The following is a 144,179-nucleotide window of genomic DNA, read 5'->3' as shown; positions in this document are numbered from 1 at the left end:
CAGAATGGAAACTTGGCTCTTCGGATATACCACCCCAATATTTTTATTTAGCATTTACCAAAAGTATTTAAAATATCGATTATTTTTTGTCATATTATAAAATATTTCATGGCCATTGTAAAAGATGTTCAAAAATACAGAGATTGTAAAGAAAAAATAAAAATCACTTACTATGTCTTCACCCAGAGATAACCACTATTAACAATTTGGGTATATTTCCTTTCACTCTCTTTTCCATTCAAATGAGCAGACATTACATTTATTTTAAAGAAATAGGATTCTACTCTAAGGGCACATTTGATCCTGTTTTTTTTTTTTTTTTCTTTTTCCTTGTTAGCATTGTCTCATTGATACAGGAATTAAAGAGAAATCGTTGGGCAGATGTGAGGGTGTGGAAGTCCTCGGTAAGGCTATTCTTTTTAATGAAAAGCAGCCCCAAATTATTTTCTAACAAACAGCAGTCTGTAAAGTCGAGCTGCAGACACAAAGAAGCAAGCTGGGAGCTTCCACAAGTGAATGCCAGCAGGAACTAGGGACAGGACATGTTTAAGATGGCAGCTCCATCTTTCTTTGTCTGCAAGCCACGTGAACAGTAAGGAGCAGACAAGATGGGCCGGCCAATGATAATTCATTTGCATAATAAGATTAGGATGGGGCGACCAGCCTTCCCCACACACTATGTAAATGTCATGCGTGATCGAACCAATCTGTGAGCCCTATGTAAATCAGACACCACCTCCTCAAACTGGACTATAAAATCCAGCACATCCGACCAGTCTGTTTTTGTTTTGTTTTTTTTTTTTTTTGAGACAGAGTCTCTGCTCTGTCACCTAAGCTGGGGTGCAGTGGGGCTATCTTGGCTCACTGCAAGCTCCGCCTCCCGGGTTCACGCCATTCACCTGCCTCAACATCCCTAGCAGCTGGGACTACAGGCGCCCACCACCACACCGGCTAATTTTTTATATTTTTAGTAGAGACAGGGTTTCACTGCACTAGCCAGGATGGTGTTGATCTCCTGACCTTGTGGTCCACCCGCCTTGGCTTCCCAAAGTGCTGGGATTACAGGCGTGAATGGAACCGTGCCCAGCCCCAGCCAGTCAGTCTTTTCAACTCAGAGACCCTTCTCTCTATAGAGAGAGCTGTTTTTTTTTCTTTTTTTTTTTGTCATTGTTGTTTGTTTTTTTCTCTTCTCTTCTGCCTATTAAACCTCTGCTCCTAAACTCCTCATGTGTGTCCGTGTCCAAAATTTTCCTGGCACGTGATGATGAACCCTAGGGTATATACCCCAGATAACGTAGCTGCTTCATCATAGCATTAAATATTCTTGAAAATATGACTTTTGATGGAGGCATACTATTTCAATCTATGGCTGCTACATAATCTGTTTAACTATTTGTGACACTTATTGAATAACGTTCTCTGTTTTTGATTTAAAAGTAGGTGAGTGAGACATTTCATATGTCCCAAAGGAGAGGGGAGAGAACTCCAACAATTCTGAATGAGTTGCTTTTCCTTCATAGCTTTCAATTGGTTTTTCTTCCCATGGTTTACAGACCCTCACAGGGGAGAAAAAGGATGCTTCTGCACTCTGTGTTGCTTTCATTACCATCGTTGTCGAGTGACTTCAGTTGCTCTTCACACTGAGTACAGAGCCCACTTCATTCTGTGCTTCCTCCCCTTGCAACCAATCTCATCTTAAGAACCAATGGCTGCTCATGCTGCCTGCCCTTATGTGGATCACCCACCCCGCTGGCTCTGTTCAAAATCCTTCTCCTTTTTTGTTTTTAGTTTTGTTAACTCGTTCTCTCCCCCTCCTTTCTCTTTTCGTCACCTCCTTCCCTCCTTGCCTTTTTTTCCTTCCCTTTCTTCTCTCTCTCTCTCTTTTCCCAGCTTTCCTGAGATATAATTGACAAATAAAAATTCTATATCTATGGTGTACAATATGATGTTTTGATATCTGTGTATATTGTGAAATGTTTTTACAAACAAGCTAATGAATACATCAATCACCTAACATTGTTATTATTATTTTTTTGGTGATAAGAACATTTATGATGTACTCTCTCAGCAATTTTCAAGTATGTAATAGATTATTTTGAACTAGAGTGACCATGCTGTATCAACATCCTCTTGAAGCAGAAAAAGTTCCTCCTGGGCACGTGCCAAGCGTAGAGAGAGAAGGCTAAGGAGAAATGTGTTTATTGTTGGAGCATGGTGTTTTACAGTTTATAAATCCTCACCTGCTCTGGGAAAGGTAGATAGAGATGTGCCTGAGGTGTTGGAATTACAAATTAGACCCAGTGTTTGGAATTCTTTTCTATTTTGAATATGAGGCAGTACAGGTAGTGCAGTGGATAAGAGGGAAGACTTTGATGACAAACAGATCTGTGCTTGAATCTCAGCTCTGTCTGAACTTGCTGTGGGACTTTGGTTACATCATTCATGTAAATCATCTGAGCCTCATTCTTCATCTGTATTTGGGAATAATAAAGGGCCCTAACTCATAGGCTTTGGCAAGGATTGAAAGACATAGTATACCTGAAGAATTCAGCATGGTGTCTGGAATGTCAAAATAGTAAACAAATGGTAGCAAGGAACATCATTTGTCCTATTTGTCTTGCCCTGGTGTTCTTACATTCAAGGTCAATGTTTTATCTTTTCAGTGAATAATAGAGAACGAAAATTGAAGTGATAGCCAAAGAATGATCCCTTACATATATACATACACACACATATGTGTGTGTGTGTGTGTGTATGTTTGTGTAAAATAAACATACTTGGTTTAAATTAAAAATGAGAGTTTTAAATTAAAAAATGAGAGCTTTTGATTATTAGAACTTGTTGAGCCGGGCGCGGTGGCTCACGCCTGTAATCCCAGCTCTCAGGGAGGCAGAGGCGGGAGGATAGCTTGAGCCCAGGAGTTCGAGACCTGCCTGGGTAGTATAGCGAGACCCCGTTCTCCACAAAAAGGAAAAAAAAAAAAAAGAACTTGTTGAGAAGATGGAGATCAAGTTTAAGAGCATCTCAATAGACATATTTAAAGCAAGGTACTTAATTTTTCACTTTTTCAACGCTTATAGCCTTGCGAGGCTTTACAGTGGCCAACTTTGAGGGTCTGGGTTCCATGCACTGAACTTCGTGGATAATGGTCTGTTTCTGGGAAGCTGCATAATTGAGCTTCCTGGTTCCAGGCAGGCAGACTGGCCGCCCTCTGGCTTTGGAACTGGATTGGAGCTGTCACATCCACTTACTGGGACCCACATGACCTTTGTTCCACACCTGAGGCTATTCTCTGTGAGCCAAATATGGATGTACCTGGCGCAGAATAGATGTTCTTTGCTGTGAGAACAATTTGGAGTAATATTTGCTCATAAACGCAGTCGTTTCCTCGGAAAGTAATGCATTAGCAGCTTGGCTGACCAATTCCTGCCGTTCTTTCAGGCTGAACAGCAGCAGTGTCTGAATCACCTTCCGGAAGCACCTTGTGGCAATTCGCTAATTATTTTTATGATGCCAGGTCAGCAGTAAAGGTGGCCTTCCTGCTTCCCTCTTTCTCCCAAGCCATGTGACAGAAGAGACTATTTTTCAAACCTGAGTTTGAGCGCCCAGCCTGCCAGGAGAGGAAGGCACTGAATATTCAGGCTGAGTTGCTTTGTACCCTTTTCCCCTTTGCATGTCCTTGTCCTGGTCCTGGTATTTTGTCCCTGGAAAGTGTATTATTTTCTGAGGGCTGCTGTAACAAAGTACCACAAAGGGGGTGACTTAACACAATAGAAATGCCTTCTTTCATAGTGTGGAAGCTAGAGGTCTGAAATCACGGTGTTGGCAGGGCTATGCTCTCTTTGAAGGCTCTAGGGGGGAATCTGTTCCATGCTTTTTTTTTTTTTTTTTCTTTTTTAGCTTCTTTTTTAGTGTTGCCAACAATTCTCAGCATTCCTTGGCTTGCCACTGCTTTGCTTCATTCTCTGCCTCTGTCATCACATGGCATTGAGACGTGTCATTCTCCTGGCTGTCTGTCTCTGTGTCTCTTCTCCTTATAAAGACATCAGTCATACTGGATTAAGGGCCCACTCTACCCCACTTTGACCTAATCTTAACTAATTCCATCTGCAATGAGGCTATTTCCAAATAAGGTCACATTGCAAGGTACTGGGGGCTGAGGATTTTCACCTCTTTTAGGGGGACATGATTCAAATTATAACAATACATACCCAAGCATACCTTACTTATGAAAGCTGGGGCATTATTCCTAATTATTTTTCAGGTCTGGGACTGGCTGGGAGCTGTTTTGTTTCCTTTGTAGGTAGGAAGAGGGTGGCTGAGCTCCAACCCCAAGTTAGTTGTGTACACTCATGTGTTTTCTGAACATGTCCTCTGCGAGCTACAATTGTTTGGGTGAACAAAACTCTTTTCTTATTTTTATGAGATTATAGTGTTCCAACAAATAAAGAAAAAGAAGACTCCTTTCTCCTTGCTGAGTCAAGGCTTGTATTCTAGGACTCCTTCATTCCTGTGACACCTCATCCATGACAAAACTCTTGCTTCCAGCCTGGAGGGGAAAAAAAATTACAGTCATATTAAAAGTACCACAGGAAAGTTAAAACCCTGGAGTCAGTCATTTCAGAAAAGGCTGAACTCTTTTAACTAAACAGAGCAGCTTTGAAATTTAATAGAAATCTAGCAAGGTGTACTATAATGTGAAACAGTATTTCTTTTAGTTATCTCATGAAAAGATGAGCATTTCTGTGGTGACTTTCATCTGAAGTACCTCAAATGCCACACTAATTTGATAAACTATGCTGTCTATGGGGTTTCTGCATCCTGCCCAGTGTTCTTCCCAATTTCCAAATCCTACAGAGGCACAGCCACCTCTGGAGTACAGGTTGAGGCTCTGCGTGGTAGCAATTCTACTTAAACAAGGTGTTCTGGGATTTTGAGAATTTTCCATTCTTTATTTGTATTTCAGGGAGATACTTGGCATCATAGAAAGAACTGTGGATTTAAAATTAGCTGTGTGAATCTAGGCCTCAGTTTCCTCAAGTGTAAAATGAAGCATTTGGACTTTCGACTTCTGAGGTTCTCTTCCAAGTTTAAATATCTAGGAGTCTATGGTTTGTGAAGACTTTTCTAAATTGCTTCGAAACGTTGACCAGGGAGTTAAGTGTGCCTTTAGGAAACCGTCTGTGACTTGGTATTCTGCTCAGTTCTGCTGACAAAATCTTCTGTTGCATGAAGGATTTCCCTGGTATTTGACCTCCATGTTCTTCAGGCTTGTCAATGTTTATAGCACAGCAGTGACCTTGCAAAGTGAAATAGCCACTTTGTATTTCTTTCTGCCAGTGTGCATGCTCTCCAAAGGCTGCCCCAGAGATTATTGATGAGGCGTATGGCCCAGTGTGATTCCTAGTATTTCTGTAGCTCTTTATAGTTTTCACAATGAATTCATGAACATTCATTTATTGAATCCCCTGATAGTCTGGAGGTAAGCTAGACTGGCACTATTATTCTCATTTGAAGGATGAGGAAGCCAAGGAACATTGAGGCTACATCACCTTAACAAGGTCACAGAGTAAATTAGTGGCAGCGGAAGGAATGGAATACAAATATTCTGGCTTCTAGTTTAAGTTTTCTTTTATTATATTGCATTTGAATCAAACTGTCCAGATGGAGAAAGAAAACAACGTGACATATATACCTACTATGTGCTGGATGTACTAGTCAGGATTCAAACCACCATGTATTTGATTCTGAGGATGAAATTCTTTACATTGCCCGATATTTATTCCTTGATGGCTGGAAGAAAATGGTAAATACCAAGTGCCATCATATAAAATAGATTAAATTAGTTTGGTTTTATAAGCAACTTGAACATACTCATTTTTTTTTTATTATACTTTAAGTTCTAGGGTACATTTGCACAGCGTGCAGATTTGATACATAGGTATACATGTGCCATGTTGGTTTGCTGCACCCATCAACTCATCATTTACATCATTTCTTCTAATGCTATCCCTCCCCCAGACCCCCACCTTCCCATAGGCCCCGGCGTGTGATGTTCCCTGCCCTGTGTCCAAGGGATCTCATTGTTCAATTCCCACCTATGGGTGAGAACATATGGGAACACACTCAATTTGATGTGTACACATAACAGAACTCACCTAAGCTATGTGCTTAGGGATGTGAATAGCACTGGGCTGGGATTATTCTCCTAGTGCCTTCCAGGGAGCTTCCATGGGAAGTGAGTGGGGAATGAGGAAAACTGTGTAGGAAATATATTGTTTCTTTGTAAAAGACACCACTAGAAAATGTGAGGAGCCAGGAATGACATTGCCTTCTCTCTTGAATGGCTGGTGTGATGTTCAGAGATGCCAAGAATTCCTTGTGGATGCTCTTAAGTCTTTTTCCCTGGTAGCTGGGCCTACAGTCATAGCTCTAGAGACTAACCTGGAGAAAGTATTTTCAAATAGCTATAATAGTGCTGCCTTAAATTCCTCATTTTCTGTTGTGAGGACAAATGAGAAAACTTACGTGATTGTATTGTGGAAATACAGCCAACTGGGCATAGTAAGAAACCAACATTGTGTTTCATGAGAGAGTAGACTTGGGGTGCAAAAGCTGTTCTGCTACTTGCTAGTTTTGGGTTCTTGAGCAAGTGCCTTATCTTATTGGGCTTCAGTTTTCCCATCTTGCCTTCTAAGGCTTCAATGAAATGATCTCAGTAAAATCTCAGACCTAATACCTGGGTCTTTTCTAGTCTCAGACGAGAAATCCCTCTTTCTTCTCACCTCTTTTGAGGTAGTGGCTTGATTCCCCTTAAAATATTCTGGGATAAACCCATTTCTTTTTTTTTTTTTTTTTTTTTTTTTGAGACAGTATCTCACTCTGTCACCCAGGCTGGCATGCTCTGGTGCAATCTCAGCTCACTGCAGCTCCAAATTCCCGGGTTCAAGTGATTCTCATGCTTCAGCTTCCCAGGTAGCTCGGATTACAGGGGTGTGCCACCACATCTGGCTAATTTTTGTATTTTTAGTTTCATCACGTTGGCCAGGCTGGTCTTGAACCCCTGACCCCAAGTGATCCACCCACCTTGGCCTCCCAAAGTGCTGGGATTTCAGGCATGAGACACCATGCCTGGTCAAAACCCATTTTCTAAAAAAGTAATTTATGCTCTTCATGAAGACAGGATTAGCAAACATAATAGATTTTTTTTAGAACAAGTTTTCAAAATTGTATCCTCACATCAAGCTGTATTAGTTGTTCCATTTTTGTATATTCAGCATTCCTTCCTTCTTGGAACTCTCTTACCTCTCATGTATTTCTGGTGGGGTTGAAAATGATGTGGCTCTGCCTTTCTTGCCAAGTGATTGGCTCAAGGATGGACATGTGATCCTAGAGGAGCCAATCACAGTCTTTGAGTTTGCTTTGGTCACTAGTGGATAAAAAGCAACACTATTCTCTGAGATTGCTGGCTGTAGGAAAGGTTGAGCCTGGGCTGTCTTTGATGCCATATTGAAAGAGCCTTTGGAGGATGAAACCCCCATGTAGGAAAACGGAACAAAAAAAGTTAGAAAGAGATTTTTTGTGACATATTTGAACCTCTGTATCTATCTGACCATCTTTAAAATCAGCTCTGTCTTTGGTCTGACTGATTAGTTCCTTAGGATAAGAACTTCCTTTGTGGTGCAAGCCAGTTTAAATTGGGTTTCTGTCGCTTGTAACTGAACAAAACCCCTAGTGGGTGCTCGGAGTGGGTGGCAGAGTCAGTTGTTCTGGGCTTGTTAGGAAGCATATAGTGTAAGGGGTCTGTGTAGAAAGCAGGCGAAGTGTTAGAGTGGGTCCCTGATGACCAGCTCTGCCAAATCTCCATGGTCAGGATCTGGCTTGCTTTTCAAAACAGACTTGCAGAGTGAATTCAGGGCATACAGGTTGATTCTTGATGCTCATCCAACACAGCTGGACTATGGACTTTTTGAGGAGACTGGTTCCAAGCCAAAATCTTATGTGTGATCTTACAGGCCCAACTAGAGGCAGGTACAAGGCTTTGTCCGGCAGGCCTTGTGGCGGGAAAGCTACCCTCCCCACACCAGTCTTGGTGCACTGCCAGTGCATTGCAGTTCTCTGGAGGGAGATGCAGTCAAGAACTCAGACCGGGCGCAGTGCCTCATGCCTGTAATCCCAGCATCTTGGGAGGCCGAGGCGGGCGGATCACGAGGTCAGGAAATCGAGACCATCCTGGCTAACACGGTGAAACACCGTCTCTACTAAAAATACAAAAAATTAGCCGAGTGTAGTGGCACGCGCCTATAGTCCCAGCTACTTGGGAGGCTGAGGCAGGAGAATCATTTGCACCCGGGAGGCGGAGGTTGCGGTGAGCCGAGATTGCGCCACTGCACTCCAGCCCAGGCGAAAGAGCCAAACTCCGTCTCAAAAAAAAAAAAAAAGAACTTAGCCCCCTTGGGCCAGCCACGCTCACCTGAATATCTGCATTTCTAGACAGGTATATCCATTCAGAAGCCTCCTTGCTGAAAGCCTTGACTGAGGCACTCTTCTCCACTTTGATTCAGTATCTTTCTACTCCTAGCCCTTCTTCTCCTAGCTGACATGTTCGTAAGAGGAAGGAGGCTTTTGTTCAGCGCTCCTCAGTTGTGAGACAACCGCTCCCATCTGTGCTGCATCCACTCGACTGTTGCCCAGTGCCATTCTGTAGGGAAAAATGGACCACAGGGGAGCCAGCACCTCTTTTTATATCTTGCTTGCATTGTTGTAGTAAGTGAATAAATGCTTGGTTGTTACTTTCAGTTTGGCTCATTGTCCTAATTGACCACCTGGACACCTGGCAACTAGACAATTTTAAATTCATTCCTCCGGATTCTTCTAAACATTATCATGCATAATTATCCAGACTGGCAAGGAGCAGAGAAACATGGCTGAGAGTGGAACTCAAATGTCAATGTAGGATTTTCAACCCCAGCTGTCTGTTTAAAAGAAACTGATGCTCATGTCTCATCCCAGACTATTTATATGAAAATTTTTTGTGGACGGAGCTCAGGCATGAGCTCCAGGTGACCTAAGATGAGCCAAAATTGTGAACATTGCATTAACAGGCATCAGAATCCTAATCCTGGAAATTAGTAGCATAGATTTCTAAGCTCTCTTTGACCTGTTGGATGAGAATAATCTAAGAGTAGGGCCTGGGAAACTGGGGAGTTCAGGTAATTTTGGCATAGGTGGTGATTAATGTGAGGAAAATTGAAAAATATTGGTCCAGTGTATGAGAGAGAGAGAGAGAGAGTGTGTGTGTGTGTGTGTGTGTGTGTACTTTCTCGATGGAGAGAAAGACTCATAGAAAGGGAAGCAAAACCTCAGAATCCAAGGAATAACATAAAAAAAGAACTTTATATTCATCCTCTCATCCATCTATCCAGGTTGGTGGCAATGTGGCACAGCAGTTAAGAGCATAGAATGGTTCTGTCATGTTGGGAAAATTATGTAACCTCTCTCAACCTCAGTTTCATCATCTGAAAAGTGGGAACACATATAATATCCCCTTGCAGGTTATTATAATGTTCAAATAAATTATGCTTATAAAGTATTTAACATAGCATCTAGAACTGCACTGTCGGATATGGTAGTCACTAGTTGTGTGTGGCTACTGAGCACTTAAAATATGGCTAGTTTAAATTGGGATGTGCTATAAATATAAAATCCACCCTGAATTTTTAAGTCTTAGGATAAAAATGCAAAATGTCTTATTAATAATTTTAAAATACTAAAATTATAATTAGACTATACTGTATTGAAATAATATTTTAGGAATATTAGGTTAAATAAAATATATTGTCAACATTTGCTTTATCTGTTTCTTTTTACTGTTTTAGAATTGAGGCTACCAAAATATTTGAAAATAACACGTGTGGCTCGCATTTTATTTCTACTGGACAATGTTGACCTAGAACATAGCAAATTCTCAGTGGCTGTTAGCATGTTGTTGTTATTGGTATTATTTAATTCAAAAGAACTTAGTGAACACTTGCTATGAAGGACATAAACATCAGTCATTGATTAGCTAGTGTCTTTTCCATTGAGGTAGTTAGAGTCTTGTTAAGGCAAACGAAGTAATCAAGAGTATTTGGGATTTGATTCATCTTAGAACTGTGGGGTGTGCCTGGCATAACCCACATTTCCACAACAAATGCAAGATGAAATGGTACCAGAATTATTAATGAGACATCACAAATTGGGGTGATTGACTCAGGTACCTTAAAGCATATGCAGTGTCTGGTGACAAGAAGGTGTCTCAGAGAGGACACTGGAGCTGAAGAACTTCATCAGACCTATAAAATAGTGTTTGACAAATTAGATTCTAAGACACGTCATGTAGCCCATCATCTCTCCCTTTCCTGCCATTATAAAGAAAGGAATCAACATTTCTTGGAATACTGGGTCAAATAGTGTCCCCCTCAAATTCATGTCTACCTGGAACCTCAAAAATGACCTTACTTGGAAAAAAGGTCCGTGGAGATGTAATAAGTTAATACAAAGTCATATTTGATTAGGATGGGCTCTAATCCTATGATTGGTGTCCTTTTAAGAAGAGAAAACCAAGACAGACATACAAGAGAACAAATGTGAAGATGCAGGCAGAGATTGGAGTCCTGCAGCTATAAGCGGATTATTGGCAACCACCAGAAGCTGGAAGAGTCAAGGAAGGATTCTTCTCTAGAGCCTTTGGAGGGAGCTTGGCCCTGCTGACATCTTGAATTTGAACTTTTAGCCTCCAGAACTGTAAGAGAATAAATTTGTATTATTTCAAACCACTCAGTTTGTGGCAATTTGTTATGACAGCCCTAGGTTACGAATACACTGAATATTTACTTAAGCCAGGCTTTGCCTTCTTAATTCTTTGGGAGACAAATATTAACTTGTTTTGTTTTCTGGGATTCACTCATGGTTCTAGGGAGAACCTGGATCCAGGGAGACCTGATGGTCTTGGTAGAAACAGAGTCTGAGAGAAACCAAAGCATGTGAAAACAATGTAGCCAGATGGAGTCTCCAAAATGAGGATGAAGGGGCAAGCTAAAAGTCAAAGTTAGAAAACAGTGCCAAGAACTGGTTTAAAGTGAAGTCATGAAAGGAAGAGAAATGATGGATTAGAAGTAGATTAAATTGTGGATGGACTGGCAAGCAGAGAGTAAGACGGGTCTGGATGAAGAGATTGGGGATAAGGCTGTTATCAGTATGGGACGGGCAAAGCCCCTTGTCTGTGTTGTGCCCGCTGTGAGGCAGACTGATGTCTTTACAGAAACTTGAAGTCTTTGTTCCTTACACTAAGATATGGCTACATCTGGCCACATGGCGATGTGACAGGAGTTATATAAACCTAAAGCACAAGCGTGGTGCTTCTTCTATCATCATAATACAAAAAAAAACCCCACATGTTTAGAAGTATAATATACAATTTTCCTGAATGCTAATCTAAAACATGAGATTATGAAAGTTTTTCTTTTGTGGCATTCACTTCAGGCTTTTAGCGCTTCCCAGCAGTACACAGCCACTTTCATGTGCTGTCATGGCCATCTCCACTGCTGGAAAGTTGGAGAATCATGGATGGAAAAGACTTGTAAAGAACTGGTCAATATTCCCATCATTTCTAAGATATGTCCCTTGCCCTAAGACTGCATAGATAGGCACTCATTAGACATTTGTTAATTCTTTTATAAGAGTAACAGTCCAAAAAAAGTAATGCATTTCTTTGGATCTGCTCTTTGACCCATGTGTTTATAAACAAAAAAAGAGAAAACTTATATAGGGAGGGTGTTTTCAGGAGGGCTAGTGGGGTGTGCATAGTAAGAAGTGCCTGATGATTCTCAAACTTGCACACACTTTGGGCATATCAAAGCAAGAATAAATTAAACCAAGTGCAAGTATGCAAACTTTACCTTTATCTATACAAGGCTTTCTAACTAAGAAATGCATGGCATTCAAATGGCCTGAAATTACAGTGGGCTTTCTTGTGTCGATTCCTCTTGTTCAAGTTAGGTGCCTGTAACTTTTCTGCTACAAACCTATGTTCTATTTATATTACTCTTCTTTTAGTTAATTATATGTAGTTGTGTACTATTTTATCCTCTGGATCATCAAGGACAAATGAAACTGTTTTAAGGCTGGTTTCCTGTGCAGATTTAGAGTGATTGCTTGTTCCTGATGTGCTAAGCAATGAGAAGATGAGGAAGTTCAAAGACATGCCCAGTTGCCAAAAGTGGAACCTGGGAGTCATCCTAGATTTTTTTTCTCTTCCTTGTGGCATCTCATTCATTACTAAGTCCTAAAATCTACATCTGGAGAGCTCTCAAATCCACCCAACTTCTCTTTGTCCTTTTGCCTAGGTAAGAGTAAAGTCTAATTCTACACAGGAATAAGCATGGGGTAGAAAAGAGTTAAAGATTCTAGAATTAGCTTATAAAATGAAAATCATTTATAGTTAAAATTACCCTTGGGAGAAAAACATGGGGAAAGTATCTCTTAAATTATACTTAGATTACCTGATCTCGGCCCTCTATAAATAAAAGCCATAACATAAACTGTTATTTCTCTTGCTTTTCCAGCTGAGGCCATCCTTTATCTAATAGGACTAAAGGCTGTTTTGGACAGGGGGATGGATGATAAGGAAATGAGAAAATTTCTCTGTTTATTTCATTTTATTTCAACTAAACAATTATAAATGAAAGGTTGTTATGGCTCTGTGTGGCATTTGGCTGGCCAGTCATCAGCTGTTTCAGGCAGACTTTATTAACCCAGTCCACCTAGATAAGGGTATTAACCAAATAGGATTTATACTTGCTGCAGCTTCATTTCTGCCACAAAGTGTTGTTTGGGGCAGTAATGTAAAAGAAAGCCAATGTTAGACTCAGCTGGTTAGAAACACAACAAAGCAGAATGTGGGTCTTCTGGGAAAGAAAGAGGATGGGATTATTGAGAAAGGGAGATTGGTCTTCTGTAGTCCCAGGAGGCTGCCAAATGCTCATTCCCAAGGGCCAAGTCTTGGATTTTCCCTCTTTTTTTCTCTCACAAAGTAGCCACCTGTGGGAAATTCTCCTGCTTATCTTATTCTTCTTGCCCAGAATTCTAGACAGGCTTCCCTAACAAAGACCACCAAACGTGTGTGAGGTCAGTGGCTGGATTGCATGTTGGAGTAGACAAAACTGGGTTCACGTCCTGGTCTTGCTACAGAGCTGGACATCTCTGGGGAAGTTACTGAACAAATCTTTCCCTTGGCTCCTGTCATCTCTTAAATGGAGATGTTCCTGCTAACTTTATAGATCTGGTGGGAAGATGGAACATGCAGCTCCTGGATGGGTTATAAATGAAGTTCATTCCTTTGCTCTGGGAGAATGTTCCTGCAGATTTCTAGAAGAGGCAGTAGGCAGGGGGAGCCCATCGTCAATGCACCCTTTGTATTATACTCCTAGAAGGTACAACAGGGCAAAAAGGACTTTGAAAGTGGCTTTGTTTGAACGCTCTTCGTTCATAAGATTATTTTTCTGTTTTACTTTTGTGCACACTTGCTGTCAGATAATCATAGAGATGTATGAGCTGTTAGATCTTGGGTTTAATTCATCATGACGAGTTCACTTTCTGCCACCATACAGTTGCATATGAACATCTGGTTGGCCATCTTGCCTGGGATGGAGAAAGAATATTCATTTTTCTAATTCCTGACTAAAAGGTATTTCTCAATTACTTTCTAATGTGTGGCCACCTATAATAATGCCAGGATAAAGAGAAGAGGGAAAATCTACCTTCTTACTCCTCCCAATGTAGCCATCCTTCAACACAATTGTCCATTTAAGTTCTAGCCCTCTTGGGAGGGCAAATAGTTCTTAACTCGGAAGCCAAACTGATCAAATGGTAGTGGGACCTGTGATGCTTTGTTGAGAAGGTGTCTGAGATTGCATCCGGAATCCACAGCAAAAAGGCCATGATCAATGTATGATGTTTGCTGAGGGTCTGAATTGAGGCGTGGTGCCATATAGTTCCCATAATAATCTACCATTCATCGTATTGATTCTCCAGCTTTCTATCACAGTGCCTATTTCTTCATTCCACCTTTTACTTTCTTGTAGAATATTGGTAGACCATTGCCACACTGTAGAAGTCTTGAAGTTAGGTGGGGACTGCCAGTCTTTATTACTGTACTCTCCCTACCTCACACCTCCCACTCTAAAACCTGGTACAATGCTTGACACCTTATAGTCATTCAATTATATTGCCCAGTTTAACTTTCAACCTTACTGTTTTAAGCCACTTTCTATGCTGCCAACAAAAATATGTTTCTAAAATAAGCATATAATCTTGTTCTATTTCTACTTAAAACTCTTCCTGACCCCAACAAACTCAAGGATGAAGTCCAAGTTCTAAATCCTTTATTTTGGCAAAAACAAGTCATTTGGAGGTTTTGTTTTCACCTAGTTCTCTGACTAACCAGCCACTCTTCCCTCCTCCATCCCTTATATATCATATTATTTTGTACTTTGGAGTCTTTACATCTGTAGGGTATTAGACAAAGAATGTCCATTCTCCATTGCCCACCCCGTGGGCTATTCTTCATCCTTCAGAATTCCATATTTTGAAGGGCTGAGATATAATACAGTGGTTAAACATTTGGGCTGGGCATCAGGATGCTTAAGCTCAAATCTTGGTTAGTTGTATAACTTTGTGCAAATGCTTTGACTTTTCTCAGTCTGAGAAATGGGAGGTAGTACTGAGTAGTGTGCATAGTGGGAGAAGTCAATGAGCAGTATGAGCAGAACTCAGCATGATGCCTGGCACAGTGTGAGTATTCAGCTAAATTTATCTATTTTCTTAACTGGGACTCAGAACCAAGCTCACAGTCTTTTGGGGGAAATGGACAAAATTGCAATATAATGTGAAAAGAATTGTAATCATGGCATGAATAAGAAGCAAAGGGATCCCAAGGGGCAAGCCCAGGAAAAGAGCACCAAACCCAACTGGAGGAAAGGGATGTCTGAGGAAATATGTCTGGGAAGTGGTTGCTTGAACTAAGAGCTAAGAAATGGGCTAGAAGGGTGGCACAATGATGAGGATTCATGATGTGTAAGAGTTGGGGCCTCATGGACCATATCTGGTCCCATGCAACTGTGTCAGGGCGAGAGACAGTCAGCCACAGGTGAATGTCATCTTTTGGTTACTTTTGGATGCAGTGTTCTGGTTAGCCCACTGGCAATTCAGGTGCCTTGTCCCTTTCTCATATGTAGGAGAAAACTGGGGAGAAAGAGGATTCAGGCAGCAAAAGCTTTTCTCCTGATGGAAGGACAGATGAGAGAGAGCTATGTGTCTCTCTTTGTAAGCTACATTGTGTGAGTGTTGCTCACATGGAAGCCTCCCCTTAATCTCTCTCCTTGATCTTAATCTCTCACCCTTGATAAATTGAGATGGGGTGTGTGGAGCATCTTTTGTCCCTCCTTTGTGGAGAGAAAGGCACGGATGGATATGCCAGAGCTGCATGGCCCTCTGTGAGCGAAGAGCAGGCTGTTTTACCCTTGACATCCCAGGGTTAGACCAGTACCCTGGGATAGCTGATGAGAGCTCCAACTCCATAGCTGCCTTTGACATGTTGCAAACAAAACTCTTGATCTCCCCTTGCCCATGAGCGTCATTTACGATTGATCAAAATCACTTTCCCAACTCAATGGAAAAAGGAGGGGAGTTATTTTTACTGCAGGCAGGGGAGTCCGAAAAAGAAGTGTCCTTATGAGGTTTTGCATTCTGGCTTAATTTAACTGGTTAAGAACTTGGCAGGTAGCAGAGTGTATGTAGGGTCAGGTGGAGGGAGGGCATTGGGAGCAGAGAGCGTGGCATGAAGAAAAGTATGGCACTATATTAAGAATTAAACGAGGCAACATGAATTTATTTTTGTTTCAAAACTGAAACTGATTAATATCAATATCACTTAGTAAAACTCAGGAGAAAAAATCAAGTTAGACATGCAAAAATGTGATCTGAATGTGATAGATGTTATCCTGTGAAGCTTAATTTCATCTGAAAGAAATGTAAGAGAAAATAAAAAGCATCGTATTGCTTAGTAATTATCCTGTGGCTGATAGGGATATTTCATTAAAAAGTGGATAGAGTGCTAAATATCCCATAACACAGCTATTTAAGTGAAGTACCAAAGTGTTGAGAGAGTGCTCATTGTTTTGTATTCCTTATGTAGGCTAAGGTTTTCCTGTTTCAGTTGTTGACAATGTGTGTCTGTGTGTGTGTGTGTGTGTGTGTGTGTGTGTGTGTGTGTGTGTGTGTGTGATCTGTCTGGTTCCATAAGTGGACATGAATATTGGATTCCTTTCCTTTCTAAGCAATACTTAAGTTACTTGTGAAATGTTATAGTTCTCTTTTCGGTAAACGAAAAAATCAAGGCCTTCTATTTAAGTGACTTAACCAAGTGTTATTTAGCATGCCTGAGGTTTGAACCTAGCTCTCCTGACCCCACATTTATTGGCATTTCTACTACATTATGCTGATCCTGTTTGGAGAATTAAGCAGTAAACATGGTACAGGTGAATCCTGTTGGTTCTGGGGAAGAGTAACTCTCTTCAAATTCCATTTTTATTGCAATCAAGAATGTGAAAGAAAATGGCATTCACCCCTAAGCATTACCCCACTTGAGAATTTTAACAATTGCTAATGTCATCTCTCTTTTTGCAAATAAAGACTATGTTTCCCTATTCTAGATGCCCACATGGAAACTTAAAAACCAGTCAGTAGTCCATATTGTCTTGAGATTGAGACAATACGTCAGGTGGACAGAGAGTAACTAGATCTTTTTACCTGAATGCTTTGATTTTCATCAGACACTTGAATGTCATGGGGATATGGTCAAAATGTTTTCTTGTTTCATTCTCTTTCCCAGTGATCAGAGTGAGGACCAATGCTCTCTACAGACAATATCCATCTGTCAAGGCTAGTGACTACTGCTTACTTGGTTCCTTGTTGTGAGTTTGAATTTCAGGGCCAATTTGCTCAGCCATATGCATTACTTCCCAATGCTAGTGAATATTCTGTTTTCCCATTTAAAATCAGTTCAGATTTGTTGGATTTTTTTCTTTACAAAACATAATCTTTTCTATTATTTAAAAATAATCAAATAAATGAATAGGGTGAAACTTTTAAATAGTCCAAATTTCTTTTTCTTTTCTTCTTTTTGAGTCTCGCTCTGTCACCCAGTCTGGAGTGCAGTGGCACGATCTCGGCTCACCGCAACCTCCCGCTCCTGGGCTCAAGCAATCCTCCTACCTCATCCTTCCAGGTAGCTGAGACTACAGGTGCATGCCACCACATCTAGCTAATTTTTGTATTTTTAGTAGAGACTGGGTTTCACCACGTTGCCTAGGCTGGTGTCAACCTCCCTGGTAGCTGGGACTATAGGCATGTGCCACCATGCCTGGCTAATTTTTATATTTTTAGTAGAGACTGGGTATCCCTATGTTGCCCAGGCTGGTCTTGAACTCCTGAGCTCAAGTGAGCAATCCCCATCAACCTCTCACTGTTGGGATTACAGGCATGAGCCACTGTGCCCAGCCCGAAACGGTACGAAATTCTGAAAGCTAAAATATGAGTCTTCTTTCTATTTGAGAAGTGCATTTCCCCCCAACCCCTGGTCCCCAGAGAAGAGTTAAGTACTAGAAGTTTATTTTGTATTCTACCAGAAACTTTTTTTGTGTGCATTTATGCAAAAACCCAAAGTTGGTGTTTCCCATGTATGATAGCTTACTAGAATGGCTCACAGAACTCAGGAAAGGAGTTTACTTGTTCTTTCCAGTTTATTATAAAGGGTACAACTCAGGAATCACCAAATGGAAGAGATGCATAGGGTAAGGTATAGGGGAAGAAGTGCAGAGCTCCCACGACCTCTCTGGGCACAACCACCCTTCTAGCACCTCCATGTCTTCACCAATTGGGAAGCTCTCTAAACTTTAAGTTTTAGACTTTTACTGGAGATTCCATTTATATAGGCATGATTGGTTAAATCACTGGCCATTGGTAATTAACTTAATCTTCAGCCCCTCTCCCCTCACTGGAAGTTGGGGAGTAGGACTGAAAGTTCTAACATTTTAATCACATGGTTGGCTCCTCTGGCAACCAGACCTGATCTTGAAGCTCTCTAGGGGCTCAGCAAGAGTCCCCTCATTAGCACAGACTCAGATATGTTGGAAATGATGCAAGACAGAAGCTTCTGCATCTTTTTTAATCAAGGGGAGGAGAACTGGGAATATGGAGGAATAAGGCGCTTCTCTAAGCCTGGAGTGGCCAGGAGAATCTGGAAGTTCAAGATTTCTGAGTGTATTGACACGAGTCTTTTTATCCCACATCTCCTTTCTAATCAGAGCTCTCACCTAAGGGGAGCAGACTTGCCAGGGTTGAGAATTCAGTCTTCTCTCGAACTCCATTACCACTATGCTTAAATGCTGGGGTCTGAGCCCTGGTTTTTTTCTGTCCTCTAGCTATAGAAGTAGGAGAGTCTCCTTACATGCTGCCAGGGAGGCCCTTTGGCTTTGGTACTCTGTCTTACATTTGTGATTGATCATCTTAGCCTTTCATTGTATTTTTTTTAGTGCATCAATATCCCCCCCCAACCTGCAAAATCTACTTACTTTTATAATCCTTGAAATTATTGCTTTTTTTGAACATCAGCAGCACTTGAGATATTGCCCCTACTTGCTTATTTTCATCCACCAATATTCCATCTCAGTTTTCCACTAGTGAAAACTGTAACAATTGCAGCTATAGTATACTGAGGGCTATTAGCACTTCACCTATCACTCGTGACGAAGTCCATAGTGTCAACCAGCTGATAGGTGATATAGCTCCAAAATCCCATTTAAAAATCTATTCTTGGCAATGAGAACGCATGGACACAGGGAGGGGAACAACACACACGGGGACCTGTCTGAGGAGTGGGGTAGTAGGAGGGATAGTATTAGGAAAAATAGCTAATGCATGCTGGCTATTGCAGACCTAATACCTAGGTGATGGGTTGATAGGTGCAGCAAACCACCATGGCACACATTTACCTGTGTAACAAACCTATATATCCTGCACATGTACTCTGAAACTTAAAACAGAAATTTAAAAATATCTATTCTTTAGACTTCTCCTAGCACTAACTATTTTTGGGTTCCTTGGGAAATGCTCTGAGATCAAGATGTATGTGTAGGGAGTTTACTGGGTAGTTTTTGCAACAACACTTAATAGGGAATAAGGAAAACATAATTGGTCAGAGGGAGAAGTTAGTGCACTTGCAATAGAAGTTTTAGATGATTCTATGGAGTCTGGAGCTGGGATGGCCCTTCAGAATTCTGCCAAATCTAGGTGGGGTTGATCTTTGTACTTGCCATGGTTTGAATGCTTCCTACAAAACTCATATTGAATTTAACTGCCATTGTAACAGTATTAAGAGGTGGGGCCTCAAAGAAGTGAGGTTATGAGGGCTGTGCTGTTGTGAATGGATTAATGCTGTTATCACTGGAGTGGGTGTGGTTAAGTAGTCAAAAGGGTGGTTGTTTCATCTAGTTGGTTTATTAGAGAAAATTAAACCAATGCAAAAGAGGTCACAAGAAGTGGTTTATACTATTAGTAGAAACCCAAACTCTGACATCTTCCTGAATATTGTTCTATTTTTTAGGCTTTTTTCCCCACTTCTATTTTTTAAATTAAACATTTTATTTTGAGATAATTGTAGATTCACATGAAGTTGTAAGAAATTCCTGTGTTCCGTTTATTCACCTTCTCCCAATAATAATATCCTACAAAATAATAGTATAATACTACAACCAAGATTATCATTGACAGAGTCAAGATACAGAATATTCCATCACCATTAAGGATTCCTTTTGTTACCCTTTAGTAGCCACAGCCAGTTTCCCTATCCTTGTCCCTTCAGTAAACCCTGGGAACCACTAGTCTCTTCTCCATTTCTATAAATTTGTCACTTCAAGAATGTTATATAAATGGAATAATATAGTATGAAACCTTTTGGGATTGACTTTTCCACTTAGCATAATGCTCTGGAGAGTCATCTAGGCTATTGTGTATAACAATAATTCATTCCCTTTTATTACTAATTATTAATTCCTTTTAATTGCTTTGTACTCCATGGTATGAATACACCAGTTTGTTTAATCACTGAAGGACATTTGGGTTGTTTCCAGTTTTTGCTTATTATGAACAGAGCTGCTGTAAACATTTGTGTACCGATTTTTGAGTGAACATAAGTCTTCATTTCTCTGGAATAAATGCCCAGGAGTGCTACTTCCATGCCATATGGTGGCTGCATGTTTAGTATTTTAAAAAACAGTCGAACTGTTTTTCAGAGTGACTCTACCATTTTATATCAATATCAGCAATGTATGAAAAATCCAGTTTCTCTGCATCCTTGCTAGCAATGGTGGTGTTGCTATTTTTACTTTAGCTATTCTAATATGTGTGTAGTATTATCGCATTGTAGTTTTAATTTTCATTTTCCTAATGGCTAATGATGTTGATTTTCTTGTGCTTATTTGCTAACTCTGTATTCTCTTTGAAGAAATATCTCTTTATGTCTTATATCCATTTTATACAGTTTCTTACTGTTGAGTTTTGAGAGTATTTTTTTTTACATATTTTAGGTACTAGTTCTTTGTTGGATGTGTGGTTTGCGAATATTTTCCTCCATTCTGTAACTTCTCTTTTCATTTCTTGTTTGTTTTTAAAAACATTTTTAATTTTTAATTTTTGTGGGTACATTATAGGTATATATTTTTATGGGGTACATGAGATGTTTTGATACAGGTGTGCAATGTGGAAAAAGCACATCATGAAGAATGAGTTAACCATCCCCTGAAGCATTTATCCTTTGAGTTACAAACAATCCAATTACACTCTTTAAGTTATTTTAAAATGTACGATTAATTGACTGTAGTCACTGTTATGCTATCAAATTGTAGGTCTTATTCATTCTTTCTAAATATTTTTTGTACCCATTAACCATTCCCACCACCAACCCCACACCCTCTCACTACCCTTCCCGGCTTCTGGTAACTTCTACTCTCTATGTCCACGAGTTCAGTATTTTGAATTTTAGATCCCAGAAATAAGTGAGAATATGTGATGTCTGTCTTTCTGTTCCTGGCTTATTTCACTTAACATAATGATCTCCAGTTCTGTCCATGCTGTCTATGACCATACCACCTTGAATGTACCCAATCTCATCTTTTCATTTCTTAAGTCTATTACAGAGCAATGTTTTTATTTGGATGAAGTTAAATTTATCATTTTTTTCTTTTAAGGGTTGTGCTTTTGGTGTCAAGCCTGAGAACTCTTTGCTTAGGTGTAGATCTAAAGATTTTTTCCTCAGAAATAATACCACACATCTACAGCCATCTGATCTTTGACAAACCTGAGAGAAACAAGAAATGGGGAAAGGATTCCCTATTTAATAAATGGTGCTGGGAAAATTGGCTAGCCATAAGTAGAAAGCTGAAACTGGATCCTTTCCTTACTCCTTATACGAAAATTAATTCAAGATGGATTAGAGACTTAAATGTTAGACCTAATACCATAAAAATCCTAGAGGAAAACCTAGGTAGTACCATTCAGGACATAGGCATGGGCAAAGACTTCATGTCTAAAACACCAAAAGCAACGGCAGCAAAAGCCAAAATTGACAAATGGGATCTCATTAAACTAAAGAGCTTCTGCACAGCAAAAGAAACTACCATCAGAGTGAACAGGCAACCTACAGAATGGGAGAAAATTTTTGCAATCTACTCATCTGACAAAGGGCTAATATCCAGAACCTACAAAGAACTCAAACAAATTTACAAGAAAAAAACAAACAACCCCATCAAAAAGTGGGCAAAGGAGATGAACAGACATTTCTCAAAAGAAGACATTCATACAGCCAACAGACACATGAAAAAATGCTCATCATCACTGGCCATCAGAGAAATGCAAATCAAAACCACAATGAGATACCACCTCACACCAGTTAGAATGGCGATCATTAAAAAGTCAGGAAACAACAGGTGCTGGAGAGGATGTGGAGAAATAGGAACACTTTTACACTGTTGGTGGGATTGTAAACTAGTTCAACCATTATGGAAAACAGTATGGCGATTCCTCAAGGATCTAAACTAGATGTACCATATGACCCAGCCATCCCATTACTGGGTATATACCCAAAGGATTATAAATTATGCTGCTATAAAGACACATGCACACGTATGTTTATTGCAGCACTATTCACAATAGCAAAGACTTGGAATCAACCCAAATGTCCATGAGTGACAGATTGGATTAAGAAAATGTGGCACATATACACCATGGAATACTATGCAGCCATCAAAAAGGATGAGTTTGTGTCCTTTGTAGGGACATGGATGCAGCTGGAAACCATCATTCTCAGCAAACTATCACAAGAACAGAAAACCAAACACCGCATGTTCTCACTCATAGGTGGGAACTGAACAATGAGATCACTTGGACTCAGGAAGGGGAACATCACATACAGGGGCCTATCATGGGGATGGGGGAGAGGGGAGGGATTGCATTGGGAGTTATACCTGATGTAAATGACGAGTTGATGGTGCAGCACACCAACATGGCACAAGTATACATATGTAACAAACCTGCACGTTATGCACATGTACCCTACAACTTAAAGTATAATAATAATAAATAAATTAAAAAAAAAAAAAGATTTTTTTATTATGTAATTTTTGTTTACCTAAAATCCATGATTGTTTTTGAGTTAATTTTTGAGTAAGGCATGTAAGGTATGAGATTTGGGTTTAGATCTTTTTTATTTTTTTTCCTTTCCTATGGATGTTCCATTGGCCCAGGACCATTTCTTGAAAAGGCTATTTTTTTCCTCCATTGAATTACTTTTGCAGCTTTGTCAAAAATCAGTTGGCCATATTAGTGTTGATCTATTTCTAGGTTCTGTGTTTGGGTCCATTGATTCATGTGTCTATTTTTTTTTGCCATTCCTACACAATCTTGATAATGTAGCTGTAAAATAAGTCTTGAAACTGGGTAGGCTAATTTTTTCACTTAATTCATTTTCAATATTGTTTAGCCATTATAGTTTCTATGCCTTTCCACATACACTTTAGAATAATCTTGTCTGTATCTACAAAAACTCTTGCTGAGATATTGATAAGCATTGTGATTAAATCTGCATATTAATGTGGGGAGAACTGACAGTTTTACTGTGTCGAACCTTCCAATCCCTGAACACAGTATGTCTCTCCATTTACTTAGACCTTATTTGATTTTTAAACAATCAGCATGGGTAGTTTTTAGCATGCAAATCCTATGCATGTTTGTTAGATATAGCTCAGTTTTACATTAAAAATAATCACTTATTGATACACAAATTTTCACCCTGCGGCAGGATCATAAAATCTTTTCACTGAGCTATTGTCTGTACCCAATGAGATATAGCATAGGAAAGTGTTTAGGAACAGATTTACTTCACAAAAGCTAATAGTGGCAAGATATAGTAGAACAAAGACTTTGACTATTTGACCTCTTAGCAGCTGCGCTACATTCAATTTATTCCTTATTCTCTATGAGCCTTGGTTTCTCCTTCTGAGGATAAGTATTTTGTTCTTGCAAGGGTTTTCTCAAGGACAACTGAGTCAATGCTTATGAATGTGTTTTTTAAACTGGACGGCCCTATCCAAGGTAACATGCTATACTTTTACTCCATCTGAATCTGCTCACTCAGATAGATTTTGTCTTCACTATTCTTTGGTGTACTCAATATATGACTTATAACAATGGTGAGTTTAAAAAGGATGCAACTTTTATTTAATTTAAAAGTTTAAATAATTTAATGTCCCTTTTCTCACGGTACAAATCTGTGTTTGTATAAAGCTCTTTTGGAAGCAACATAGAAGAGACCATCCAGCAAGATAATAAAGGTTAGCCCTGTCTGGTTAAAAATTCCAGCTCACTGGGCCAGTCACAATTGAATACTGAGTCTTGGCTTCCCCAGTACATCCCATGGTCAGTATCTGTCTCTCCAAGTAAAAGTCAGTGACAACTTGCCTGTGAGGGAAAGATCCAATTGCATCTCTAGAATGAAGATCGATACAACGACTGCAAGTAAACCGTGTCCGACCTTATCGTTTGTAAAAAGGAAAAGAATCAACAGGGCATGAAAAGTGTCAGCATTTTCAGTTTTGGGAGGTGATAAAGGGGAAACAGTTTGTGTTGTGCTTACCTGTCATTGGACATCAGTAAAATCATTAAGGGTAAAACTAGAGGTAAAGAAGTAGCAATTTATCCAATTTCACTGCTGGAAATCCTAGCACCAATTCAGTTCAATTCAGTTCAATTCAACAAGCATTTATTAAGTACCAACATTGTGTATGACTGTGCTAGCTTCAAAAAATCCCCAACTTCTGAATGTTCTTTCAGTTTATTTCAAGCCAGACTCTGCTAGTTGCTGGAAATAAACATGCCTGATATGCGAGGAGGATATGCAGACACAGAAAATCTATTGGAAAATCTTTATCCATAAAGAATATGGATAAAATTATCTGAAATTATTGTGGATGGAAACAAAAACTATGTGCTTACAGAAAAAAGGGGGGGATTTTTGAGTTAGGACTTCCTGCAGAATGAGTAGGCATTAACTCACAAGTAGAAAAGGGTTTAGTTTGGTTCAGTTGGAAAATTATTTGTTGAGACCTACTGTGGGCTGGACCCTGAGATGGGCACTGGGGTTAAGGAGATGAATAAAACATCATTGCTACCCTCAGGAGGCTCAAAAGTATCGTATCAAGTGGAAGCAGCAGCCTGAAAGGGCTTGTAGCCTTATAGAAGAGATGAGCAAGTTTACAAGAAAAGGTCTCGTTTGCAACCCATTCAACACACCTGGTTTCTAAGACAATCTTTGCGCTGGTCCTAGTTGTTATATTTTGCTCTCATAATGGCAGAAACATTTTTTTAAAAAAATGCTAGGGAACTGGAGATAAATAAGGACAAGTGCAAAGATATGGTGACAAAGAAGTTTCCAGGGTGTTTTTTACTGGATTGTGGTGCATATGTACAATGAGATAAAATACAGCTGTTCCAAATGGTGTGATCAAAGAAATATACTATAACATGAAAATTACTTATGATATATAGTTGAGTTAAAGATGCATGCAACAGTACAAGTATGTATCGTGTGACTCTACTGTGGTAAATATATATTGCACATTCACAGAAAAGAGTGTAAGAAGATGCCCTAAAATGTTAACAATTTTTTCATTTGGATGAAGGAATTATAAAGAGAGATTATGAATGATAATTTCTGTCCTTTCTTTCTTCCTTTTTTTTACTCGTCTTTTTTCTTTTCTTCTTTTAATTTGTTCATGCGCATTTCATTTCTTTTTTATGATGAATCTGACTTCACAAAGGAGAAAAAAGCAAAGTAAAAGTTAATTTAAAAATTGTTTAAGTAAGCACTTTCATATATGTGACAATTCACCATTTATTCCATTGTTCCTTATAAGAGTCCATGCTCTTGGAAGGTCAGATCTTATTACTAGTATTGTTGTTGTTGTTATTATATTTCCATGGACTGGTATTATTTTGAGGTTTTAATTAGTGTGCTTTCTTTACTCTCAATTCATAAAAAAGACACAAATCAGCTTCTGCAGAACTAGAAACAAAGGCTGCAAACATGAGAACAGAAAGATTCAGACTTCTTTTTTTCAAAACAAAGTTTTCTGTTGCCAGAGATCATGAAAAACAAAAACAAGGCCACAGACAGGAGTGAGAACATGCAGACAGGAAAGCATGATAGACAGAAATGGGGCGACTTGACCTGGGAATCCTGGGGCTGTGTGGAAGCTGAGTGGGCACTATCTTACTGCTCCTGACACTGAAGAGGAAGGACCACCAAATGATGGTCATCCACCCATCATCCACTAATCTTCCAGTCTGAAGAGATACTCTTCTCTGCCTTGAGCTTCTGCTCAACCCCCATGCATCTGTGTGTGGACACTGTCTATCTTTTACCCTTGGCAATCCACTGTTGCATTCCCATTTTTTGATGAAGGAGTGAAGGTTTCGAGAGGCTGAGCAATTTGCCTACAAGTTACCAGCAGGCTTGTAACTAGAACTAGAGACTTACGAGTTCCTGCTGAGCACTCTTTCCAGAACCCCATCATATTGCCTAAAACTTGATTCATGGATCACAGAGTTCAAAGCCGACAGTTTTGTTTCTCATCGCTCTATGCGCAATTACTCCTTCCTGTGACAAGAAATAAACAGGATAGTGACAAGCTCCTGAAGTTACGCCATTTTCAACCTGGTGCTCTGCTTCTGCAGCTAGAGACAGGGTTATTTCTGGTGAAATCCTTGCTGTAAAATACACTAATCAATTTTCCTTACAAATGATTTCTAATATGTAATTATGTAATCAAGCTCTCCCATAAACAAGCTGAGCTTTGACATAGAATGATGGGGTGCATTAATATTTTAAATAAAGGATGATCATGTCGCCATTTATTTTGAAGTCCAATTTTCAGAGTTGGGAACTATGCATTAATGGCAGATTAGAGATTAACAGCAAGCTAAATGTGAAACTCTATGAGTCAATGCCTTTGACATAAACAAACGTACAAAAATAGCATCCCACAACTGTTTGCAAAGTGTGACAGAGCTACAGGGCTTTCTGCAAAGCAGAGGGTGCAAAAAGTACAAGATTCATCACATTCTGGCAGCGATCTGCTCAAAAATAATGGTTTTGTCTACAAATGGAAACTGCTAACAGCTTTCCCCGTCCACTGCAATCGTCTTTCCATCTGCTTGGGTTTTATAATCATGTCGCCTTTGGAAAATTACAACACAGAACATATTCTCCTGGAGGTCTTTTGTCTTGCTGAATATTCTGTACCATGAAATGGTAACAACAGTTGAAGTTTCGCTGCAGAAGTGTTGCAACCATTGCATCCCAACAAGTCATGCTGGTGCCGCAAGGGTCTGGCAGGAGTAGAGCATCGAATTGCATTTGAGCACAATTTAAAAAAAGCTCTCACTTAAGTAGCCACTAACACTCACAGTTCCTTAGTGTAATGGCTGCTTCTTTCTTCCCTCTTTCCTTCATCTTTTCTCTTGCTGTTTTATTTTCCCCATTTCCCTACCAAAAATTATTATCTAAGATATTATTTTTGACCCAGCAACCCCATCACCGGGTGTGTATCTAAAAGAAAATAAATCATTTTTCCAAAAAGATACTTGCACTCATATGTTCACCCCAGCAGCATTCATAATAGCAAAGACATGGAATCAACCTTCATGCCCATCAATGGCGGATTAGATAAACAAAATGTGGTACATATAAACCATGGAATACTAGGTGGCCATTGAAAAGAATGAAATCTTGTCCTTTTCAGCAACATGGCTGCAGCTGGAGGCCATTATCCTAAGTGAATTAATGCAGAGACAGAAAACCAAATACCACATATTCCAGCTTATAAGTGGGAGCTAAACATTGAGTATTTATGCACATAAAGGTGGCAACAATAGACACTGGAGACTTCTCGAGGTGGGAGGGAGGGAAGGAAGGAGAAAGGTTTGGAGGACTAACTGTTGGTTACTATGCTTAACCACCTGGGTGACAGGATCAATTGTACCCCAAATCTCAGCATCAAAATTGAAATTAAATAAAAAAAGAATTTTCCTTTCCTTCTCTTTTTTTTGTTTTTGAGGCAGGGTCTTGCTCTGTCACCCAGGCTGGAGTGCAGTAGTGTGATCATGGTTCACTGCAGTCTCTACTTCCTAGGCTCAAGTGATCCTCCCTCCGACCTCAGCCTCCTGAGAAGCTGGGACCACAGGCATGTGCCACCACATCTGGCTAATTTTTTGACACCATCTTCATAACAACATGTGAGGGAAAATAAGGTATTGTTTTCCCAGCGTGTTGGTTCAAGAAGCAGGAGTTAGGATGGTATTAAGTTTACAAGGGATTGATTAGAAAAACCACTCTTGAGGGAAACAGTGAAGGAACATGGAGAAGGGTGGGGGGCCATTAGATCATGATGTAGGTCTTATTCATGGGGAGCAGAGAGGCAAGAAGTTTGAGTGGGGAAAGTACTAGATTGCCATGCAGTGTGAAGAAAGTCTTAGCAAAGCTGGTGGAGTTGGGTCAGAGTTGCTGGTCAGAGGAGTTCTCTGTTTCCTAGAAATGCACCTGCCTCTTTCAGAAGTGTCCCTGCCACACACAGACTTTAGCTGGGAGCTGCCGGTGGTGCTGATGTGGTGACTGATTTCACACAGTCAGGCTGGGGCTCTTGTTCAATTCTGCTTCATGTAGAGGGAGTTCTCAGAGGTGCATTCTCATAGCCACCACACCCTATTTGGTAGGTAAGGAAACTGAGAGCCAGAGAGGATAAGAGACATTCTCAAGAGACTCCAAGTGAGTGGCAGAGTGGGGATTAAAGCCCAGCTCTTGGATCCTAACCCATGTTCTCTCTTTGCATACACTGCAGCTTCACTTGTCCAGCTAAGTCTCCCTCCCCATCTGATCTATTTGGTGTTTGGTGGGTGTGATGGTTAATATTGAGTGTCAACTTGATTGGATTGCAGGATGCAAAGTGTTATTCCTGGGTGTGTCTGTGAGGGTGTTGGTAAAGTAGATTAACATTTGAGTCAGTGGACTGGGAGAGACAGACCCACACTTAATCTAGGTGGACCCCATCTAATCAGCTGGCAGTGTGGCTAGAATAAAGCAGGCAGAAGAATGTGGAAGGACTAGGCTGCTGAGTCTTCCAGCATACCTCTTTCTCCCTTGTTGGATACTTCCTGCCCTCAAACATCACACTCCAAGTTCTTCAGCTTTTGGATTTTCAGACTTACACCAGTGGCTTGCCAGGGACTTGCAGGCCTTCGGCCATAGACTGAAGGTTGCACTCTAGGCTTCCCTACTTTTGAGGTTTTGGGACTTAGACTGGCTTCCTTGCTCCTCAGCTTGCAGATGGCCTATTGTGGGACTTAACCTGTGATTGTGTGAGTCAAGTCTCCTAATAAACTCCCTTTCATATATATATATCTATCCTATTAGTTCTGTCCCTTTAGAGAACCCCTACTAATACAGCGGGAAAGCCTAAACACTGGCTGGACAAAACACCTGGCAGAGATAAGAGAAGAGGCAGGGGGTGGGGTTTCTGTCACTCATGGTAGGAAGCAGAGGATGAGGCTGGAAGGCAAAGATTAGATGTCTCATTCCAGGGTGGCAGTGTGTAAGAAACTCACTCTCTTGCGATTAAAATATTCCATAAGTAAGATAAAACTTTTTGAGAATTCAATAGCAGATTTTGCTCCAGGGAATCCCATAAACTCCCTGAAGGTAGAGATATTCTTGGCTGTTCTTCCACAGCTGTATTTACTGCATCTTGACAGTGCTTGGCACAAACACATGACATATATATATATATATATGTCTGTCTTTGTTGAGTGAATGAATGTTAATTAACTTTAGCCTTGGAAGGGGCCTCAGAGAACATCCAATGTATTTTAGAATGTAAAGAGAATGAGACATTGAATAATTATTAGTCACACCTCAGAGGGAACAAGACCCTGTGATCCTTGACTCCCTTCCTCAGGTGTCTGTTTCTGTCCCACCCAGGGCATCCCTGGGTCAGGGGCTCTTCTGTGTCAATGCAGTAGGCACATTGATGCTGAATCTCTAGCATCTTTTACCAAAAGGAAGATGCTTCCTCTGTCCATTTTTTTTGGATTTAAACCCAAGTGTGGTGAGAAATGAAAATAAAATTCTCAGATAAGGGTGAGTGGAGAGAACAATGAATTGTTTCAAGAAAAACAATGCATAAAATTTCAATGATGAGACCAATATTTTGAGACTATTCTGGGAAACCTCAGCTGATTGACAGTAGATACCAGATAATTTATTAACTGTCATTTGTAGTTTTTTTGAAAACACCAGCCTTTAGGGGTTGTCTGGCAGGGTTAGGTATGAATTCATCCACCCGTCTGGTCAGTATTTTTTGAGCACCAACTCTGTACCAGACGCTGTGCTAGGCTCTGAAGATGATCAGCAAACAAGACCTTATTCTTTCTCTTATAGAGTAGAAAATCTAGTGGGAGAGACAGGCAGTAAATGCACAAACACAATAAATTTACAGAGTTCAGAATGTTTTACAGAAAAATACCCAGGGGGATGGGAAGTTAGGATAACCATGTGGTGATGGGAGGAATCTGAGACACTGACATTTGGCTTGAGATCAGAATGACAAGGAGTTACCTCTGTGAGGTGAGTCTGAGCTCAAGGGTTTCAGGGAGAAAAGAAAGCAGGTGCACAAGCGCTGAGGCCCCTTGCAAGACTCTTGGTGTTTAGGGAGCAGAAGAAAAGCCCTTATGGAAAGAGCACAGTGTCAGGGAGAGGGTAGGATGTAAGGTCAGAGAGGTCGGCAGGGCATGCTCCTAGGGGATCTCGTTTGGGTTAGACCTTAACTGTGTCTAGAAGCCATTTTGTTCTTATTATATGCCAGAGACTTTTAAGCTGGAGAGTGTTGCTCTCTGAATTATATTAAGCAAATAAAACCAGGAAAGTCGGAAGGCAGTCCTGGCAGGAGGAAGAGTTTTTTGACAGAAGCCAGATGAGTGTCATGGGGGTTTGTGCTGAGCTGGATGGACAAGCTGCAAATAGCTAGGTGAACAATACAAACAGAGAGATTCTGGGGGGCTGAAGAACAGCATGTGCAAGGCAGATGGGCACGGGGTTGAGGACATGGTCTATCTGGGGGCTCGCACAGTTTACAATGGCTGGAGTACAGGCTGTGCACTGGGGAGCAGTGAGACGTGTAAAACAAAGAGGGTGATAACTTCACTGAGCTACTGAAGAATAGCTTGAGAAAACAGCCGCTTTTCCTTTCCATGCCTCCGTTTTCTCTTCGGTAAAATGGGGGGTGGTGTTGCAATACCATCACTAAGATCCCTTCCATTCTGCATTTCCGAAAACCTCCAGGTTGTGAGTCCTGATTGAAAAGTATTGTTTCTGTGATGTCTCAATGTTGGGGTTTCACTATGTGGGTTTTTATGCCTCCAGGTGCTGGGAACACACGCTGAGAAGTCAGAAAAATAAATGAATCATGGAAATAGGCATTGGTGATATACCAAGTGTTGAAAGCCCTTTTCATGGGAAATACAAAACAGGCTGTTATAGGAGACACCTGGTTCAGCCTGTTTACTTCCTGTATTTCCATCCTTATCAGAGCTCAATCTCCCATGAACCCATGCAGTCTCTCCTTAGTGTCCTGAACGCACAGAAATTCCTTCTGTGGAAAACACCAGAGGCCAAGAAATAATGATTACCAAATTGTGTTTTTGTTCTTACTATGTGCCAGATGCTGGCCTAAGCAGTTTACTTGTAGCAACTCATGTGATCTGCAAAGCTCCGTGATATTGGTGATATTATCTTACCCATTTTACAGATAGAAAAGTGAAGACCAAAGAGATTAAATAATTGCTCCAGGCCATGTGACCTTTCTACAACTGCCAACAGTTGGGATGGAGCAAAAAGCACATGGGACTTAGCCTTCAGAGATTTGGGCTCTGCCAGTTGGCAGGGTATGACCTTGACCTTCAAGACATTTCATACTTATTGTCCATTGATCTCCTCATCTGTGAAGTGGGAATTGCACTAGCTATGTTACGAGAATTGAGGTAAATTATACAGTTTATATTATTATAAAGTACCTGATGCGATAAATGTTAGTTCTCTCCACAAATGAAGATACTTTATAAACCTCTATATACAAAATAATTAATACAACCCCTCTGAATATTTCTAGGCAATTAACTTGGTTTTGTGCAAAATTGCATTTAATGTGAAGATATTGGTATTGTAAGAGAATTCTTCGGGCTTTTGATTTCCACATGTGTGTGGAGGGAAGCCTGGAGGTAAATATTTTCTCTGGAGATTGGAGTGAGCCAGAACTTTGAATGAGTTGATACTAATTTCAGGCAATATTTTCTTTTACTTTATGAAGTCAACACAGAATAAATAAACTAAATATTTATTAAGTACCAGGTTCTGTTCTCGTGCTTTGGGAGAAGAGATGGTGCCTGGGGATGCACCTGACTGTTCAGTTCCTGGAGGAGCTTGTCATCATCTAGTGCTGTGATTGGAAGGGGTGGGCCTTCCGCTGGAAGCAGAGGAAGGAGTTTGTCTCAGCAAACTGTATGTGTGTACATGTGAGAGAAAGACACACACACACACACACACGCACAGAGAGAGAGAGAGAGAGAGAGAGAGAAAGAGACAGAGAGAGAGAGAGAAAGAAATTGTTTTTATGTTAGTCAAAAAGTCCTGGATTAGCGAATGTTGAGAAACCCTGGCCTGGACAAAGAGATCTATGAGAGAAGAAATGAATCAGCGAGTTTGCGAGAAATTACAGATAGTTTTTATTCAGATTATATATGGGTAATCAAACATTAGTCAGGGGGCTTCTGGGTCTGCGTGAGCCAGTTTAAACTGTCTAAAGGCAGTGATTTTCTACCTTAGGCCCTCTTTTTATAACAAATATTACGTAACCCTTTCTTCACTTTACTGAAAAAGTAATACAACCCACCTGTAATATAGTTTCAAAACCAAATCCACATAATTCTCTAACATAACAAAAGGAAATTAATTTAAGAGAAAGTAATATCTGTAATATTTTAGCATGGAAATGTTCAGATGTGGCTATACTAGACAGACAATGATAATCCAACTCTTGTATCCAAGATGGCTCCTAGACACCTCTGGGACTTGGTGGCTGCTGGCTGCAGTGCCTCAGTCTTTCTCCAGGTGGCTTTTCTCTGCATGTGATAATTGCACTCTTCAGTGGCTTAGCCCCAGCTTCTTTCCAGGCCAGCTGTCTTCTAAGAGAGTAAAACAGATCCTCCAAGGCTTTTAAGTTCTAGGCCTTGAAGTCACAAAGCATCACTTCTTCTGCATTTTATTGGTGAAAGCAAGTCGCAGGGCCAGTCCAGAATATTCAAGTGAGGAGGTGGTTGAGAAACAGATTCTGCTTCTTGATAGGGGGAGGGAGTGATTGTCAAAGTCATGTTGCAAATAGGCATGTGGAATAAGAAAATATTGTTATTTATGTGGAGACAACATATCATAGTGAGAAGAGCCCTGAAAAGTACAAATAAAAAAATTAATCTAGCAAATCCTTCCTACATGCCTGGCATGGTATTAAGCTCTTACATGTTACATTGAGTAAACCTTTCAGCAACCTTATGAGGTAGGTATGACTGTTATCCTCACTTTAAAGATAAAAGAACTGAAGTTCAAAGAGGTAAAGTAACTAACCATGATCACATAGTCAATAAGGGGCTGAGATGGGATGCAAACCCATCTCTGTCTGACTACCAAACCTGTGGTCTTATCCATGGTCCATGTGTTTGTAGCAGTTAACTAGAGCAGAGAGAAATATGTTTTCCGAATAGAAGAAAGGGACTGGCTTGAGCATTGGATAGATCCAGGGACTGGACACAGAAGATGTTCATTCCTCTGTTAGTAGAGAGTCATAGTCATCTACTTGATGCTTTTCAGTTTAGAGAGATAGAGGAATAAGTCCAAGTGTTGGTCTGTGAACTTGCTCCTACCTGATGGGTCAGTAAAAGAGGCATTGATAATATTTTAAGTCTGTCTATTTTAATACCAGTGAGACATTCAGGTCTTCACTCTTACAGAAAAAGTGAGGATCTGGAGTGCCAGTCCTTTGAAGAATGGTCATATTAGGCAGTTCGCCAGAATAATTGCCAACTGACCCACGGAAAGAAAACAGCGTCAGAATGACAGATGAGGCATATGTGTGCTGGCTCAACTGGGAAGGGAGAGACCCTGCTAGGAACAATTCATGGCCTGGTATGATCTTAAGGAGGGAAGAAGCTAAAACATTCCTGATCCTTTTGATCACTGTCCATCATCAGGCAAAGTTCATCTACTTAAATTTTGTTGTTGTTGTTGTTTTTGAGACAGGGTCTCTCTCTCTCACCCAGGCTGGAGTGCAGTAGTGCAACACTGCTCACTGCAGCCTTGACCTCCTGAGCTCAAGTGATCCTTCTGCCTCAGCCACCTGTGAGCTGGTACCACAGGTGCATGCCATCGTATTTGGCTAAAGCAAGATTAATATTTATGGAGGTGTGAGAGACTCAAGTCACAGTTGATATTCATTATTTGAATTGACTTAGAAAATATAACAGACTAAACTGCCTCAGTCCTGAGTGACCCTCAACTCTGCATTTCTTGAAGGGTTCTGGTTAAGAGCATGGAGAATATCCTCAACATCATAGTATGAAAGCTCATTCTGATTTTTTATTCACATTTTTATTGTGGCCTTGGTGTGTGAAAGGTCTTCCTAGAAAACATTAACAGCCTCATAACCCAAAAGTCCATTCATCCACTCATCATTCATTCATTAACTCAGCTAATTTTCTGAATGCCTCTAGGGACATTGTTGTAGGCACTGGCAATGTAGTATTGAACAAAAAGAAGTGAAGTGCCTAGTCTCATGGAATACATATTCTAGTGGGGTGAACCAGAGATCACACAGATGTCAGGATGGATAGACACTATGAAGAAAAACAAAGCCAAGGTAGAAGACAAGAGTGAGAGTGCACAGCTATTTTGCATGGATTATTAAGGGTTCCCATTCCACTAAGGTAATTTGGGTATAGACCTATGTGAAATGGAGGAGGAAGCTAAGAGAAGATATCAGGAGGAAGAGGTTTCTAGTCATGAAGAGCACTCAGGACAACATTCTGGAGGGAGATAAGTGATGAATGGAACACAATAGCATGGAAGCCACTGTGGCAGAAGCAAAGTGAGAGAGGAGGCATAGGTAGGAGATGGGGTCAGAGAGGGAGGGAGCCAGGCTGAGATACCAAAGCCCTTTAGGACTGGGTAAGGGCTTCTGGTTTTATTCTGAGTGACATGGGAATCTGTTGGAGAGTTTTGACCACAGCAGAGAAATCGTTTGATTTTAAAAGGTCATTCTGGCCATTATGTGGGAAACACAGTGTAAAGGGGCAAGAATGGAAATAGGGGGACTAGTTGACTCATTCAAAAATTTATTGCATTAATTTTTTAGGGAATGAATGTTGAAAGCTTGGCCTAGGGTAGTTGTGAGAAGTGGTTCACTTCTAGATAGTATTCAAAGTTAAGGACAACAGTTGACAAGTAGTGTGATGGGATAGGAGTAAAGAATGACCCTAATGTTTTTAGCCTGAGAAATTGAAAAGATGGAGCTGCCATTTACTAAGGTAGGAAGGGCAATGGAAAGAGTGGATGGGAGAAAAGTATAAGGAACTGAGTTTTGGAATTGTGGAGTTTAGAGATGCCTATGGAACATCTAGGAGATTTTAAATAGGAAGTTGAATTAGGAGTGTGGGGTTCAGAGATGTCTAGGTTAGTGATGAATGTATGGATATCATAAACATATCAAGGATATGTAAAGCCATAGGATTAGATGAGTTGACCCAGGAAGTAAGTATAAATAAGATAAAGATAAAATAAATAAGAACCAAGATCCAAGGACTGTGTCCTGAGCACTTCACCACTCAGAAGTCAGGAAAAAGAAGGGATACCAGTGAAGGAACCTGAGAAGGAGAAGCTAGGAGAAGAACCAAGTGATACTTTGAAAATGAGTACAAAAGGCACTCAAGGGGGAGGGAGAGGTCAATCTCCCTCCCCCTTGAGTGCCTAGCTTAAAACCTAGATGACAGGTTGATAGGTGCAGCAAACCACCATGGCATATGTATACATACGTATGTAACAAACTTACACGTTCAGCACATGTATCTCAGTACTCAAAGAAAGGAAAATAAAGAAGAAAGAAAGAGGGAGAGAGAGAGAGAAAGAAAGAAAGGAAAAAGAAAAAGAAAGAAAGAAAGAAAGAAAGAAAAAGGAAGGAAGGAAGAAAGAAAGAGAAAGAAAAGAAAGAAAGAAAGAAAGAAAGAAAGAAAGAAAGAAAGAAAGAAAGAAAGTTAGTTCCACTACACAAGCTCTCTCTCTTTGATATAAGATATGACTTGCTCTTCCTTGCCTTCTGCCAAGATCATGAGGCCTCCTCAGCCATGTGGAACTGTCTTTATCAGCAGCATGAACACGGACTAATACAGTGCCTTTTAAGCTCGCCATGCATAGGGTATTTGTTCTAATGCTCTTCCTCCCCCTTTCTCCCTAACCCCTGACAGGCCCTGATGTGTGATGTTCCCCTCCCTCTGTCCATGTGTTCTCATTGTTCAGCTCTCACTTTTGAGTGAGAATATGTGGTGTTTGGTTTTCTGTTCCTGTGTTAGTTTGCTGAGGATGATGGTTTCCAGCTTCATTCGTATCCCTCCAAAGGACATGAACTCATCCTTTCTTATGGCAACACAGCATTCCATGGAATATATGAGTCACATTTTCTTTATCCAGTCTATCTTTTTTTTTTTTTTTTGAGACAAAGACTTGCTCTGTCACCCAGGCTAGAGTGCAGTGGTGCGATCTCAGCTCACTGCAAACTCTGCCTCCTTGGTTCACACCGTTCTCCTGCCTCAGCCTCCCGAGTAGCTGGGACTACAGGCAACCCCCCACCACGCCTGGCTAATTTTTTGTATTTTTAGTAGAGATGGGGTTTCACCGTGTTAGCCAGGATGGTCTCGATCTCCTGATCTTGTGATCCGCCTGCCTCGGACTCCCAAAGTGCTGGGATTACAGGCGTGAGCAACCATGCCTGGCCTAGCCAGTCTATCATCAACGGGCATTTGGATTGGTTCCAAGTCTTTGTTATTGCAAATAGTGCTGCAATAAACATATGTATGCATGTGTCTTTATGGTAGAAAGATTTGTAATCCTTTGGGTATATACCCAGTAATGGGATTGCTGGGTCAAATGGTATTTCTGGTTCTAGATCCTTGAGGAATCGCCACACTGTCTTCCACAATGGTTGAACAAATTTACACTCCCACTAAATGTATAAAAGTGTTCTTATTTCTCCATATCCTTGCCAGCATCTGTTGTTTCCAGACATTTTATTGATCACTATTTTAACTGAGGTGAGATGGTATCTCATTGTGGTTTTGATTTGCATTTCTCTAATGTGATGATGAACTTTGTCTGTTGGCCACATAAATGTCTTCTTTTGAGAAGTGTCTATTCATATCCTTTGCCCACTTTTTGATGGGATCGTTTCATTTTTTCTTGTAAATTTGTTTAAGTTATTTGTAGATTCTGGATATTAGCCCTTTGTCAGATAGATATATTGCAAAAATTTTCTCCCATTCTGTAGGTTGCCTGTTCACTCTGATGATAGTTTCTTTTGCTGAGCAGAAGCTCTTTAGTTTAATTAGATTCCATTTGTGAATTTTGGCATTTGTTGCAATTGCTTTTGGTGTTTTAGTCATGAAGTCTTTGCCCATGCATATTTCCTGTCTTTGCCCATGCATATTTCCTGAATGGTATTGCCTGTGTTTTTTTCCCAGGGTTCTTTTTTTATAGTTTTAGGTCTTACATTTAAGTCTAATCCATCTTGAGTTAATTTTTGTATAAGGTGTGAGGAAGGGGTCCAGTTATTCTTTTCTGCATATGACTAGTCAGTTTTCCCAGCACCATTTATTAAATAGGGAATGCTTTCCCCATTGCTTATTTTTGTCAAGTTTGTCAAAGATCAGATAGTTGTAGATGTGTGGTGTTATTTCTGAGGCCTCTGTTCTGTTCTATTGGTCTATATATCTGTTTTGATACCAGTACCATGCTGTTTTGGTTACTGTAGCCTTGTAGTATAGTTTGAAGTAGCATGATGCCTCTAGCTTTGTTCTTTTTGCTTAGGATTTTCTTGGCTATACCAGCTCTTTTTTGGTTCCATATGAAATTTAAAGTAGTTTTTTCCAGTTCTGTGAAGAAAGTCTATGGTAGCTTGATGAGAATAGCACGGAGTCTATAAATTACTTTAGGCAGTATGGACATTTTTATAATATTGATTCTTCCTATCCATGAGCATGGAATGTTTTTCGATTTGTAGTGTCCTCTCTTATTTCCTTGAGCAGTGGTTTGTAGTTCTCCTTGAAGAGTTCCTTCACATCTCTTGGAAGTTGTATTCCCAGATATTTTATTTTCTTTGTAGCAATTGCAAATGGGAGCACACTTATGATTTGGCTCTCCACTTGTCTATTATCAGTGTGTAGGAATGCTTGTGATTTTTGTACGCTGATTCTGTATCCTGAGATTTTATTGAAGTTGTTTATCAGCTTAAGGAGATTTTGAGCTGAGACAATGGGGTTTTCTAAATATACAATCATGTCGTCTGCAAACAGAGACAATGTAAATTCCTCTCTTCCTATTTGAATACCCTTCATTTCTTACTCTTGCCTGATTGCTCTGGCTGGAACTTCCAACACTATGTTGAATAGGAGTGGTGAGAGAGGGCATCCCTGTCTTGTGTCAGTTTTCAAAGAGAATGCTTCCAGCATTTGCCCATTCAGTATAATATTGGCTGTGGGTTTGTCATAAATAGCTCTTATTATTTTGAGATATGTTCCATCAATACCTAGTTCATTGAGAGTTTTTAGCATGAAGAGATGTCAGGTTTTATCAAAGGCCTTTTCTGCATCTATTGAGATAATCATGTGTTTTTTATCATTGGTTCTGTTTACATGGTGGTTTACATTTATTGATTTGTGTATGTTGAACTAGCCTTGCATCCCAGGGATGAAGCCAACTTGATCATGGTCGATAAGGTTTTTGATGTGCTGCTGAATTTGGTTTGCCAGTATTTTATGTAGGCTTTTCACATCAATGTTCATCAGTGATACTGGCCTGAAATTTTCTTTTTTTGTTGTGTCTCTGCTGGGTTTTAGAATCAGAATGATGTTGGCCTCATAAAATGAGTTAGGGAGGAGTCTCTCTCTTTCTATTGTTTGGAATAGTTTCAGAAGGAATGGTATCAGCTCCTCTTTGTACCTCTGGTACAAAGAATTCAGCTGTGAATCCGTCTGGTCCCGGGCTTTTTTTGGTTGGTAAGTCATTAATTACTGCCTCAATTTCAGAACTTGTTATTGGTCTATTCAGGGATTTGACTTCTTCCTGGTTTAGTCTTGGGAGGGTGTATGTGTCCAGGAATTTACCCATTTCTGCTAGATTTTCTAGTTTATTTGTGTAAAGGCATTTATAGTATTTTCTGATGGTGATTTTTATTTCTGTGGGTTTAGTGGTGATATCCACCTTATCATCTTATATTGTGTCTATTTGATTCTTCTCTCTTTTTTTTATTAGTCTGACTAGCAGTCTATCTACTTTGTTAATCTTTTCAAAAAGCCAGCTCCTGGATTCACTGACTTTTTTTGAAGGGTTTTTCATGTCTCTGTCTCTTTCAGTTGTGCTGTCAACTTAGTTATTTCTTGTTTTCTGCTAACTTTTGAATTTGTTTGGTCTTGTTTCTCTAGCTCTTTTAATTGTGATGTTAGGCTGTTAATTTTAGATCTTTCCCACTTTCCGATGTGGGCATTTAGTGCTATAAATTTCCCTCTAAACACTGCTTTAGCAGTGTCCCAGAGATTCTGGTACGTTGTCCCTTTGTTCCCACTGGTGTCAAAGAACTTTGTTATTTCTGCCTTAATTTTGTTATTTACCCAGTAGTCATTCAGAAGCAGGTTGTTCAGTTTCCATGTAGTTGTGTGGTTTTGAGTTTTTAAATCCTGAGTTCTAATTTGATTGCACTGTGGTCTGAGAGGTTTCTTATGATTTCCATTCTTTTGCAATTGCTGAGGAGTGTTTACTTCCAATTATGTGGTCGATTTTAGAATAAGTGCTATGTGATGCTGAGAAGAATGTATATTCTGTTAATTTGGAATGAAGGAATGAAGAGTTCTGTAGATATCTATTAGGTCTGCTTGGTCAAGAGGTGAGTTCAAGTCCTGAATATCCTTGTTAATTTTCTGTCTTATTGATCCAATATTGACAGTGGGGTGTTAAAGTCTCCCATTATTATTGTGTGGGGGTCTAAGTCTCTTTGTAGATCTCTAAGAACTTGTTTTATGAATCTGGGTGCTCCTGTATTGAGTGCATATATATTTAGTATAGTTAGCTTTTCTTGTTGCATTGATCCCTTTACCATTATATAATGCTCTTCTTTGTCTTTTTTGATCTTTGTTGGTTTTAAAGTCTGTTTCATCAGAGACTAGGATTACACCTCCTGCTTTTTTTTTGCTTTCCATTTGCTTGGTAAATATTCCTCCATCCCTTTATTTTGAGCCTATGTGTGTCTGTTATGCCCAGACCGTTTATTCCCCGAAGAAGACCACCAGAGTCCAGAGTCAAAGCTAAGCAGCAAGGATCTTTATTACAGGTTCGAACCTGGAACTCTCACTCGCTCGCAAAACGAGACGGGCAGGAGAGCTCCCCCACTGAGCTCTGAGCAGTGTTATATAGTCTAAGAAAAGTGGGCATAGAGTTATTATACAAATCAGATATATGATTGGCTAGTGTTTGAACAAGGCGATTTGGCTAACTATGATTGGTTCCCGCCATTTCTGATATTTCGGTTCAACCTTTGAGGCGGGAGAGCAGGTTTATGGCAGCAAGAGTTTATCTTACTTAAACACGTCTTGTGACCTTGCCTCAGAACTTACAAAATCTCTGGTACGTGCAGAAAAACAGGTACTCACAGAACTTACGAAATCTCTGGTATATGCAAAACAAAATCTCTGGTACGTGTAGAAAAACAGGTACTCACAGAACTTACAAAATCTCTGGTATGTGCAAAGATTAGAGAGCAGAACAAAGGGTGTAGCGATGGGGGGCGGGTACACATCTATCTTTGTGTCCTTTCATGTCTTTGCATGTAAGATGGGTGTCCTGAATACAGCACACTGATGGGTCTTGACTCTTTATCCAATTTGCCAGTTTTTGTCTCTTAACTGGGGCATTTAGCCCATTTACATTTAAGGTTTATATTGTTATGTGTGAATTTGATCCTGTCATCATGATGCAAGCTGGTTATTTTCCACATTAGTTGATGCAGTTTCTTCATAGTGTCATTGGTCTTTATATTTTGGTGTGTTTTTGCAGTGGCTGGTACTGGTCTTTCCATATTTAGTGCTTCCTTCAGGAGCTCTTGTAAGACAGGACTGGTGGTGACAAACTCCCTCAGCATTTGCTTCTCTGTAAAGGATTTTATTTATTCTTCACTTATGTACCTTAGTTTGGCTGGATATGAAATTCTGGGTTGAAAATTATTTTAATAATATTGAATATTGCCCCCCATTATCTTCTGGCTTGCAGGATTTCTGCAGAGAGATCCACTGTTAGTCTGATGGGCTTTTCTTTGTAAGTAACCTGACCTTTCTCTCTGGCTGCCCTTAACATTTTTTCCTTCATTTCAACCTTGGAGAATCTGACCATTATGTGTCTTGGGGTTTTTCTTCTTGAGGAGTATCTTAGTGGTGTCCTGAATTAGAACATTGGCCTGCCTTGCTATGTTGGGGATGTTCTCCTGGATAATATCCTGAAGTGTGTTTTCCAACTTGGTTCCACTTTCCCTGTCACTTTCAGGGACCCCAATTAATCGCAGATTTAGTCTTTTCACATAGTCCCATATTTGTTGGAGGCTTTGTTCGTTTCTTTTCAATCTTTTTTCTCTTACCTTGTCTTCGTGCCTTACAGTAAGTTGATCTTCAATCTTTGATAACCTTTCTTCTGCTTGATCAATTTGGCTGTTGATACTTGTGCATGTTTCACAAAGTTCCATCAGGTCATTTATGTTCTTCTCTAAACCGGTTATCTAGTTAGCAGTTACTGAAACCTTTTGTTAGTCTTTTTAGCTTCCTTGCATTGGGTTAGAACATGCTCCTTTAGCTGAGAGTAGTTTGTTATTACCCACCTTCTGAAGCCTACTTCTGTCAATTCGTTAAACTCATTCTCTGTCCAGTTTTGTGCCCTTCCTGAAGAGGAGTTGTGATCATCTGCAGGAGAAGAGCCATCTGGTTTTTGGAATTTTCAGTCTTTTTATGCTGGTATTTCTTATCTTTGTGGACTTTGAAGTTGATGACCTTTAGATGGGGTTTCTGTGTGGGGGTTCTTTATGTTGATGTTGCTGTTAATTGCTTTCTGTTTGTTAGTTTTTCTTCTAACAGTCGGGCTTGTCTTCTGCAGGTCTGCGGCAGTTTGCTAGAGGTCCACTCCAGAACCTATTTACCTGGATATCACCATAGAGGCTCCAGAATGGCAAGGATTGCTGCCTACTCCTTCCTCTGGAAGCTCCTTCCCAGAGGGGCACTGACCTAATGCCAGTCGGAGCTCTCTTGCATGATATATCTGTCAACCCCCGATGGGAAGTCTTTCCTAGTCAGGAGGCATGGGGGTCAGGGACCCACTTGAGGAGCCAGTCTGTCTGTTAGCAGAGCTCAAGAGCTGTGCTGGTAGAACCGTCCTTGTCAGAATTCGCAGCTTTCTTCAGAGCTGGCATGTAGGAACATTTAAGTCTGCTGAAGCTATGCCCACAGCTGCCCCTACAACCAGGTGCTCTATCCCCGTGAGATGGGAGATTTATGTATAAGCCCCTGACTGGGGCTATTGCCTTTCTTTCAGAGATGCCCTGCCCAGTGAAGAGGAATCTAGAGAGGCAGTCTGGCCACAGCCTCTTTGCTGCACTGTGTTGGGTTCCGCCCAGTCCTTAGCACTGTCAGAGGAAAACTGCCTCAGTAATGGTGGACGCCCCTCCCCCCACCAAGTTTGATTGTTCCAGGTTGACTTCAGACTGCTGTGCTGGCAGCGAGAATTTCAAGCCAGTAGTTCTTAGCTTGCTGGGCTCTGTGGAAGTGGGGTCCTCTGAGCAAGACCACTTGGCTCCCTGGCTTCAGCCCCTTTCCAGAGGAGTGAACGATTCTGTCTCATTGGGGTTCCAGGTGCTACTGGAGTCTGTGGAAAAAATAAAAAAGAAAACAACTGCAGCTAGTTCGGTGTCTGCCCAAACAGCTGGCCAGTTTTGTGCTTAAAACCTAGGGCACTGGTGGTATAGGTACACAAGGGAATCTCCTGGTCTGCGGATTGCAAAAACCATGGGAAAAGCGACTGGGCTGGGTAGCACTATCCCTCATGGCTTCCCTTGGCTGGGAAAAGGAGGCTCCCCTGCTCCTTGCACTTCAGGAGAGAATTTATTCCCCTGGTTCCTAGAGTTTAACATAGTGTTTTTTTTTTTTTTCAATTAAAAGTGAGATGTTTGGAGCTGATTCTCTCATAAGAAATATTGAGTACTTTTGAGAACATAGTGCTATATTTATACTGATAAATGGATTGTGTTTCCAGTTTTTGGTGAGTGGGTTGTGCAGATTGTAGAATGTATTTTTGCATAGAAACAGTGTTCAATGTGGAAGCTAGGTTCTTAGACAAGCTACTTAATCATAATGTACCCAAGATAAAGAGTATTATTTCATCTTAATAAATAGGACTGTATATTTATTATAATACTATGTTAATATAATCGGAAAGAGAGAATTGTCTCCTTTTCTTTGGAGTTATTTTGGCTCAAAACTTAGACAATTCCAGCAGTATTTCTCCCCTCTTAAAGAAGGGTCCATGTCAAAGAATTGAAAGTGATTCTTGTATACATCCTAATCTCTTAGTTCCCTCTGGAAATAGAATCTGGGGGGATGTGGGAGAAAATAAAGGATAGTCGTTCCAGAAGCCCATTTTGGCTGTGAGTCCAAACAGCATCTACAATCCAGCTTTATCAGTAAAAAAGCAGGCACTGGATTTTACCCTCTGCCTTGTTGCTGAGTCTAGTTCTGAAATGAATCCAAATCTTTAGAGGAGGATATTTACTCTGCGTATTCTCCTCTAAAGATTTGGATTCATTTGAGAACTAGAATCTTGTATTAAAGTATCAGCTATCACTTGGTACTTTGGCATACTCAAACCCCCAAAATATATAGCATGAGACCAAGATGCGGTCTGGTGACACACTTCATAGATTCAAGTGAAGACAGGATTTTCCACCCAAATTGTCCAACTTCCCTTACTGTCTAAGAGTTTCTCCCTGATGTTGACATTGTTCTCTCCCTCTGCTTCTCTTCTGCATCCTTTTTCCTGCCATGAATTTCATGTTCTTGAAGGGAGTATGTGTTGTAACTTAAAGACCCCTGGAGAAAAGCTTCCTATGTGTCACCATTCTGCCTGTCTCCTATACACCTGTGTGTTATTTGATGGCAGCATGGTGTGCAAGAAAGCTGTAACTCTGGGCTTAGATAATTTGTTTTAAACTTGAGTTGACTACCTACAGGTTCTGGAGCCTTGAGAACCTTAATTAGCTACTGGAGACTCAGTTTCTTCATATGTAAAATAGAAGATGCTGATTAATGCCTGACTTGAGGAATTTCTGTATGAATTAAATGTGCTCATATGTGTATTTAATATGGTATGTGGCATAATTATGTATATCACCTTTAATAATAACTCCCTTTTGCTAACTACAGAGAGTAGGAATTATTTACATTTTATAATATGAAATAGCTGAGGCTCTGAGAGGTTAAGCAAAGCACAGATATGTAATTCCTATCCAGGCTGATCTTACTCCCATTACATTACACTCTCTGCCTCCTCAACAGGGACCTTTCATGGCATCTGCAATGATGGGGTGTTATTTGAGGTGGCTGCTGGTGCCATCCACAGTATCCTCACAGAACACAGCTATCAACCAAAAGAAGGTGACTGTTAAGGAATGACAGAATGCCTAGCTTGTTCTAGGCTCCTTCCAAGACAAATTTCAACGTCTGGTGATACACTTTCTAACAAGAAATTATACCGTTTCCTTTTTTTTGAGATATCAGTAGGCCCCATTAAAAATGGCTATTTAATGCCAAAGTCAAGAATCCCAGCTTGATTAGAAATGATTATCAAAACTAAAAAAAGCAATATAATAGTAAGAGAACGGAGATAGGCATGTGAGACACATTATTTATTTGTAGATGGAGATGGCATAGAATGTAAAGATAAAAGTATGGCTGATCAGGTTTCTGTTATAAACGAAAAACACAACAGATCTCCCAAGGTAGGTAGGTAACTTTGTCATTACACACCCAGCACACATCTTTCAATTGCCAACTCCACCCTAGACACACACACACACACACACACACACACACACACACACACACAGAGGAAGAATTACTAGGGTTTCAGAGGTTTTGAGTTATGAGTAACTTTTTGGTGAGACAAGTCATTATTGGAAATTTTTTTTTGTGTAAAGTTCAAAAAGTCACCCAAATCGTTCCCTCAAAGGCTTAAGCTGTCTTCCAAGAATTTATTTTACTTGTTTCACAGAGAGATGGGAAGTCAAGATAATAAAAAGAGGGAATGAAAACTGCTGAAGGAGACTATGAGCTAGAGAGAAGCACAAAAGGAGAAGAAACATTAACACTAGGGTAGAGAGTAGGTGCTACCTATCATGAGGGACAAGAAAACACTGTGGTCTGTGGTGGCTCCCAGCCAACGCCATGAAGTTTATTTGCTCTTTTAATGAGAAACTCTAGGGAAAGACATAATCATTTTTTTATTGGAATTTGATTCGTTTTCAGCTGTGTAGGTGGGAAATAACCTTGGATGGCTGTGTTAGTCTTACGAGTCCCAGGAACATTCCTGTCTGAGTCCTGTATTGCAACCACCTGTTGGTAGTAAATCTGTGTGCGATTGATATCTGTGGGTGGATGGCAAGGACACCACACTCCTTTATCCAGGTAATTTTTCATATACTTTTGGTTCTAAGAAGGACCCTGGCAACAAGGACACGAATTCACTGTAGGAACCATACGTCTCATGCAAATAGTTACTTTTAGACAGGACTGCATTGAGTTTAGAAGCTTCTCTTTCTGCAATTTAGACTTGTGTTATCTTGGTCAAAACCTTACTATCTCTGTGTCTCAGTTTACCTGCTTGTGAAAAGAAGACAGTGTACCCATAGAGTTTCCGTAAAGAGCAAATGTAATGATATGTTTAAAGGCTTAGCATAGTGTCTGGTACATAGTAAGTTGAGTCGGTAAGGATTCATTCAGGAAAGCAGAAGCTCTAACTGATATTTTAATAGGGGCAACTTAATGTAGAGAATTGGTTAAATAGGGGTTGGAGGACTCAACAGGCAGAGGGAAACATTGAGGTAACACAGGGATATTAACTGGGAAAATGAAGGAGGGTGGGATCAGAACCTAGAAGCTTGGGGGAAAAGCTCAGGACCCAGGCTTCTTGGGAGAGGGTACTATCCAGCTGGTACTAGTGTCTGAGAGAACACTATAAGGCTAATGCTGAGAGTGTGGGGGTTATGGCAGGCTGGGGGGTAAGGGGACAACTGAAACCTGGTAAAGAGCTTTACCTGGTGTGGAACAGAAAGGAACAGAATAAATACACGCAACCTTTCCTAGAAAGGAGGGAAAGAGGACACAAAGGAGATACCTGTTTGTTGTAACTAGAAAAGAGGACAGACAGAGGGGAGGCAGGGCCTTGGGTGACTCATTACTTTGACCTCAAATTTATTGCTTGTCTACTTTTGCCTTGCAGCAGGTGTGCTGAGGGTTCTAAGGAGTCAAGACACTTTCTCATTCTCCAAGCGCTCAGAGAAGGCTAGAACAGTAGTCTCCCCTTATCCTGGTTTCACTTTCCTGGGCTTCAGTTACCCATGGCCAACCAGAGTTTGAAAATATTTAATGAAAAATTTCAGAAATAATCAACTTACAAGTTTTAAATTGCATGTTGTTCTGAGTAAAGTGATGAAAGTTTGCATCTTATTGCTTTGTCCTGTCCAAGACGTAAATTATCCCTTTGTCCAGCATATCCATGTGGTATATATGACATTTATCCTTTAGTCACTCAGTAGCTATCTCAGTTATCAGATCAACAGATCACAAAGAAGGAGAAGGGTAAGTAGAGTAAAATATATTTAGAAAGAGTAGGGGGCAGAGAGAGAGAGAGGGAGAGAGAGAAAAGAGAGAGGTCATATTTATACAACATTTATTGCAGCTGATTGTTATAATTGTTCTATTTTATCATTAGTTATGGCTGTTAAACTCTTACTGTACCTGAGTCATAAATTAACCTTCATGATAGGTATATATGTGTAGGAAAGCACATAGTGTATATGGGGTTTGGTATTGTTCATAAGTTCAGGCATTCGCTGGGGGTCTTGGAACATCTCCCCTGCAGATGAAGGGGATTGAAGTAGAAAAATGCCTAAAATATGAGGCAAAATTCTAGAATCAGTCCTGCTCCCAGAAGTAGCAGCAGTATTTTCTTCTTTGCTGAATCAACCACAGTTTTTGTCCTTTTCAAATATTATGGGTTTTAGACTATGACAATAGTAAATGGGTTTTGTATGACTTAAGATAGAAAATAATTTAAAATTGTGGGCAAACCTAGTAAGGATGGAGAAAACACACATTTCTAGATTCAAAATGATGAGATACTACTCTATACAATTGGCAATTTATGATTAATCTAATCATCTACTCAGATAACCATCCAACCACCAATCCTTGCAAAAATCCATCCATCCATCCACCCACTCACCATCCTTTCATCCACCTACCTGCCCACCTATGCTTTCATCCATCCATCCATCCATCCATCTACTTTGCCCACCTGACCTTTATTCCTTCCCTCCCTTCCATCTATGCAGCTAACAAATCTCTAGAGGGCAATGTGCCTGCCTACAATATACCAGACCCAGGATGCAGTGCTGGGACTATTACAAAAGAGTACAATATAGTTCCCACCTGTAAGGAGCTCACAGTCTAGTGGAGAAGAGAGGTAGGTAAAAACTAAGTTATTATGAAATGGCAAATGGTTTTGTAGAGGCATGAGCAAGGTACTGATTTCTTGGTGCAATGGGTAGTATTACAAGCAAATCTAAAGCAACAGAAAAACAACTCCTAGGATGTTCAATGTAGCATCATGGTTAAAGCTTGGTCTCAGATCCTGGGTCTTGCATTACTGGCTCTGTCATCTTAGCAAATTCCTCAAATGTTTTGTGTCTTGTTTTTTTTTCAAATTTAAAATGGGACTAATAGTATTTAGCTCATATGATTACTAGTAGGCTGAAATTAATCAACAAGTATAAAGCCCATAGAGTCACATCTAGCACATAGAAAGCATTACAAATGTTGGCTAAATTAGTATCTGTGTGGCACCTGACAGTTTAAATTCATTGTTACATTTAGTCCTTAATATCTCTCTCTGCCTCGGGGAAGTAGGCAGAGTAGTTATTGCTTTCCAGTCAGGGACAGTGAGGTCCATGGAGATTTTTTGAAGAAGTCACAGAACTTCAGAGTAGTGGAGCTGGAAATCCACCTCAGAGCTTCTTCTACAATGTTCTTTCTATTATGACTTGAAGTCTCATATATTGATTTGGAAAAGCAATTGTTGTTCCCCAAGTGTCATAGCTGCTGACTGGCTGCAGCTGGGCTGGCGGTAAACAGAGCCAAATGACACAGACTGCAGCACCACCAAGTCACTGCTGCTTTGTCCGCATCTGCCACTCAATACATGGTCCCTGGTGACGAAGAGACAGAAGGCGTGGGTCAGGAAGCTGCCAAACACCAAATATACATCTTAATTGGTGGCAGGCAGTCACCTTCATCCAAGTCCTGGATGGTAAAATGTCTCCCACAGGCATTCATACAATTAGGAAGTTAATGTCCTTTTAAAATAAAAACTAGCTTTGGAGTTTGAAGTCAACTCGAGCAAGATATTTTAAATTGATACCCTATTCAAAATGTGGACAAGTTTCCTTGATTGATTTGGTTTTTGGGTTGAGTCTTATGAAAATGCATCAGAACCGTGAGTGCTGCAATATGTGAAGCTGAGAGAGAAGCAGAAAAGTACGCAGGAGCCCAGTGCTTCCATGGAAAGCAGTCTCAGACCACAACCTACAACTATCACAGAATTAATGGGGGCATGGTAGTTATGGAAAGAGATGTGGAAGACTTGGGGTGTCCTCATCATTTCAGTGCCTTTTTTGCCATATATTGAGCCCTGGGGCAGCAAAATGAAACCATCCTTGCTTTCTATTATAAAAGTCACTGGTCTAACTTGGGGAGAAACATAAATACAAAATTATAGTACAGTGTAATATGGGGATAATACAACTTTGTATAGGCAGCACAGAGAAAGAAATTATTGATTTTGCTTCTGGCATTTTGAGGTCTCAGTAAGTAGATGTTATCAAAGTAGGCTTTTAGAGCATAAGTAATAGTTCTTTTAGATAGACAACTTGAGGATGCACATTCTAAGCAGAGGCCATAGCATATCTAAACACCTGGAATTATTAACATGCTCCACTTAACCCAAAGTGTCTTCTTAAACAGTTATATCTGTTACCAACACTTGGTATTATCTTCTTAATTTCTGCCAAATGAGTGGGTATAAAAAGATATCTTATTTTGGTCTTAAATTATACTTCCTTAATTTCTAATGAGGTTCAGTATCTTACATGTTTTCGACAAATTATATTTTGCGTGCCATACCTGTTCATGACGTAGGCCTATTTTTCTGTTTTGGTTGTTTGTGTTTTTCTAATTGACTTATGCAAATGTTCATATATTCTGACTACTAATCTTTTTTAGGTTTTGTTTTACAAATACATTCTCTTACAAACTTATTTTCATATATTCTCATTCGTATATATAAATACACATATGTATATTACACATAGGCATAAAGATATATAAAATCGACATATACTATATAGATATATATCAATGGCTCATATATTCCTTTTATAGTATTTAAAATGCATCATGTTTGAGAAATAGCCTCCAACCTTCATCATCAAAATATGCTCTTTTAAATATTTTTAAATAGTTTTAAAGTTTTGCCTTCTATATTTGAATATGAAAACTATTTAGAATTAACATATGTGTGTACTGTGATATAGGCATGTACTATGTTTTATTTGCCAAGAGAGATAATGGTTCTCTCAGCAGCATTTATTACATGATCCATATTTTCCCATGTGATCTACAATACTAACTGACGTATATGACATTTCTTAGAAGTACATTATTACTATTATTATTTTAATTTCAGTAGGTTTTTAGGGAACAGGTGGTTGGTTACATGAATAAGTTCTTTAGTGGTGATTTCTGAGATTTCGGTGCACCCATCATTCAAGTAGCGTAGACTGTACCCAATGTGTAGTTTTTTTATCTCTTACCCTCCTCCCATCCTTTCACCCCCAAGTTCCCAAAGTCCATTGTATCATTCTTATGTCTTCATGTCCTCATAGCTTAGCTCCCACATATCAGTGAGAACATGCAATACTTGGTTTTCCATTCCCGAGTTACTTTACTTAGAATAATAGTCTCCAGTCTCATCCAGGTCACTGCAAATGCTGTTAATTCATTCCTTTTTATAGCTACATAGTATTCCATCATATATCTATACCATAGTTTCTTTATCCACTTATTGATTGATGGGCATTTGGGTTGGTTCTACAATTTTGCAATTGTGAATTGTGCTGCTATAAACATGCATGTGCATCTTTTTTGAATAATGACTTCTTTTCCTCTGGGTACATACCCAGTAGTGGGATTGCTGGATCAAATGGTAGTTCTACTTTTAGTTCTTTAAGGAATCTCCACACTGTTTTTCATAGTGGCTGTACTAGTTTACATTCCCACCAGCAGTGTAGAAGTGTTTCCTGTTCACTGCATCTCTGCCAACATCTGCTGTTTTTTGATGTTTTGATTATGGTCATTGTTGCAGGAGTAAGGTGGGATTACATTGTGGTTTTGATTTGCATTTCCCTGATATTAGTGATGTTGAGCATTTTTTCGTAAGTTTATTGGCCATTTGTATATCTTCTTTTGAGAATTGTCTATTCATGTTCTTTGCTCACTTTTTGATGGGATTATTCTTTTTTTTCTTGCTGATTTGTTTGAGTTCTTTGTAGATTTTGGATATTAGTCTTTAGTCAGATGCAGAGTTTGCAAAGATTTTCTCCCATTCTGTGGGCTGTCTGTTTAATCTGCTGAGTATTTCTTTTGTTTTGCAGAAGATTTTTAGTTTAGGTCCCATCTATTTATCTTTGTTTTTCTTGCATTTGCTTTTGGGTTCTTGGTCGTGAAGTGTTTGCCTAGGCTAATGTCTAGAAGGGCTTCTCCAATGTTATCTTTCAGGTTTTTATGGTTTCCAGTCTTAGATTTAAATGCCTTTGATCCACCTTGAGTTAATTTTTGTATAAGGTGAGTGATGAGGATTTCATTCTTCTACATGTGGCTTGGCAATTATCCCAGCGCCATTTTTTGAAAAGGGTGTCCATTTGACACTTTATGTTTTTATTTGATTTGTCAAAGATTAGTTGGCTGTTAAGTATTTGGGTTTACTTCTGGGTTCTCTATTCTGTTCCATTGGTCTAGGTACATATTTTCACACTAGTAACATGCTGTTTTGGTGACTATGCCCCATAGCATAGTTTGAAGTCGGGTAATGTGATTCCTCTAGATTTGTTCTTTTGCTTAGTCTTGCTTTGGCTATGTGAGCTCTTTTTTGGTTCTATGCCAATTTTAGGATTGTTTTTTCTAGGTCTGCAAAGAATGATAATGGCATTTTGATGGGAGTTGCGTTGAATTTGTAGATTACTTTTGGCAGTATGGTCATTTTCACAATATTGATTCTACCTGTTCATGAGCATGGGGTGTGTTTCTATTTGTTTGTGTCATTTATGATTTCTTTCAGCAGTGTTTTGTTGTTTTCCTTGTAGAGGTCTTTAACCTTCTTGGTTAGGTGTTCCTAAGGTTTTTTTTTTTTCTTTGCAGCTGTTGTAAAATGGGTTGAGTTCTTGATTTGATTCTCAGCTTGGTTGGTATATAGCAATGCTACTAATTTGTGTACATTAATTTTGTATCCTAAAACTTCACTAAATTCATTTATCAGATCTGGGAGACTTTTAGATGAGTCTTTAGGGATTTCCAGGTATACGATCATATCATCAGCAAACAGTAACAGCTTGATTTCCTGCTTACGGATTTGAATGACCTTTATTTCTTTTTCTTGTCTGACTGTTCTGGATAGGACATCCAGTACCATGTTGAATAGAAGTGATGAAAGTGGGGCTCCTTGTCTTCTTTCAGTTCTTAAGGGGAATGCTTTCAACTTTTCCCCACTCAGTATAATGTTGGCTGTATGTTTGTCATAGATGGCTTATATTACCTTGGGGTATGTCCCTTTTATTCCCATTTTGCTGAAGGTTTTAATAATAAAGCAATGCTGGATTTTGTCAAATGCTTTTCTGTGTTTATTGAGATTATCATGTCATTTTTGTTTTTAATTCTGTTTATGTGGTATATCACATTTATTGACATTAAATCTATTGTTTCTTTGTTGACTTTCTGTCTTGATTACCTGTCTCATGCTGTCAGTGGAGTATTGACGTCTCCCACTATTATTGTGTTGCAATCTATCTCATTTCTTAGGTCTAGTAGTAATTGTTTTATAAATTTTGGAGCTCCAGTGTTAGGTGCATATGTATTTAGAATTGTGATATTTTCCTATTGGACTAGTCCTTTTATCATTACATAATGTCCCTTTTTGTCTTTTTTTACTGTTGTTTCTTTAAAGCCTTTTTTGTTTGATATAAGAATCTCCTGCTCACTTTTGGTGTTCATTTACATGAAACATCTTTTTCCACCCCTTTACCTGCAGTTTATGTGAGTCCTTATGTGTTAGGTGAGTTTCTTAAAGGCAGCAGATACTTGGTTGGTGAATTCTTATCCATTCTGCCATTCTATATATTTTAAGTGGAACATTTAGACCATTTACATTCAGCATTAGTATTGAGATGTGAGGTACTATACTATTCATTGTGCTAGTTGTTGCCTGAATGCCTTTTTTTTTTTTCTATTGTGTTATTGTTTTACAGGCCTTCTGAGATTTATGCTTTAAGGAGGTTCTATTTTGGTGTACTTTGAGGTTTTGTTTCAAGACACTTAACTCCTTTTAGCAGTTCTTACAGTGCTGGCTTGGTAGTGGCAAATTCTCTCAGCGTTTGTTGGTCTGGAAACGACTATCTTTCCTTCATTTATAAAGTTTAGTTCTGATAGATACAAAACTCTCGGCTGATAATAGTTTTGTTTAAAGAGGCTAAAGATAGGACCCCAAACCCTTCTGGCTTGTAGGGTCTCTGTTGAGAAATCTGCTGTTATTCTGATAGGTTTTCCTTTATAAGTAAGCTGATGCTTTTGTCTCACAGCTCTTAAGAGTCTTTCATTTGTCTTGACCTTAGATAACCTGATGACTATGTGCTTTGGCAATGATCTTTCTTGCAATGAATTTCTCAGGCGTTCTTTGAGTTTCTTGCATTTGGATGCCTAGATCTCTAGCAAGGCCAGGGAAGAGTTCCTTGATTATTCCCTCAAGTAAGTTTTCTAAACTTTTAGATTCCTCTTCTTCCTTGGAGAAGCCAATTATTTTTAGGTTTGGTCATTGAGCATAGTCCCAAACTTCTTGGAGGCTTCGTTTATTTTGTTTTCTATTCTTTTTTCTTTGTCTCTGTCAGATTGGGTTAATTCAAAAGCCTTGTACTCAAGTTTTGAAGTTCTTTTTTCTACTAGTTCAATTATATTGTAGAAACTTTCTAATGTAGTTTGCATTTCTGTAAGTGTGTCTTTCATTTCCCGATGTGGTAATTGTTCTTTATTTATGCTATCTATTACTCTGGAAATTTTTCATCCATATCCTACCTTATTTTAAAAATGTCTTTAAGTTGATTTTCACCTTTCTCTGGTGCCTCTTCGAGTAGTTTAATAATCAACCTTCTGAATTCCTTTCCTGGCAATTCAGAGATTTCCTGTTGGTTTGTATCCATTGCTGGTGAGCTAGTGTGATCTTTTGGGGGTGAGAGAACTTTGCTTTGCCATGTTACCAGAATTATTTTTTGGTGCCTTCTCATTTGGGTAGACTATGTCAGAGGAAAGATCTGGGGCTCAAGGACTGCTGTTCAGATTCATTTGTCCCACAAGGTGCTCTCTTGATGTGGTGCTTTTCCCTTTCCCCTAGAGATGCGTGCTTTTCTCTTTCCCCTTTCTTCCTGAAAGCCAGACTGCAGTGATTGCTATTGCTCTTTTGGGTCTAATCACTCAGTGAAGCTACCCAGCTCTGGGCTGGTGCTTGGGAGTGTCTGCAAAGAGTCTTGTGATGTGATGTGTCTTCAGGTTTCTCAGTCATGGCTACCAGCATGTGATCTGGCGGAAGTAGCAGAGGCATGAAGTGGACTCTGTAAGTGTCCTTGGTTGTAGTTTTGTTTAGTGCACTGGTTTTCTTGAATGCTGGTTGTGATAGCAGTGAAGTTGTCATGTGGACAGACTCAGGATCTCTGGTTAGCCAGGATGTTATAGGCCATAGAATTAGCTATTATTTTCTCCTTTGCTGAAGTGGGTTATTGTTTTATATAAATAGCTGTAATGGTTTAAGTTGGTTGGTCACAAGCCAGGAGGTGGCACACTAAACAAAACTACACCTCACAGCACCACAAATGAGGGAACCTACTAAACTGTAGTTTCTTCATTGGTAAGATGATACCATTACTCATATGTAGAACTGTTGCGAGGACTAGATGATATATATGGAACACTCAGCACAGAGCTCAATGAGCATGAGGTCATGTTGTTTGTATGAGTAGTCAGGAAGTCGGGGTGTACACATTGAGTCCCTCAATTGTCCAGTGGTTCTGTGAGGGGATGGTGGTAATAGAATGGTAATGAAGATGGTTACTGTGCAAGAGCTATTCCGAATAATGGGAGAAAGAACCAAAACCTCACAATTCCCTTCTTCTTCTGGCTTTTGCATAGAAGGCAAAATTGGCTTAAAATGAGAATGAAGGGCACTGGTTTAGACTGTCCTTTTCCTGGTTACTACAAATGAGTGAGGTTAAACAGAATCTCTCAGATTCTTGGAACTGAAAGTCAAAAAGTATGGTGGGTTCTCTGAAGCTGGCTGCCTGTTTGGTAGGTCACCTTCTTGAAACATGGCACAATGTGTCTTGTTTTATGTAGAATTTGTTTGGTGTTCAAGTGATTTCTTTTAGAGTGTGCTGTCTGAAGTTATGGGAGGGAAAATTTCATTTTGTAGATATTTAGTTAAATGTAGGTTTAAAGCTATCACAAAAAGAGCTCTGGATGGGGAGAGCCAACTCTCTGGGGTTGATATTGATTCCCTTACCACCTAGCTGTGTGATTTTAGTTAAGATCTGGAGAAGGAGAGGTTTGGACTCAGCATTTGGTAATTTCCATTTAGTTCTCCAATCACCTGCAATACAAGATCCTCCCTAAGCAATTCTTGCATCTTGAAGATGTAGAATGAAAGGGGATTCAGTTGGCAGGAGGAAGATGTTATCCAACACATTAGAGGTAGCCACTCATGTATTATGTTAATTATTTACTGTTTTTCCTGTTTACTAACAGATTTGCTTTACAAACATTATCCTTTCTGCTAGGTGCTAAAAAATATGATAGTCACCAAGACAGACCCAACTCTAACTACATGGACATTATCATCTTGTTTTCACTGAGGTAGCCTAATAGGGACCTCCATTACACAATAGAGTATGCTTTGATACTTCACTAAATAGTGTAGACTCAGCTTGATTGCATTCATCTACTATTATATACTTTGAAATTTATTTTGTTCACATTTGTATGCCTAGGATCCAGCACAGTTCTAGCACATACAAGGTATACAATAAACATCTGAAAGAAACAGTCCCTGGTAATTTGAGAATGTGTAGACTGAATAATGTAATTTCTATTTTGGTACATTATGGAGGAAAGAGCATATATACAAATATATATACATAAATGGTAGGGAATTAACATGTCTTTAGCATTTACTATGTGACATCCATTATGTGGGTACTTTAAATACATTTGTTAGTAGGATCCTTTTTAATTGCTTGGTTTTTTTTTAAGGTGAAGAAACTGAAATCCAGAAAGGATACGTAACTAGCCTATATCATTTAGCTAATATGTAGTAGAGAAATAATTTAAATCATGGCCTGTATGACTCTAAAATCTATAATCACCTTGTTCTATTTCTGTGTGTTTCTATGGTTGCAGGAATTACTATTGCAATCAGATGTGAAAGTCCTAACCAGTGCGATTATGTAACTGAAGGCTCCGTGGTAATTGGGAAGCCTCCAGATCCTGCCTGCCTAGAGTCAGACTTTCTCTAGCTTTGCTGTAACCGACCACAGAGATTCCAAAGGCTACAGAACAGAGTAGACCCCAAACTGAATATGGCATAAAATTACAAATTGGAGTTAAAATTACAAATTGGAGTTAAGTGCTGTTGTTGTTTTTAACCACAGTGATAATAAAAATTTATACTGACATGATGGTTTATAGATTTCAAAGCTCTTGTTTATGTGTCAACATGCCTGGGAAACAGGCATGACAGGGACCAGCAAGGGTTACATTACTCACTCAAGCTCTCCCTGCTGGTTAGAGGCCTGAGTCTGTTCTTTTTGCTCGTATGTAGAATAATGAGACACTCTCAGATTAGCTCAACCATGTGTATACCAACTCTAAGCTAATGCAGCAGACACATGGATTTATAGTGAGGCTTAAAATAGTAACAGTGTAATTTCATATCATCTCACAATTTATTTTCCCTGTTGGAAAGGAAAGATGCCCTTTCTTCTTTCTTTCTTTGTGCTTTGTAAGAAAACCTAGTTGTGGGTTGCAGTAATGGGTGGAGAAGAGGGTCCTTTCAGTTTGTTCAATTTTCAGACAATCACAAAGGAAGGAACATTTTAAAGTTATTTGGAAATGGTAATAAGTGAGACTGTGAGACAGGCAATTCTCAGGAGAACCAAGCAATTATGATACTTTAACATTCTTTGAAAAAATATCCCCACACAGGAGGATCTTTGTAGGTCTTCCAATCAACATCTCCCACCTAAAGTTGCAGCCAGCGAAGGTGCTGGAAGGCACATCTTACTTTTCTTGCCCGAGGGAGCTAAGACACAGTTTACCTGTGAGTTGGTCATTAGCCAAGAATTACACACTATTGCTTCTATGGGTTTCAGTGGTGGGGGTTACTTTTCTTTCTCCTTTCCTCCTCTGAGTTATGTTTTGGGCTCAGCACACTTCCTTTCCTCTGGAGGCAGGTGGCTTGGTTCAAAGAAGTACACAGTGGATTTAGGAAATGCAACGCTGGAAGTCTGATGCCAGCTCCATTATTTACTTGTGCACTCTTGGGAGAGTCACATACCATCGCCAGCCTCACTTCATCTGTGAAATGGAAATAAGGTCTGTCTCACCGGGTTGCTGAGTAAAGGAAATGTGATGCTCTATACGAAAGTGCTTTGCCCCCAGAATAGATCTTTACTGTCTTAATTATTGTGTCTTTCTCACATTTATGGCTCTTTTTTTTTTTTTTAATGGATTCTTCATTTCCAACAAAGTGCTCCTTCCTAAAACTCATTTCAACTTGCTCTTTGTCATTCTTTCTTGTAAGGCCTGGGCTGGTTTTGGGACAGTGTCCTTCTGAAGTTGCCTTTGAGTTGAGGAGCGATCCTCTCTCATCAGAGGCCCTGGGCTACTTGGTCCACTAGGATGCTGAGCTGAGCTGCTGGCACTTGCTGATCCTAAGGGAGGCCTCCTGTTGTGAACACAATTGCAGCATGATGGGAACTGACCCCCTAGTACTAATGAACTTCTTGAGTAGGAAGCTCTGGGGCTCCCACTCCCTTTCCATGAACTTCCTTCTCCAGCAACTTCAGGCAAAGTAACATCCCTCCTCCAGATGTTTAGAAACTTCATACCTTGTGCCCACTGACCTTGATTAAACATCAGCAACTCAAGTTACTCCCTCCTTTGACACCCCTGTGGTTCCCTATTTCTATGACGTTGACTCCAAACACCCTTGTTTCCTGGTCCTGAGCACATCATAGCAGTCTTCTTCCTGTGCCATGAATGTGACATGCACACTTCTGCCTCCATACTCTTGCCAATTTTCATCCTTTCTCAAGTGGCTGTCCTCATTTCATTCAGGGCTGCCCCATCTTCTAGTCTTTCTCAGGTTCTACTTCCCCCATGAAAGCCCCTTGATGCTACCCCACCTTTTCCTTCTGCCTTGAACTTCAACACCTCTGAGAAGTCTGTTGTACCACAGGGTTTAGCACCAAGTTATACACGGCTTGAGGTCATTTTTTGAAATGTCAGTTTGAGATCCTTAACTGAGTTGAGAGCTTTTAAACTCAACCATGTGAGAAATGGTTAATTGAACAATTACTATTCACTTTATTGGTTATCAAAGATAAATGTATGAGCCATGGCTGATATTCTTGAGTGGCTCATATCTAGTAGTAGAGACAGACCAGTAATCTAAAAACTAAAATGCACTGTTATAAGTGCTGTAAAATAGAAATATGTACAAGGACTTATGGGAGAAGTGGGAATGAGTATGGGGCTGGGAGTGACTATGGAGGAGGCATCTATTATTGAATACCTTCATGTTCCAATCCCCGAGCTAGGAATTGGTATGCATCATCTTATTTAATACTTAAAACCATCTTGTAAGAAGATGTGAAGCAGTGTCCCCATTTTCCAAATGAAATCAAGAAAGAAGTGATTTGCCAAGCTTAGAGAGCTTGGTGGGGCCCACAGGTCTGCTGGTTGTAAAACCTATAGCATTTAGATTTCCATTATCCTGCCTCTGAAGAGGGTCGATTGGTAATTGCTAGCAGGTGCTACTCAGCCATTGACCTCTCAGGTCCTTGCCTTCCTGTAGGAGATTTTGGTCCATTTGCTCCTTTTCTTTCACATGAACTTCAGGTTTGCTGGAGTTAGACAACAAGCAATAGTAAATAAAAAATCCTTTCTTTTTTTGTGCTGTAAAGAGATCTTTCATTATTAATTTGCTCTTAAAACATGAATTTGGAGGAATGAGTTTTAATTTTTTTACTATTATTTGCTTGGTACCCAGACACAATCATGAGAAGTCCAACACACATTAAGATAGTCCATCAAACCTGGTTTTGAAGCAATTTGTTCTCTTGGTGGCTTTGTTATAAAACCTCTTTGTTATTCAAGCAGACATATCTGTCCCAACAAACAATAGATTCAAATATGATTTTGACAGTAAGGGAGGAAAGAAGGAACAAAGCAAAAAAAAAAAAAAAAAAAAAAAAAAGGAAGAAGAGTAGAAGGAAGAGTGGACTAAGAAGGTGGATCACTGAAAGGCATTCTGGGAGTGATAGTCTACCAGTAGCTCTGGGTCCCCTTCCCTTGGACACATTGAAGATTCTGTGTTCAGTCACCTCAGGTCAGAGGAGTGCCTCTCATTACAGGGCTCCTCTGTTGCTGTACTGCAGCGTTCAGTATTTTGTCTTCTCTTTTCGTCTGACACTTAAAGTGTCCAATGCCTTATTGACTTAATAATCCTGCTGGTGGGAATGAGGTATCTTTCACTCAGTTGATGGGTCTTTCCATCTAAAACATTTCCACCTTTCCAACTTAATTTTTCAAAGCACCTCCTCCCAACCCTACATCACTCTATATTCCAGTCAAACTGGGATTTGCTGCCCCTCAACACTCCCTTGGTTTCTGTCAATTCTTCCCTTTCCATTTTTACTTTGTTTTTCAAAACCCAATTCATCAAAGGCTTCCCTATGTCATCAATCAAAATCTATCTCTTCCCCTGTTATTAACATTTACAGGTGGAAGATACTCACACCAGATCCAAATCCAACTTCAGTCACTCACCAACTGTGTGATCTTGGGTAAGTTAAATAACTCATTTGAAACTCAGCTTCCTCTCTTATTGGATGAGGAACGTAAGTCTCCCCCTTGCCTTTGGGACTTGGTACATGTTATTTTCTCTGCCAAAAGCAATCTCCTCCTCTGATTTATTTGGCTGATTCATTCTTCAGGACTCAGCTCAGAAGTCACTTCTTCCTGGAAACCTTCTTTGATTTCCCAAATCAGATTAGATGTCCTGGCTATTCTCTCATACTTTCTCTGTCACTTCTTCCTGTTACATTGTAATTACGTGTTTGTGTCACTCTCAATACCATATCACCAGGCTTAGACCATAGATTACATGAAGAGTAAATATCACCAAAAGATGCTTTACTAATCACATGGGTAAAGCACCAGGCACATAGTAGCTGCTCAATAAGTCATTCCCTATCCTTTAGTATACATTGCACTGAAGTTAGTGTTATTTGTTTATACTTGTATATTTGTTATCTCCACTTGACTTTGTGTATTGGAAGACATAGACCCACTCAATTTTATGCATGTTAAGACTTAGATGCACAACATGATTATCTTTGTGTCCCTCACAAGATCTAATGCATACAAAAGGACAAATGTTGGATTGAATAATGATGCACATAAATTAAAATTCTTTAAATTCAAGCCATCACATGAGGAAAACATTTTGCCAACCTTCACTGGTGTTATGATAAAGAATCCAGTTTACTTTAAATAAGTTTTCTCTTTTTGATAAAAGGTGCTCAGTAAATGATTATGGAACACAGATGATGAACATATTGGATTTTTCCTGTTTGTGCATGTACTGGATTCTAAATTGGTCAGATGAGGATGGAGTAATCCCCATTCTTCATCTGGCCTCTCATTGTGCCTCGCACCTGGGCTGGTGCTCAGAAAAGCTTGCTGAATTGGACTGGGGAAGGAGCTATTGTGATTCTTCTTTTTCCTTGCTTTTTGGGATCTTCTTAGAGAACTGCCCAAAAGGTTGCTTTGCTATGCAGAGGCAGATAGTATGTGAGTATGTGAAAAGAGAAACAGAGAGGAGAGGTATGGATAAATTGTTAAAAGGAAAAAGTCATGTCAAGTCAGGGATGAAAAATCACTTTCTCTCATCTCTTTTTCTTGCTGCCTATTAAAGGGTTGTCCAGGAAAGATCAAGTAAGAGACTGAGGTTTCTTCCATCAGAGATGAGTGACCAAAATGTCAGCTGGGGATAGAAGATCAAGGCAACATGAAGGCGGCAGCGAGGGGGGCACAGGGGGTGGTGGTGTCTTCCTCAATCTGCTCCCAGCCCTGCCAGGCAGGCCTTGGCTTGTCTAGAAGTTCCATCGCCAAGGGCTTCCTCCTCATTCTCTCAGCTCAGCTGAACTGCTGGGGCTGTTGAGAGACAGAAGTGTGAAGAGGGTAGGCATGAGGGCAGGTGCTGAGAGCAGGCGCTGCAGCAGTGATGCAAAATAATCATTTGTTTCGTATCTGGGTTTACAAGTATAATGAGGCTTTGTCTGTTGACTGTCTGTCTACCATCCATCAACCCTGTTCTGCTGGAGGCAACGCCCAGCTCCTGATGGGCCTCCAAAATACTGGTTTGTTCTCTTCTCCTGCCTAGTAGTGCTAGTAAATAAAGGAAATGGAGCTACAGATGGAAGTTGTTTGCTGCAGTATTATGTCTGGGGGCGGGCAAGGCTACGGCTGCAGTCCCTGCCAGGAAACACACCAGCTGGTGATGTTTTTACGTCTGCTCTCCCCAGCTCCAACTCCAATGGGGAGCAAGTGGGAGGATTGATGTGCTAAGCCTGCCTTTCTTTTCCCTCCAGCTTCCATTTTGGGTTTATGCACTCTTGGCATGAGGGCTGCCCAGCTGTAGGCCCTGCTTCTCACACATCCTGGCAGTGAAGCTGTGATGATTGCCCGTTTGAGATGAAGGAAATAGGTGGATGGCTTCCTGCACCTGCTCTGGCTTGTATTAGGGATTTCCCCCTCTCACCCATTATGCTGAGATGACTTTTTACAAATGGACTATTTCTAGCTGATTTTAGTGATATAGTTGGATTGAATTCTCTGCTGAGAAGGAAAGCCTCATGGATACCATTAGTGCTGCATCTTGAGAGGAGACAGCCTGGATCCCATGTTCAAAGCTGGCCACCCATCACCTCTGTCACACTGGGTTCCTCAACGCTAAAGGCAGTGCAAAGTATTTGGACCACATGATTCTGGATTCATTGACTTTTCAGACTTACTTATTTAACCTTCGTTATACTCTCAGTGTCTTCATTTGTGAAATGGAGAATGAATGAATAAATGGATAGATAAATACATGTATGTATGTATCTAGTGTCTATCATGTATGTATGTATGTATGTATGTATGTATCTATCTATCTATCTATCTATCTATCTGTCATTCATCTGTTTCTCTCTCTCTATTTCTGAGTTTTAATTCTAATTCCTACATGCTCTTTTGGCTCTACAAGTTGTGCTGATTTGTGTAGAAATCTCATGGGTTTTCAAAATCCTATTTTACAGTGAGATGTTTATAACTTGGGATTACCAGTACTTCACTTTCTCAAATCATTTACATTTGCTTGTGTGTGTGAATATTTGCATGTGTTCATGTGATGGTCTTTAGTACCCTATCTTGAGAGTTATATGGCATCATGAAGGCATTCTAAGGTCAAAATGTCCAGGTTAGATCTTAGCACTGCTACTCACTAGTGATTTCACCTTGGACAAGTGGCTTAATGTCTCTGCATTTCGATGTTTTCTTTTTTAAAATGTAGATAATAATGATAATGCCTCTTAGTGTTGTATGATTAAATGAGTTTATATAATTACTTAGACAATGCCTGGCATATGGTATGCTATATAAAGGTTTGCTGTTATTCTGGGGCATGGTCAAGGTACATGGTATTAGAGTTTCTTACTCTCAGCAAGTTGTTTACTGGTATATAAACATCTTTATCTTGGGCACAAGACTACAATTTTGCATTCAGAAAGTATTCCATGTAAAGGCTCTCTCACTCCTTAATTTTCTTTCTGTCCTTCATCTTTCCTTGTCTTCCTCCAGAAGCTCCTCCTTAAGTATCCCTCCTACTTATGTCCTACCACCCTCTGACATAAAAACACAATTCCTGCTCATGTCCCTTCTTTGTCATATAGATATAGATATATGCATACACACCCACTTATATGTGTATGTAGTATAAGAAATAATTCCGATGTCATTAGGAACTGAGGCTTTTTTACTCATTAGAGAGGAAAGATATAAGTAAAATAAACTCCTGATATATTTTCTTTCAGTAACAAAAAATAAGTTAGTTGTGCCCACTGAAAAAGTCTAGACAGAATGATCAACCCAGTAACAAGGAGGACTCTTAACATCCAAATTGTGGTCTCCAAATGTAATTTCTTACTAAGGAGCTTGGGTTTCTTTGAGAAATGGATGATTATAAGTGTGGGACAAAAACCACATAAGATGAGTTATGTGTCTCATTGCATCTCATTAGAGCATCTCATTGCATCAGAAAGCAAGGAAGCTATCAAAGGCCCTTGGAGCCATGTAAAATTAACTTAGGAACAATATGAAATTGCTTCCAAAGGCTAAATATGGGAAGTTTAGCACCAAAAGAAATAATATGTGCAATATATTGAAATACATCAAATATGTTAAAAACCCTTGAGTCCGTAATGATATTTTAAACAAACAGCAAGGTCACTGGTTACTTTTGGATGTTTCGAGAGACCCTATTAATTATTGTTATTATCATTAATTTTATTTTTCCATAAGTTATTAGAGTACAGGTGGTATTTGGTTCTTTGATGGTGATTTTTGAGATTTTGTTGCACCCATCACCCGAGCAGTATACAGTGCACCATATTTTTAGTCTTTTATCCATTGCCCCCTTTCCACTCTTCCCCACAAGTCCCCAAAGTCCGTTGTATCATTCTTATGCCTTTGCATCCACATAGCTTAGCTCCCACATATCATTGAGAACACATGATGTTTGGTTTTCAATTCCTGAGTTACTTCACTTAGAATAATAGTCTCCAATCTCATCCACATCACTGCAGATGTTAATTCATTCATTTTTATGGCTGCTTAGTATTCCAGTATATGCATGTGTCTATCTAGTATCTCTCTGTCTATGCAGATAGTTTCTTTATCCACTAGTTGATTGATGGACATTTGGGTTGGTTCCATGATTTTGCAATTGTGAATTGTGCTGCTATAAACTTGCGTGTGCAAGTATCTTTTTCAAATAATGACTTATTTTCCTCTGGGTAGATACCCAATAATGGGATTGCTGGGTCAAATAGTAGTTTTACTTTTAGTTCTTTAAGGAATCTCCACACTGTTTTCCACAGTGGCTGAACTAGTTTACATTCCCACCAGTAGTGTAGAAGTGTTCCCTGTTCACTCTATCCTGGCCAACATCTACTTTTTTTTTTTTTTTTTTTTTGATTTATTGATTATGGCCATTGTTGTAGGAGTAAGGTGGGTTTACATTGTGGTTTTGATTTGCATTTCCCTGATCATTAGTGATGTCGAGCATTTTTTCCTAAGTTTATTGGCCGTTTGTACATCTTCTTTTGAGAATTGTTTATTCATGTCCTTAGGCTGCTTTTAATGGGATTGTTTTTTTTCTTACTAATTTGTTTGAGTTTGTTGTAGATTCTGGATATTAGTCCTTTGCCAGATGTATAGATTGTGAAGATTTTCTCCCACTCTGTGGGTTGTCTATTTACTCTGCTGACTATTCCTTTTGCTATGAAAAAGCTATTTTGTTTAATTAGGTCCCAGCTATTTTATCTTTGTTTTTATTGCGTTTACTTTTGGGTTCTTGGTCATGAAATCCTTGCCTAAGCCAAGGTCTAGAAGGGTTTTTCCAATGTTATCTTCTAGAATTTTTATAGTTTCAGGACTTAGGTTTAATTCTTTAATCCATCTTGAGTTGATTTCTGTATAAGATGAGAGATGAGGATCCAATTTCATTCTCTTACACATAGCTAGCCAATTATCCCAGCACCATTTGTTGAAAAGGTTTCCCACTTTTTGTTTTTGTTTGCTTTGTTGAAAATCAATTGGCTCTAAGTATTTGGGTTTATTTCTGGGTTCTCTATTATGTTCCATTGGTTTATGTGCCTATTTTTATACCAGTACCATACTGTTTTGGTGACTATGCCCTTATGGTATAGTTTGCAATCAGGTAGTATCATGCCTCCATATTTGTTCATTTTGCTTAGTCTTTCTTTGACTATGCGGGCTTTTTTGGTCCCATAAGAATTTTAGAATTTTTTTTTCTAACTCTGTGAAGAATGACGGTGGTATGCTGCTGGGAGTTGCATTGAATTTGTAGATTGCTTTTGGCAGTATGGTCATTTTCACAACATTGATTCTACCCATCCATGAGCATGGGATGCATTTCCATTTGTTTGTGTCACTTGTGATTTCTTTCAACAGTGTTTTGTAGTTTTCCTTGTAGAGGTCTTTCATCTCGTTGGTTAGATGTATTACTATGTGCTTTATTTTTATTTTTTTGCAGCTATTATAAAAGAGGTTGAGTTCTTGATTTGATTCTCTGCTTGGTTGTTGTTGGTGTATAGAAGAGCTACTGATTTGTGTATATTGATCTTGTATCCAGAAACTTTGCTGAATTCTTTTATCAGTTCCAGGAGCTTTCTGGAGGAGTCCTTAGGGTTTTCAAAGTAAATGATCATATCATCAGCAAACAGGGACAGTTTCACTTACTCTTTACCGATTTGGATGCCCTTTATTTCTTTCTCTTGTCTGATTGCTCTGGCTAGAACTTCCAGTACTATGTTGAAGAGGGGTGGTGAGAGTGGGCATCCTTGTCTTGTTCCAGTTCTCAGAGGGAATGTTTCAACTTTTTCCAATTCAGTATTATGTTGGCTGTGGAGTTGTCATAGATGGCTTTTATTATCTTGCAGTATGTCCCTTATATGCTGATTTTGCTGAGAGTTTTAATCATAAAGGAATGCTGGATTTTGTTGAATGTTTTATCTGCATCTATTGAGATGATCATGTGATTTTTAAAAAAATTATTATACTTTAAGTTCTAGGGTACATGTGCATAACGTGCAGGTTTGTTACATATGTATACTTGTGCCATGTTGGCGTGCTGCACCCATCAATTCATCAGCACCCATCAACTCGTCATTTACATCAGGTATAACTCCCAATGCAATCCTTCCCCCCTCCCCACTCCCCATGATGGGTCCCGGTGTATGATGTTCCCCTTCCCGAATCCAAGTGATCTCATTGTTCAGTTCCCACCTATGAGTGAGAACATGCGGTGTTTGGTTTTCTGTTCTTGCGATAGTTTGCTGAGAATGATGGTTTCCAGCTACATCCATGTCGCTACAAAAGACACAAACTCATCCTTTTTTATGGCTGCATAGTATTCCATGGTGTATATGTGCCACATTTTTTTAATCCAGTCTGTCACTGATGGACATTTGGGTTGATTCCAAGTCTTTGCTATTGTGAATAGTGCCGCAATAAACATATGTGTGCATGTGTCTTTATAGTAGCATGATTTATAATCCTTTGGGTATATACCCAGTAATGGGATGGCAATCATGTGATTTTTATTGTTAATTCTGTTTATGTGGTGTATTACATTTATTGACTTGTGTATTTTAAACCATCCCTACATCCCTGGTATGAAACCCACTTGATCATGGTAGATTATCTTTTTGATATGTTGTTGGATTTGGTTAGCTAGTATTTTGTTAAGGATCTTGCATCTATGTTCATCAAGGATATTGGTCTGTAGTTTTCTTTTTCTGGTGGTGTCCTTTCCTTGTTGAGGTATTAGGGTGATGCTGGCTTCATAGAATGAGTTAGTGGGGGTTCTTTCTTTCTCTTGTGGAATAGTGTCAAAAGGATTGGTACCAATTCTTTTGAATGTCTGGTAGAATTCTGCTGTGAATCTGTCTGGTCCTGGACTTTTTTGTTGTTGGTAATTTTTAAATTATCATTTCAATCTTGCTGCTCATTATTGGTCTGTTCAGGGTATCTGATTCTTCCTGATTTAAACTAGGAGGGTTGTATTTTTCCAGGAATTTATCCATTTCTTCTAGGTTTTCTAGTTTATGTGCATGAAGGGGTTCATAGTAGCCTTGAATAATGTTTTGTATTTCAGTAGTGTCAGTTGTAATATCTCCTGTTTCATTTCTTAGTGAGGTTATTTGGATTTTCTCTCTTCTTTTCTTGATTAATCTTGCTAACAGTCTATCAATTTTATTTATCTTTTCAAAGAACCAGCTTTTCTTTCATTTATCTTTTGTAATTTTTTTTGTTTGTTTCAATTTCATTTAGTTCTGCTGTGATCTTGGTTATTTCCTCTCCTCTGCTGGGTTTGGGTTTGGTTTGTTCTTGTTTCTCTAGTTCCTTGAAGTGTGACCTTTGATTGTCTGTTTGTGCTCTTTCAGACTTTTTGATGTGGGTGTTTAGGGCTATAAACTTTCCTCTTAGCACCACTTTTGCTATATCCCAGAAGTTTTGATAGGTTGTGTCATTATTGTCATTCATCTTGAAGAATTTTTTAATTTCCATCTTGATTTAGTTTTTGATCCAATGCTCATTCAAGAGCAGGTTATTTAATTTCCATGTATATGCATGGCTTTGAAGGTTCCTTTTGGAGTTGATTTCCAGTTTTATTCCACTGTGGTCTGAGAGAATGCTTGATATAATTTCAATTTTCTTAAATTTATTGAGGCTCGTTTTATGGCCTACCATATGGTCTATCTTGGAGAAAGTTTCATGTGCTGTTGGATAGAATGTGTATTCTGTGGTTGTTGGATGAAATGTTCTGTACATATCTGTTAAGTCAATTTATTCCAAGGTATAGTTTAAATCCATCGTTTATTTGTTGACTTCCTCTCTTGATGACCTGTCTAGTGCTGTCAGTGGAGTATTGAAGTCCTCCACTATTATTGTGTTGCTGTCTATTTCATTTCTTAGGTCTATTAGTAATTGTTTTATAAATTTAGGAGCTTCAATGTTAGGTGCACATATGTTTAGGATTGTGATATTTTCCTGTTGGACAGGGACTTTTACCATGATCTAATGTCTCTGTCTCTTTTAACCACTGTTGCTTTTCTTTTTGAGACAGAGTCTCACTTGGCTCATGGCAACCTCACCTCCTGGGTTCACGCCATTCTCCCGCCTCAGCCTCCTGAGTAGCTGGGACTACAGGCGCCTGCCACCAGGCCCAGCTAATTTTGTTTTTGTATTTTTAATAGAGATGGGGTTTCACCATGTTAGCCAGGATGACCTCGATCTCCTGACCTCGTGATCCGCCCACCTCGGCCTCCTGAAGTGCTGGAATTACAGGCATGAGCCACCGTGCTCAGCCAACCACTGTTGCTTTAAAGTTTGTTTTGTCTGATATAAGATTAGTTACTCCTGCTTGCTTTTGGTGTCCATTTGCAAGCTTGCTCACTTTTGGTGTCCATTTGCATGAAATGCCTTTTCCCACCCCTTTACATTAAGTTTATGTGAGTCTTTATGTGTTAGGTAAGTCCCCTGAAGGCAGCAGATAATTGATTGGTGAGTTCTTATCCATACTGCAGTTCTGCAGTATCTTTTAAGTGGAGCATTTAGGCCATTTACATTCAATGTTAGTATTGAAATATGAGGTACCATTGCATTCATTGTGCTCTTTGTTGACTGTGTACTTTGGTTTTTTGTTTTTGTTTTTTGCTTTTGCTTATTAGTTTGTATTTTTGTTTTACAGGCCTTGTGTGAGTTATGCTTTAAAGAGGTTCTGTTTCTTTAAAGAATTCTGTTTCCAGGATTCATTTCAAGATTTGGAGCTCCTTTTAGCAGTTCTTGTAGTCGTGGCTTGGTAATGGCAAATTCTCTGAGCATTTGTTTGTCTGAAAATGATTGTATCTTTCCTTCATATATGATGCTTAGTTTTGCTGGATACAAAATTCTTGGCTGATAATTGTTTTGTTTGAGGAACCTAAAGATAGGACCCCAATCCCTTCTAGCTTGTAGGGTTTCTGCTGAGAAATCTTCTGTTAATCTGATAGGTTTTCCTTTACAGGTTACCAGGTGCTTCTGTCTCACATCTCTTAAGATTCTTTCCTTCATCTTAACTTTGGATAACCTGATGACAATGTGCCTTGGAGAAGATCTTTTTGTGATGAATTTCTCAGTTGTTCTTTGTGCTTCTTGTATTTGGATGTCTAGGTCTGTATCTAGGTTGGGGAAGTTTTCCTCAATTATTCCCCCAAATATGTTTTCCAAGCTTTTAGAATTGTCTTCTTCTTCAGTAACACCAATTATTCTTAGGTTTGGTAGTTTAACATAATCCTAGACTTCTTGGAGGCTTTGTTCATATTTTCTTATTCTTTTTTCTTTGTCTTTGTTGGATTGGGTTAATTCAAAGAACTCATCTTTGAGCTCTGAATTTCTTTCTTCTATTTGTTCAGTTCTATTGCTGGGACTTTCCAGAGCATTTCACATTTCTAAAAGTGTGTCCAAAGTTTCCTGAATTTTTAATTTTTATTTATTTTATGTTTATTTTTTTGAGACAGAGTCTCGCTCTGTCACCCAGGCAGGAGCACAGTGGTGTGATCTCAGCTCACTGCAAGCTCCGCCTCCTTGGTTGACACCATTCTTCTGCCTCAGCCTTCTGAGTCACTGGGACTATAGGCACCCACCACCATGCCCGGCTAATTTTTTTTTTTGTATTTTTAGTAGACATGGGGTTTCACCATGTTAACCAGGATAGTCTCGATCTCCTGACCTTGTGATCTGCCTGCCTCGGTCTCCCAAAGTGCTGGGACTACAGGTGTGAGCCACCATGCCCACCCTTTTTAATTTTTTTTAAGCTATCTATTTCATTGACTATTTCTCCCTTCAATTTTTGTATCGTTTTTTGGATTTCCTTGCATTGGGCTTTGCCTTTCTCTGGTCCCTCCATGATTAGCTTAATAACTAACCTCCTGAATTCTTTTCTAGGTAAATCAGGGATTTCTTCTTGGTTTAGATCCATTGCTGGTGAAGTAGTGTGACTTTTTGGGGTGTTGAAAGGCCTTGTTATGTTATTTTACCAGGGTTGGTAATGTAACAGTTGGTACAGTGTTCAATGAATTACATAAGATATTTAACACTGTATTAGAAAATAGGCTTTGTGTTGTTGATGATTTTGCTCAACTGTAGCCTAATGTAAGTGTTCTAAGCACTTTTAAAGTAGACTAGGCTCAGCTATGATGTCTCTAGTTTAGGTGTATTAAATGCAGTTTTGACTTAGGATATTTTCAACCTGCAACCAGTTTATGACATAACCCCATAATAAGCTGGGGAGCATCTGTATAACCATTAGGTGGAATGTTAATGGGGGACATCATGAAAGATACAACTGACAACACTGATTAATCTTAACATCATGCAAATAGAAGCAATCAGACATTAGGTGCCTCCTGGTAGAACCTCACTTTATCATAAAAGTTGACAGAAATTGAACTTCAATGTGATCAAACCTCTAAATCTACCTAACAGCTTCTATGAAATACAGGAGATAAAGGAACATACTAAACAAAACCTCAGACACGCATTTGGAAAAATCTAGACTATGAGAAACTCTGTTGAAATAATTACAGATTATTCCAACAAATAACTTGTATGGGAAAACAAAAGAGATTGAAAAAGCCTAAAGATAAAGAAAAAAAAATAAAAGACAGATTAACCACTGTAATAAGGAAGAGGAGGAGCTTTGAACAGATTGAATACTTGATAATACATTAGGGTTAGTGAATTGGTCTGTTCTTACACTGCTAATAAAGACATACCCAAGACTGGGCAATTTATAAGGAAAGAGATTTCATTGACTCACAGTTCCAAGTGGCTGGGGAGGCCTCCAAATCATGGCTGAAGGTGAATGAGGAGCAAAGTTATGTCTTACATGGCAGCAGTCAAAAGAGTTTGTGCAGAGGAACTCTCCTTTATAAAACCATCAGATTTTGTGAAACTTATTCACTATCATGAGAGCAGCATGGGAAAAACCTGTCCCCATGATTCAATTACTTCCCACTGGGTCCCTCCCATAACATGTGGAAATTACAGGTGAGATTTGAGTGGGGAACACAACCAAATGATATCCTTTTGCCCCAGGCCCTCCCAAATCTCATGTCTTCATATTTCAAAACCAATCATGCCTTTCCAACAGTCCCCCAAAGACTTAACTCATTTCAGCAGTAACTCAAAGTCCACAGTCCAAAGTCTCATCTGAGACTAGGCAAGGCAAGTAAGTATCTTCTGCCTATGAGCCTGTAAAATCAAAAGCAAGTATTAGTTACTCCCCAGAAACAGTGGGGGTAAGGCACTGGGTAATCCATTCCAAATGGGAGAAATTGGCCAAAGCAAGGGGCTACAGGCCCTATGCAAGTCTGAAATCCAATAGGTCAGTCATTAAGCCTTCAAGTTTCAAAGTGATCTCCTTTGACTCCACGTCTCACATGCAAGTCACATTGGTGCAAGAGGCGGGCTCCCACAGCCTTGGCTAGCTCTGTCCCTGTGGCTTTGCAGGGTATAGCCTCCCTTCCTGGCTGCTTTCATGGGCTGGCATTGAGTATCTCTGGGTTTTCCAGGTATACCGTGCAAGCTGTTGGTGAATCTACTATTCTGGGGTCTGGAGGATAGTGGCCCTCTTACAGCTCTGCTAGGCACTTCCCCAGTGGGGACTCTGTGTAGGGGCTCCAACGCCACATTTCCCTTCCTCACTGCCCTGGTAGAGGCTCTCTATGAGATCCCTGCCCTTGCAGCAAACTTCTGCCTGGACATCCAGGCATTTCCATACATCCTCTAAAATCTAGGTGGAGGGTCCCAAACCTCCATTCTTGACTCCTGTGTATCCACAAACCTAACACCACGTGTAACCCACTAAGGCTTGGGACTTGTACCTGCTGAAGCCATGGACTGAACTATACTTGGCCCCTTTTAGCCACAACTGGAGCTGAAACGGCTGGGATGCAGGGCACTATGTTTGGAGGCTGCATAAAGCAGGAAAGCCCTAGTCTGGCCCATAAAACCATTTTACTTTCCTAGGCCTCCAGGCCTCTGATGGGAGGGGCTGCCATGAAGCTCTCTGACATGCCCTGGGGACATTTTCCCTATTGTCTTGCTGATTAGCATTTGGCTCCTCTTATGCAAATTTCTGCAGCCTGCTTGAATTTCTTCTCAGATAATGGGTGTTTTCTTTCCTATTGCATCATCAGGCTGCAAATTTTTCAAACTTTTATGCTCTGTCACCTCTTGAATGCTTTGCCATTTAGAAATTTCTTCCACCAGATACCCCAAATCATCTCTCTCAAGTTCAAAGTTCCACAGTTCTCTATGGCAGGGGCAAAATGCTGCCAGTCTTTTTGCATAGCAAGAGTGAACTTTATTCTAGTTCCCAACAAATTCCTTATCTCCATCTGAAATCAGCTCAGCCTGAATTTTATTATCAAAATCACTATCGGTAGTTTGGTCAAATTCATTCAACAAGTTTCTAGAAAGTTTCAAACTTTCCCACATCTTCTTGTCTTCTGAGCCCTCCAAGTCTCTAAGAAGCTCCAAATTTTCCCACATTTTACTATTTTCTTCTAAGTCTTCCAAACTGTTCCAACCTCTGACTGTTACCCAGTTCCAAAGTCACTTCCACATTTTGAGGTATCTTTACAGCAGCATCCCACTCTCGGTACCAATTTACTGTATTAGTATGTTCTCTGGCTGCTAATAATGGCATACTCAAGACTGGGTAATTTAGAAAAGAAAGAGGTTTAACTGGCTCACAGTTCCCCATGGCTGGGGAGGCCTCACAATCATGGCTGAAGTTGCATGAGGAGCAAAGTCACATCTTACATGGCAGCAAACAAGACAGTATGTGCAGGGGAACTCCATTTTCTCAAACCATCAGATCTCATGAAGCTTATTCATTATCATGAGAACAGCATGGGAAAAACTCACCCTTATGATTCAATAACCTCTCCCTGGGTCCTTCCCACGACAAGTAGGAATTATGGGAGCTACAATTCAAGATGAGATTTCAGTGGAGACACAACCAAACCATGTCAGTTAGTATTTTTTGTTTTTTGACATAATGATATTATGAATACACTTTTAAAAAGTGTGTATCTTTGAGAGAGAAATACTGAAATAATAAATGAAATAATATATCTAGAATGTGTCTCAAAGTAATCTGGAATGGAGAAATGGGGGCATATGAATGAAACAAGAGTCATCATGAATTAATAATTGTTCAAAGTTGAAAATGGATACATAGGATTTTATTATATTATTCCCTCTGCTCTTATATATGTCTGTAATTTCCCTAATAAAAATTTTAAAACCAAACAGAAGAACAGTAGTGGCCATACTGTCTTTCCATGGAATTTCTCCACATCCTGCTTTCCAAGCTTCTCCTTGAACCCTCTTGCTCCTGAGTGCCAATCTTGCCTCCATTTGCTAGTCATGTCCTCTTCCTCCAAGTTCTGCTGCTGTCTGGTTTTATTTTCTGTTTTGCCCTTGAATGCTGTCCCTGTTTTTTTTTTTTTTTCTCCCCAAGAGTCCAGCTTCCAGCTTTATTCCAGGTCTTGCCCTGCCCTCAAATACACTAACACAAATATCAACCCCATGCTTTCAGAGCCTATGTTCTTTGCCCCAGATGCTCACTCAACTGGGTTTGAAAATTGTTCATTTTCTTTCCTTTCCTTCCATGTAGCCAGTAGAATATGTCTTGGAGGTATGACTTATTTGGGAAGGCAAATAATTTTAAGAAAACTACAGAATATAAGGTACTAGGGAAGGCACATATGGTGGGGTAAATTTAAAGTCCCCATCCTACCCCATTCCCAAGTCTCTGCCATGCCTTCTATCAAAAGTGAAATACAAAAATTGGAAAAGAGGCATTGTGGCATGGTGCCATCTTTTCCAGAGGGGTTGGCAAGAACTATCCTCAGTTAATATGGGAGGTTTTAAAAAGAGTATCAGCCCAGGGAAAGATGAATAAATTATTTGCATGATAGGGTGACTGTATTAGTCCATTTTCATGCTGCTGATAAAGATATACCCAAGACTGGGAAGAAAATGAGGTTTAATTGAATTTACAGTTCCACAGGGCTGGGGAGGCCTCAGAATCATGGCAGGCAGTGAAAGGTACTTCTTACATGCAAGGGAAAATGAGGAAGAAGCAAGGGCAGAAACCCCTGATAACCCCGTCAGGTCTCATAAGACTTAGTCACTATCACGAGAATAGCACGGGAAAGACTGGCCGTCATGATTCAGTTACCTCACCCTGGGCCCCTCCCACAACATGTGGGAATTCTGGGAGATAAAATTCAAGTTGAGATTTGGTGGGGGTGCACAACCAAACCATACCATTTTGTCCCTTGCCACCCACAAATCTCATGTCCTCACATATCAAAACCAATCATGCCTTCCCAACAGTTCCCCATAGTCTTAATTCATTTCAGCATTAACTCAAAAGTCTACAGTCCAAAGTCTTATCTGAGACAAGGCAAGTGCCTTCTGCCTAGGAGCCTGTAAAATCAAAAGCAAGTTAGTTACTTCCTAGATACAATGGGGGTACAGGTATTGGGTAGATACAGCCATTCCAAATGGGAGAAATTGGCCAAAACAAAGGGGTTACAGGGCCCATGCAAGTCCAAAATCCAGCAGGGCAGTTGAATTTTAAAGCTCCAAAATGATCTCCTTTGACTCCAGTTCCCACATTTAGGTCTTACTGATGTAAGAGGTGGGTTCCCATGGTCTTGGGCACCTCTGCCTCTGTGGCTTTGCAGAGTACAAAGCCTCCTTCCTGGCTGCTTTCAGAGACTGGTGTTGTATGTCTGCGGCTTTTCCAGGTGCATGGTGCAAGTTGTCGGTGGATCTACCATTCTGAGGTCTGTAGAACAGTGGCTTCCTTTTCACAGCTCCAGTAGGTGGTACCACAGTAAGGACTCTGTCTGGGGGCTCCAACCCGACATTTTCCATCTGCACTGCCCTAGCAAAGGTTCTCCATGAGGGCCCCATCCCTGCAGTAAACTTTTGCTTGGGCATCCAGGCATTTCCATACATCTTCTGAAATCTAGGCAGAAGTTCCCAAACCTCAGTTTTTTACTTTGGTACATCTGCATGCTCAACACCACATGGAAGCTGCCAAGGCTTGGGGCTTCCATCCTCTAAAGTCACAGCTGGAGCTGTACCTTGGCCCCTTTCAGCTACAGCTGGAGTGGCTGGGACACAGGGCACCAAGTCCCTAGGCTGCACATAGCATGTGCAGGACCCTGGGACCATCCCACACAATCACTTTTCCTTCCTGGGCTTCTGGGCCTGTGATGGGAGGGTCTGCCATGGAGGTCTCTGACATGGCCTGGAGACATTTTCCTCATGGTCTTGGGGATTAACCTTAGACTCTTTGCTACTTATGCAAATTTCTGCAGCTGGCTTGAATTTTTCCTAAAAAAATGGGTTTTTCTTTTCTACTGCATCATCAGGCTGAAATTTTTCTGAACTTTTATTCTCTGTTTCCCTTTTAAAATGGAATGCCTTTAACAGCACCCAAGTCACCTTTTGAATGCTTTGCTGCTTAGAAATTTTTTCTGCCAGATACCCTAAATCATCTCTCTCAAGTTCAAAGTTCCACAAATCTCTAAAGAAGGGTCAAAATGCTGCCAGTCTCTTTGCTACAACATAACAAGAGTCACTTTTGCTCCAGTTCCCAACAAGTGCCTCATCTCCATCTGAGACCACCTCAGCCTGGACCTTGTTGTTCATATCACTATCAGCATTTTGGGCAAAGTGATTCAACAAGTCTCTAGGAGGTTCCAAAGTTTTCCACATTTTCCTGTCTTCTTCTGAGCCCCCCAGACTCTTCCAACCTCTGCCTGTTACCCAGTTCCAAAGTTGCTTCCACATCTTCAGGTATCTTTTCAGCAATGGCCCACTCTACTGGTACCAATTTACTGTATTAGTCCATTTTCATGCTGCTGATAAAGACATATCCAAGACTGGGAAGAAAAAGAGGTTTAATTGGACTTACAGTTTCACATGACTGGGGAGGCCTCAGAATCATGATGGGAGGCAAAAGGCACTTCTTACATGGTGGCAGCAAGAGAAAATTAGGAAGAAGCAAAAGCAGAAAGCCCTGATAAACCCGTCAGATCTCATGAGACTTAGTCACTATCACAAGAGTAGTACAGGAAAGACCAGCCCCCATGATTCCATTACCTCCCCCTGGGTCCCTCCTACAATATGTGGGAATTCTGGGAGATACAATTCAAATTGAGATTTGTATGGGGACACAGCCAAACCACATCAGTGACCAACCATCCCTGTTTGCCCAGAAATTAGGCTTCTTTTAGGACACTGGATTTCCAGCTAAAAACAGACAAGTACCAGGCAAGCCTGGACAAATTGATCACACAATAGTCAAACCAAGGATACATTTTTTAAAAAGATATAGGTCAAGTTATGTGGGTAGATAATTTCTTTTATCATTGGAGATGAGTCTGTTTACTTTAGGATAAAATTAATAATTCTTGTGATACAGCATGTTTGCTCTTGAGTAATTGCCTAGACACAGACAAAGATGGTTGGGAGATAGATATAGATTTAGAACACTCATTCTCTTTTCCCAACTCATAAGACTACCTTCCATTGTTCTCTACTTTAAAGCTAACAGAAACCCAGGCAATGAAAATCTCCAATAACACTTTGCTGAAGGCTTATAGTTTGAAATAACAATGTCAATATTAAACTGAAAATATAATTACTGAAAAGAGTTTACAATTCCTTTCCAGTTGCTATTTTTGTTCATAGAGGGATGTGCTGTCAAATTACTGTGCTCCAGAAGTCAATGGAAATACTTCTTTTCTTTGAGTGGTTAAGTACTAACTCCAAACACAATTAGCTTCACTTGCTTCATTTTGCTTTTGATATTTAGGATTTCTCATTTCAAAAATTTAAGAACTTTAAAAAAATTGATCTTTGCCTAAGAGAATGACAGTGGGGGTCGTGTAACTGTTAGCTTGGCCGGAAGGTAACTTTGGCTCTTTTGCTCTTTCACCCTAAAGTTCCATCCTGTAGCACAGAGGTTAATTTTGTGTTTGTAAGATGGATAGCAGATTTTTTTTTTCTTTTCCATAGAAACAGCATAAGTGGGAAACATTTGAACTCTTCAGATGGGAATTATGTCTTATCATGAATATATGAAATGTATAATTTCTGTGGAATGGCTTCAGGAGACTGTCAGACTGTATCCCACACCATGTCAATGCAATGTGCATTTTTCTAGCTAGAGTTTCCATAACTTTCACCAGACTCCAAAGGAAACTTTAATCCAAGAACAAAGATTGGAACCAATGTCTTAGAATGGTGAAGGACAAAAGGAGAATCAACAGAAGTGCCTTTCACCAAATGACGGAGGAATAAACACTCTTGACACATTTCATTGTATTGATTCTTAAGTCTAGAATTTTTAACATCACAAATTGGGGTGAATCTTGTAACTGATATCATCCTAGATCAGATGAAGTATAGTAATTCTCTGTGGATTTTGTTGACTTTATTTTATACTTCTGCACTTCTTAGGAAGATAGCCTAGTTGTCACAAATGAGACATCAAAATACTGTCAAAAGAGCTTTGGCTTCGGAGCCAGGGGACTTAGGATTCCTGGCCCTGCCGCTTTTGAGCTGAGTGAGCTCTAGCAAATGATTTCCTCTTTCCAGGCCCTTCTTTCCACATCTGCAGAGTATGAAGGTGTAATCAGCTGGTGCCTCAGAGTGCCTTTAAGGGCACCTGGGTGGGAAGGAGTGACAGGTGGGTGAAGTTTTACAGCTCACCCAACCTTCTTCAACCTCAATAGTTCTGTATTATCTGTTTTACAAAGCAGACTTGTTTCTAAGGTTGGTTTTGTTTTGTTTTGTTTTTGAAGAATGACTTCTGTTATTACAGAAACAGAAAAATTAAAAGACCATCCAACTGGCATTTCCAATTGTGGGTCTAAAGAGTTTTACGAATGTGTCACTGGATTTTTGTACCTTCCTTTTGATGATGTCAATTGACTTGCCGTTTGAGAGATCGTACAATAGAGTGACTAGAAGCACAGACGTTGGGTAAGATGGACCAACCTGGAAAGTTATCTTTGCTGTGTGACACTGGGCAAGTAATTATAACAATGGGGATAATTTTGGTACCTCTTTCAAAAGATTGTTTTGAGACACCAAGAAGATAGTTCATGGAGAAGGTTCATACAATGCCTAACAAATACGGATCCTCGGTGACTACCAACTGGTGGTAGTATTTCTATCTCTTGGGTCTTAATGAGGGGAAGGATCTTTATTTCTCCTCACCAGAGTATCTACATTGGAATTCTATCCCCCTAATTCCATCATATAGAAAGTCTTTCAGATTCTTGGACCCATAATCAACCTCTAATAGACATTTGCTGCTGCAGATGACCATAGTATGTTGGAGAGCTCATTATTCATTTAGCAAGCACTTTCAAACAGGCAGGGGACATAAGATAAAGGCAGAATGAAGTTTAATTTAAGGAATGTTCACTGTGGCCTTAATGAGAGCACACAGGTGGTAAGATGTGGTCTCTGCCATTTAGGAGCTGGCAGACCAACTAGGTACTTAGGTGACCCAGCAGTAAATGATATGCTAGGAGCTCACAGCAGGACTGAGTGATCCCTACTTGCAGGTCTGAGGGTAACTGGAGGAAATGATGCTTAAATCAAACTTTGAGGGAAGAGAAGAAAGATCACAGGTGGAACAGTGAAAGCGAGGAGGCCATCTTAGCCAGGGAAAGGTAAAAGCCAGGAGTCCCCTTCAAAATAACAATAAATAAAATAAAGGAGTGATTAAGCAGAATCATAGTTAATATTCCTTAAGTGCTAGGTACTTATGAAACACTTTATACGCATTATTACTTGTAGTTCATTTAGTCCTTAACCAACTCTGCAAGATAAGTTTCATTATTATATTATCCCCATTCTATAGATGGGGAAAAGGAAGCACAGAGAATGAAGTATCTTGCCCAAGCTGGTAAGTGGGGTAGCTTGGATTAGAACTCAGAAGTCCATTCTCTCAACCAAATGTATTCATCATTCATGAGGCTGCTCTACCAAACTGGGACCAGTTTATGGATAGAGAGGAGCACTATGCCTCCCACCAGTCAGGGAAAAAAATCCTGATTCTTCCTGATAGGTTAGAATTACTTGACTACAGAAGTTTCAACATTTTAGGCTGGATAATTCTTTGTTCTGCAGGGCTATTCTGTGCATTATGGGACTGTTAGCAGCATCACTGGCCTCTACCCACGAGATGCCAGTAACACTTCCTTCCCTGTTTGTGACAAACAAACATGTCTCCAGACATTTCTTTATGTCCCTGGGGTGGGGGGCAGAGTGACTCCCAACTGGGAACCGCCATTGCAGGCAGGCTCATGCTAGGCACTGGCTTGCTGCTCTGCATGAGCAGAGCTGAAGCCAGGAGAAATTCTCCCTGCTGTGCACAAAATTGTCTCCAGCAAACTTTCAGCTTTAAAGTTGTTCATCTCAGCAGCTGGGGTCTTGATTTCTGCAAGGTGACTCATACAGCCGCAGTCTGTGGGAGTCGGTCGGTTATCTGTTCTGACAAGGCCCCTTGTGTGTTTGAGGGAGGTGCGGCCTCCAACCCATCAAAGCATGCCGGATGCACAATTACATCTCCGCATTGTGCTTGCCAGGGCATGACAATTGGAACACTGTGATCCAAGGCTTGTTTTGTTCTGACCAGCATCAGAAGTTCAGAACCTTAGCTTGAGTAGCAAAATTGATTATATGTTCTATTTGCTACAAGCCTACCAGCTAGTGCATCCACTCACCCTTTCATTTTCAGGGCCTACCTCTACAGACAACACTTACATAACATTCTTGAAGGCGTTCTCCATGGTGATTAAGCTTTGCAGAGTAGGTTTGAGTGGTTTATCTGCATTACCAGTATCTCTTCCTTGGGATTTTGGAAGAGAGACCCTGGGTAGGCCCAGCAGGCAGAGTTTTTGGGGTTGGGGCTGGACTACGGGAGAAAGAGCAAGAAGGGAGGAACAGTGTGGAAGGAAAAACTGAAACTCGGAGGAGCAGGGTAAAGATTTTTCTCCAGAAAAGTACCAAAAGCAGGCCAGGCGCAGTGGCTTATGCCTGTAATCCCAGCACTTTGGGAGGCCGAGGCAGGTGGATCATGAGGTCAAGAGATTGAGACCATCCTGGCCCACATGCTGAAACCCCGTCTCTACTAAAAATACAAAAATCAGCTGGTCGTGGTGGCATATGCTTGTAGTACCAGCTACTCAAGAGGCTGAGGCAGGAGAATCACTTGAATCTGGGAGGTAGAGGTTGCAGTGAGCCAGGATCATGTCATTCCACTCTAGACTGGGTGACAGAGCAAGACTCTGTCTCAAAAAAAAAAAAAAAAAAAAGACAAAAGCAGATCCTAAAACCAGAGATTGAGCCACACCCTTGAATAGGGGAAATGAGAGCATGGGGAAGGAATCAGAAGTGGTTGAGCAGAAGAGTCAAGTCACTGCCTGTAGAGACATTTGTTAGACAAACATTTAATGAGCACAGATACGGGGCTAAGAGCCAGATACGGGGCTGTGCAGCGTCAGAACAAACCCATGCAACAGTTTCTACCATTCTGGAAATGGAGGTAGAGAGGGGTTGAGTTACCTGTTCAAAGTCATTTGGCTGGAATGTAGATGGGCCAGGGTAAGGATTCAGGCCTGTCTGATCCCAGAACTCAGGATTTGAACCAATGAGGTCTGTACCACTCTGAGCAGGGCATGCCTGTGGGGTGGAGTCTGGGAGATCTGTCCCAATTTAAGGGATAAGGGACAGGGAGGAACACAATATTATTTCAACCATCCTCCCAGGGGCAGAGCCAGCGGAGAAGAGAAAGAGGTCCCTGGTTACAACTACTGGAGCTGAGAGAGGGGTATTGGTTTACATACCTCCTGAAGAAGACACAGGTAGGATCCTGAATGCTGAATCCTTGTCCCATTGCCTACCATGGAGGCTGTATTCATTTGCTTTGGCTGTTGTAACAAAGTACCACACAGTGCAGGGCTTATACAACATACACTGATTGTTTCTCTGTTCTGGAGATTGGAAATCGCGAATCAAGGTGTCAGCAGCATTAGTTCCTTCCGAGGGCTATGGGAATCTGTTCCAGATTCCTCTCTTAGCTACTGGTGGTTTTCTGGCAATCTTTGGCATTTCTTGGCTTATAGATGCGTCATCCTGATCTCTGCCTTCATCCTCACATGCATTCTCCCTGTGTGCACCTCCATCACTGTGTCTAACTTTCCACTTTTTATAAGGACACCAATCATACTGGATTTGGGTCTGCCCTAATGATTTCACTGTAGCATGATCATCTGTAAAACCCTATTTCCAAATCAGGTCACATTCACAGGCACTGTGGGTTAGAGCATCAATATTTTTGAGGGGACACCATTGAATCCACAACAGAGAACATCCCAGTAAAACACACAATCATTACTAGTTTGGGCTTTGGTCCCAAACCTCTTTGTGAGATGAGTTGGCCATTTGAGATTGGTGAGGCAGCTGTGCCCCTCGAAGGTAAGACTTGAGGAGAGGTCAGCCCGAAGAGTATCCTATGTCTTCTCCTGTCCCTGCCACCCTCTTGTCCTGCACCAGCCTTTGCACGCTAGTTAGTAAAGGAAACTTAAGAACACCTAGGGTCTGGAAGCAATTGGAGAAAACAGAGGGAAGAGATCAATGATAGTTATACCTATAGTTCTTCTCCCTTCTCCCAACAGTGCCATCTTCTTGCCTTCTGACCCCTTTGTGTGAGCTTGAAACTCCATTTTCTTTTTTGACTATGTCATGGAGACTTCTCTTTAAAACAGGGTTTCTCTCCTTCCCTCCCTCCTTGTTTCTCTCCCTTTTTTCCTTCTTCATTTTTTTCCTTTTTTGTTAAGGAAGAGGAGATATAGTGAAAGGAAGAAGCCTCATTCTCCTAGGGCATAGAGTGTAACGAGTATAACTTAACAGGGAGCAGGTGGGAAGTCTAAACTTTCCTTCTTCTTACTTTAATTTTTTCCTTCTCCCTTTACCCCATTCTTCTTAACTGAAGGGACTGAAAGTGTGTAATCCTCAGGTAGGATTGAGTCCAGAAATGGAGTGTGGTGAGGGCTACACAGAGGTGGTAGGAGGGAAGGAAAAACAGGCCTGACCATGGAATATACGCTGCCATCCAGTTCAGCTAGACGTGATGAGACCAACTCATTTAGATTAGCTTATTTTGTCTTGATGTATAAATGTCAGATAATCCAACTGTGCTAGGATTTTTGCATATCACAAACATGTTGTTTGTAACCACCATCTGTAATTAGCAAAATAGTCAGCTAAATAATGAAGGAAGGAAGAAACTAACATTTCTGAGCATTTATCGTGCATCAGGCACTGCATTAGGGACTTCTGCATATATTCTTTTGTTGCATCCATCAAAGCCAAGGAAGCAGGCAAGATCAATCCGGTTTCACTGACGAGGATGTAGAGGCATCGCCTGAGGTTACAGAATATTTCTAGGCACCACAGGCCTGGTCAACACATGGTTTATATCGCACAACCTAGCTGAATTCATTTGTTAAATGTTTTTTAGTGAATTCCTCACAATTTTCCATTTTAAATTTTTTTATTATTTATTTATTTATGAGACAGGGTCTCGCTCTGTTGCCCAGGCTGGAGTGGCTCACTGCAACTTTAACCTCCTGGACTCAAGCAATCCTCTCACCCCCGTTCCCTGACTAGCTGGAACTACAAGTGTGCACCACCACACCCAGCTAAATTTATTTTTTTGTGGAGACAAGGTCTCACTATGTTTCCCAGGCTAGTCTTGAACTTCTAGACTCAAGCGATTTTCCTGCCTCAGCCTCTCAAAGTGCTGGGATTACAGACATGAGCCACTGCGCCAGGCCACAATTTTCTATATAAGTAAATATATCACCTGTGAATAGATACAGTTTTAATTCTTTTTTTCTTTTCAATCTGGTTGCCTTTTATTTCTATGTCTTTCCTAATTCCTCTTGCCTAATTGTTCCAGTACAATGCTGACATAAATGTGGCAAGAGTGGATATCCTTGTGTTTTTCCTGATCTCGTGAGTGAAAGCTTTCAGTTTTTCACCATTGAGTGTCATGTTAGCTGTGGGTTGGTTGTAGGTGCTCTGTATGAGGTTGAGGACATTTTCCTCTATTTCTAATTTAACAAACTAGATCTTTTTTACATCATGAAAGGATGTATAATTCTATGTTGTTTGCTAGCTTTTAAAATAATTTTTCATCTATATTTATAAGGGATATGAGGCCATATTTCCATATTCTTGAAATACCTCTATTTAGATATGGTATTAGGGTAAGAATGGTCCCATGAAATAAGTGAGAAAATTTGTTTTTTATTTCTAATGTTTTGAAGAGTTTGTGAAATATTAAAGATTGGTATTAATTCATCTTTAAACATTTGTAAAATTCATCAGTGAAGAATCTGGGTCTGAAATTTTTCTTTTTGTAGAAAGTTTTAAAATAATGACATCATTTATTATAGGTCTATTAAGTTTTTCTATTTCTTGAGTCAGTTCCAGTGACTTTTATCTTGCTAGGATTTTGTCCATTTCATCTTGGTTCAAACTTGTTGGCATAGCTGTTTATAGTATCCTTTTATAATTTTTTAAATTCCTATAAGGTAAGTAGTGATGTCCTGTCTTTCATTTCTGTTATGAGAAATTTGAGTTCTCTCTCTCACTTTGTTAGTCTAATTCAAGGTTTGTCAAGTTTGTTGGTCTCTCTAAAGAAAGAGCTTTTGATTTTTCTCTATCGTTTTCCTATTTTTAGTTTTATTTCTATATTTTCCAGTCTTTATTATTCCTTTCCCCTACTTGCTTAGGTTTCAGTTTGCTCTTCTTTATTTCTTAAGATGAAAAGTTAAGTTACTTACTCATTTGAAATATTTCTTATGCTTCTTTTTAAAATATAGATGATTACAGCTATACACTTCTCTCTAAGCAGTGCATTAGCTGCATACCACAAGTTTTGGTATGTTGAATTTTTGTTTACATTCATCTCTATGTATTCTCTTAGAGAATATGTCTTATAATTTCTTCTTTGATCAATTGGTTATTTAGGAATGTGTTAATTAATTTTCATATATTTGTGAATTTCCCAGGTTTTATTATGTGTTTTATTTCTAATTTTATTTTATTGTGGTCAGGGCACATGTTTTGTATAATTTCAATCTTTTAAAGTTTATTGTTTTTATAGACAGACATATGGTCTATCTTGGAGAGGTTTCATTGTGCACTTGAGAAGAATAAGAGAAGAATATGTATTCTGCTGTTGTTGGGTGGATCATTCTATAGATGTCTGTTAAAAGAAAAAACTTTAGATAAATTAAATTTAGCAGAGTTTTTTGAGCAAAGAATAATTCATGAATTAGGCAGCACTCACAACAAGAAGAGGTTCAGAAAACTCTGCCTAATAACCTGAGCAGTGAGATTTTATAGGCTAAACATGGAAGCAAAGTAGAAAGATCACTTAATTGGCTACATCTTGACATCTGCCTTATTTGGGTATGGTGTGATCAGTTGACTGATTTGATGAAGCTTGGTTGTTTGTGATGGCTGAAACTCAGTTATTAAGTCTGGTTTCAGTTTGTTTATATAATATATTAGGTTGTGCTACATTATAACTCAAAGTAGGGAGATAGCCTTGAGTCAATGACTTTCTGCTTGTTTAGTTTAACAAATGTAGTTAGAGTTGTTCAAATCTCCTATCTCATTGTTGATCTTCTGCCTGTCCTGTTCTGTCCATTATTGAAAGTGAGGTATTAAAGTTGTTACCTGTTACTGTTGAATTGTCTATTTCTCTCTTTAATTCTGTTATTTTTTATTTTCATATATTTTGGAGCTCTCTAGATAGGTTCATATACAATTGTTATGTCTTCCTCATGACCTAACCTTTTTTTTTAAATTATAAAATGTCCTTCTTTGTTTCTAACAACAATTTTTGTTTGAACGTCTATTTTGTCTGATTTTAGTATAGTGACTCTAACTGTCTTTTGGTTACAGCTTGCATGGAATATCTTTTTTTCCCCCCATTTTTAACATTCAACCTATTTGTGTCTTTTCTACATCTATTGAGTTTCTTCTTTATTATGGTTCTCTCCTTTATTCTGTTTATATGATAAATTACATTTATTGATTTTTGAGTGCTATACCTACCCTGCATTCAAAATATAAATCCCACTTGTTCATATTGAGTTATCTTTTCTGATTATTGTTAGATTCCAAATGCCCATATTTTAAAAAGGATTGCCCCATCTCTGTTCATGAAATGGTAGTTTCATAGTGTCAAAGTAACATTAGCCTCATAAAATGAACTGGGATGTGCCCTGCACTCCTTTATTTTCTAAAAGTATCTGTGTAAGATTGGTATTTCTTTTCTAGAAATTTGATAGAGTTCACCAGTCACGTCATCTCAGTCTGGAGGGTTCTCCTCCTCCCTGGGAATGTTTTTAACTGAAAGCTCAATGCCTTGAAGAGATATATAGCTATTTTGATTTTCTCTTTTCTCTTGTTTCAGGTTTGGTAAATTTTTTGTGTAAAGTTTGGTCTTTTGATAAATGTATTCATTTCACCCACGTTCTCACATTTGTCATATGTTGCTCATAACATTTTATTATTGTCTACTTAATGTACAGAGAACGTTCAGTGACATCCTATTTTGCTTTTGATATTAGAAATCTTTGTCTCTTTGTTTTTGACCAGTCTAGCCAGAGATCTATCATTTGTATTGATCTTTTTAAACAAGCAACTTATGGTTTCATCGATTTTTCTCCATTGTTAGCTTGCTTTTCATTTCATTGATTTACACTTTTGTTTTTCTTGCTTTCATTGTACTTTGGGTTTCAGTTTTGTTTTTTTTTTTGCCTCTTATGGTGGAATCTCTGATAACTAACTAATTTGGACATTAAAAAATTGGCAACAGAAGCATTTAATGCTATAAAATTTCTTCTACATTAGGTATATCTCCTAATGCTCTCCCTTCCACCTATCCCCTCCCCACAATAGGACCCGGTGTGTGATGGGTGCAGCACACCAACATGGCACATGTATACATATGTAATAAACCTGCACATTGTGCACATGTACCCTAGAACTTAAAGTATAATTTAAAAAATTTTTTTTCTAATTGCTCCTTTATTTTCATCTAATACATTTTGATATGATGTGTTTCATTCATTTCAAATTATTTTCTAACTTCTTTTGTGAATTTATCTTTGAAAAATGGACTATTTGAAATGAGTATTTACCAGGTATTTTAATTATTTTTTGGATATCTTTCTGTTTGTGAAATGTATTAAGACTTGTTTTATGACCCGGTTTTGGGTTAGTATATGGCATATCTTAGTGAATTTTCCATGTGCTCTTGAAAAGTATCTATATTCTGTTGTTTAGTTATTTGTACTATAGATATCAATTTGATCAGGTTGAAGGTAAGTGTTGTTTAAGTCTTCTTTGATCCTATTCTGTCTAATTTATCAACTGCTAGAAGAGGAGTGTTGAAATCTCCAAGTATAATTGGGAATTTGTCCATTTCCCTTTTCAGTCTTATCAGTTTTCACTTCATGTATTTTGATGCCTATTACTACATGTCTATTCAGTTAGTATTGTTGCTCTTCTTAATACATCAACTCTTTTGCTTTTATAAATTGTTCTGGTTTATCACAAAAATCAGTAATATTTCTTGTCCTAAAGTCTACTTTATCTAACATTAATATAGCCACTCCAGTTTTCTTATTATTAGTGTTTGCATTATTTATGATTTTCTATCCCCTTACTTTTATAGTGTCAGACTCTTCTGTTCACCCCAAGGTTTTCTATTATTGTTGTAATGCAATTTACTTCTACATGTTATAAACTCTATGATACATTGTTCTGTACGTTTTTTTAAGAAAGCAATTTTCTTTTAAAGAATTGAAACACAAGGAAAAACTTTTTCCCTTTATATAAATAGTTATCATTTAAATGGTTCTAAATTCTTTTGAGCAGATCCAAGTTTCCATATGGTATCATTTTCTTCTCTCCAAAAAACTTCCTTTAACATTTCTTGTAGTTGAGATCTCTTTACAAGTAAATTCTTTTAGTTTTTGCTTATCTAAAAACATCTTACATTACTCTTAGCTTTTGAAAGACATTTTCACTGGAGATAGAATGACGTTTTTTCCCAGCACTTTGAAGATGCTTTGTTGTTTCTTGTCTTGCATTGTTTGTGATCTAAAATTGATAGTAATTCTTATCTTTAGTTTTCTGAATGTAATGTGCCAATTTTGTATGACCAATTTTATATGGCTTCTTTTAAGATTTTTCTCTTTATCACTGGTTTATAGCAATTTGATTATGATGTGCTTTGGTATAATTTTCATTTTATTTTTTAAAAATTTTGCTTTGTGCTGCTTATTGAATTTTTTGACTGTTTATGGTTTTTACAAAATTTGAATAAAATTTCAGGCATTATTTCTTAGAATACATATTTCTGCCCCTTCTTTTTTTCTGATTCCAGTTATGTTTATACTAAACTACTTAAAACTCTTCTGCATGTTATGAGGGTTCTGTTAATTTTTTTCTGTCTCTTTTCTTTTTATGCTTAAGTTTGGATAGTTCCTATTGCTACATTCTCAGATTACACTGATTTTTTTTTCCTTTCTCTGTAATGTCTAATCTGTTATTGGTCCTATGCAGTAAAAATTTTATTTCAGATATTGAATTTTTTCAGCTCTAGAAGGCCTCTTAGTTTTGTTTTTATTTCTTTAATTTCCCTCTTTATCATTTTTATGCTTTCTTGTACATTCTAGAACATATTTGTATTAGCTACTTTAAAGTCCCTGTCTGCTAATCACTCTGTCTGTAATTTCTGGATCTATTTTTATTGGCAATGAGAGTCCTGCCTGTTCATGGAAATGTACCCACAATGTGGAAAACCTCTCTGTATCAGTTGGTAGCACATTTGGCTTCAAGTAAAATAATGACAGTAACTTAAAGAAATAGGAGGTTTATTTGTCTCATAAAAGTGTCTGGAGGTAAGCAATTGCTGGCTCTGATTCAATAGCTCAGTAATGCAGAGATTACTATAATTCTTTTTGTTGCTTTTCTCATCTTGGTAACCTCATTGTTTCCAGAAAACTGCAAACCTCCAGACACTAGACATCACGGTTGTATTCCAAGTAGGAAAAACGTTATGCCTTGAATCTATTTTTTTCCTCTGAAAGCAGTGGTTTATTGGAAGTTCAACCCAGTGGCTTTCCATGTTATTGGCCAAGACTGGGTCATATGACTTCCTATGGACTAACCACTCATGAAGTTAAACAAGATTGTCATGACTGATTTAGACCAGTGATAAATTTCCTTGGACTCCTGAACAAATTGGGGCTCAAATAACAGGGAAATAGATGTTGAGGAAAGGCTAGGCTAGACAGTGTTGCTCATACGCTGCAGTGCCAAAAAGTAAGGTTCACTCTCAGAATGGCATTTGATCTTCATCTTGTAAGAAACTTGGTGGGAGAGAGAAGAGCCAAGATCAACATGGACAACTTCTAATATTATCTAGATCTCAAACAAGGAGAGGTTTAGAAGCAAATCATAAGGAGAGGTTTACAAGCAAATCATAAGACCTCTGTGAAGTCTAGTTGCTGTGGTTTTTTAAACACAGACACAATTTAGTTGCTGAGTTTTATATCAGCAGAAGTGTCTGGTGGCACAAAAGGAAGGAAATGTCACAATAAATTAAATGAGAATGTGAGTCAGTGATAGAGTTGGTAGACTCTTAATTCTTGAAAACTTTTATTGTGAGCTGTGTGATCTTGAACAATCCACTTAACATCTCTAAGCCTCAATTTCTTCATTAGAAACTAGAAATAATAATATAGCTGTTGTGGGTGGTTAGCAATTAACCATCTGTATTATTAGTTCTAGTTTATTATTGTATTATAACTTCTAGATTATAATTATTTTTAGCTTATTTGTCAAAAACCAGGAATAATAAGATGGTTGTTGTATTTAGTTCAGGGTAGCAATTCCCAAAGATTTAGGTGTTAGGGCCACTTTAAATCCTTAAGAATGATTGAGGATCCCTAAGTGCTTTCGTTTACGTTTGCTATAGCTATTGATATTTACAGTATTAAAAATTAAAACTGAGCATTCAAAAAAGTATTTATTAATTCATTAAAATAACAGTAAGAATGCCTTGCATGTTAAATTAGTAACATTGTAAATAAAAATATATTTTCTAAAACAAAAAATATGGTGAAAATGTGGCATTGTTGTACATTTTTGCAAATTTCTTATGGTTTAATAGAAGAGAGCAGGATTTTCCTATGCATTTCTGCATTCAATCTATTGTAATATCACATGTCATTTAGGCTCTGAATAACACTACTGGATAGTTGTGAGAAAATGAGAGAGGAAAAAGGCAAATAATGCTTTAGTATTATGATGAAAATAGTTTGTGATTTCACAAACTTCCCTGGGGGTTCCTGGACCAGATATTGAGGACTGCTAGTTAAGAAAATAGTCTCTTTCCCTTCTAACTGAGTAAATGTGAGCAAGATATTAAATGTCTCAGTTCCTTCATCTGTAAAATGGAGATAATAATATTAGCTGTTTCATAGGGCTGCTCTGAGGATTATATCAGTTCTCTTAAGATAGTGTGGAATTCAGTAAGTGATCAAAATCAATTACTATTACTGCTTAGTGAATGCACCACAAAAGAATTTTTCTCTCCTCTTTTCCTTTGGAGCGGAAGAGAGATCTTTGGAACATTTTGTTTGAGAAGTAGAAGAGGCAAACCTCTGGATTTATTGATAGGGGCCCAACATTTGAATAAAATGTCCCTTTAACAAGTAATAATTAATGCATATCATCCACATCATATTATAAATCATCCTTTTCAGCCCCTATCTCACTTAATTCTTGAAATCACCTGTGATATGAGCGAGGTATACTTGTTATCCCCATTTCGCATAACAGGCAACTGAGCCTCAGAAGTTAAATAACTTGACCAAAGGCAGAATTTCTACAGGGAATCTTTATCTTCTGACTCCACATTCTGTGTCTTTGAAGTCTCCTCCCTGCCTTCTACTTCTGAGTTTTGCACATTAATATGCATGTAATGCACCTGCTCCCTGGGAGGCAGGTTTGCCTGCATCAGCTTTTGAAGCTGGTGCCTGAAACTTGTTTTGATTAAGGATGGAAAATCCACTGAATAGACAGATGGACTTGAAGGCCTTTACATCATTTTAGAGATGAAAAGTGCTGGGTAAGTGTTATGATCCATGTGCTGGTAATTTGATCAAAAAAGAAATAACTACGCAGAACTGACCCTAAGAAAATGAGATCTGAAAAGGTGACAGGGGTTATCAACTTTGAGTCAGAAGACCTCAGGCTTATTCAGATTTTGACTCAGGAAGTTCCTGTGAGTGAAGTAACACGTCTGCCTGAGATACTAATAAATTCCACAGCTGACCTGAGTGTGGTGGGAGGCTGCCAATAATGTGCAAATTCAATATCATTAGCAGACAAGTGAACATGAACCCCCCCAGTGACTCCTAGGAAAATCTTGCAGGCAGGAAACTGGGAGAGAAAGGTAACAGTGCTAATGGTGGACATTAAAGGCTTCTTAGAAAGCTGGGTGCCTGGCTCTATTATAGAAGCAGTCATGCTAATCATGACACCTGACATGGATTAGCATGTCCTCTTGGTCAGCCTCTGTGCTGGGGACTTTACGTGCTCTGTTTTATTTAATCCTCACAAGAATCCTGTGAAGGAAGTATTTTTATTATCACCATTTTACAGGTAAAAAAACCCTTTAATTCAGGGATGTCAAATAATTTTCATGTGAGAATTAGTGAGAAGTAAAGATTCAAACCAGCTCCAATATCAGTGTCCAAATCACTGGATTTACCGCATCCCCAAGATGTTTTGATCTCAGTGGGAGATAAGACAGACGTTTAGGATATTTGTCGCTGGAGATATGACCATTTGGTAACTAAGCAAATCTGAACTTTTTAAGAATAGCTTTACTCTTCTGGATATTTGCTCATTTAGGGTTGCAAACATGGATCAGTTCCTACTTTTTCTGATACCTGCTATTGCTCCTTATTGCTTCTGGCATAAGAGTCAACCTCTCAAGTAAAGTTTAAGTTCAGTTTTATCTCTGGCAGGTTCTGGAAGCCAACAAAAGGGGGACAGCTTTTGGAGCCCTACCATTGTCCAAGGTCATTAACAAGAACCTATCGCGTGCAGAACACGTGGGTAAAGCTGGGTAAATCCCACCTGGGCCCCATCATGCATCATGCCCCCTCGGGGAGCTCATCATCTAGCATGAGATTTGTATTTATATTTATATTTCTTAAACAATAACTTAGAAAGCAGTGAGTGCTGTCTATGCACTTGCAAGAATCTGTCCTTCTAAGCAAATTGCAAGAATCTGTCCTGGGAGATCTACAGAAGATCCCTGACTGGGGGATAGTTTTTTTTTTTCTTAGCAAATTTTAATAAAGGGACTAAGCTAAGTGTGATAGTAATTCAAAAGCTAAGGTAGAAGGAGAAAACACTGAGAGATGATGTTCTATGAAGGTCAACTAATAAGGCCTGGGAAGGATAGCTGGAGGGCATGTCAGAAGGAGAGTGACTAGACGAGGGGGCAGCAACCTTGGCACATGGACCAAATACATCCCACTGTCTTGGCTGGCTTTTCACTGAGTCTGCTATATTTATATATTATGCCTGAAATCACTAAGGAGGCTCATCAAATCCCCACAACAACTCTATGGCTTTTATAGATGAGGAAACTGAAGCTTTAAAGACTTGGTTAAGGACACTTGTCCAAGATCATGTAGCTACTAAGTGGCAGATCCAGAGTTTAGAGCTAGATCTCCTGAATCTAAGTCCAGCTCTCTTTCTCTTGCACCGGGGCCAAGTTTCATGGCCATTCTGTCCTTCCTGAGGCCTCTGCCCTGATAATGGGGACTCCAGTCCTAGGAGCTCCAAATTCTCTTTGTCAAAGTGCATCCTCTGGACTTGCCTTTTCCCATATTTTCCTCTCTTCCATATTTTCAGATCCATGGAGGACAGGTCCTGGGTGAATTCTCGCTGCTGTTACAGCATCAGGCCCAGGACTGGACGGATGTGCATCTGGTCATGTGAGCACGGCTTTCTCCGTGCTGCCACTCTGACCCTGGAACGTGTGTCCTTCACACAGAGGTCATACAAATTTCGCCCCTTTCCTCTTTCCTTTCAGTCTTTAAGTCCTTCCCACTGCCCCAGCATGCTGGCTTCCACCTCATCAGCCTATCATCATGTGATGTTGGAAATACCACAGTTCTTGCTGCCTCCTCATGACTACAGAGTTCTTACATTGCTCTTTTCACAGAAACATTCATTAGTTTCATCCAGTGATGTATTAGGTGGGAGTGTTTACCACCAAAGCAAGGTCAGTGAAGGAGGTATTTTTGGTTTAGAAGGGATGACTTTGGTTCCTTGGACTCATACCTAATATGCACACAATCTATCAGTATAGCTCTTCTGGCAGGCTTGGGAGATGGTTCATGTGAGCTCTGGGCAGGAATAAGGAATTGGTTAAGACAAAAACACAGATTGCAATAATCTGTCCCAGGAGATCTGCAGAGGATCCTTGGTTGGGGGATTTTCTTTTTTATTATTTTTTTTTAGTAACTTTCAGTGGCATTAGTTCCCGGGAGAGACATTTACTGCAGGTCTGTGTACCAGTTAGAGTGCTGGTGGCTGTAATAGAAACTCAACATGGCTAAAACAACAACAAAAATATCCCATTGAACAGGAAGGCCGGGATTAAGATGGGTCTTGAGCATGGAACCGAGAGATTTGGCTGTTTCCTGTGATTCTCTTACCTTTTTTCTTCTTATATGTTATGGTGTTTTATTTTTTTGCCCTAATTGGTCCCTTCAAGATCCATACAATCTTCCATGGACATGGGGGATGGAGGGAGGGATTGAGAGAGAGAGAGAGAGGGAGAAAGACAGAGAGAAGAGAGAGAAGAAGAGAGGGAAAGAAGAAGAGAGAGCAGGAGATAGAAAGAGAGGGAGAAGAAGAAGAAGGAGGAGGAGGAGGCCAGGGAGGAGGAAGAAGGAGAAGGAAGAGGAGGAGGAGGAGTAAGAGGAGCTGGAGAAGCAGGTGTCAGGAGGAGGAATAAGAAAGAGGAGGAGGAGGAGGAGGAAGAGAAGAAAAGAGGAGAAAGGAAGGAGGGGCAGCCAGGAGATAGAGAAACCTTTGCCTTAAGCAGACTAACAGAGCTTACTTAGGTCACATGCTCACTCTAGAGACAGGCTAATGTCATGTGCCATTTGGCTTAGAATAATCATAATCTGAGGCCAGTACTGGAGTGGATACCTTAATTAAACTGGAGTTGTGTGGGTGCAGACACGGGTAAACAACACCCAGTGTTAGCCACAGTCTACCAAGAGTCTCTGCTGTGTGAGGGTTCTCCAGGTCCTCAGGGTCACTGGAGACACTTGGAGGTTGTTGTCTATGTCTGCTGATTGCAAAGGTAGAGATAAGGAGAGTGGAGCATTTCTTATGCACGTGTGTGTATTTACCTCCAATGTAACGTGTAATATGATATACATGTTAATACACATAGTACTTTTAAGTTCAGCAAGGAATATACCAGTCCCTCAGGGTGACCAAGTTACCCTTCATAAGTGAATTATAAAGGAAATTCCCTCATGGGTTTTTTCATGCAAAATATATTCAAATTTATCACTGAATGACAGAGCACAATTTCTTTTTTTCTTTTTTATTTATTTATTTATTTATTTTTATTTTATTTTTTAATTTATTTATTATTATTATACTTTAAGTCGTAGGGTACATGTGCATAACGTGCAGGTTTGTTACATGTGTATACTTGTGCCATGTTGGTGTGCTGCACCCATCAACTCGTCATTTACATCAGGTATAACTCCCAATGCAATCACTCCCCCCTCCCCCCTCCCCATGATAGGCCCCGGTGTGTGATGTTCCCCTTCCTGAGTCCAAGTGATCTCATTGTTCAATTCCCACCTATGAGTGAGAACATGCGGTGTTTGGTTTTCTGTTCTTGTGATAGTTTGCTAAGAATGATGGTTTCCAGCTGCATCCATGTCCCTACAAATGACACAAACTCATCCTTTTTTATGGCTGCATAGTATTCCATGGTGTATATGTGCCACATTTTCTTAATCCAATCTGTCACTGATGGACATTTGGGTTGATTCCAAGTCTTTGCTATTGTGAATAGTGCTGCAATAAACATACGCATGCATGTGTCTTTATAGCAGCATAATTTATAATCCTTTGGGTATATACCCAGTAATGGGATGGCTGGGTCATATGGTACATCTAGTTCTAGATCCTTGAGGAATCTCCATACTGTTTTCCATAGTGGTTGAACTAGTTTACAATCCCACCAACAGTGTAAAAGTGTTCCTATTTCTCCACATCCTCTCCAGCACCTGTTGTTTCCTGACTTTTTAATGATCGCCATTCTAACTGGTGTGAGATGGTATCTCATTGTGGTTTTGATTTGCATTTCTCTGATGGCCAGTGATGATGAGCATTTTTTCATGTGTCTGTTGGCTGTATGAATGTCTTCTTTTGAGAAATGTCTGTTCATCTCCTTTGCCCACTTTTTGATGGGGTTGTTTGTTTTTTTCTTGTAAATTTGTTTGAGTTCTTTGTAGGTTCTGGATATTAGCCCTTTGTCAGATGAGTAGATTGCAAAAATTTTCTCCCATTCTGTAGGTTGCCTGTTCACTCTGATGGTAGTTTCTTTTGCTGTGCAGAAGCTCTTTAGTTTAATGAGATCCCATTTGTCAATTTTGGCTTTTGCTGCCGTTGCTTTTGGTGTTTTAGACATGAAGTCTTTGCCCATGCCTATGTCCTGAATGGTACTACCTAGGTTTTCCTCTAGGATTTTTATGGTATTAGGTCTAACATTTAAGTCTCTAATCCATCTTGAATTAATTTTCGTATAAGGAGTAAGGAAAGGATCCAGTTTCAGCTTTCTACTTATGGCTAGCCAATTTTCCCAGCACCATTTATTAAATAGGGAATCCTTTCCCCATTTCTTGTTTCTCTCAGGTTTGTCAAAGATCAGATGGCTGTAGATGTGTGGTATTATTTCTGAGGACTCTGTTCTGTTCCATTGGTCTATATCTCTGTTTTGGTACCAGTACCATGCTGTTTTGGTTACTGTAGCCTTGTAGTATAGTTTGAAGTCAGGTAGCGTGATGCCTCCAGCTTTGTTCTTTGACTTAGGATTGTCTTGGAGATGCGGGCTCTTTTTTGGTTCCATATGAACTTTAAAGCAGTTTTTTCCAATTCTGTGAAGAAACTCATTCGTAGCTTGATGGGGATGGCATTGAATCTATAAATTACCTTGGGCAGTATGGCCATTTTCACGATATTGATTCTTCCTATCCATGAGCATGGTATGTTCTTCCATTTGTTTGTGTCCTCTTTTATTTCACTGAGTAGTGGTTTGTAGTTCTCCTTGAAGAGGTCCTTTACATCCTTTGTAAGTTGGATTCCTAGGTATTTTATTCTCTTTGAAGCAATTGTGAATGGAAGTTCATTCCTGATTTGGCTCTCTGTTTGTCTGTTACTGGTGTATAAGAATGCTTGTGATTTTTGCACATTAATTTTGTATCCTGAGACTTTGCTGAAGTTGCTTATCAGCTTAAGGAGATTTTGGGCTGAGACAATGGGGTTTTCTAAATATACAATCATGTCATCTGCAAACAGGGACAATTTGACTTCTTCTTTTCCTAACTGAATACCCTTCATTTCTTTCTCTTGCCTAATTGCCCTAGCCAGAACTTCCAACACTATGTTGAATAGGAGTGGTGAGAGAGGGCATCCCTGTCTTGTGCCAGTTTTCAAAGGGAATTTTTCCAGTTTTTGCCCATTCAGTATGCTATTGGCTGTGGGTTTCTCATAAATAGCTCTTATGATTTTGAGGTACGTTCCATCAATACCGAATTTATTGAGCGTTTTTAGCATGAAGGGCTGTTGAATTTTGTCAAAAGCCTTTTCTGCATCTATTGAGATAATCATGTGGTTCTTGTCTTTGGTTCTGTTTATATGCTGGATTATGTTTATTGATTTGCGAATGTTGAACCAGCCTTGCATCCCAGGGATGAAGCCCACTTGATCATGGTGGATAAGCTTTTTGATGTGTTGCTGAATCCGGTATGCCAGTATTTTATTGAGGATTTTTGCATCGATGTTCATCAGGGATATTGGTCTAAAATTCTCTTTTTTTGTTGTGTCTCTGCCAGGCTTTGGTATCAGGATGATGTTGGCCTCATACAATGAGTTAGGGAGGATTCCCTCTTTTTCTATTGATTGGAATAGTTTCAGAAGGAATGGTACCAAGTCCTCCTTGTACCTCTGGTAGAATTCAGCTGTGAATCCATCTGGTCCTGGACTTTTTTTGGTTGGTAGGCTATTAATTATTGCCTCAATTTCAGAGCCTGCTATTGGTCTATTCAGGGATTCAACTTCTTCCTGGTTTAGTCTTGGAAGAGTGTAAGTGTCCAGGAAATTATCCATGTCTTCTAGATTTTCCAGTTTATTTGCGTAGAGGTGTTTATAGTATTCTCTGATGGTAGTTTGTATTTCTGTGGGGTCGGTGGTGATATCCCCTTTATCATTTTTAATTGCGTCGATTTGATTCTTCTCTCTTTTCTTCTTTATTAGTCTTGCTAGTGGTCTGTCAATTTTGTTGATCTTTTCAAAAAACCAGCTCCTGGATTCATTGATTTTTTGGAGAGTTTTTTGTGTCTCTATCTCCTTCAGTTCTGCTCTGATCTTAGTTATTTCTAGCCTTCTGCTAGCTTTCGAATGTGTTTGCTCTTGCTTCTCTAGTTCTTTTAATTGCGATGTTAGAGTGTCAATTTTAGATCTTTCCTGCTTTCTCTTGTGGGCATTTAGTGCTATAAATTTCCCTCTACACACTGCTTTAAATGTGTCCCAGAGATTCTGGTATGTTGTATCTTTGTTCTCATTGGTTTCAAAGAACATCTTTATTTCTGCCTTCATTTCGTTTTGTACCCAGTAGTCATTCAGGAGCAGGTTGTTCAGTTTCCATGTAATTGAGCGGTTTTGATTGAGTTTCTTAGTCCTGAGTTCTAGTTTGATTGCACTGTGGTCTGAGAGACAGTTTGTTATAATTTCTGTTCTTGTACATTTGCTGAGGAGTGCTTTACTTCCAATTACGTGGTCGATTTTGGAGTAAGTACGATGTGGTGCTGAGAGGAATGTATATTCTGTTGATTTGGGGTGGAGAGTTCTATAGATGTCTATTAGGTCTGCTTGCTGCAGAGATGAGTTCAATTCCTGGATATCCTTGTTAACTTTCTGTCTCGTTGATCTGTCTAATGTTGACAGTGGAGTGTTGAAGTCTCCCATTATTATTGTATGGGAGTCTAAGTCTCTTTGTAAGTCTCTAAGGACTTGCTTTATGAATCTGGGTGCTCCTGTATTGGGTGCATATATATTTAGGATAGTTAGCTCTTCCTGTTGAATTGATCCCTTTACCATTATGTAATGACCTTCTTTGTCTCTTTTGATCTTTGATGGTTTAAAGTCTGTTTTATCAGAGACTAGTATTGCAACCCCCGCTTTTTTTTGTTCTCCATTTGCTTGGTAAATCTTCCTCCATCCCTTTATTTTGAGCCTATGTATGTCTCTGCGTGTGAGATGGGTCTCCTGAATACAGCAGACTGATGGGTCTTGACTCTTTATCCAGTTTGCCAGTCTGTGTCTTTTAATTGGAGCATTTAGTCCATTTATATTTAAGGTTAAGATTGTTATGTGTGAACTTGATCCTGCCATTATGATATTAACTGGCTATTTTGCTCATTAGTTGATGCAGTTTCTTCCTAGCCTCGATGGTCTTTACATTTTGGCATGTTTTTGCAATGGCTGGTACCGGTTGTTCCTTTCCATGTTTAGTGCTTCCTTCAGGGTCTCTTGTAAGGCAGGCCTAGTGGTGACAAAATCTCTAAGCATTTGCTTATCTGTAAAGGATTTTATTTCTCCTTCACTTATGAAACTTAGTTTGGCTGGATATGAAATTCTGGGTTTAAAATTGTTTTCTTTAAGAATGTTGAATATTGGCCCCCACTCTCTTCTGGCTTGGAGAGTTTCTGCCGAGAGATCTGCTGTTAGTCTGATGGGCTTCCCTTTGTGGGTAACCCGACCTTTCTCTCTGGCTGCCCTTAAGATTTTTTCCTTCATTTCAACTTTGGTGAATCTGGCAATTATGTGTCTTGGAGTTGCTCTTCTCGAGGAGTATCTTTGTCGCGTTCTCTGTATTTCCTGGATTTGAATGTTGGCCTGCCCTACTAGGTTGGGGAAGTTCTCCTGGATGATATCCTGAAGAGTGTTTTCCAACTTGGTTCCATTTTCCCCCTCACTTTCAGGCACCCCAATCAGACGTAGATTTGGTCTTTTTACATAATCCCATACTTCTTGCAGGCTTTGTTCATTTCTTTTTCTTCTTTTTTCTTTTGGTTTCTCTTCTCGCTTCATTTCATTCATTTGATCCTCAATCGCAGATACTCTTTCTTCCAGTTGATCGAGTCGGTTACTGAAGCTTGTGCATTTGTCACGTATTTCTCGTGTCATGGTTTTCATCTCTTTCATTTCGTTTATGACCTTCTCTGCATTAATTACTCTAGCCATCAATTCTTCCACTTTTTTTTCAAGATTTTTAGTTTCTTTGCGCTGGGTACGTAATTCCTTCTTTAGCTCTGAGAAATTTGATGGACTGAAGCCTTCTCTCATCTCGTCAAAGTCATTCTCCGTCCAGCTTTGATCCGTTGCTGGCGATGAGCTGCGCTCCTTTGCCGGGGGAGATGCGCTCTTATTTTTTGAATTTCCAGCTTTTCTGCCCTGCTTTTTCCCCATCTTTGTGGTTTTATCTGCCTCTGGTCTTTGATGATGGTGATGTACTGATGGGGTTTTGGTGTAGGTGTCCTTCCTGTTTGATAGTTTTCCTTCTAACAGTCAGGACCCTCAGCTGTAGGTCTGTTGGAGATTGCTTGAGGTCCACTCCAGACCCTGTTTGCCTGGGTATCAGCAGCAGAGGCTGCAGAAGATAGAATATTTCTGAACAGTGAGTGTATCTGTCTGATTCTTGCTTTGGAAGCTTCCTCTCAGGGGTGTACTCCACCCTGTGAGGTGTGGGGTGTCAGACTGCCTCTAGTGGGGGATGTCTCCCAGTTAGGCTACTCAGGGGTCAGGGACCCACTTGAGCAGGGAGTCTGTCCCTTCTCAGATCTCAACCTCCGTGTTGGGAGATCCACTGCTCTCTTCAAAGCTGTCAGACAGAGTCGTTTGCGTCTGCAGAGGTTTCGGCTGCGTTTGTTATTGCCCTGTCGCCTGAGGTGGAGTCTACAGAGACAGGCAGGTTTCCTTGAGCTGTTGTGAGCTCCACCCAGTTCGAGCTTCCCAGCAGCTTTGTTTACCTACTTAAGCCTCAGCAATGGCAGGCGCCCCTCCCCCAGCCTCGCTGCTGCCTTGCTGGTAGATAGATCACAGACTGTGGGCCTGGGTGTGGGATATGATCTCCTGGTGTGCCTGTTTCCTTAAAGCGCAGTATTGGGGTGGGAGTTACCCGATTTTCCAGGTGTTGTGTGTCTCAGTTCCCCTGGCTAGGAAAACGGATTCCCTTCCCCCTTGCGCTTCCCAGGTGAGGCAATGCCTCGCCCTGCTTCAGCTCTCGCTGGTCGGGCTGCAGCAGCTGACCGGCACTAATCGTCCGGCACTCCCCAGTGAGATGAACCCAGTACCTCAGTTGAAAATGCAGAAATCACCGGTCTTCTGTGTCACTCGCGCTGGGAGTTGGAGACTGGAGCTGTTCCTATTCGGCCATCTTGCTCCGCCCTCCTATTTTTTATTTATTTTTATTTAGTTTTTTATTTTTTATTTTTTTTATTATACTTTAAGTTCTAGGATACATGTGCACAGCGTGCAGGTTTGTTACATATGTATACATGCACCATGTTGGTGTGCTGCACCCATTAACTCGTCATTTACATTAGGTATATCTCCTAATGCTATCCCTCCCTCCTCCCCCACAATAGGACCCAGTGTATGATGTTCCCCTTCCTGTGTCCAAGTGATCTCATTGTTCAATTCCCACCTATGAGTGAGAACATGCGGTATTTGGTTTTCTGTTCTTGCGATAGTTTGCTGAGAATGATGGTTTCCAGCTGCATCCATGTCCCTACAAAGGACACGCACTCATCCTTTTTTATGGCTGCATAGTATTCCATGGTGTATATGTGCCACATTTTCTTAATCCAGTCTGTCACTGATGGACATTTGGGTTGATTCCAAGTCTTTGCTATTGTGAATAGTGCTGCAATAAACATACGCGTGCATGTGTCTTTGTAGCAGCATGATTTATAATCCTTTGAGTATATCCCCAGTAATGGGATGGCTGGGTCAAATGGTATTTCTAGTTCTAGATCCTTGATGAATCGCCACACTGTTTTCCACAATGGTTGAACTAGTTTACAGTCCCACTAACAGTGTAAAAGTGTTCCTATTTCTCCACATCCTCTCCAACACCTGTTGTTTCCTGACTTTTTAATGATTGCCATTCTAACTGGTGTGAGATGGTATCTCATTGTGGTTTTGATTTGCATTTCTCTGATGACCAGTGATGATGAGCATTTTTTCATGTGTCTGTTGGCTGTATGAATGTCTTCTTTTGAGAAGTGTCTCTTCATTTCCTTTGCCCACTTTTTGATGGGGTTGTTTTTTTCTTGTAAATTTGTTTGAGTTCTTTGTAGGTTCTGGATATTAGCCCTTTGTCAGATGAGTAGATTGCAAAAATTTTCTGCCATCTGTAGGTGGCCTGTTCACTCTGATGGTAGTTTCTTTTACTGTGCAGAAGCTCTTTAGTTTAATTAGATCCCATTTGTCAATTTTGGCTTTTGTTGCCATTGCTTTTGGTGTTTTAGACATGAAGTCTTTGCCCATACCTATGTCCTGAATGGTATTACCTAGGTTTTCTTCTAGGGTTTTTATGGTTTTAGGTCTAACATTTAAGTCTCTAATCCATCTTGAATTAATTTTCATATAAGGAGTAAGGAAAGGATCCAGTTTCAGCTTTCTACTTATGGCTAGCCAATTTTCCCAGCACCATTTATTAAATAGGGAATCCTTTCCCCATTTCTTGTTTCTCTCAGGTTTGTCAAAGATCAGATGGCTGTAGATGTGTGGTATTATTTCTGAGGGCTCTGCTCTGTTCCATTGGTGTATATCTCTGTTTTGGTACCAGTACCATGCTGTTTTGGTTACTGTAGCCTTGTAGTGTAGTTTGAAGTCAGGTAGCATGATGCCTCCAGCTTTGTTCTTTTGGCTTAGGATTGTCCCAGCAATGCGGGGTCCTTTTTGGTTCCATATGAACTTTAAAGCAGTTTTTTCCAATTCTGTGAAGAAACTCATTGGTAGCTTGATGGTGATGGCATTGAGTCTATAAATTACCTTGGGCCGTATGGCCATTTTCACAATATTGATTCTTCCTATCCATGAGCATGGTATGTTCTTCCTTTATTTGTGTCCTCTTTTATTTCACTGAGCAGTGGTTTGTAGTTCTCCTTGAAGAGGTCCTTTACATCCCTTGTAAGTTGGATTTCTAGGTATTTTATTCTCTTTGAAGCTATTGTGAATGGGAGTTCATTCATGATTTGGCTCTCTGTTTGTCTGTTACTGGCATATAAGAATGCTTGTGATTTTTGTATGCTGATTTTGTATCCTGAGACTTTGCTGAAGTTGCTTATCAGCTTAAGGAGATTTTGGGCTGAGATGATGGGGTTTTCTAAATATACAATCATGTCATCTGCAAACAGGGACAATTTGACTTCTTCTTTTCCTAACTGAATACCCTTGATTTCTTTCTCTTGCCTGATTGCCCTAGCCAGAACTTCCAACACTATGTTGAATAGGAGTGGTGAGAGAGGGCATCCCTGTCTTGTGCCAGTTTTCAAAGGGAATTTTTCCAGTTTTTGCCCATTCAGTATGATGTTGGCTGTGGGTTTGTCGTAAATAGCTCTTATTATTTTGAGATACGTTCCATCAATACCGAATTTATTGAGAGTTTTTAGCATGAAGGACTGTTGAATTTTGTCAAAGGCCTTTTCTGCATCTGTTGAGATAATCATGTGGTTTTTGTCTTTGGTTCTGTTTATATGCTGGATTACATTTATTGATTTGCGTATGTTGAACCAGTCTTGCATCCCAGGGATGAAGCCCACTTGATCATGGTGGTTAAGCTTTTTGATGTGCTATTGGATTCGGTTTGCCAGTATTTTATTGAGGACTTTTGCATCAATGTTCATGAGGGATATTGGTCTAAAATTCTCTTTTTTTGTTGTATCTCCACGAGGCTTTGGTATCAGGATGATGTTAGCCTCGTTAAGTGAGTTAGGGAAGATTCCCTCTTTTTCTATTGATTGGAATAGTTTCAGAAGGAATGGTACCAACTCCTCCTTGTACCTCTGGCAGAATTCGGCTGTGAATCCGTCTGGTCCTGGACTTTTTTTGGTTGGTAGGCTATTAATTATTGCCTCAATTTCTGAGCCTGCTATTGGTCTATTCAGGGATTCAACTTCTTCCTGGTTTAGTCTTGGGAGAGTGTAAGTGTCCAGGAAATTATCCATGTCTTCTAGGTTTTCTAGTTTATTTGCGTAGAGGTGTTTATAGTATTCTCTCATGGTAGTTTGTATTTCTGTGGGGTCGGTGGTGATATCCCCTTTATCTTTTTTTATTGTGTCTATTTGATTCTTCTCTCTTTTCTTCTTTATTAGTCTTGCTAGCAGTCTCTCAATTTTGTTGATCTTTTCAAAAAACCAGCTCCTGGATTCATTGATTTTTTGGAGTGTTTTTGTGTCTCTATCTCCATCTGTGATAGAGCACAGTTTCTAATAAGATCCTTACATTCTGCAAAAGCAGTGATATATTTCATGAGACTGCTTGATGTCCTGTCTCTTGATAACTTCTTGGTATGTTAAGATGAAAGCCTAGGTCAGAGACGGTGATTGTGGCTAGGGCAGAGTCGGTGAGGTCCAGGCACAGCCCTATTGGGAGGGGAGATTAGGGTTAAAGTTAGAAGTCCACGTATACTTTTGATCAAAGATTTTTGTCCAAGCCTGCTCACAATAGAGGATACAGTATTTATATGTGGTGTGGCTTTAAGAAGCTGAATAGATGGGTAAATCTGAAGGAGTAGCACACACTTCCTTTGAAATCTTATATTTCCAGTTCAAAATTCACATACACTTTACATTCTTCTCCTTAATAGACCTCTGCATGTTTTTATATAAAAATAAAGTTTTCCCATAAATCTCTGAGTAAAATAGGTGGTTTGGGAAAGTGTACCATGCTCTTGCTATGGTTTAATAAAGTTCCAGCACATGGGGAGATTCTCTTGTCAGTTTCCCCATAATTATGTCATTCTAGGACTACTGTCACTAGTTTGTTCATAGTTATGCAATACTACTACTTTTTCTAAAATTTAATATACTAAATTTTACTATATTAATAGACTAAATTTTAAAACCGAATACATTTTTCGTTTCTTTTTTTCTTTTCTTTTCTTTTTTTTTTTTTGAGATGGAATCTCTCTCTGTTGCCAGGCTGGAGTGTGGTGGCACGATCTTGGCTCACTGCAAGTTCCACCTCCTGGCTTCAAGTGATTCTCCTGCCTCAACCTCCCAAGAAGCTGGGACTACAGGCGTATGCCATTACACTCAGCTAATTTTTGCACTTTTAGTAGAAATGGGGTTTCACTATGTTGGCCAGGATGGTCTCAATCTCCTGACCTCATGATCTGCCCACATCGGCCTCCCACAGTGCTGGGATTATAGGTGCCCAGCCACATTTTTCATTCTCATACTAAGCTCTAGTATCCATGAAATGTTAAATTCCAGATCATGTTCAATTTCTTGTATTCATTAAAACTAACATAAAATATCACAACTGGAGGGTACCAACAGGGACCTATGTTTTCCTCTGGAAAATGCTTCATTTCCCAGTTTGAGAAGTGCAGAATCAGAGCGATAGTTCTCAAACTTTGCTGTGCATAGGAATCACTGAGGGAACTCGTACATTGCATGTTCCTGGGCCCTAACCTCAGGAGGTTTGATTCAGTAGGTCTTAGGTGGGCCTAGAAATCTCCATTTTTTAACAATTACTCCAGATGGCTGTGATGCTGGTGGGTTCTGGAAACATGAAGAATGTTTTCCTAGGAGAAAAGGTAGATGGCTTGTCTTTTAAATGATCTTTCATAAATCTCTCAGGTTTTAAACAGAAGCTAAATAATAGACAATTTAACAACAACAGAAACATAGTTAACATTTCTTGGACAACCATCATGTGTCAAACACTGTGCTCATGAATTTATGTTAGCTCATATGTTGCCTTATTTAATCCTCACACCAGCCCTATATGGTGGGCTATGGTAAATACTATATATGGTAAATACATATACTATAAATATTATATATAAGGTGTATACTATTATTTTACCTATTATACAGATGAGAAAACCAAGGTTCAGAGAAGTGCTCCAGGTCACACAACTGATAAGCGTTAATGTGGAATTCTAGCTCAAATCTGCTCATCCGAGTACTGGTCTCCCAATGGGGCCCTTCCATTTCATGGATGAAAGAAACTACATGCTTTGATGACCCAGTGATTAGGTAGCAAAATTGGCATGTGATCATTGAAACTGTGGATCTAAAGCAGGAGTCAACAAGCTTTTTCTGTAAAAGGCAAGATAATAAATATTTTTGACTTCGCAGGCCATTCAGTCTCCATTGCAAATGGTCAACTCTGCCCTTGTGGTGAAAGCAGCAATAGACAATACAGAAATGGATGGAAGTGGCTCTGTTTCAATAAAATTTCATTTATAGAAACAATAGTTTGCCAACCCTGGATTTGAGTTTTCTGACTTTCAAGATGCAGAGTAAAGAGAACCTTGTGGCAAATACTTCATCCCTTTCCTTTACTTCCTTCTCTGCATTGATGGCTCTGGTCATTCCATGGCTACCTTCCTTCTGGGACATTTCATGTGAACTCCCCACTCTGTGCCTTTGCTTGAGTTATCCCAGTTACCTTCACCAATCCATACGCCCTTCTCTCAAAGTTCAGTGCATGTCTCACTTCCTCCCCAAAGGCTTTCTCCACCTGGCTTTCCCTTACATGACAAGTGTTCTAAAAGCAGATCTGATGTGACTTTCCCTGGTTAGCACCCTTCAGTAGCTTCCCACGATTTTCAGGAAAAAATCTGAGTTCCTTTACAGCAAGCCCTCACCACCTCCGCTGATGTTTGCAGGTGGGGACCTGGTGCCCCAGTAATACCAAAGTGCTTTGAGCACACATTCTGTTCATGCCGTTGGTTCATCACGTGGATAGCCCTGACTGAGGTGTCAGCTTGTACCAGTCATGTATGCAAGAATGTAACTCTCCTTTCTCTACATTCTTCAGTATCCCCCCATTTCTTTATTTCTAATTATCTCAGAAATCACTGTTTCTGCTCATGGTGAAAAAAATAACTTGTCATTTCATGGCAACCCAGTCTCTTCTAGATTTCAGCACAGTCAATTCAGAATGTCAGCTTGGCCCATTTAAGACTATTTTCGTCCGGGCACGGTGGCTCATGCCTGTAATCCCAGCACTTTGGGAGGCCGAGGCAGGCGGATCACGAGGTCAGGAGATCGAGACCATCCTGGCGAACACGGTGAAACCCCGTCTCTACCGAAAAATACAAAAAAATTAGCCTTGCGTGGTGGCGGGCACCTGTAGTCCCAGCTTCTAGGAAGGCTGAGGCAGGAGAATGGCGTTAACCTGGGAGGCGGTGGAGCTTGCAGTGAGCAGAGATGGCGCCACTGCACTCCTGCCTGGGTGACAGAGTGAGACTCCGTCTCAAAAAAAACAACAAAAAAAGACTCTATTTTCTACCCTCTCCTCCAAGGTGATCTAAGCTGCCAGGGGGTGATGTTTCTCCCAGGCATTGAGAAGGGCACCTGCTGGCCCCGGGCTTTTCTGGTGGCTGCCTTCTTATCGTGGAGGCAGCATCTGCTGCTGTGACCTGTGATCATGCTCTTGTTCGGGATTTCCAGGTCTACACACGAGGTCTCTTCCTCCTCTCTCCAGTTGGTTAGACCTGTACCTCCTGTAGGGCAGGAAAGCTGTTCTGTCATTGTTCATTCTTCCCTACCCTGAGGTTTATGGTATAAAGTCTTTGCTCTGCATTAATCAATTTTTCTTTAGATATATAAAGGTAAGATTTTGAAGTTTTCTCAAACACAGCCAGCCAGCCGAACCCTCAAAAGTTTTCTCCCTAGAAAAGTGGCTTTTCAAATCTGAGAATTTGACTCTGTTCTAAATGCTGCTTTCTCCCCGTGAAGCTCATGCATGTAGCCATCTCTTGCTCCTGTCTGAGATCTTTCAAAATATTACTGCTCAGCATTTAGTAAGTCACTTCTTCCATGAGGTCTACCCTTATCTCCCCAGTTGGTGGTGGTAGGTGGCCCTCTTCTGTGCTACTGTTAACATCTTATGCATTATTCCTATCATTGTAACCTGTATCCTAATTGTCCATTTACTTGACATCTCTCAACAGAGTACGATCATCTTGAAAACAAAGGTCCTGCTTTTTAATTTCTTATATATCCAGGGCTTAATACAGGTCCCTGCACAGTGTAGCTGGTTAAAAAAAAAAAAAAATATATATATATATATATATATATGTGTATATATATGTGTGTGTGTGTGTGTGTGTGTGTGTGTGTATATAGATAAAGATATATAGAGAGATAGGCGTGATCACATGCCAATTTTGCTACCTAGTCACTGGGTCATCAAAGCACATAGTTTCTTTCATCCATGAAATGGAAGGGCCCCATTGGGAGACCAGTACTCGGATGAGCAGATTTGAGCTAGAATTCCACATTAACGCTTATCAGTTGTGTGACCTGGAGCACTTCTCTGAACCTTGGTTTTCTCATCTGTATAATAGGTAAAATAATAGTATATACTTTATATATAATATTTATAGTATATGTATTTACCATATATAGTATTTACCATAGCCCACCATATAGGGCTGGTGTGAGGATTAAATAAGGCAACATATGAGCTAACATAAATTCATGAGCACAGTGTTTGACACATGATGGTTGTCCAAGAAATGTTAACTATGTTTCTGTTGTTGTTAAATTGTCTATTATTTAGCTTCTGTTTAAAACCTGAGAGATTTATGAAAGATCGTTTAAAAGACAAACTATCTATCTATCTATCTATCTATCTATCTATCTATCTATCTATCTATATAGTTTGTTGATTGAATAACCCACACAGCCTCTCCTGCAATTCACTTCAATGACCATCTGGTTAGTATCTACTGCATTGTTAACTAGCTTTTAAGACTGTGTTTTATCTTTTCAGCTAATCATAAAGTCCTTGAAGTCACTGGCAATGCTATATAATTTTAGTTTATTTTCTGATTCTCCTAAAATACTCTGTGCAGGACTAGGTATACAAAAATATTTGTTTAGTCGATGATTAAAATTACTCCTCTCTTTGTAAAAGAAAACAAATACGTGCAATTTACAATAACATTCTAATTGGATTCTTCAGGTAGGTCATGTTGACTTTGCTGCATCATTTATCCTCATTGGTGTTTTAGTTATTAGATATTTGTCAGCTCTCCCAGACTTATGACTGTGTTTATTTTAAGCCACTGTGTTCAGCACCTCCAGCAGTGGTTTGTGCTGAAGGGAAATTTAATAAGCATTGAACGATGATCAGATATTGGCTCTTTTCCACCAAATAAGCTCTCTAATCATTCCCTGTTCTGTCCTGTGAACTTGCTTAGATTTCAAAGGATGTGCGACGCATTGCATAGTATGTCCCCTTCACCTTAAATTTAGTCATGGACATACAGCATTAAGAAATTATGCTAATTGGCTGGGGCACATTGAACTAGTTACTTCCATTATTCAGAACTTAGTTTCCCCATTTGTAAATAAAGTAGGAAAGACAGTGTGATCTTGGGGTTCTGTCTCTGTTGTGTAAAACTCTGCACATCCAATCCAGGTACCGGGAGAAGGGAATGGAGCACAGGCATAGACAACAAGAGACAATGGGAAATGCTGCCTTACCAAGCCAGCTGCTTCATACAGAAAACAATTCAGAGTCTAAAACTGACTCAGCAGCAACACGCAGATGCAGAGAAGCAATGGGTTTGGGGAAAATAACATCTAGAGCTTATTGGATGCATTTTCCTAAAGACCAATTGAAGTTCCTTTTCTTAGACACAGAAAGCGTTGATTTTTATGCCAAGTACTAGACACTTTCACATAAGTAACGCTTACAACAATCTGAAGACAATTTTTCTTTCTTTCTTTTTTTTTGAGATGGAGTTTTGTGCTTGTCACCCAGGCCGGAGTGCAATGGTGCCATCTCAGTTCACTGTAACCTCCACCTCCTGGGTTCAAGTGATTCACCTGCCTCAGCCTCTAGAGTAGCTGGGATTACAGGGGCTGCCACCATGCCCAGCTAATTTTTGTATGTTTATAAGAGACGGGGTTTCACCATGTTAACTAGGCTGGTCTCGAACTCCTGACTTCAGGTGATCCACCTGCCTCAGCCTCCCAAAACTGCTAGGATTACAGGCGTGAGTCACCATCCCCGGCTTGATAATCTTTCTTATATTTATCATTCTTTTTAAATAAAACAAACAAAAAAAGGATTCACTGAGGTTAAATAACGTGCACAAAGGCAGACAGATAGAATACGGCAGATCCAGGATTGAAACTCTGAATTCGTGCATGCTCGTTCCCCTCTGCTTGGCAATTCCCAGTACTGATAATAGTCCTCTATCTTTATTTAAACAACAGTGTGATAATAGTGCATGTCATTGGAAGTGGCTGGGAGCATTGTTAAAGCTTTGGGCCACAAGTGTACTGTTAAGTGCAATGAAGCAAATATCTTTTCATACAAATAATTTATTTGTACCAAAGTTTTCTACTTGAACACACAAAGTGAGTTGGACTAATGTATTATTTTATTCTAATGAGGTGGTTGGAAATTAATGTATTTAGAGCTTATGAAATTTCAGACTAGCTTTCAAAACCTTTATTTATTTCCTGGTGGACTTCAAGTAAAATGTAACCGAAATGATTCTTATTCATCTACATGTTTATGCTCATGAAAAACATTCGGATGAATTATTTAATGCCCACTGCTTAAGATCCTTTTCTTAAAGGCCATTTGAAGTCGCTTTTCTTTGAAACAGAACATGTTGATTTTGATGTCAAGTGTAAATGAATTTGAACCATAGACAAGTTTGCAATTTAGAATGAAGCCTTGAACTTTGGAAGCTCCAGTTGGCATCCAACCTTGGCAAATGCATTCTTTAACCTCCAAAGTAGTTGTATTGGAGAAATCCAGAGGGATAACAGGGCTTTAATGAAAATTGTCAACAAAATTGAAGAGAAAAAAAGAAAGCATATTTTAAAATCCAGAACTGGAGAGGTCCCTAAACTACAAACAACTGACGCATAAAACTCAAGAAGGCTTCAAACAGCTTTAATCTGCTAGTGAATCTGTTCTTTGATAGCATGTAAAATCTAGGCTGAGAAGTGTGTGCTGAAGGGTTTCAGTACACTAATTCCAACTAATTCCAAGATTGATTTTGCTAAAGAACCTGACTGGCATTCTAAAAAGAAATGGCAGGGAACGGAAGAAGAAGAAAGAAAGAGAAGACAGAGTCAGAGATAGAGAGAGAGATGGAGAGATAAAGATACAGAGATGATGGGGAGTGTGGAGAGACATTGAGAGAGAGAGAGAGAGAGCAGGACCGACAGCAAAAGAGAGAGAGAGAAAGAAGGGGAGGGAGAGATCTGTGTTTAGAGACCAAAGATTTAGATTTGAATCTTAGTTCTGTTATTAACATTTTATAAGATTTCATGCAGATCACTGAGAGCAATTTAAACTTCAGTTTTCTTACATATATAGTGGGAATAAAGACATCAGGCTTTACACTGTAGGATCAATTGAGGTGGTGCATGTGAACAATTCTGCAGATGTAAAGATGATGCAAATGTGGACATTGTTAACCCCTCCTCCCCTACTGGTAGGTCAACACACAATCCTCACCTGTTTCCATCCCCTCTCTGAACTTTCCTGTGTTGCTCCTCCGAGGCAAATCTTTCCAAGTGTGCTCTAAATTCTGATGCCTGGATCTCATCCTCTTCCGCTGTTTTTCACTTTTGTTTACTTCTGCCTTTCTGCATTCCCTCAATTTGTCATTTATTTTTAGATTCTTCCTGGGAGCCTTCAAACATCTCTTGACCCTCTAGTTGCTCTCTAGGTGCCACCCAAGTCTCTTCTTCATTTCATTTTCAGGATTCTTGTAAGATATGTCTACACAAGCTATCTCCACTTACTTACCTCCAAAGCTCTTCTCCACCCATTTCAGTGTGGATCCCACCACTTCTTGCATCTCTATCCCTCCCTGTTTTAAGACACCAAATGGATTCCATAGTCTAGAAACTGGTGTAACTTTCTAGTTTCATATAATGAAGCTGTTTTCGCATTGAATACTCTTTTCTTCTTGAAATGCTATCTTATTGGGGCTTCTGTGACTTCAGTCTCTCCAAGTGTTCTTGCTAGCTGCTTGGAAGCCCCTTCTGAGTCTTTTTCTGATGGTTCATTTTCCTCCTCACTATCTCTGTATGTTGGAATATCTCGAGGAACAGTCCTAGGCCTTTTCTCTTCTTGGTCCACACTCTCCTCTAACAGTCCCATTTACTTACATGGCATCAAAACCTCTATTATACCAAAATTCCCCAGTTCAGTCTGCATCATCCAGCCTCTGTCTTGTCTTGTATCTAGGCTCACATTTCAATAGTATCTCAGCAACTCTTCTTAAATATATTCCAGACAACTCAAAATGAACATGTTCAAAACAGAAATTATGCTTTTTCCTCCACATATGCTTCTCTCCAAGGCCTCCCCAGCTCAGTAAATGACCAGTTGTTTATGTCTGAAAGCTGAGAGTTGTTCCTGATACTTCCTTATCCCTTGTTCTTTACACTAAATTTAATACCAAGTCCTGTTAATTCATCTTCCAAAGCACCTTGGTGTGTGCCCACTTCTGTTTAGGTTCATTTATGTCACTAGTCCAAATCACCATCATTTCTCATCTGGACTATGGTGTTCATTTCCAAGCTGTTTTTTCCACTTCTAATTCTGTTTTCTTTGATTCTGTTTTTCAAACAGCAATGAGTGATATTCAGAAAATTCAAAGTGGTTATGCAATTCCTCAGTTTTAAGTCCTTTATTTGGACTTCCAATGGCACTTGCTATAAAATCCAACATTTTCATTAAAGTCTGCAAGACCCTCCATGATCTGCGCTTTGCCCCTCTTCTCCAATCTCATCTCATTCATCACTGACCCTCTTATTTATTGCCAATCATTTCTGCCAGGATGTTCTGGAGTTTAACATTTCTTTGTGTTACAAAAGCCAGATAACTATAAAGAATTCAGAGTTGTGTTGCCAGAAACACAGATGTCGTTTTGTTTGTGTCAGAGCCATTTGAACCAGAGTGACTCCATCTTGAATAGGGGCTGGGCAAAATAAGGCTGAGACCTACTGGGCTGCATTCGCAGGAGTTTAGGCATTCTCAGTCACAGGATGAGATAGAAGGTGGGTACAAGATACAGGTCCCAAAGACCCTGCTGATAAAGTAGGATGCGATAAAGAAGCTGGACAAGACCTGCTGAAACCAAGATGGCGATGAAAGTGACCTCTGGTCATCCTCACTGCTCATTATACTTTAATTATAATGCACTATCATGCTAAAAGACACTCCTACTAGTACCATGATAGTTTACAAATGCCATGGCAATATCCGGATGTTACCCTATAGGGGTAAAAAGGGGAGTCTAAAAAGGGGAGGAACCCTTAGTTCTGGGAAATCTCCACCCCTTTCCCAGAAAACTCATGAGTAACCCACCCCTTGTTTACCATATAATTAAGAAATAAGTATACACAGTTGAGCAGCACATGCTGCTGCTCTGCGTATAGAGCAGCCATCCTATTATTCCTTTACTTTTTAATTAAACTTGCTTTCACCTCATTCTATAGATTCTCCCCAAGTTCTTTCTTGTGTGAAGCACAAGAACCCTCCCTTGGAGTCTTGATTGGGACCCCTTTCCAGTAACACTTGTGCTTTTCGTAGAAAATATTATTTTATATGGTCCCAGGGGAATACTGGGGAGCAAGGAGAACATTTAGAAAAATATGAACAAATTAGAAGTCTAAGGGTTTCCTTTCTTTTGTGCTAGAATAATAGCACTGAAAGGGAGATCAGAGGTCATCTAATTCAACTTCTTCCTTTGGAAGATGAGAAGACAGTGGTTCAGGGAAGAAAAATGATTCCTTAAGATCACAGAGCTTGCCAGTTTACCTGTAATGTAACCAACTTCTTTATTAGGTATAATCATGGTAGACCAAATTTACCTTCCTTATGCTAAAATGATCTTTTGCTCTTCAAATGTTCCTCTGCACTGTGATGGAAAGGAACTCTGTCATCTGTGTATTCCTACAAATAAGTTTAAGAAAAGACACTGTAAGAATGGCTGCTTAGAGTTTAAACCTCATTCTTCAATGAGAATAACATAATCTTTCTGTCTCTTAAGAAACTTCAGGCATAATAGAAGGCAGACTTTTTAAGTTGGAGGCATCCGGAAGCTTTTACCTCTCATATTTAAAATCCGATCATTGAGAGTATCCATTTGCCAAGCTCTTTGTGCATGCAAAGAATGAGTATAGCTTTTTTCTAAGCCTCAGTTTCCCCATATGTGGAACAGGGATAATATTCATACGATAGTGTGTTTATGTCACAAAGTTGTGATGAAAATAGGTAAGAAAACATATTTAATAGCACCAAGCATTCTGTACATGCTCACTTCCATTTTTGCCTGTTTTACTTTCTTCCCTCCTTGGACAAATTATATAGCTGCTTTAATCTCTTCGCTGTAACTGAGGGGACTGAGAGATATATATAGGTGCATGTATTCACCCCCACACATGTAAGTATGGTGTAGAAACATACATGCTCTTAAATGTTCTCCTTTGTAGCACTTATTGCAGTTGTAATCATTGATTTAAACATTTGCCTAATGCCTGACTTTCTATCTGAACTCTAAGCTTCATGTGAGTAAGGACCATTCTTGCTCTGTTCTCTGTTGTATGCGAGCATCTGCAGATTCTTAAAAATTCATTTTACATCTATTTTTTGTATGTTAATTTAAGTGCCAAACATTTTTCTAGGCCCTGGATATCTGGCAGTTTACAGAAAACAAATCTCTGGCTATAGTGCTTTGTTCTAGTGGAGGAAACAGATGATCATACATCACTGCTTCTCCATTTACTTGCTGTGTGATTTGAGGAAAGTTACACAACCTATCTGTGCCATAATTTCCTTATCTGCAAAACAAGAGATCATTGCCTATAGGTTTCTCACATTTTTTAGCTCCTGTGAACAGCTGTTATTCTGGGCCCAGCTTTTTAGGTATGTATATATATATTTTATATATATATATATTTATATATAAATTTTATTATATATAATATATATAAATTTTATTATATATATATAATAAAAAATTATTTTAAAAATATGTTTTGGAGACAAGGTCTCACTCTGTTGCCCAGGCTGGAGTGCAGTGGTGTGATCACTGCTCACTGCAGCCTTGACCTCACTGGTTCAAACAATCTTCCTGCGTTAGCCAAATGAGTAGCTGAGACTTCAGCTGTGCACCACCACACCCAGAAAATTTTTGTATTTTTTGTAGAGACAGGGTTTCACCATGTTGCCTAAGCAAGTTTTGAACTCCTGGGCTCAAACAATCTGCCCTCCCTAGCCACCCAGTGTGACCCCTATCTTCCCACCAAATGAGTAGTGTTGAGAGGGTTTCAATGAACTCCTGGGCTCAAACAGTGTTGAGAATACAGGTGTAAGCCACCATGCCTGGCCTTTTAAAATAGATTTGTATAGCTCATAGCCTTGGAAGGTATAGCACAGGGGTGTCCAACTTTTTGGTTTCCCTGGATCACATTGGAAGAAGAAGAATTGTCTTGGGCCACACATGAAATACACTAACACTAACTATAGCTGAGGAGATAAAAAGATTGCAAAAAAACTCATAATATTTTAAGAAAATTTATAAAATGTGTTGGGCCACATGCAGCCCTGTGGGCTGTGGGTTGGACGAGTTTAGTGTAGTGTCTCCCTCCATGGACAGGGCAGATCTATTTCCTGACCAACATAATAAAGATAATGTTTTCTTCTGAGACAAAGGTTGAGCAGGTTTGCCAGTGGCCTGGTTATAAGATTAGGGGTTTCTTAGGGTCAGATTCCTCAGCTGTGACACAAGTCCACAGTGTGTGCAGCATCTACACAGGCCCACCTGCATTGTCTCTGTGGAACTTGGGTGGAGCAAAGGGACCTGATATGAACATGAAGTTCATGCCATCTGTTGTGCCATGAGTAATAACCTCTTTGCTTCTGACCCAGGAGTCTCGTATCTTCTGCCAGCATCTGTGTGTGGCAGCTTGACTTATTAGCTGGCAAGCAGGGGAAAATATCAGATCCTTCACAATTGTATTTATATTTATGTATTTATTTTTGAAAATGTATTTATTAAATGTATTAATGCTAAGTTTATTAAATTAGTACAAATTATGGGGCACAAGTGTAATTTTGTTACCTGAGTAGATGTCATAGTGGTAAAGTCAGGGCTTTCAGCGTATCCAGTATCTGTATAATGTACATGGTACCCACGAAGTAATTTCTCATCATCTACCCTCTTCCCACCCCCACACCCTTCTAAGTCTCCGTTGTCTATTGCTCCATACCAGATGTCCATGTGCACACACACTTATAAGCGAGAACAGGCCTTATTTATCTTTCTGTGTCTGATTTGTTTCACTTAAGATAATGGCCTCCAGTTCTATCCATGTTGCCACAAAAGACATTATTTAACTTAAAAAAATGGCTGAATATAGTATTCTATTGTGTATATAAACCACGTTTTCTTTATCTAATCATCCATTGATGACCACTTAGGTTGATGTCATATCTTTGCCTTGTCCTTTACAATTTTTGATAATAATATAGTTCCTACTTCACAGCGTTGTTGTGAGGATTAAATAAAAGAATGCCCTTGTGCTTACTGTTGATTTGTCTGGAATCCCCGTCTCGCCTCCTAACACATACTCCCTGATCCTGCATTCACATGATATTCGCCTGCTCATTCACTCACCTCCTTTAGGTTTCTCCTCAGATAGTACCTTCCTAGTGAGGTCTATCTCAACATCCCTGTTTAAAATGACAGCTTCCCCCTATTAGTTAGCGTTCAACCAGAGAAATAGAAGCAGTAGGAAACACATATTAAGAGAGGTACTGCAGGAAATTGGCCTATGCAATTGTGGGAGCTGGCTAGGCATGATAAATATCCACAGGTCAGGTCCCTGGGGAAGGGTGGGCTGGAACTCTCAGGTATGAGCTGACACTGCAGCCCACAGATGGAATTTCTTCTCCAGGGAAGCCTCAGCTCTACTGGTGAAACCTTTCAACTGCTTGAATCAGGCTCACCCAGACCATGTAGGATCATCTTCCTTACTTAAAACCAACTGATTATGGACTTTAATCACATCTACAAAATACCTTCATAGTAACACCTAGATTAATGCTTGATGGAATTATAGAGGAGTGAAGCCTTGACAGGTTGACCCATCAAAAGACCAGACACCACAATACTGGCTATTTTCTTCATCTGTTTATTTTTGTCACCATAGCTATCAGCATCTAATTTACTATTTTAACTTGTTTTTCCAGTTGTCTGTCTCCTCTACTAAAATGTGCATCCCATGAAAAGGGGGATTTTTGACTGTTCACTGTTATCTTATTTGCCTATACAGTTGTGTATATGGGAAATAGCCTATACCATGCTATTATTGACCAATAGCAGTAGATGGACAATAAATACATGCTAAATTGTTGAATGAATGAATACAACATGCTCAGAAAAGGGCCTGATGCATTATAAGTGTACACTAAATGGTATAATAAATGTGCAAAAGATACCATCCACTTTGCATTTATGCATCTCAATATTATTTTCACACTTTCCTTCTTTGATCCTAGACACCTTTTCAAGGGTGCTAAATCCAGTAGCCTTTGCTAGATCCAGGTCGCATGGAACTCCCCTGCCTGCCCCAGTCTCTAGCCTCACTTGTGGTCCACTCAAATGCATCGGATGCTTCTGCTGGCCTGAATTTCTTTAAATCCTTAAATTCCTTTTGCTGCACCTCCTGCCTCTCTTCTCTTGTCCAAGCTGTTCTCTCAGCCATGAATGCTTTCTCCCACTTTGGATTCACCTGGCTCAGTTTTATTCCTCTTTTAACACTCAGTCGAGGTGTTGATTCCTGTTCAAGGTGCTTTCTGATCCCTAAGATGGGTGCCTCCTTTTGTGCCTCCCTGGTGTTCTGCCCTCAGTCTGTCCTAACACCTGGCCGACTCCTACACTCCATTATAATTGGCTTTTTCACTCATTCCACACTAAAATCCTTGAGGACAAGATCATGTCATTTATTTCTGTATCTCCAGAGTATAGTACGACTTCGGGCACAGAGAGATGCACAATACATTTTGGACAAACGTGTAGTTGAATGAGGGCACCCAAATGACACAGAAACAGCTACTTTGCTCAGCAAGGGCAGTGCCTCTCAACCCTTACCTTGCATTAGAATCCAAGGAGAGAGTTTTAACATACAGTGCCTGGGCCTGAACCCCCCAAATTCTGATTCAGCTGGTCAAGCATGAGGCTTGAGTGTTGGTTTTTATTTTTTAATTTATTTTATTTTAATTTTTAATGGAAACTCTATAAAATGAGTTTGATGTGCAGCCAGGGCTAAGGAACACAACCTCTGAGATAGCTCTGAGCTAAGTTTCTATTTTATTTGCTCCCTCTCTCCAGAGGAACAGAGTTACCCCTTTCCCTTTAATTTGAGAGCAGTTTTTTGTTTTTTTTTTTTCTTCTGGGGAAGTTTTGTACCTGGAATCCTTGCTCAGTGCTCAAAGTTAATGGTGCACCTGTGTTTATGGCCTTGAGCAGCCTGGCCAGGGAAGAATTTGCATTTTTACTGCATTTTTATCATTTACTGAAAAGGATGTATTATGTGATCACAGGCAGATGCTTTGAAGGTAATATAAATGATTCAGAATCTGTCATTGAAACTCACGTTGTTTTTTGGGAATGAGAAGGAGTTTGTAGCTGGGTGGTGGGCTGTGGAGGGTTTAACAGTGAGATCAGTCTGTCAGGGCACCTGAATTTCTTCCTTGTTAACTACCTTCATCTACACATGGTGGTTAAGAGAGAGTACTCTGGAGTCAAATACCTGAGTTTGAGTCCAAGCTGAGATGTTTAACAACTTACTAGCCTTGTAATTTCTTTGTGCCTCAGTTTCCTCAACTGTCCCATAAGGCCATAGTGCTACTGCATACAATTTTGAGGATTAAATTATATGTTGTATATAAATTACCAGACACATAGTAGGTGCCCCAAGACCAAGTTATTATTGCTGTCCTCTCCCCCATGCCTTCCTCTTCACCCCTGGTCCCCAGCCTCAGGTGACATCTGTTTGATCACTCACCTGTATGTACGGAGCAATCCCCCAATTCCAGTGGCTGAACCCTTGTTCTCAACCCTGTCACAATGCAATATAGGTCTCTATCTAGGAGTATGGATCTGCTATGATGTGGCGGTGATTAAAAGGCCCACACTTTGTCCATAGAGTAGACCTGCCATTTCCCAGGGCCTTTGGGAATCGATGGGATTCTCTGTGCTGATCAGAGGCAAAAGAACAGGAAAGATTGCTTAGGGGCTGGCCAGGCTTCAGTGAGGCATACCTCACATCCCTCCACATTTCTCTGTCCAAACTCAGTGTCATGGCTCCACTTAATAGAGATGGAGGCTAGGAAATGTAATCTGTCTTTGTGTGCCGAGGCAAAGGTAGTGGAGATGGCAAACATACCACATTCTCTCTGCCACATTCACTGCAGTACAGTTTAACTGTTGACAGATCTAGTTTCTCAAGACATGGATTTGCAGTTTTTCTAGGTTGTACTTACTTGAGATGCTTTTTTCAAACACAGAATGCATTGGTTGTTTTTTCTTCAGAGCAATATTGGCAAGAAGTGAGACGTGATCAGCGTTTCTTTGTGTTGCTTTTCACGGTGACCTTGGTTGGCATTCTCTAAGGACACAGACGTACTGTTGTAAGCCGTGGCTGAAAGTACATTCAGACACAAGAGAGGTCGATGAGAGGGAAGTGAAAAGACAGAGTGAATAAAGAACTTTGTAATTTATCAAGATGATCAAGATGTGAGTACCCAAGTCTTTTCTGAATATTTTTCTTCAAAAAAAGTATCACAGGTGACTTGTGGATGTGGCTTTTTCTCTGGCCAGTGGGAGAAGACATCAGGAGAGAGTTCTGTAGTTTGATTTGTGCGCTTGACAGATGTATGTTGAAGTCCTTACCCCTAGTACCATGAAAGTGACATTATTTGGAAATAGGGCCTTTGCAGATGTAATGAAGATGATACGAGGTCATAGTGGATCAGGGCAGGCTGGAATGCAATGGCTGGTGTGCTACTCGGATGAAGGAGGTTTGGACACAGACACTCAGAGAGGAGAGCACCATGAAAAAGCACAGAGGCACAGACACATAGAGAAGACAGCCACGTGATGACCAAGGCGGAGACTGGGGTGACGCTTCTATAAGACAAAGAATGTCAAGGATTGCTGGACAGCCACCAGAGGCCAGAAAGAGGCAAGAAGGATTCTTCCCTAGAGGCTTCAGAGACAGGGCAGCCCTGCTGACACTTCGATTTTGGACTTCTGTTTTGGATATACTGTTTGTTTTTCAGGTTATCCAAAGTTATATTGATTCTTTTTTTGTTATTGTAAATTTGAAGAAGGAGCATCTTTTGTGAATTCATGCGGAGATGTGGTGTGGGCTAGCAGTGGCCTGGATATGACCGTTAACATTCAGCCTGGAGTACATATTGTGGTTTGCTTGGTAAGGAAGAAGATTTAATAAGATTCCAAACTGATTTTCATGTTACTCATCCTCACTGTTCTGATCACTGTGTCAAATTCTGACCTTATCCTTGAGGATATTCCCATCTCGTGGGGGACAGACAAATCACAGGCTGCTAAACCATGTGTACTCGGGGCTGGATAGCAGCAAGCAGAGAGCAGTCACTGTGTGAACACAAACAGGAGCATCTGACACTCAGCACCAGCGAGGTAGGGAAGGGTTGGTCAAGGAAGGCTTCCTGGAGGAGGTGGCTGCTCTGCTGTCACTCCCAGCTTTTTCTAAAGGTAAATGTTGTGCAAATCTTTAAAGGGTTGCAACCCTCAGAGTGCTCACGTACTTGAGACTGGCCCTTTTAGGATGCTTGAGAGAGTGTGGAGTTTTACTGATCATGCCTTTGTATTCTATATTTTTGATGGTTTGACAACTTGAGGTCTTGTTGACATTGGGGGATTGCACCTCCCTGGACTAGCTAATTTCTAGCGATTACTAACAACTGGTTCTGAGCATGTCTTTCATATGCAAACCAACCAATCCAGAGCCCATACCCCAAGCACTTCCTTTACAGAGATTTTATACTTCAGGCCACTATTTCCCTTATCGCCCCAGGGCCAGGTACCAGTAAGATAGGGGCACCCTCCATGCCCTAGAACCTGCTAAAATTATGCATACTACCCAGTCCTAATGCTTACCCTGTCTCACCCATTTCTCCGGAAACCACAACAAAGGCTCTTGCCCCCAGTTCCCCTTCTCCCCTCTGCCCAGGGGTCAGACCTGCTGCTTCCCTGCGTGGCCTTGCGTAGAGTGGCATGAGAACTGTGAGTGGACTTCTTCCTTCATGACAGTCATTTCTGTGCCTGCGTGTCTTGCCATACCTGATTAAAACAGTCCCGGGTACCCATTGAAAAAAGAACTGATTAAAGGGTTTGGGGAACTGTTTGGATTTCAGAAAGGATGGAGCCTGAAGGGAGAGAGGGATGTGGTAAGAAGGCTGCAGAAATGAGCAGCACTCACATCCTGGGAGACGTGGCAGGGATGAAAGAAGACAGCCAGAGACCACTCGGCACCAGGGACAGAAACCTTGGCTGGGGAACCAGAAACCTATGCTGTTCATCAGCCCTCTGTTGAGTCATGACTACTGTAAGTTATCTGAATTTCCCTACAGGAGGCAGCAAAGGCCCGTGTGCATCTCTCTTGTGGCATTAATAAAGGTGCTTGGAGGGTGAGAGCCAGAGTCCCTGTCCTAAGAAGGTTTTCAGGGAGATAACTCGGAGAGAGTGTGGAGTCCAACAGTACAGTTTTGGGAAAGAAAACAGGCCAAGTCCCTGGAGAACAACAGAAAGCCAATTTGGGCCTCAAAAGTAGCCCTGGCAGCCTTATCAGTCAAAAGGCTTCTCGGAGAAAGCATTTCCAGCACCCTGCTTGTGCTGCCACAGTGGCAACCTGCCCTCCCGTGGGCTCAGCTCTCCCAAGCTCTGATGAAAGGACTGGCCAGGAACACCTTCAATCAATTCCCCTTTATCTCTTCCTAAGGGAGGATAATCCTCTGTTTTGCAGTCTCTTTCCATCCAGCATGTAGCATCTATTGATTTTTATAGTTTTTTTGCCAGTCGATACGGGCGCTGAAGGAGAAACACCTGCAGGTCTGAAGTTCTGAACTTGAGGAAGAAGTTCAGACTCTTGAAAGTAATCACTCTTTTTCTTCTTCTTCTTCTTTTCTTTTTAAAGTGCCAGATCCTATGGGATATAGTACACAGGTCCTCTTTGAGGAATGCATATTTATTCTGGTTTAATCATTTTATTCCTTTCATATCATCACCAAAGCAAAACTCTCTTCCTGATTATTTGTTTATGAGAATACATAGTGGCACAATGTTACATCAAACACCATCTTACGTGTTCTTAGGCACAGACATTACGGCAACAAAAGGTCAAATCATAGCATCTCAGATTTGGAATAATCATTATTTAGGTACTTGTGGCTCATAAAACACTTTCTCCTTTGTCATGTAGTTCAATTCTCACATGGAATCATTTTTTTTATGGATTAGGAATTTGAGCTATAGAGGGAAGGTCATTTATTCTATCAGAAAATATCCACTGAGAATCCTCTTTGGGAGCAGTATTATCCTAGGTGCTGAGGATCCAGTGTAACCAGAAGAGAGGAATTCCCTGCCTTCCCGGAACTTATTCATAAGTAAGGCATTCTGGAATCTGACTTGAGCTCAAGTTTCCTGTGATAAGTGCAACAAGAATGATTTCTGAGGCTGTTTAAAGTGAAACTTTGCCACTCCATAGCTGTGCGATCCTGGTCAAATTACTGAACTCACTTAAATCTCCATTTAAGATACAGAAAATGTACCTGACTCAAGGGCTGCTGAGAAGCTAAGGGATTATGGAGGTCAAATACCTGGCACACAGTAAGGACTCAGTAAAAGACAATTGTTATCATTGTGCATGAACAGCTGTAAAGGCTTGGAATTACAAGTCATTTCTTCCCAATTGGTGACAGGAGCAGAGAAACCTTCTCAGAGGAGGTTACCTTGACCTGAGCATTAAAGGACAGGCCGCTATTTTTGGGAAATGATATTTTTCTATCTGTTAGAAAAATACTTGATTGAGGCCCATTTGATGAGTCTTTTGTGTAATGATATTAATTTCCCATTAGAAAAGTTTTATTCTGGAACTTGTGAGTTCAAGTCAACATATTGAAAGTGAGAGTCATAAAAAGGCAGCTGAGTGACAAGATGCAGAAATGCAACCAATATGAAATTTGGTTCAGTTCTTTTACAAACATTCCTCTACAGTAACAAAGAGTGGGCTCTGTAGTCAGGCAGAAGGCCTGCATTGGACCCTGGTTCCTCCATGTATAAGATGTGTGCCTCAGATAAGTGCAGTAAACCCTCTGGGTCTCAGTCCTTCATCTATGAGTTAGGAAGAACATTTCGTGCATCTTGGGGATAATGCTTATAAAGCACTTAACATGATGCCTGGCTAACCAAGGACAGCTGAAAACATAAAATTAATGTACCCAAGACTGGTTTCTTCTTGCATAATCACTTTGGTTAATGGCACAATGTGGGGAGAAGAGCCTTGTGTCCAGTCCTGGTCTTGTCCCTAACTCAGCAATGGCCATAGGGTAATTGATTGCCCATTCTTGGTTTATATTTTCTCCTCTGTAAAATGAATATTGGCACCAAACCTGGGTGCTTGGACCTTTTCTGTAGCCCAGAGGGGGTCCTGGAAACTGCTCCAGGTGTTTTCATAATTCCCAAAAGTCTGCTGGATGGGTAGGCTAAATAAAAGTACACAGGCTAGGAAAAATGATTTTTGTTGTATCATTCCTTTGTTAAAAATTCTCCAAGGCTCTCCATTTTCCTTGGGGGTAAAGGCCAGTGTCTTTCCAACATCCTACATGGTCTTGCACCATCTTTTTTTTCCCTTGACCCCACTACCTTTCTGGATCATCTGAGACTGTCCTAAGATTTTGTCCAGTCTGCACTAAGTGACTGTTTCTCAATACTCTGGGCATGCTTTGGTTTTCCAGCCTTTGCTTAGAATGCTCACCTTAGAATGATACTGTATGAATGACTCTTACCTCCTTTAACTAGCACACCATGAATCCTATTGATATGGTTGGCTCTGTGACCCTACCCAAATCTTATCTTGAATTGTACTCCCATAATTCCCATGTGTTGTGGGAGGGACCCAGTTGGAGATAATTTGAATCATGGGGATAGTTCCCCCATACTGTTCTCATGGTAGTGAATAAGTCTTATGAGATGTGACGGTTTTATCAGGGGTTTCCACTTTTGCATCTTCCTCATTTTCTCTTGCCACCACCATGTAAAAAGTGCCTTTTGCTTCACGCCATGATTCTGAGGCCTCCTCAGCCATGTGGAACTACAAGTCCAATTAAACCTCTTTTTTCCTCCCAGTCTCATGTGTGTCTTTATCAGCAACATGAAAACAGGCTAATATAGTAAATTGGTACCAGGAGTGGGGTGTTGCTGAAAAGATACTGAAAATGTGGAAGCAACTTTGGAACTGGGTAGCAGGCAGAGGTTGGAACAGTTTGGAGGGCTCAGAAGAACACAGGAAAATGTGGAAAATTTGTAACTTTCTAGAGACTTGTTGAATGGCTTTGACCAAAAGCCTGATAGCAATATTGAAAATAAGGTCCAGGTTGAGGTGGTCTCAGATGGAGATGAGGCATTTGTTGGGAAGTGGAGCAAAGGTGACTCTTGTTATGTTTTAGCAAAACCCTGGCAGCATTTTGCCCCTGATGTAGAGATTTGTGGAAATTTGAACTTGAGAGAGATGATTTAGGGTATCTGGTGGAAGAAATTTCTAAACAGCAAGGCATTCAAGAGGTGACTTGGGTGCTATTAAAAGCATTCAGCTTTATAAAGGAAGCAGAGCATAAAAGTTTAGAAAATTTGCAGGCTAACAATGTGATAGAAAAGAAAAACTGATTTTCTGAGAAGAAATTCAAGCCAGCTGCAGAAATTTGCATAAGTAATGAGGAGCCAAATGTTAATCTCCTAGACAATGGGAAAAATGTCTCCAGAGCATGTCAGAGGTCTTCATGGCAGCCCCTCCCATGACATGCCAGAAGGCCTATGTGAAAATGGTTTCATGGGCCTGGCCCAGGGTTCCCATGCTCTGTGCATCATAGGGACTTGGTGCCCTATGTCCCACTCACTCCAGCTGTGGCTGACAGATGTCAACATGGAGCTCGGGCCATGGCTTCAAAGGGTGCAAGGTTTGACAGCTTCCACATGGTGTTCTGTCTGCAAGTCCACAGAAGTCAAGTAGTGGGGATTGGGAACCTCCTCCTAGATTTCAGAAGATGTATGGACATGTCTGGATACCCAGGCAGAAGTTTGCTGCAGGGGCAGGGTCCTCGTGGAGAACCTCTGCTAGGGCAATGCAGATGGGAAATGTGGGGTCAGAGCCCCCACAAAGAGTCCCTATTGGGGTACCACCTAGGGGAGCTGTGAGAAGAGGGCCACCATCTTCCAGATCCCAGAATGGTAGACCCACTGACAGCTTGCACCATTTGCCTGGAAAAGCCACAGACAACTCAATGCCAGCCTGTGAAAGCAGCTTGGAGGGAGGCTATATCCTGCAAAGCCACAGGGGCAGAACTGCCAAAGACCATCATGGGAACCCACCTCTTGCATCAGCGTGACCTGGATGTAAGACCTGGAGTCAAAGGAGATAATTTTGGAGCTTTAAAATTTGCCTGCCACACTGGACTTTGGACTGAAATGGACCTTGTGACCACTTGGTTTTGGCCAGTTTCTCCCATTTGGAATGGCTGTATTTATACAAATCCTGTATCCCCATTGTATCTAGGAAGTAATTAGCTTGCTTTTGATTTTACAGGCTCGTAGGTGGAAGGGACTTGCCTTGTCTCAGATGAGACTTTGTACTATGGACTTTTGGGTTAATGCTGAAATGAGTTAAGACTTTGAGGGACTGTTGGGAAGGCATAATTGGTTTTGAAATGTGAGCACATGAGATTTGGAGGGGCCAGGGGCAGAATTATATGGTTTGGCTTTGTGTCCCCACTCAAATCTCATGTTGATTTGTATTCCCTTGATTCCCATGTGTTGTGGGAGGGACCCAGTGGGAGACAATTTGAATTATGGGGGCGGTTTCCCCCATACTGTTCTCATGGTAGTAAATAAGTCTCATGAGATCTGATGGTTTTATCGGGGTTTCCACTTTTGTATCTTCCTCATTTTCTCTTGACACCACCATGTAAGAAGTGCCTTTTACTTCCTGCCATGATTCTGAGGGCTCCCTAGCCATGTAGAACTGTAAGTCCAATTAAACATTTTTTTCTTCCCAGTCTCAGGTACATCTTTATCAGCAGTGTGGAAATGGACTAATACACCTATGCTCAGCACTTTTTAAAATTACGGTCTCCCTTCCCCACATTCATCACTACTATCCCCTGACATCTCATGGTTCCCTCTCTTACCTTGCATTACATTTTCCAGTAGCACTAATCATCACATAATATACAATGTAATTTGCTTTTTCTTGGTAAATTTTGTTTTGACTTTATGTTTAAACTAGAATTAATGTTGCACAAGGACCTGGAATTTTTAAAGCATTGTGTTCACTGTTGTATCCCAAGTATGGCAATCAATGCCTGGGTCATAGCATGTATTTACTGTATACATGATTATTGAGTGAACGGAGACACTTTGGCTGGAAGTCTGTTAACTCAGTAAAAGCACATGGGTTATTTCTTGAAAGAAATTCCTATTGGAAATTTTAAATACAAAATGGAGAAACAAACTATTTCTTAATAAATATAGTTTGCTTAACATAAACACAAAAGATTGCTAGACACAATCTTTCAAAGGAACATAGGTGAATATTAGTGAAGTCATAGACTCTTGATGGTGAATGTTGTAAATGAAAATATCTTCTAAGAATCCACTAGAGATCTAAAATTTCTTTCTGTTTTATTTTTTTGAGACCAAGTCTCGCTCTGTCACCCAGGCTGAAAGGCTGAAGTGCACTGGGTGTGATTTCGGCTCTCTGCAACCTCCACCTCCTGGGTTCAAGCACCCCTGCCTCATCTTCCTGAGTAGCTGGGATTACAGGCATGCACCACCATGCCCAGCTAATTTTTGTACTTTTAGTAGAGACAGTGTTTCACTATGTTGGCCAGGCTGGTCTCAAACTCCTGACCTCAGGTACTCCACCCACCTTGGCCTCCCAAAGTGCTGGGATTACAGGTGTGAACCACCATGCCTGGCCTGAAATTTCTTAAAAGTGTGTGAATGTGAGTTTTGGGGGGTGTCAAGGGGAAGTCAGGATTGTGTTTTCTGAGCAGAGACCATCATATTGAACCCAGTATTGAACACAGTGTCATAGTAGGTGCTCAGTAAATCTTTATGGATCCGTTTTGAACTGAGTTTAGATAAAAATACTGTCTCTTTTTTTTTTAAGCAAGACTGGGAACTTAAGAAGAATTATTTTTATTATTTTATTAAGTGAAATAAACCAATGAGACACAGTATTTTATGCCCTGATTATTTCTCTTCATCAATTTGCCCTTTGTTACCATGGGGAAACTAGAGTCCATAATTAAAGAATTAAACCTCCTTTATTCACTTATGCGGTGCACACTATCACATGCCATTTGATGTTTATTTTCCAGATGAAGGGAGTTTAACTTATTTAGTTTTCTTCTCTTGGGGCCTCAGTTGTCTGACCCACAGAAGCCTCCAGGTTTGTCTGGAAATGACCTCCATTTTCACTTTCCTATGGACTCACTCACCTTTGGGCAGGTAAAGAAAAGTGCTGGGTGATTTAATGAAATCAAATCCTCATCCACCTTGGCTAGCAATAGATGGAGAAGCTCCCTATGGTTAGGAGGGAGTTCTTTCTTATCCCTGAGACACACTTTCTCTTTGCATCCGACAAAGCTGGTTTCAGAGACTGCAGATCTTATTTTCACACATGTGTCCAAGGTGAACCTAAATCCACTCCTTTATTCCCCATGGTACAATCAAGGCATGAAAGAATGATTAACAGGGCTCCCAGATAACAGAACAGAATTAACTCTAGAGGTACCACTTGATATTTTATTATATGGATACCTGGTACCTAACAGTAGTCTCAATTTTCCTACAACCTATCTCCCTTCCTTGCCCCATGTCTAAAAGCTTCCTTGAGTCAAGGGCCAGTTTTCTCCCACCTTCTTTTAAGTATGTTTAGATTCATTAAAATCTTAACTAAAGAGAGTGGGCTCAGAGAATGATGATCATTCCTTGGTCCTGCCCATCTAATCCTTGCCTACAAGGCTTGATTTTCTATAACAGAACCCGCCTCTTCCTTGATGTCTAAAACTGGGAAAAATCAGACCCTTTAGAAGTGACAAAGTTTTTCTTCTCCCAAGGATGTAAACTTAGTTTACAGTTCCGACTAGCAAGCCCTCCTGAGCAGTGTGACACACCCCACCCTCATACAAATGATACCTCTCTGTGCCTCAATTTCTCATAAGCAAAATGAAGATATACTGGTACCTCTTAGGTTTTGAGTACTAAGTATAAATTACTTTAAAAAAGTACCAAGCACATAGTAAATGCCATTTAAATTCTAACTGCCATTGTATCTTTAGGCTCAAACACAAGTAACCCTAATATAATCTGGGGCTTTATATGAGGCAGTCTTTTGGGGGAGTTGTATTCAAAGTACCACAGACTGACAACCCAAACATAGCTTAAGATAGCTCAGATCTTTACTCTTGATCTTGAGAAGCATCCAGGAAGAGGAAATTTTTTATAATCACAAGAAGAGAACCTGTGGTTGCCAAATGTATTCTGGATCTGATCATGGGGTATTGGATACATGGCAGTAAATCCAGGGCTGAACTGAAGGTGTGTGTACTGGTAGAGAATATAGAAAGCAGATGCAGTGACAGAATGGACAATACATCTTGGAGAAAAGTGAAAACAGTAGTAATAGCTAACATTCATTCAATGCTCACTAAGTTCTAGGCACTGCACTAAGATGTGTATATACACTAATTTCATTTAATATTCACAACATTACAATGGGGTAGGCATTATTAATATCTCTATACTTCCACTGTGCCTGTTTTATAAGTAAGGAAGCTGAAGATCAGAGAGGTTAAAGTACTAAACTGAGGCCACACAGCTTCTAAGTGGCAAGGCTGGAAACTTCCAATAAAAATATATCTGTCTGATTCAAGAACCCAATCACCCTATTAAGAGTCAGGCATTGTAAAATGACTTAGATGCCATACGCAAAGAGCTGAAGCTGACAGGTTGTTAGAAATGGGAAGTAGTAATCCAAGTGCAGCACTATCGTTTAAATATGTTTCCCAAATTTCTTGTGTTGGAAACTCAATTCCCCAAATCCATATGTCAATTGGAGATAGGATCTTTGCAAGGTAATTAGGATTAGATAAGGTCATCAGGGTGGAGCTTCCGCTATGAGAACAACAGCTTCATGAGAGAGGAAGAGAGACCTGAGCTGGCATGTGTGCTCTTGCCCTCTCATCATGTGATACCCTCTGCCATGTTATGACACAGCAAGAAGGCTCTCACCAGATGCCAGCATCATGCTCTTGGAACTCCCAGCCTCCAGAACTGTGAGATGAATAAAATTCCTTTCTTTAGAAATTACCTAATCTGTGATATTCTGTTACAGCAACAGAAAATGGGCTAAGACATGGAGCAAGGGGCAGAATGATTCTTGAAGATGCTGAGTAACTTCTGGTATGTTTGCTTTTTTTATATACATTTTGCCGTACTCTTGGGATATGAATTTTTATGCTTAAAACAACAATACTACATGCAATTCTGGGGAAAATATCTTGTAAGTTATGGTGCATGTCTTGTTTGTTTCATCTTTCATTCTACAATGAATATAGAATGTGCTACCACTGAATCATGTACTGTGACTACAGCTTTAAAGAAACTCTGTTACCAAGGACCCCAGAGTCCAGGGGAGGAAAACAACATTTATTATACAATGAAATGAGACATAAAACATAGTTCACCATGAGAAGGAAACCTTGGTCTGCCTCTGGGAGTGAGGCAGGCTTCCTGGAGGAGGTCACCCTTGAGGACAGCTGTAGAAAAAGGAGCAGGAATTTGTTGACTGCATAAGGGGTGTGGAGGAAGGCATTCCAGGCACAGAAAATTGCCCTTCCTCTCTGAATTCCACATCCATCTGGCCTGAGTTAAAATGCTTAAGTATTTACTAAACATGCTTCTTACCAGAGGCAATGCTGTTTTTTAAAGGACACAATTAATTAGGCCTCAGGATATTGGCAATCAGGAAGAGTGTAGCATTGATGATATTTTCCTCAGACTTCCAGCACACATGCTAGCTACCTGCTCCTCCCTCACGGGCTTCAACCTATGCCCTGAGGCAGTTTGACCCTCACATTTTCCTGCCTTGCTTTTGGCCTTGAGAATCCAGGTATCAGTAGGTGCCTTTGCCTCTTTTTGATGGAGCTGTTTTTTGCCTCCTTTCCAGTTGGTGCCCTCCTCGACTCTGGCAGGTGTCCAAGCCCTGTTGTTCTCCCTGCACGGGGCGGCTGAGCAGTGCTCTGTAAATTATACACCAGTCCCACAATGTCTGGGGAGCCTGTGGACCCATTTTGTCTACCTGGAGGTAAATTATTTAGCAAAGGCAATTTAAATGATTCAGAGGGGATGGCGTGAAGTCCAGCTGTGGAACAGCTTGTCTGGGGAAATGTAACTGACTCTGGCGTGAGGAAGACTCAGCTCCAAGGCAGAACTGAGCACATTTTACCTGCTCCCTAGATCCTGTAGGTTCCATGCCCTACCTGTCTCCAGACACTGTCCCACATTAATAATCATTATAATTTAAAAGTCTATGATCTCATTTGGTGCTTGTTTCACCTCTGCAGCAGGGAGGTTTATAATAGTGTGGTCTGGGGAAGCAAGCTGGGTCTGGACAGGTTTTGTTATGAGTCCCGCTTTTCTAACCTGCTGGACCTCAGTCTCCTCTTCTGTAAATTGGGGATAATAAAAGCAACTTTTAATTGTTAACATCTCCATTTGACTATCTAATCTAAGAAATCTGGCCAAGACAAGCTCCTTAATATTCTGTCCCATGCTGTCCACAAACCTGTGCTAGGAACAGTATCTCCATCTCAGTAAATGAGAACCTTTTACTCAGTTACTCAGGACTCAGCCCTACACATCATGTTTGATTCGCTTCTCTCCTGCAGCCTCCACAGTGAATCTCTTCACTGGTCCTGTCTGCCCTACTCCCAAATGCATAGCCCATGGGATCCTTCTCACCAGGTCTTCTGCAGCTCTCCAGCTGAAGCCTCTGTCAGTTCAGCTGTGCTGTTGAAAAGCCCCCTTACTCATTCTCCTGCAGCTGCCTTTACCTCTCTAACCCTGTCTCATCCCCACCAAGCAATCAAGACGTTCTTTAAAAAATGAACAATAACAAAGAAATTGAATGATATTCTTCCTTCTTAACCCTCTGATGACTGCTAATTACCCTTAAAATAGAATCCATGGACTTTTTTTTTTTTTTTTTTTTTTAAATCACCTACAGGCCTTACCTGATCGGGCTCCAGCACACCTCTCCCCACTTAACATTAACCCCACCGGCCTTGGGATTCTAGAACATTCCAAACATGTTCCCACCTGAGGGCCTTTGCTGTCGTTGGCCCCTCAGGCTGGACTGGTCCTCCCCTGGCTTGGCTAGTTCCATTTCAATGTCCAGGCATCTGGGGAAATGTTACCTCCTCATGGGACTTCCCTGACAACCTTGAAGACTCACCTTCCTGTCACACTGTAGTGGCTTTATTTCCTTCACGCCACTTATCCCTACATTCAATTCTGACATTGAGCTTCATGGTTTGTTCACCATCCCCTCCACTGGAAGACAGCTCCTTGCAGGATGGGCTCTTTTCAGTGTTATTCACCATGGTAGCCCCACATAGGGTCATTAGATAAAATACAGGACAACCAGTTAAACTTGAATTTCAGATAAACAATAATTACCTTTTTAATATAAAAATATTGCACAGGGCATACTTACGCTTAAAAAAAAAAAAATTTGTTGTCCCTGTATTTTTATTTGCTAAGTATGGCAACCCTAGTCCCTTCAGAACTGCCATCTCTGTTGAGACTTTATAAATACTTGTTGAAAGAAAGAAAGAAAGAGTGAGTGAGCAATGAGATCAAATAAAATCTGCAGACGGAATTGCTTTTATCTTTTTGCCTTCATATTCCTAATGTCTTGTCAATGCTTGACATATGATCTTTTTCCCCTTCTTATTATATCGTTAGTTTCATTTTGCAGTTGAATAAATAGGGTTAGAGAATAGAAGGCTTTTCCAGAGTTAAGCAGCTAAGGATAACATCACTGAATATAGAACAAAGTGACTTCTGAAAGGTGTGTTAAATCTGTAAAGGCTTATTTCCCTTCTCCCATAAAAGAAGTTGGCGTAAAGGCAGTCTAGGCCCGGTATGGTGTTTCCAAGACCATGCTTCAATCTTTCTCCTCCAGAATCATCAGACCAGTTTCTAACCTCAAGTTTACTGCATGGTCCTATGATGTCTGCTGGAAAGCCTGTCATCACATTTACATTCCAGGCAGACAGCAGGCGCAAGTGGAAGAGGACAAACATCATTTATTCCCTCCCCTTTAAGACCTTCCTGAAAGTCAGTCACCATGACTTTTCCCATTTCATTGGCTGAAACTTTATCTCATGACCATTCCTGGCTACAAAGCAGCTGGCAATGCCATCATTTCAGGGGTTTATATGTGCTGTTTTAAATACTGGGGTCTGTTCTTGGGAGCAGAAGAGAATGGACATTGGGAAGCAAGAGCAGCCTCTGCTCCAGCGAGAGTGGGGCAGACAGAAAGATCCCTGGTGTATCCTCAGACTGCTGTACCCTATGCCTGCTCACAGGGCAGACAAGAGCCTTTTAAGGGTGAAGACAGGACTAGACCCTAGCCTCCTGGTCACATGACTCAGAGATCTCCCATATCCTTTTACCTTCTGTTGCATGGAGTGGAACGGGTCAGAGTCTGGGATGTGGATCTTTGTGTTTGTCTGAGACTTTTTCTGTTTGGGAGAGATTGTATCCTACACACAGTATAGAAGACATGGGGGAGGCCCCGAAGCAGTTACTATTGCTGGAAGTAAAGTGTACAGACAGAAGTGAGGACGGGATGGTACTAGAGAGTTAGACACAAGTCGAGTGATGAGAGTTTGTGTCTGGTCTATACAGGATCCTAATAGATCTTAACAGGCTGCAGCAACAGTCTAAGCATAAAGAGGCAAAACTGAACAGGAACAGAACATGTTACACCCAAGTCCAAAAGAAAACTAACAGGATGCACTGATGTGAATTAGTATCTTTAGGATAAAAATGACGGAAGTACTCCAGTAATATTAGCCATAATGTGTAAGGGAGTTATTTTGATCTCAGCCTGCAGAAGCAGAGAATTTCAATGAGGTGAGAGGCATGCTTTGCTATGCACAGGCTAGACCACACCTGTCATGGTCGGTGCCTGCAGTTCTGGGCTCTATATTTTAAAATGAAAAGGACAGACCAAAGTTTTAAAAGGAGAGGAGCCAGGATGGGATGGAAGAATCCTCAGGTTGTATATTTAACATTTGTATCAGTCACTTAGGTCACGCCTGCTTATCAAATTTGTGAATTACTCTAATCTGACAGAGGTGGTAGATATAGTGATAGGCAGAATCAGTCAAGAAGAACAATGAGCCAATTCCAGGCTATGAAACTGAAAACAGATCAAGGTATCTCACCCCCAAAAATGATAAGTATGTGAGTTAATGCATATATTAATTAGCACTATTTAGCCATTTCAGAAAGCCTGCTTATTTCAAACAAAATGCTGTACACAATAAATATATATAAGATCTGTGTCAATCAAAAAATAAAAATTAAAATCAAAGAAAAAAAAAGATGTATTAAGGTAATATCCTGAAGTTTGGAAGAGCAATTCATTGTTCAAGAAAGGGATGAGAGAGACCTGGTACAATGGCTGTTCTAACAACTCAGCACTTTAGTGGGCAGCAGAGCTCATCGAAGTACCAGTGCATCTGTGTGTGTCCCGGGCTGGTGGATGGTGGGCTTCCAAGGATCCTCCAGGCAGCACTGATACTCATGACTTCACCCAAGCCAGGGGTTTGACTTTGGCTTTGTGGGTTTAGATTTTCAAAGTATTCAAGCTTCCTGGACTTGGGGAGGCTGACTCACACTAACAATGCTTATAGGAGACTGCAGATGCCAAAGTATTGATTTTCAGCATGAATTCTACTTGTTAGGCACCTTAAACCTGATCAGCATACATATGGTTTTTCTTTCATGTAGGAAAACCACATAAGGAAGCAAATAATACCTCTAAGGAGTTTTGAGGAGAATAGAACTGAAAAGACAGATGTGAGTAGTGTGATTCGAACGCTTTTAGAAGAGTCTCATGTGTGCTTCTTCCTTAGGTGAAAGTTCTCAAGACTGGAAACATCTAGATAACCTCTAGCTATGCTAAGCTGCAGGCACTTTTATAGGCCTAGAACCCATTTCGTGTCTTTAAGGTGACTTGGCAGAGTGTGGTTTTGTCCTCTTATTTTTTGACATATTCTGCAACTCAGGAAACAGTCTTGCTTCCATTTCTCTGTAGCACTTGAAGTGCATCAGCCTGCTCCTCCCTTTGCCTCGAGGTCCCACAGTGGCAAGCAGAGAGGAAACCAGCCTGGAGGGGTCTGCTCATTAAGCCTTCATTGCTGTCTACCCCAAGAAAACTCAGAGTCACTGTCTCCTAGGCACTCCTCAGGTAGAAAGAAATCTTTCCTTACCCACCAAATCTGCTATCCTTCAGGGGTGGATTCTCAGGTACCTTCAACCAGCCCCCTGCTCTGTTCCAGCTTCCTGGGCATAAAGGCAAACAGTCCCAAGGTGTTTGGCTTTGACTTTTTCTCATGGCCTCCTTTCCCGGTGAGTGGCCATATATATTCATTCACATGTCCAAGGGGATTCCTCCTTCCATCTCCCGTTTATTGATGTTCTTGTCATATCTCCCCCAGGAACTTGTTGTGTCAGTCAAGGTCCCAGCAAGAAACAGATGGCACACTTACATGTGGATAATGTGAGATGAATTTAATAAAGGACTATTTACAAAGCTGGGAGCAGGGCTTAGGGAAACCACCAAGAATAGTCCAATGCCAGAGGACTATGAAATCTAGGTGCTATTGTAGGCCTGAAACAGTGCAGAGAGGGGAAAGAGAGCCAGAAGACTGCGGGGGCTATGCGGAAGAAACACAGGACTCCCGGCTTTCAACAAAACTGGCCCATGGAAACCCCATGGCAATAGTAATAAATGCCACAGCCTCACTCACTTCCCTCCTTCTAATCTCCTCCTGATGCACAACATTGGCCACGTGCAGTTGGTAGTCAGTGGTCAAGGGAGCCCAGCAGTGTGGTTTGGGTTCAGCTTCCCCAGGGAATTGCAGGGTGGACAAAGATAGAGAGTGGATTTGGATAGGCAAATAGAATAATCCAGTAAAATCACTGAAGGCTAGACTTTGTTGTCAATGCCTTTATTTTTTGGTTTCCCATCCCACACATAGTAGGTTTGCAGCAGTTGACTTGGCCATGGATTTCTTTCGGTAAGGCATGATCTTTGATCCCTGTATTCCAGGGCCTACCCCAGTACCCCCAAAAGATGCTCCATAAATGTTTATGGGATGACTAGTGAATGAATGAAAGAAGAGGTGAGCTCAGTGGGAATTTTCCCTTAATTTTGCTCACTGTTGCACTCCTTGGAGGTAGCCACTTCCCTGCTTCACTCGTAGGCCAGTTCCAGTTATTAAATTTCTAAATTATCCTTCTGCACATGGGGCTGACTCTCCAATGAGGTCTTGTAAATATTTGCTTCCATCCTCGGAGTCCAGACAAGGAGCTCTTGCCTCAGGCACAGCCTCTGCTCTCTGGGATGTTTCACCTTTTTAGCAGGGAAGGATTCTGCGCCAGATGCTTAACTTGTGTCCTACCAGGGAAGTTCCACGAGGAACATTCTGTGTTCACTTTAGGCAGATTGGATTGGCTTCTCCTTGCTGTACTTCTAGCTAGATGAACTGTTAAACAAACATCTATTACTCATCTGTCATATTCTAGGCACTGTGCTAGTGCTAGCATGTGAGAATGTTCAGGTGGATAAGATACAGTTTGACGTAAGGGACGAGGAGCTGCAGTCCAGAGGGAGGGAAGACAAATAATAAATAATTATTTTACAGGGTAACACAGGCTTTGTTATTATGTTATTATTTTATAATAATTATGGGAGCACAATGGGTAAGGAGGGCACTGTGGGAGCCTGGGTGAGGAGCGCCAACCCACCCAGAGGCTCAAGGAAAGCTTTCTGGAGGAGTTAACACCTGATCTTGTAGGATGGGAAAGAGCAAGATAATAAAGATAAATAATTCCAAGTCAAGTGGTGAGCAAGATCAAAATGACAGACACTTGACATAGCATGATGTGTGCAAGGAAATATGAACTAATCTGTATTATTAGTGATAACAGTTCAGGAATGGGGGTGAGACGCAGCCAGAGGGGCAGGCAGGGGTGAGGATGTGGAAGGTATGGTAAGCTGAGCTAAGGACTTTGCAGCTAGGGTGAGGTGAATAAGGCCTATTTTAGACACAAAATGTAAAAGGGCTCTCAGGTCTCAGTCACTAGGATAAGTAATATTAAATGCAATACTTTAACTAATTAAAATTAATGCAAAAACCCATGGTGAAAAAAATAAAATTTTAAGATTAATAGTATAGAGTGAATTCTTATAATTTCATGTTGCTTCAGTATCCATTTGAATATAACTTTAACTTTCTCATACCAGAAGCAGGCTCAGTCACCCTCGACGCAGTATCCAGTTTCACAACTCCTCTTAGTTCCTCAAGGTGGTTAATTCAGCTATCTGGCTTATACAACTCCTGGTGGTTACCTCTCCATGAGACAGCCAGATACAACTGATCTAATTAGCCCCACTGATCTCCACACCCCGTATGGACTGTGCAGGTGTGCCACAGTGGCCACCTCTCAGTCACAGTGTGACCCCCATGGAACTAGTGCCTGCTTGTGCCACCAGTTAGAACTCTCCATGGGAAACCTGCTTGAGTAACTCCCAGGACCCCAATAAAGAATTTGGCTTACGGGTCCCCTTCTCTCTCTCTTGCTCCCCACCTGCTGGCTGAATGCACGTGTCCTCAGTGGTTTCCCCCTTTCCAGTGGCCCTGGGAGGCATACTGCCCCCTGCTCTCTGGAATCTGTAAGTAGTAAATGTGTCTGCCATTTCGTGCTTTGTGTTGTGCTGCCTCCTCTCTGTCTCCCCTGGAAGACACACGTGAGCCTAACTTCTTTCCTGGTCAGGGCTCTCCTATGGAGTGGCTATCTTGGTAGGAGTAAACTGGACACAGCTTCGACAAGAGCCACAGGAACATCTGCAAATATAAGCAAGTTTTCTGTATGGGGAACACCTGACCATGGCCGGACACTTAGGCATTTGGCAGTCTACCAGGATAAAGAAGTATCCCATGAAAAGTATGGTGTAAACATCCAGAAACTGCCTCCCCTGGAGTCCTGTCAGGGCAGGGCTAGAATTTATAGCCACTCTCCAGAGAGAGACTGCAAGGCCAAATTAGAAAGAATTTATATCTTTAATATTTACAAAACACTATGTTACTGATATTTTTTCTTTTGCCTTGGGCATCGATATGGCTCAGCATAGCATTATTACTGAGTCTGTCTTTATTGCAATAAAATGTTACTTATCCCTTCAACAAATAGTGCTGGGACAACTGCATATCCACATGCAACAGAATGAAATTGGATCCCTGCCTCATGCCATACACAAACATTAACTCAAGGTAGATCATAGACCTAAATATAAGGGCTAAAACTGTTGAACTCATAGAAGGAAATGCCAGAGTAAAATGGTGTGATCTAGGGTTTAGCAATGATTTCTTAGATATGACACTAAAACTGCAAGTGATGAAAGATAAGATTTTTAAGTTTTACTTTATCAAAATTAAAAATTGTGTGCCTCTAAGGAGATCATTAAGAAAGTGAAAAACAACCTATCACCCCCCTGCTCTATTATATAGCCATCTAGTGCTCTTAAAATAAGCTCCAGTCCTCCTGCCATGACCTCCCAGTCCTGCAGAGGACCTCTGCCAACCTCTCCAGCTCCATCTCATCTTTTCTCTGTTTTGTGCTCCACCAGCTCAGCCACTTGGGTCTCCTTTGCCAAGGAGTGTCCTCCCTCTGGAACCCAATACCAGCTCTTTCTTCTGTCTGGAATCTTCCCTCAGCTCTTTTAGGGTTAGTTCTTGCTTCTTAGCATTTCATTACATTGTTACATTTTGTGAGACCTCTAAAGGGACCTTCCCTACTTACTATGGATATCATCACTCAGTGCATTAGTTTTCTATTACTGCTGTAACAAAGTGATACATACATGGTGGCTGAAAACAACACAAACTTAGCTGGATGTGATGGCTCATGCCTGTAATCCCAGCAACGTGGGAGGCTGAGGTGGGAGCCTTGTTTGAGGCCAAGAGTTCAAGACCAACCTGGTCAACATAGAGAGACTCCATTTCTAAAAAGCAAAAATTAAAAAAAAAAAAAAAAAAAAAAAATAGCCAGAGTAGCTGAGGCAGGAGGATCTCTGGAGCCCAGAAATTTGAGGCTGCAATGAATCAGTTCGTGCCAATGCATTCCAGCGTGGGTGACAGATCAAGAACCTGACTCCAGAAACACACACACACACACATACACACTCACTGTCTTACAGTTCTGTATGTTAGAAATCTAACGTATGTCTCAGTGGGCTAAAATCAAGGTGTTTCAGGGCTGCATTACTTTTAATAAAGGACATTTCATTTCCTTGCCCTTCTCAGATTCTAGAGGTTGCCTGTATCCTTGGCTCATGGCCCCTTGCTCCACTTTCTAAGCCAGCAAAATTGTATCTCTGACCATTTATTTCTCTGTAGTCACTTTGTCTTTGGACTCTCCTCTTCTGCCTCCTTCCTTCACTTTCAAGGACACTTGTGACTACCCTGGGCCCACCCAGCCAACCCGGAATAATCTCTCTAGCTTAGGGTCAGCTTATTAGCAACCTTGATTCCAGCTTCAACCTCATTTCTCCTTTGCTGCATAACCTGACATGTTCAGAGGTCCTAGGTATGAAGACATGGATGTCTTTAGGGATGGAGGCATTATTTTGCTTATCACACCCAGCTTCAATTCTTCCTTAGCATCTCTGAGACCTTAATCATTCTGTTGGTTAATTGTTTTTCTTACCTGCTAGGATGTAAGACCCTGGGAATCTTCAGCCTGCTGTCATAGGTAAATCTTGAATGTAGATAGGAATGTGAAAAATCGTGTTTCTCAACCATGTCTGTCCATCAGGAGCTATACATTTGTTCATGCACTTAATAACGTTTATTAAGCACCTACCTAGAACCAGACACTGTTTGACTCAGGATGTGTCAGTGAATAAGACAGACCCCAGTCACTACCCTCATGGAGTTTACATCTTTGGTAGAGCTTTAAATAATATAGATGTCTGGGCTCCACCAGCCACTCCAGAAGCCAGGCCACTTGGGTGAAGAACAGCTAATCATTAAATGGCAAGTTAGAATCATTCAAATTATTTTTTCCCACACGTTGGACTATCATTCCAGAGGGAGGGTTTTACTGGAACAGTGCTTCTAAAACCATCTTTGATAAAGGGCAAATTGTTTTCTAATTCCAAACCATTGTGGATTGAAACTTTTGTAAAATACAGTAAAAACAAATTACTAGAAAAATCTAATATTGCTTGGTTATCATGGCAGGGTCAAATGCCTATAAAAGTTTTTCAACACTCTCAATTTCTACACTAATCCCATGATAGATGGATGACAAACAGTTCTCAGAACAGCCCAAGTCCTGAGACACTGACTTAGTTTTAGTTTTTTCATCTGTGAAATGGAGATAATTTTATATATGGAGAGTTATTAGAAGGATACAATTGGGTAATATAAATAAATCACCAAAGTCAGCATTGGCTTAGTAAGCGGTAACTATGAATGTCCATAGATGTTACGCTTCAATAATTCTAAATAATACTTTAATACTCAATTGTTGGTGTCGGAAAATTCAAACAAGGGGCGGGGGTGTCCTCCCAGTCAGTCAGAAAGCGGCATCTTGCTAGGTCGTCATAAAAACAATGTAGATTTTAAATATCTGTGTTTGTTTTTGATTATAAACAGAAACACAGGGAAAATATGCATTTGAGTACTGCTGATGAATAATAATCACTGAGAAACCCCATTTGCCTTTTAAACTCCAGCAGATGTTACCCTTCCCCACTGCAAACCAAGCCCACCCTCAGGCCTATTAAACAAAATGCTGGCTGTCACTGACTGACAAGGTCTGAGGATTGGCTCTTTTTAAACAGCCACAAGGTCGTGGGGATTAAACGTTCTCCAGGGAGTCACAGGAAAAGTAGAATGTCAGCACTGCCTTTTCTCTGTGAAGATGGCTCAGTGACATTTTCAGAAAGGAAGGACTACTGCTACCTGTCAGCACTCAACGGAGGACACAAGGTTAGATGCAAAGCAGGAAGGTTACTCACCACCGGGAGATGGGCGGCGCAGCTGCAGCTTTGTTCCGAGATGCAGTGCTAATGGGGCCGACCTAGAGAACTCGTTCAAGGGCTGGGAAGTGGAGACCAAGCCCAAAATGAGAAGCAGCATGGCACAAGGAAGAGAGCAAAAGCTTCGGCAGTAGACAGTTCTGGGTTTAAATCTCAGCCCTAGTATTTGCTGATCCTGTGACCTTAGGCGTGTCACATAATCTCTCAGACAGCAGAACCTCCCTTGAAGGACTGTCATGGGTGTTAGTGATATTGTGTGCGAATGCCTGGCACACATTGAGTGATCGCTGAGATTTAGCTATTGCCAGCTTGTTTCAGGTGCCAACAACAAGATTCAGTGAAAATGCACGTAACCTCCTTTGCCTGCTTGCCACATCGTTTTTAACCTTTGTACGTGAATGACTCTGGTTAATGCTAATATATACAGATACAATCAGTTCTCTTCACCACACACACTGACTGTTTTGTTCCATTATTATCTAGCTACAAAATAATAATCTTTAACAAGAAATTCAAATATGTAAAGTAAGTGTGTGTGATTGTATGCTTGTGTGTGCGGGAGCGCACATGGGAGTTTTTACTGAAGATTTGTAGCATCATTGAAGAAGGTTCTCGCAGTGCCATGCTCCTCATTCTACTAAAGACTCTTGTCTGGCACCTTTTGTTCCTGGAGTATCTACTCTATCCACTTTGCTAAGATGGAATTAGAAAGTCCAAGTCTTTTTTTTTTTTTGAGAAGAAAAATGTGGAATAAAAATTATGCAAGTTTCCCAGACTCAACTGAATGTTAAAAACGGATAATGAGTCTTGCAGAGAGGAAATAATCTAATTGAACTGAAAGTATTACACCGCCCTAAAAAAGAATAAAATCACATTTTTTTTTGCAGCAATATGGATGAAGCTGGAGGCCATTATCCTAAGAGAATGAACGCAGAAACAGAAATCCAAATATCACACTTCCTTGCTTGTAAGTGGGATCTAAACATTGAGTACACATAGACACAAAAAGGGAAACAGTAGATACTGCGGCTTACTTGAAGGTGGAAGATGCCAGGAAGGTGAGGATCAAAAAAACTACCTATTGGGTTCTATGATTATTATCTAGATAATGAAATAATCTGTATAACAAACCCCAGTGACATGTAATTTATCCATGTAACAAACCTGTACATGTATCCTCTGAATCTAAAGTAGAAGTTGGAATTTTAAAAAGACTGCAAAAATCACGACGTTAAACACAGGCCATCACAGCCTTACACGAAAACTACTTCTACAAGGACATCTGCCCAATAACTGCCTGTCCAACCTTGGACTGGCATCAACCTGGTTATTTCTCTCTGTAGCCGTGGATAATTATTTGAGAACAATTATGTATGCTGTATTTTTTTTTCTTTAAAAACCTTTGTCTTCATTTAGTTCCCTAAAAACACACATGCTTTAGTATGGCATATGTATTCCCATTGAATTGCTTTGTTCCCAAATAAATATATTTTCTTTAAAAAAAATTTGTTTACAGAGGTGCAGGGCTCTGAATTGCCTTCTCTGTGGTGATGAGGGTGGAAGGATTCAAGATATTTATGACCCAGTGAGTTCATCAAAGCACATGGTTAGCTGGGTCATCAGCTTATGAAAAAAGTATCAGGAAAATTAAATTGGACTCTTCTCTGTGCTCTACCATATGTTGGAGGTTAGATAAGGACTATCTGAACTCTCGGAGATACCAATTAAAAAAATAAACCTGACTCTGTTTTTGCTGGCTTGTGGTCTGACATTTCAACCTGAGGACTGTGATAGTTCCAGTATTTGTGAAACATAGTCTGAAGCGTTGAAGTCATTGGCACATCTGTTGGAGTATGTTATGCTTTGGCTCTGTGACTCCACCCAAATCTTATCTCAAATTTTAATCCCCACATGTTGAGGGAGGGAGGCGACTGGATTATAGGGGCGGTTTCTCCCATGCTCTTCTCATGATGGTGTGAGTTCTTATAAGAGTTGATGGTTTTGTGTGTTTGGAAGTTCCTCCTTCACTCTTCTCTCTCCTGCCATTGTGTGAAGAAGGTGGCTGTTTCTCCTTCCGCCATGATTGTAAATTTCCCGAGGCTTCTCCAGCCATGCGGAATTGTGAGTTAATTAAACCTCTTTCCTTTATAAATTACCTAGTCTCAGGTATTTCATTATAGCCGTGTGAAAATGGACTACTACAATGAATTTATACCGGGAGAGGGGCACTGCTGTAAAGATAACCTGAAAATGTGGGAGCAACTTTGGAACTGGTTGATGAGCAGAGGTTAGAACAGATTGCAGGGCTCAGAAGAAGGCAGAAGATGTGGGAAAGTTTGCAGTTTCCTAGAGACTTGTTGAATGGTTTTGATCAAAATGCTGATAGTGATGTAGACAATGAAGTCCAGGCTGAGGGGGTTCTCAGATGGGGATGAAAAACTTCTTGGGAACTGGAGCATAGGTCACTCTTGCTATGCATTAGCAGAGGCTGGCATCATTTTGCCCCTGCCCTAGAGATCTGTGGAACTTTGAACTTGAGAAAGATGATCTGAAATTGGAACTTATATTTAAAAGGGAAGCAGAACATAAGAGTTTGGAAAGTTTGCAGCCTGTGAGTCACTTAAACCTCTTTCCTTTATAAATTACTCAGTCTCTGGTATTTCTTTATAGCAGTGTGAAAATGGACCAATACAGAGCTGCCATATTCATAGATTCTGAGAGCCCATTTGTAAGACATAACATTCTTCTCCTTGCCTCCAAGATAGAAAATAAAAATAAGGCATTGCCAATTAATATTAACTCATTATCGGCTGCAAGGTGAATCTGAACTGGAGAGAGAGACATCAAAATGTGAAAAACATGCATCTTAGACTGGATGAATGACTGCAGTGTTAGCTTATACATTGTCACTTAAGCTATGAAAAGACCTCGCTAAAAACTTATTCGAATTTAACCTCACTGTTAAAATTTTGTAGATTCTGTTTAGTTCCTTGGGTTTACTTTTTTTTCCCCACTCTGTAGCAAGTTGCAGGCAGATGGAAGCAGTGACTCTACTAGTTTGAATCTAAATGTTAGAGGACGTGTCATTCACTGAACGCCCATTGCCTGTGGGCTTCCCTTCTCTCTCTTCTCCATCTAGAGCAAAGTCTCAATCCCTCTCCTTCCTGAGTTTTCTTTGGGAGAACTGCAAATTCTTCAATTCTTTATTAAGCAGAGCCAGTTCTTCTTTCTCATGTTGTGTTTCCAGATTTCCAGAGCCAAGAACGAGCAGTTCAACAAAACAAAGTTCTCCCATCCAGAAAAATTTCCCTTCTTTCCCCTTCCTTCCTTCCTTCCTTCCTTCCTTCCTTCCTTCCTTCCTTCCTTCCTTCCTTCCTTCCTTCCTTCCTTCCTTCCTTCCTCCCCTTTCTCCCTCCCCACCTCTCTCCCTCCATCCCTTCCTTCCTTCCTTTCTTCCTTCTGTCTCTTTTTCTGGTTTTAAAAAGCCTATTTTCTTTTGAAGGCAACACAGCAAGTATCTATTTTTAATTGCGCATGATCCTTGGGGCCTCACCCTTTAGCTGAAATGTCTGATTTGCTATTTCTTCCAAAGCAAAAATTCAGAGCCTTTCACAAAGGAGATTTAGCTGAGCTGCTAAGTCAACTTTTCCGTGATGTTACTGTCTATGTGTATGAATGCTGTGTATATATGTGCATAACACTACAGTGATCAGAGAGGTCATCTGTGCTTTCCTGGGGCTGAAAAGGCAAGGCTTTCCTGTATGTAGTGAGGAGAGTTGTATCTGAGGAGTAAGCACCTTGGTTGTTTTAATATCCTTTTCTAAGCCAAATAGAAGATGCTTGCCTGGAAGACAGAAACTAGACTATAATGGGAGGTCCTTAAGTCAGGTAGAAGATTTGAATTTGGGCAGTTTTTGGCTTGACATCCTACTATGATAAATGCCACTAGCAGCTAACATGAATTGAGTACTTTCTGTGTGTGAGGCTTTGTGTTACGCAGGTAGAAGCAAATTTTTATGTCACAAACCAGAAAATGGAGGCTCAAGGTCATTAACTTTTCTCGTGTGGAGAGAAATAATTATGATGATGTTTTGATCGTTTTGGTCTTTGAAGACAGTTGTCTCATAATATAGTTTGGGTAGCTGAGAAGGCTTGGGACTCTTGGCAAGTTGTTGTGAAACAAATTCTGGCCCAATCCCAGAATAGTAAAGTACTTCAGGAGACCTGTGCAGCAAATTGAATCTCGGTGGTAATAGCTGCAGAGTGGAGAGGCTGCCCTGGCTTTCTCCCTGCTCCGGCAACTGTGAGTTGGAGAGAATCACATTGACTTTCTCATGAACATTTTTAACACTTTAAATTTCACTTTCTCCTGCAAAGCCTAGCATAGAACACACATAAATCCTTTCTTTTCTTTCGCGACTATGGCATATCTTATAATTTAGCAACTGTAAAAATGAATAAGTACAATTAACAATGCAGAGCAAAAGACAGTGCGCTTATAACTGGTTATAAGTCAATTGAATCTCATTATTAAGGAACAAAATGATCCTAATTAATATCCTGGTTTTCTGGTCTCACCATAAATCAGTAGGCCATTGCCTAGCTTGCTACTTTGCATTTGCAGTTTTTAGTATCACGACTTGATTCAGGGCTAGTTGGAGTCCCCGTTGTTCTTTCTTGACCTTTGTCTTCATGCTGACATTAGTGAAGGGATTCTGTGGTGTGGCAGAAAAAGAGTAATGGGACAAAGTCAGACCCTTGGTCCTGGCTGAGACCCTGCTGCAGACATCCATGTGGCCTTTGGGGTCAGTCTTAGGAACT

This window comes from Macaca thibetana, chromosome 5 (genome assembly GCF_024542745.1).
Source record: "Macaca thibetana thibetana isolate TM-01 chromosome 5, ASM2454274v1, whole genome shotgun sequence".
NCBI lineage: Eukaryota > Metazoa > Chordata > Mammalia > Primates > Cercopithecidae > Macaca > Macaca thibetana.
Note: the sequence above shows the minus strand (reverse complement) of the source record.